We start from the raw sequence: 118890 nt of genomic DNA on the forward strand, positions 1-118890 counted from the left end.
TAAATTCAACTCTATAGCAATTTGCATTTTTTTAAAAAAATCCTCATAAAAATTCTTCAGCATTTTAGTACACATTTATCCTACCAGACATACTTTTGTAGGCAGTTTTCTCCTGATATAATTCATTTTGTATGTTATTCTCACTAACATATTTAAATTGATTTATGCACATTTCCCCCTAATTTGTGCAGTTTTGTTAACCTTCTTTGGTTGGAGAGCTGCATTGCAAAATTCAGATAAGTGCAAATTTTGAAGGATGGGCATGTTTTGGTTCTCATATTGTTTCAGAAAGTGCAAGTTTGATAAATTTGGCTTTAAGTGTGAACCTAGTTGAATTTCTTCCCCATACTTAGCTGTAGCTTTAGTGGTTCCAGGTTCAACCGTTGGCATCTCCAGGTAGGGCTGGAAAAGACCAATGTCTGAGACCCTGTGTGGCTTTCCACAAGGCAGCTTCCTATTATGGACCAGGTGTTTGGACTGTGGACTCTGATGGAGGTAAGACAAAATGCAGAAAATCAAGGCTTTATCGCCTAACCTTTGGGGGTATATCTGAAAAGCCAGGTGGAGAGAGCATCCAATCAAAATCTAAACAGATTGCATCTACTTCTAGATGTTAAGCTTGGGAAATCAGCACACACTTTGCCATTTACTTTATGAAAATATATTGGGAGTTGCTACTGAGAATGTAAGGTTTGGCCTAGAAGAGGCCGTTGGATGAAAAATTAGAGGCAGAGAAAAGTTTGGTAAAGAGAGTCGAAGTGTTTGAGAAAGGTATTGATTTTCATGGTGCGCAGACACATTTTTCATCTCACCGTTGCCTCTGCTCAAATAGGTCTTGCAGCTTTTGAAAATGATACAAAATCCTGTAGCCCCTGTTTGACATGAGGCAGAAGTGGGGTGAATGTACACACTATGCGCAACTACTCTTTCAAAACTGTCCTCAGTCTATGGGTAGACACACACTTGCAGTTGTGCTGGCTTCAGTGAGCGTCCACCTCCATTTTCTGAATGCAGAGACACAGGATGCCAAGCAAACTCCACCCCTTTGAGAGAGAATCCTCCCCCCCAATGTTAAAAGCTTTGTAGGCTATATCCACCCTAAAAGCCTTAAACTGCTTGTCCCAGGCAGGACATTTGAAATACTGGGGTTGCTGAATTCAAAATGTCTGTATGACAACATCAACTTTCTTTGAATTACATTTGCTTTGTTTGCTTTATTAAACGCTAGGGGAATGTATACATAAGCCCAGCTGATGCAACCACCTATACAACAATACCAGCTTTTTGTTGCACAGTGATGACCATATAAAGGGAGAATGCCAAATTGATACATGCCCCATTGGAATCAATAATATTTCTCTTTGGTCATACAAACCAAGTGTTAATTTAGTAAAAGCTAAATTATGGAAATTTTATACTTCTAGGGAAATCTGTGTTGTCTTTTCTGAAACGCATATATATATATATAAAATCTGATGTTGGTTGATGCATTACGGCCTGCAAATGCTCAGAAACCATTTTTTAAAAATTAACAAAATCACCAATGTATATAACAAATGTTTCCAAAGATTTTGTTCTAAACACGTTACGATTTTTTCACGTGGAATAAAGTACAGTTGGCACATTCATTTTAAAAAATAATTTAAAAAAAGATTGCTGAATTTAATTGTGGTGTTCTAGAATTCTGTTGGTTGTCCAGTTTGTTAACATGCAAAGCTGTCATGAGAGGAAAGTGATTCTCTGCATATGCTGTGATGAATGATGTTTGTATTCCTCAATGCTTGCCGAAAAAAAGAACACTTGAATGTCTCTACTGTGTTTCAATGTACAGTTTCTAAACTACACATGTGTTCATGCTGAAAATAATGACTTCTGTAAACAGAGCTTGTTGTACTATATTATTTCTCTCTTAATGAAGCAAAATTAGATAAGTTTGATTCCACACTGGATATTTTATGTTGAATAAATGAATAGTTTATACAATAATGAGTTCTGTGGGGGATTTATGAGTGCCCTAATGTGGACCATCTCTTTTTTGGTGGAAGAAGAGGATTAAATGTATTACCTGCCCATCACCAGTAGGTCCCAGGGCGGGTAACAACAATATAAAATATGTTACTCAAAACGGTTTAGAACAAATCAAAACAAACTACATTCACAACAAGAGAGTCCTCACAACTAGATTGCATGTATACACCATTTTCAGAAAGCCCATTTTTTAGATAATCTGACATGGATAGACTTGAACCACAGACCACCAAAAAGCTGGTCCCATTTTTAAGTGCAAGGGAAGGAGAGGGCCCTAGCACAATGGAGAGCCATGGTTCTGGGACTGTTGCCACATGCTCAGAGGTTGGCACGTGGTGGCTTGGCTAACTTCTTGTCTTCTAGGATCTTCCCAAATAAATTGGCTGCCTCCATGGCACAACCCCAATGGATGGTGATCCCAAAGCCTCCATGGCCATAGTTGTGAATCACCTAAGAGAGAAGGGAAAGGAATGACTAAAGCAGGCAAGCAGAGCTACTTCACCAAGGAAATAGCAAAAGCAGAGAAAGTCTATGTTACTTACTACGGCAATCCTTAAGATTGACCTAAGGGTCAATTATTATGCCATCCACCCATCAGAAGCACAGAACTGCATTCTTGACAACTTTACAGGATTTTTCTAGTTCAGTCCTATGCATCCTATATATTAATAGTGAACTCAGGTTGGTATTCAATGTTAGTCCTGATCAGAGTAGACCCACTGAAGTTAATGAACGTGACTAACACAGACCTAGCCTGAGCGTATATGAGATGCAATGCAAGTTCTGACCCCCACACACAATTAATTAACAATGATCATACAGAACATTGCCTACCTCCGACTGTGACATCCCATGGTAAACAGCCTCATGTTCTAATCGAACTTTTGGCCGTACTGGACGACAACCACTCCATTCATGTACAATGTTGGCTTTCTGGAAGCAGTAACATTCGATCAGTGTTGCATGGTTATTCTGAGCAGGCAAATAGATGGAAACTGGGAACAGCAATAGCACAGCAAACTACCTTGTGAGGCCTTTCCCTGTGGTTGAAGGTCCATAGCTCAGTGGTGACAAGCATGTTTCGCAGGTGGCATCTCTTGGTAAAGGATACCTGGCTACGGCAGGGATGGAAAACCTACGGCCCTCCAGATGGCCTCCCAGTACCATCAGACCCAGCTGGCATGACCAATGGCCAAGGTTGATCGGAGCTGGTGCCTACCAACATCTGGAGGTCCACAGGTTACCCATCCCTGGACTACAGGGTTGGGTGAGGCCCTTGTCTGAGAGTCTGGACAGCTGCTGCCAGTATGAGCAGATGCTGTTTGGCTAGAGTTAGGGTAGAAACACACTCCCTGTTCTGCTGGTTCCAATGTGCCTCCACCTCTCTCTTCTGAAAATGTGGGGCACACAACCCTAGTCAAACCCTGCTCCTTTTTACTGTAAAACCTGGAGGGATCAGTTTGAGGGCACTTTTTAAATTCAGCTTCAAAGAGATTTCTCAGCTGATGGGCAGATCAACCCATTCTCCCTCCAGGTGTGGCTCATGGAAACATGTTGATCTGGCGATTAGGGTGTTTGCAGCCTTAAGCAGATTCTGGGGAACTATCCGTTTGTTACATTAATGGCTTCAAATGGTAGGGTTTATAATGTGAATTGATATCTGACCATTTATTTTTTTACAATGAGCCATTGGAGCTGGAGGAGGCAACTTCCCCCAAGCTAAGGGGAGGGAGCAGATATGTGTGTGTGAACAAACTGCTGCAGATTTAGCTGAATGCTGGCAGCACCTTGCGGGGGCCTCTTTCATACGGGCTAGTAGACTTGCTGCCTGACAGGAGTGCCTGTCATTGCCCTCCACTTATTTGCACGAACACCTTAAGCCTCCAAAACTCTTTTAATCCAAAGGAAACTACGCCCAGGTAGTGCGCTGCTTGGAACTCCTCCCCATACAGGGAAGTGTTGGAGAGTGCAACAGTCTGTTCTGTCCTCACAGCAGCACTGACTGACCCATGCTGGTAGGTTTCAGCCGGTTGCTATACCTGGAGGCTAGGCAACAATTTGCAGCATCTCTGCCAAATTTGCTGGTGGTCCTGGGGGCTGTTCTCTTCACTCCAGTTTCCCAGCTGAAATATTCCCCCCAAGGTCACCATACTGCTCCTACAGCAAAAACAGAAAGAACAGGGAGGGGGAAATCAGCCCTAACCCAGGCTGGAAGAAATTGTACCACACAAGCAGGGCTGAGGGCCTGCATCCATTTCCATGTCCACACAAGTCTGTGGTTGGCTCCAGCCAAATGACCGTTTGCATTTGGTGCCAAGATTGTGTCCCTTCCCCTTCTGCCCGTGGGCGAAGTGATGGTTTGAATCTCACATGAGATCCTAGTGTGCATCACACCGCAGTCACCCCTGGAGTCCAACGTGACCAGGGTGTCAAAGGATGGAGAGACAGTTTTGGCCTGTAATCACCATTCTCAGTGTCGCCTGTGTGTGGCTTGCAATGGACAACATATCCTGAAATGGTCAAGCGAACAAGAGTTAAGAAATCACACATAGCTGTGTCTGTGTGTGTATATATACTTTTTAGCCAGAGGGCCACATTACCCTCACAGACAACCTGCCGGGGGGTGCATTCCAGTAGTGGGCGGAGCCAGAGGAAAAAGTGGGCGAGGCAACAGATGTACATTATTATACTGTCTTCCAGCCATGCAAAAACCAGACGTTTCTGCCCCCCACACCAAGCATCCTTTCCTCCAGGGAAGCAAGCAGCATGGCCACAGTCGAAGGACACATTCTAGCAGGCAAAAGCACTTGAGGAGGGGGCAAGCACAGCTGAGGGCTATGGCTTAGGAAAGGTCCTAAGCGCCAGAGGCCTGGAAGGCTGCATTGCCCTCCTGGTCCTGAGGTTCCCCAACCCTGATGAAAAGCACTGATTTGGGACCACCACACAGATTCTGCCAGCCTTCCCCAACCTGACACCCTCCAGATACTTTGCACTACAACTCCCATCAGCTTCAATCAGCTCACTGACCAGGGCTGATGGGAGTTGTACTAGAAAACCTCTGGAAAGCAGCAGAGTAGATTCTGTAGTCAAGTCATGTTTTCCTTACCCAGGTATGATATAAGGTGTCGAATAGATCTCAGACTCAGCATTGTGGGTGATGATGAAATGCTTCACCCAGGGGGCCTCGACCTAGAGAACCAAAACAAGCAGAGGCAACAGCAGGGGTAGGCACTGTATAGCCCTCATCTAGCCTGCAAAGCTGGTCCCAGGCGATGGTCTGAAGGCCCATGAGGCCAGCTCCCTGCTGAAGCTAAGCAGGGTCAGGTCTGGTCAGTGCCTGGATGGGAGACATTTCAGACACATAGCTCAGGCCCAATGAAAAGATGCTTCAGACAGACCCTGACCCAGGTGGCTACAAGCTGGATGCATCAAAAGGGCAACAAATGGTCCGTTATTGATTTTATTAGGAGTTTGTTTTCATGGGGCAGAGGGATGGTGGTCAACAGGTCCCAGGCTATGGTCTGAAGGCCCATGAGGCCAGCTCCCTGCTGAAGCTAAGCAGGGTCAGGTCTGGTCAGTGCCTGGATGGGAGACCGCCTGGGAACCATACGTAAGCCGCCTTGGGTTTCAACCATGAAAAGAAAGGCGGGATATAAATGAAATAAATAAAGCTGTTTCCAGTGGACGAGGCAGAAGAGGGGCCCTCACTCTATCTGCTTGTAAGCATCTCTTGCCATCTCAACACCTCTACGCCCATTCTGTCGTTTTCTACCTTTGCCTGTTGCCTCCCTCCAGACAGACTTTTCACTGTAAACTCTTTCAGGCAGTGACCTGTTTTTTCTTAGAGAAACTCACAGAAGCACCATGCACCCCACTGGTGCTCTGCAGAACAATAGCAGCAGCAGGAGTAATGATTATACACCCCCTTTCTTTATTTGCTGGCCGTAGTATGTGCACTCCTGTCACCAGGTGGATGCTTCTCCTCCCTGCAAACAAAAGGTGCACCCTGAAAACTGCTTGCACCTTGATGATTTGTCTTCAGACACTTCTGGTACCTAATGCAGAACAGGTTAATCCTCAGAGTAACTCCTCCCACCTAACTAGAGATGGGGAGAAATTTGATTCAGCTTGTGTTTGAAGTCGAATCTATCAAATTCATACTCTCCAAAATAATGTGAACTGAAACACAGCCGTCCTTCGAAATTCGCACTTATCCGAATTCTGCAACGCAGTTCGCCAACCAAGCAATGCTTACAAATATGCATACATAAAGGGAAAGGGTGCGGAAAATGAATATATTGGTGAAACTAAGATACAAAAATGCATTACTTAGGAGAAATTGCTTGCAAAAACTTTGTACACTAGTTAAAACTGCATACAAAAATGTATCTATTAGGAGAAATTCACACTAAAATGTTGAAGAATTTTAGTGAGGATTTAAAAATAAAAACTCACAAATTGCTGCAGAAATGTGGAGAACTGAATTTAAGGTTAGAAAAATGAGAAAATGAAACTGACAGATCCTTCCATCCCTACACCTAACCATGCAACTTCCTGTAGATGCTTCCTTGGCTTGAAAGAAATCAGGAGGCCTTGAACCAGAGACTTGGGCATTAAGGCTCCGGCATCTTAATCCATAAGACACCATGGCACAAGACCTTAAGAACATAAGAACATAAGAAGAGCCTGCTGGATCAGGCCAGTGGCCCATCTAGTCCAGCATCCTGTTCTCACAGTGGCCAACCAGGTGCCTGGGGGAAGCCCGCAAGCAGGACCCGAGTGCAAGAACACTCTCCCCTCCTGAGGCTTCCGGCAACTAGTTTTCAGAAGCATGCTGCCTCTGACTAGGGTGGCAGAGCGCAGCCATCACGGCTAGTAGCCATTGATAGCCCTGTCCTCCATGAATTTGTCTAATCTTCTTTTAAAGCCGTCCAAGCTGGTGGCCATTACTGCATCTTGTGGGAGCAAATTCCATAGTTTAACTATGCGCTGAGTAAAGAAGTACTTCCTTTTGTCTGTCCTGAATCTTCCAACATTCAGCTTCTTGGAATGTCCACGACTTCTAGTATTATGAGAGAGGGAGAAGAACTTTTCTCTATCCACTTTCTCAATGCCATGCATAATTTTATACACTTCTATCATGTCTCCTCTGACCCGCCTTTTCTCTAAACTAAAAAGCTCCAAATGCTGCAACCTTTCCTCGTAAGGGAGTCGCTCCATCCCCTTGATCATTCTGGTTGCCCTCTTCTGAACCTTTTCCAACTCTATAATATCCTTTTTGAGATGAGGCGACCAGAACTGTACACAGTATTCCAAATGCGGCCGCACCATAGATTTATACAACGGCATTATGATATCGGCTGTTTTATTTTCAATACCTTTCCTAATTATCGCTAGCATGGAATTTGCCTTTTTCACAGCTGCCGCACACTGGGTCGACATTTTCATCGTGCTGTCCACTACAACCCCGAGGTATCTCTCCTGGTCGGTCACCGCCAGTTCAGACCCCATGCACCTTGCAAGTGGAGGGACAGCTGTCTGAAACATAACTATTTGGCTGCATTGCCCAGAAGGGTGTATTGAAGCATTCAGCCCAGGAGGGATCAGGGGACCTGAGGAGCCCGATGAAGTTGTTGACTGTGGTCTGCCTCCTCAGTCTGTGCAATGTCACTGATGCGCTGGCCAACCAACCCCAACACAGCCCCATAGTAATACAAGTAAATGCGTGCCTCCTCAAACGTAGACAACTTCTCTCTTTGCACACAAGCCAAAATTGGGTCCTAGAACCTGGCCTCACCTTGATGATTTGTCCCCGTCCTGGGCGTAACTTGGGGTCAGGTTGAAGCTCCCCAGCGCGAAGCCCAGTACAGTTGATTATAACGTCCACACCTTGAGCCAACAGCTAGCAAAAGACAGATTTGTGATGTCACTCTCTCTGAGGCGGATGGGAGCTGGAGTCCAACAGCATCTGGAGGGCCACAGGTTAGCCACTCCTGCTCTCTGTCTTGCATACGGAAAATGGTTTGGAAAGTCCCTTCTGACTAGAGCGGCCTCCCCCAACACGGGCAGAAGGCCAGTGATTCTGTAGGCCAGAAACATCTAAGGGAGAGCACCAGGTCTAGAGTCTAGAACTGGCATCACCCCAGAACCCCCAGACATCTCTCTTGGCGTCTGCCATGGCTCCCTGCCTCTTAGAGGAGTTGCTAGGGGAGGGAATAGACGTTTTGACTGTTGTTTGGGGGGGGGCTGAGCATTGCCTGTTTTTCTTTTGCAAAATAGGTATTTTGGTGTGCCCACAACAGTTGCAGATTTCCAAATATGCTTCCAGGCCTAATAATGTTGGGGGCTCCTGGTCTAAAATATCACACCACCTTTGACTCTGTCTTCTAGCCACTCTAACCCCATATTGGAGAATTTCAGCTTTCTTTTATAAGCCTTTGTCAAAGATGCCAGAGCTCCAAAATGGCTTTTTACCAGCTATTGGTATATTTCTGTCTCTGTTTATTTAAGAAAATTTTGTCTCGCCTTTCTTCCATGAACTTTGAAGACCTCAGAATCTGAAGAATCTAGATGGCCACCCTCCGAGATTCTGGGGATGTAAAGGAAAACATGCAGGCAGGGGGAGTCCACCCAAGGCTTGATGAGAAGTTTTAAGCCTGCTCCCATCGTACAGTGTTCTGGCTAATCTGAGCAAAGGCACCGGGATGACTGACAGGCAATTGGGCCACTAGCATTTCATTTTTTAATTTTAGGAAAATTAATTGTTTTTCGCATTGTGTCACTTAATAAATTAAATATGGCTGATGTAAACATATCACATGCATGTTTATGTTTTGGCTGTTTTGTAGGGACTTTGAATGCTGTCTTTTAGCCTTCCCTTCCCCCACAATTCCTTGTTACACTCCTCTTCAAAATGCAGCCATATTTAAATCCTAACAGTAGATTCCACCACCCACTTCTGTCTCATCCTCTCCACAGTGGGTGGGGAAGAGAAGCATCTTTATCAATGCCTGTCTGCTGCAATACACTTAAATTCCCAACTAACCTCCTGGAAGGACTTGATTTTCCGATGGAAGAACTTGACTTTCTGCAGCTTTAACCTGTAAGACAAATGCTGTCTTGTAAACAACAGAGCATGCCAGTGAGCCTGATGGATAACATGCAAGCTGAATTCTGAGAGAGTTGACGTATTCCGAGGATCTCTCTAAGTGGGAGGCATCCCCCTTCCAAAAAAACCCCCAGCCCAATGGGGGTCTAAGCATGTTGGCTGACTTGGCATGGAATGCTAGCTGACTGTTGCAGGGGGAGGAACCCAGAAACCCCAGCAGAATGGCGGGTGGGAGGGGGTAAGGAATGGAATCCTGGAAGAGGGCATGGCTGGTTGGCCGGCTGGCTGGGACCCTCATCAGGATAACTGGCAAGACAGAAATGATATAAATAAATAAATAAATAAATAAATTCTGGAGGTCTCCACAGTGCAACTTTTTTGTTGCAGGTCCCACTAGTTTCATTAATTGACTTTTGATGGCATCCTTTCATTTCTAAGGATCTGAGAACAGGCTTCCTTGATCAGACCAAGAGTCCATCAAGCCCAGCATTCTGCACTTCCTGCAAGTCCACAAGCAGGGCATGAAATCAATAGCTTTCCCTGCTCTTCCCTGTCTCAGCGACTGGTGTTAGTCATCATGACTAATACTAAGCCACTGATTTGACTCCCTCATGAATTTGTCTAACCTCTTTTTAAAGACATCCAAGTTTGACTAATGGTTTGATCCCACAAGGCCAAGCTACTTTTACCAACTGGCTACTGGGTTATTGTTACAAATATAATATAAAATACTTAAGGGCTGAAGATCAGTGGGATTTAAACAGCTACTAAGCTAGCTTCTACTGTGGTGCTCACCTTTTAGTGGGGTAAGACTTGTCCTGATTGCGTTGTTGTATGAGCATTTTAAGAATTTTGCATCGGACATTGTTTTTAAAGTTTTTGGTTTTAAACTGATTTTATCTGTTTGCATTTTAACTTGTTAAGTCGCTTTGAGACTTTTTTTGTATAGAGCAACTAACAAATGAAAGTAATCATCATCATCAATTAATAATGCTGGGAAGGGCCATAGTTCAGTGGCAGAGCATCTCTTCTGCATGCAGAAGGCCCCAGGTTCAATCCCTGGCATCTTTAGGTAGGGCTGAGAGAGACCTCTGTCTGAAATAATGGGGAGTCCCTGCTAGTCAGTGTGGAAAATACTGAGCTAGATGGCTCAATAGTCTGACTCTGGATTAGGCACCTACCTTCTTATGTTGAAATGGACTAATCTGAAGTGTCGAATGTTGGCAGAACAGAGAGTAGAAGATAAAGGCTCAAAGATCATACACACCTGTTTGTAAGCCAGGGTAGATATCTTTTGCCTTCCAGCATCAAGGCTGTGTTAAACCAGCCATAGCTGAAATCAGGGAAAACAAAAGATAAGGATATGTAAGTGCACTACCAACAAAAATATTTGCATTATCTTGCAGGTTCTGCATAGGTTTTGAAGTGAAAGCAGGCAATCTAAAGTTTGCTGTTCTGTTTCCTGAACCACACCGGCTCTCGTACAGGGTCAGACCCAACTGTGCAAGTCAGCCATCATGAGACTGCTGCTACTCTAAAGGGATCACCAATGGACTACACTGTGCCATGCTGGTGTAAAGGAGTTTGGGACATAAAAGGAGTCCTGCTGCATAAAAGTAAAGGCCCACCCAGTCCAGCATCCTGTCCCCCAATGGTCAACGAGATGCTTCTGGGAAGCTCATGGGCAGGGCATGAGGGCAAATGCTCTCCTGATTTTGCTCCTCAGCAGCTGGTATCCAGCAGAATACTGCCTCTGCATCTGGAAGTTCCACAGAGCCACCATGATAAATAATCATTGACAGACCTCCCCTTCTTCATGGATATTCCAGATATCTCTCAATATAATGTATTCAATACAATATTTTGTACTTTACACTAGGGATGGGGGAGAATATCTGCTAAATCGGGTTTAGTATCGGATTTTGACTGGATCTGACAGTCCGCTGTCTTTTTGGACCGGCACTGATTTCTTGTGGAGGGCCGAGGCTGTAATTGGCATGGCTCCCCCCCCCCAACTTCCCCCCCATGATTGTATGTAATTATTTTCATAATTACAATCACTATTATCCATTAATTTCCATGGATTTACATAAGCATTTATGTTAAAAATTACATCGTTTTTTTCACCACCAAAAAACAACAATAGCGGGTTGTATCAGCACATGCAAAAGCAAGTGGGAACAAAAAGAAATTGCAGGTCGGGATTGAACGTTGGACTGTCAGAATACAAGCGGGTCGCACCTCGGCAGCAAACAGCATCCCTACTTTACGCACAGTAAATTTCAGTATAAATATCTGTATTTAGTTCACTGTAATTTATAATTCAGTACATTTCTGTGTATGTGTTTTTATGGTTACTTCTGCAATTAACATATTATTCAGCCAGCCATAACTATGTATTTTCCCCCTATTTTGTGTTACATATACAATTTGACATTTCAATCGCAGCTGTGTGCTTTGTAGCACTTATTATTCAGGTGCATCATACAACTGCTGCCCTTTGGGGGTGATTTTATACCTTTAACAGGGCAACTGGAATTTACCACACCGACTCCTCATTTTAATCCTACCTTAGATTGGCTCCTGACCCACCTAATAGGCAGAGCTTGGAAAAGTTACTTTTTTAAAACTACAACTCCCATCAGCCCCAGCCAGCATGGCCACTGGATTGGGCTGATGGGAGTTGTAGTTCAAAAAAAGTAACTTTTCCAAGCTCTGCTAATAGGCAGCGTCAGCCTTATCTCCTAAAGTAAACCATACCATCCAAAACCTAAAGGGAAGGGTGAATTGTACAATACCTGTAGCCAGGGAAGAGCTCAAGCTCTTTCTGTGACAAGGTCCTAAATCCCAAGACAATATTCTTCCATGATGGGTCCTGCAGAGAAGGAAGACCGGTCCGGCCCATTTTTAAGGTAACTGAGAAACAAGCCCGCAAGTGTAAAATGCTCTGGTCTTGAATTAGAGATCCAGGATGCTATTCAGTGCTAGGCCTACTCAGAGTAGACCCACTGAGGTTCAGACATGACTAATTTCTGTTCATTAATTTCAAAGAGTCTACTCTGAGTAAGACTTAGCTGAACACAACCCCAGTCAACTTACTCTCTGTGAAAACTGATAATTTCCCCCCAAAGGGAACCATTTACCAATGATTCCTGTAGTGGTAGTTGACACCACTTGTGGAGCAAGTCATTTACAAAATCACAATAGATTCCACTGACGAAGAGCTATTCCTCTGAGATGCATTTGTATTTATTCTCCTAAACTTGTTGGGATTGGGGTTTTTTTCTGCTTTGTGATGATGCAAAAAATAAACACATAAAGAACCAACTGGAACCAATTGGAAGCAAAAAGGAATATGCTGTATTCCAACACAAAAGTAAAAGTAAAAGAAGCTATAAATAATATGCTGTATTTTCTACCTTTTTGTAAAGTAAACCTAACTGAAACCTGTACAAACATACAATAACATGTATTCATTAATTAATTCAATGAATACAATTAATATTAATACATCATGAAATCAACGATGGCAAGGCATGTAATATAATTACAATAAACTTGGATCTCAAATTCTTACAAAATAGACATCCATGCTATTTAAGTCCATTTGCTGCTACTTCATACAGTGTTAGTTAAACTTTTTTAGAGCAACAACACATTGTCAAACAAATCCTTTATAATTTTCAGTGTATTGAAAAAGTGCATGGTTTAGGGAAACAATTAGTTGCACAATTAAAAAGGAAGGAAGTCAGGTATTATTTATGGATGAAGTACCAAATGGTGACATTCGTGAGCTTAATGTTCATTTGAAGCACAGCTTGGAAAGTTAATTTTTTGAACTACAACTCCCATCAGCCCCAGCCAGGATGGCCACTGGATTGGGCTGATGGGAGTTGTAGTTCAAAAAAGTAATTTTTCCAAGCTCTGATCTGAAGTCACAGGAATTGAAGTCATACGGTTAAATTGTTCATTAACTTTTTAAAAAAATGTTTGGTACTCAGAACTTATGCATAAGGAACTTCTGTACAAGAATATATGCTACTGACGAAGGCGGACTAAACCGAAACATGCTTGGCATTTCAAGGGCTCATAGAATTTCACTGAAGAATATTGATTATATTTTATTGATTGTGCTTTTTCATGCTTTTATATAGGTTGTTGATATATGACCCTTATTACAGTCTTATAGTTCATGGATTCAGCAATCTGAAGTTTCTAAACTGTAAAGGTTCTGGGAAGGTTGTACTTCCTAAGCTTGTACATTTTTGTATCCTTGTTTCTAGTTTTTGTATTTATGACAAGATCAGATTTTATTGTTATTGTATGCTTGTAATAAATATTGCAAATGCATTTTTTGGCATTATAGCCATTAGGTTTACTTTATAAAAAGGTGGAAAATACAGCATATGTATGAATTATAGCTTTCGTTACCTTAAATTTTGTGTTGTATGTTTTTGGTATACATTCAGATTTATTTTCTGTTCATTCTGGTTTATAATGTTGTACTCAAAACCTCAGTTTACTAGAAGGATCAACTATTCTTTGAGATAATTGCTCTAACACCCTTAAGATCAACTACTTACTGGAACTGGCTTTGTAAAGAGATTGTATCCAGATTGCAGAAATAACCCCATCTCCTCAGCTTCTGGTGAATTAACATGTTGGAGAAGATAATCAAAAGTCTCTTTATTCCAGAGTCTGTAATATTAAATAACATAGAGTCAGGCAATTCCATATATATATACACAAATAGCTCTAGAACTGCACTGGAAAATTTAGAGACAGTTGATGGTCTACCTGGAGATGTAGCTGGGATTTATGTCAGATTAGACAAATTTAAAACAGTGCAGAATATCACTGGACTTTAAAAGCTCTGCTTCAGATGAAGTGCTTCCAGATAATGAGGCATAACAGGCTTTGAATGGGATACTCAATGATCAATAACTGGTTTTGCTGGAGTAACTGCATATACTTGTAAGCACAAACCTCCTCTCGCCAAGTACTTCCTTATGCACAAAAACAGCATGGAAGAATCACCTAATACAATATCCCTCCCAAGATAGATATGCCAATAAAATGTCTCTCCCATAACAGCCCATGGTTCATTGTGACAGAAATGAGCCTAACCTTCCTGCCTCCGAAGGCTCACATTCTCCCCCTCTCCTCCTCCAGTGTGGCCACAAGGAGGAGTTTGGAAGTGTTTGCTTCTAATGTCAACTAACCACAGTTTAGCATTACATCCAAACTCTAAACTGTGGTTAATCTTAACTACCATTTGTTGAAACAAGCCAGATTCATAAACCAGGTTGCTTAGCCACAGTTTGCTGGCTTTGGGCAATGTGACAAGCCATGGTTAATCAAAAATTGAAGTCATCGCTTCCAGTTTTCTGGAAGGAGGGGAACACACAAACCTGGGGGGACAACAGGCTCATTTTCTTACCTTTGCACCCTGCCTTTCTTCCATCACGGAACTCAAGGTGGCGTCCTTATGGTTCCCAGGTGGTCACCTATCCAGGCACTGACCAGACTCAGATGCTTGTGTGTGTACACCATGGGGAAAATGACTCTTTCAAACTACTTTAATCTCCCTTAAAAATGGTATATTGTGTTCAGTTTAAAGCACCTTTGCTGCATGCCTGTCTAGGAACCTGTCTAGGCCTTCAAAGGAAGAAGATTCTGCCAAACACCTGAAGCAGCTTATTATATTGCTCAACTGCTCCTACCTTTAGGTAGTTGTTTCTTAATATTCATTTGAAATTTGCCTCTCTGCAGTTTAGTCCTCACTAAAGAAGCCATGCACGCAGTACAGAGATATTTAACCAACAAGGCTCAGCATCAAAGATGAGCTAATGCCATTTGAAAAGGCAGTCAAGAACATAACAGGAAAACAATATCTTAATTATCATGGAAACCAAAGCATCTGGTCTTACGTTTCTTGAGTGTTTCCCTTGTCGTACAGATATGGCTGCCAAAGGCCTGCTGCCCCATCGCTGGTGGTATGAGGAGTAAATTTGTCAGCATAGACCTCAATTTCCAGTGGCTGAACTATGGAATGATATCGGTCATGGACACAGAGGGCCGTGGACAGCCCGATGATGCCAGCTCCAATGACGGCTACCCGCATGGTGAATTGTCTCCTGAGGGTACAAAATAGTTACAGTCTTGCACAGGGGAGTAAATCCCAACAAACTTAGTATAACCCATTCCTGAGGGGGACATACTTGGGTTTGGGCTGTACCTATGAAGCACTTATACTATTGGTCTATTTATCTCAGTTTTGCCTGCTCAGACTGGTAGCAGCTCTCCAGAAAGAGCAGAAAGAGGCCTTTTCTATCACCTGCTACTTGATCCTTTTAAGAAGAGATGCCAAGGATTGAACATGCAATGCACAGGCTCTGAACTATGGTCCCTCCCCTGACACAAAGCTGTAGGAGTCTGGCCAAGAGTTGTATGTGGTTGTGGTTGGCGATCACTCGTGACTGAGTAAGATTGTCTTCCAAGATAATTTGGTTGGAAGACGCCTGTGCATGAATTTGTTTTATGTGGGGAGATGGGCGCACGACCATCAACACACAATCTTGACAGAAAAAGGCTTTGATCCAATGGCATGGGTACCACGACGATTGGAAGTCTTTTATCTGCTGCAGCCTTCATCCGCCTTCACAGCCATTGAGGACTTTCTTGGATCGTTCTTTGTCTGGTTCCTCTCCCTCGACCTTACCGCCATGGGTGACCCTGCTGGGAGCACATGACTCCCGACGGCATCGCTCACAGGGCTCATTGGAACACGCAAGCCCACTCACCCCTGCAAGGTGACGATCCAGCAAGGGGAGTTGTATGTACATATCTATGGCTCACTGTGTATATCCAATAGAAAATGTCTGAGTCAACAAGAAGTTTATTGCTCGTTAGCCGATCAAGCCATTCACATAGACAGGCAATAAAAACAACAGTAAAATAGGTACATATAAAATGCATTAAACCATACGTAAATAGGATTAAAATTATACCATTACAGCTGGTTGACATACATAAACATATTTTATCATCTGAAATGGTAAGCATCTTCTGCTTCCCCAAAGCCAATTTTACAAACTTCTCAGTCCTACATGACACATACTAATCTGTTCCAATCAATAGGAATAAAACTTTGCTTAACGGAGAGTTATTGCTAATCCCAGCAATAAGGGGCTCCAGGTAATGGATCCTCAGCTCTAAATACAAAGGGCATTCCTGTGTACCAGATCCTCTGCCTTTAGGCATCTGGGTGGACAATGTCCAGAGCTTGGAAAAGTGACTTTTTTGAACTACAACTCCCATCAGCCCCAGCCAGCATGGCCACTGGATTGGGCTGATGGGAGTTGTAGTTCAAAAAAGTCACTTTTCCAAGCTCTGGACTCACCTCCCCACACTGAGCATCATAAATATCCTTTCATGATATCCATCAGCTGTAAAGAACTCAGTCTGCATTTGGTCAAAACCCATCTTGACTCCTGTGAGCAGGTACGAAAGAAATATGGAGGCATATTTCCCAGGGAATGTCTGAATCAATAAAGAGCATCTGGAGGTTCAGAACTGACAAAAGGAAGCACCTCTTCTTCATATGATGCATTTTTTCACATGAGGAACTCACTGTTGGAAGTGTCCGGATGCAACTCAGTTTGCTGGTGGGTTTGCAAGGGGAAGAGTAGATAGAGAGGGGAAACTTCGAGCTTCCTAGACTGTTTTTCTGACCTAACCTATGCTAACCTTCCTTCAGGCACTAGACTGATACTCTTAGGGTTGCTGACTTCATTTCCTGCTCCTTCCTTTCTTCTTCTTCTTCGTCCTATCTTGGGAGAGGAGACGCTTCCCCCCCTTTGTCCATCTCCTACAAAGATGAAAGAGCAAGCAGACTTCTTTGTACCTCCAACTTTAGTTAACAAGAACTAGGATCTTTCCTTTCATAAATGTTTTTCCTTTAATAAATGTCAATTTATTGTTTTCTTAAAGCCAAAGTTTCAGTGTGATTGTATCCAAAGTAAAGTGTGCTTCTTCAAAAGGACTCCTGTTACGGTTCAGCTCCTGCTTGCATTCAACTCCATTGCTAACCATTCACAACCTCAGCTGGTGTTGATGGCCTCCGAATTAGATGATTTAAGTCATGTTTCTGGAGGGGAGGGCTTGCAATGGCTGTTAGCTACAATCAAATAATGGAAGCTCAACAGTCAGTAGAGCACCACGCCAAGCAAGAGAGGATGATGCTTGTGAGCATCCCAGGGGCATCTCGCTGGACAGTTGGAGACATCAGAGCTTGGAAAAGTTACTTTTTTGAACTACAACTCCCATCAGCCAAATCCAGTGGCCATGCTGGCTGGGGCTGATGGGAGTTGTAGTTCAAAAAAGTAACTTTTCCAAGCTCTGGAGACAATGTTCTGGATTAGATGAGCTATCCAGGATGGGCTAGGGAGTTGTGTTCATTACTCTGCAGAATAGTAACATTCTATAGAGGGGATTGGGGATACACAAAACCCCATTGGCTGGCATGTCTCGAGGTCAGCATGTCATACTCTCACGGTTCCATCCACCAGACAAGCCTGGCGCATCCTCTAGCCGTGGCCACTCCAGCTAGCAGCTAACAATAGATCCCTCTGTGGCCCGGAATGCTTATATAAAAGGGCTGGTTTACAATTCTCAAAACTCTGCATCCTCTGGCCAGAAAACTTGGCTTCCCTCACTGCAGGGTCTTGAATTGCTGTTCTATTATCACAGGAGTTTCTTTCAGAGAAAGGCAATAGAAGAAAGGAACCCTGGAAATAACAGAAATAACAGAAAAGCTTATTGCCAGAAACAACAAAATGTGAGGGTTTTTTTGGCTATGCTAGCTGGCTTTAAAAAACCAAACCCAGCTTCCTTCCACAGCTTCATCTGGCCATTGGCTGTTGCGCTGCAGCCAACTCAGAAGGGACAGGAAGGGGGGAGGCATGAGTTTCAGGCGCCTCCGCAGCCAGAAGAAGCAGAGTTGCGGATTGTTGTGTCTGAGCAGGATCGTGCGGGAGGGGGGCAGCCTGCTCTCCAGCCAGTTCCCACGAGTAACGCCCTTTCTGAGGAGCCGAGCGCACCGCCCCCAGTTGATGCAGAGGACTTGTGGGGGGAAGCTTCAGAGTCAGTGCCAGCTCCTCCTTTAGCAAGCAGTTCCCAGGAGGATTCCAGTGTGGCACCGCCCCCTGACCTCGAGCCCGTTGCTTGGGAGCAGGTGTCTTCAGATGAGCTGTTGGATGCGCGCCCCCTGTCTCCTCGTTCCCGTCGCCGCGAGAAACGGACGGGGCAAAGACAGGAATTACGAAGGAGTCAGAGATTACATTCGAAAACATTTCCTATATAAGCCTGCCGCTCCCAGTGGGGGGTCGTTGATTCAACTTCCTTCACACGCTGCAGAGCATGTCTATTATTTATTTTATTTATTTTTTATTTTATTCAATTTCTATACCGCCCCATAGCCGAAGCTCTCTGGGCAGTTCACAACAGTAAAACTTCAATATACAATAAGCACAAAGAAAACTATTTAAACATACTAAACTACAAAAATACTAGTATACTAAAATGCTAAATTAAAATGTTAAAAATGTTAAAATGCCTGGGAGAAGAGGAAGGTTTTAACCTGGCGCCGAAAAGATAGTAATGTTGGCGCCAGGCATACCTCAACAGGGAGATCGTTCCACAGTTCGGGGGCCACCACTGAGAAGGCCCTTTTTCTTGTTGCCATCCTCCGAGCTTCCCTCTGAGTAGGCACCCAGAGGAGGGCCTTCGATGTTGAACGAAGTGTACGGGTAGGTTCATATCGGGAGAGGCGTTCCAATAGGTATTGTGTCCCAAGCCGTGTAAGGCTTTATAGGTTAAAACCAGCACCTTGAATCGAGCCCGGAAACATATAGGCAGCTAGTGCAAGCGGGCCAGAATTGGTGTTATATGTTCGGACCGCCTGGTCCCTGTTAACAATCTGGCCGCTGCATTTTGCACGAGCTGCAGTTTCCGAACCGTCTTCAAGGCAGCCCCACGTAGAGCGCATTACAGTAATCTAGTCTAGAGTATAGTTAGGGAATCTAGTGAGTTAGCGTAGGGTTTCCTATGAAGCGCAATGCCTTTTATGTATCCATTACTCTAATAAAATGAGATTTACTTGCACACACACTCCAGCCTCATTCTTTCGGCTCTGGACGGGACAGATTGACTCAACCACCATCCCTACTTGAACCTGTTCCCATGGCGGATGACATGGACCAGAACAGAGCAAGAGGGGGAGTACCTATCACCATGGAAGCTTTGTATGCCGAGATCCAGAACCTCCGAGTGACTACGCAAGCCCTACAAGCCGAGAACCAAAACCTCAGAGCCGCAACGCAAGCCTTGCAAGTGGATAACCAGAATCTCCATGCCTTGGTTGCCCAAGTCCAGGCTGCGCCTCCCGGGGCGGCAGCCCCTGTGAAGTCTCCAGTGGGGCTCCCCATGCGATACGGGGGCCAGAGTGAACAGTTTGCCACGTTTCTAGCCCAATGTGAGTTGTACATTCAAGTGCGCAGAGCTGAGTTCCCAACTGATGACGCAAAGGTGGTGTTCATCATCAGTTTATTGGAAGGGGAAGCGGCAAAATGGGCCACCCCGTATTTGATTCGCAACAACCAGATATTGCGCCAGTTTGACGCCTTCAAGAATGCGATGGGGGACATGTTCCAAGACCCCCAGAGGAAGGAGACGGTTGCCCGCCAGTTAGGGACCCTGAGACAGGGAAGGGAGTCTGTAGGGCAATACACGAATGCTTTTCGTGTTTTGTCTCAGGAGACGGAGTACAATGACCCAGCCTTGATGTACTTCTACAGAAATGGACAGAGTCCAGAAGTGTTGGATGAACTGGCGTGCTCCACACACCCCGACTCACTGAGGGGTTTGATTCAACTGAGTTTGCAGATAGACAGCCGCTTAGAAGGAAGAAAGTTGGAGCCAAGAATGGAGCTTTCACGGAGTCAGGTTGCTGCTCCGCTGCCCTGTGCGCGCCCCGTGCCCAATCCTGGCATCCCTACTGTCTCGGGAGAGGAGACCATGCAGATTGGGGGGGTAGACCGCGATTGACAGAGGAGGAGAGGGAAAGACGCCGGAGAGAAGGACTGTGTCTCTATTGCGGAAAGTCTGGACACCTCGCCAGAAATTGTGCAGCCAAAACCGGAAGATTCCAGCCGCCGGAAAACTTCACATCCCAGCTCTCGTAGAGGCTAGAGAGTTGGGGGGTGCTACAGACACTGAGCCTCCGTTACGACCCCTTCCCTCCCAAGGGGCCCTTCTGTTGCCCATTCGCATCACCCTATCCTCAGGCGAGAGCTTCTCAGCCAAGGCTATGATCGACAGTGGAGCATCTTCTTGTTTCATAGACCGAGAGTTGGCGCTACACCACGCTATTCCCACAAGAGAACTGAGTCAGCCATTGGCAGTGGAAACTATAGATGGCCGGCCTCTGAAGTCTGGGGGGGTGACTCGGGTGACTGAGTCCGTGGAAGTGAAGGTCCCTGGGCATCGGGAAGACCTGTCGTTCTATGTGGCATCCTTGCCGCGTCTCCCAGTGGTGTTGGGTATGCCTTGGCTGGTTAGGCACAACCCCACAATCTTTCGGGATGAAGCTGTGGTGGTTTTTACCTCCAAGTACTGCCATCAACATTGTCAGCCTGAAGAGGAGCCACAGGTGTTGGCAGGGGCGTCTCCCCCAAGGGAGATAACTTTGCCCACCAAGTATGGGAGTTTTCGGGACGTCTTTGATAAAATGAAAGTGGAGCAACTCCCTCCTCACCGGCCCTATGATTGTGCCATTGATTTGGTGCCTGGGGCATGCATCCCCGCCGGGCGGATCTACTCTCTATCTGAACCAGAGTTATTTATTATTTTATTTATTTATTTAGTTTAATTTATATACCGCCCTAAGCCCGAAGGCTCTCTGTGCGGTGTACAAAAAGATAAAAACAAGCACAATATATAAATACAATAAATCAAAAAAACAAAACAAACAAACAATAACGAACCAAACAACATCCAAAATACAGAAATGCTGTTTAAAATACACTTTAAAATGCCTGGGAGTATAAAAAGGTTTTCACCTGGCGCCGAAAAGATAGTAGCGTCGGCGCCAGGCGCACCTCATCAGGGAGACTGTTCCACAGTTCGGGGGCCACTACCAAAAAGGCCCTGGTTCTAGTCATCACCCTCCGAGCCTCTCGATGGGATGGTACTCGGAGGAGGGCCTTAGATGTTGAGCGTAGTGTACGGGTAGGTTCATATCGGGAGAGGCATTCCACCAGGTATTGCGGTCCCATGCCGTGTAGGGCTTTATAGGTCAAAACCAGCACTTTGAATCTAGCCCGGAAACAATTAGGAAGCCAGTGCAGACGGGCCAGAACAGGTGTTATATGAGCGGACCTTCTGGTCCGCGTCAACAATCTGGCCGCTGCATTCTGGACTAGCTGAAGCTTCCGAACAGTCTTCAAGGGCAGCCCCACGTAGAGCGCGTTACAGTAGTCCAATCTAGAAGTTACCAGAGCATGAACAACTGAAGTGAGGTCATCACTGTCCAGATAGGGACGTAGCTGGGCTACCAATCGAAGATGGTAAAAAGCATTCCGTGCCACCGAGGCCACCTGGGCCTCAAGAGACAGGGAAGGATCGAAAAGAACTCCCAAGCTACTAACCTGTTCCTTCAAGGGGAGTGTAACCCCATCAAGAACAGGATGAACATCCACCATCTGAGCAGAGAAGGCACTCACCAACAGCGTCTCAGTCTTGTCTGGATTGAGCTTCAGTCTGTTAGCTCCCATCCAGTCCATTATCGCGGCCAGGCAACGGTTTAGCACGTTAACAGCCTCACCTGAGGAAGATGAAAAGGAGAAATAGAGCTGCGTGTCATCAGCATACTGATGACAACGCACCCCAAAACTCCTGATGACCGCACCCAGCAGCTTCATGTAGATGTTGAAAAGCATGGGGGACAGTACCGATCCCTGTGGGACTCCACAATGGAGAGTCCAGGGTATCGAGCAATGTTCCCCAAGCACTACCTTCTGGTGACGACCCACCAAGTAGGAGCGGAGCCACTGCCAAGCAGTACCCCCAACTCCCAACTCCGTGAGTCTTCCCAGAAGGATACCATGGTTGATGGTATCAAAAGCAGCTGAGAGATCAAGGAGAATCAACAGAGTCACACTCCCCCTGTCCCTCTCCCGACAAAGGTCATCGTACAGGGCGACCAAGGCTGTTTCGGTGCCAAAACCGGGCCTAAAACCGGATTGAAATGGATCAAGATAATCAGTGTCATCCAAGAGCCCCTGGAGCTGGCCGGCAACCACCCATTCCAGTACCTTGCCCAAGAACGGAACATTCGCCACAGGTCTATAGTTGTTCAGGTTATCTGGCAGCGTTAAGGTAGTTTCTGGACACCAATTTGAAGAAAGGCTTCATTCGCGCTTCACAGTCCCCAGCTGGTGCACCCCTGCTGTTTGTGAAGAAAAAAAGGGGGGGAGCTCCATCCCTGTAATGATTATCTAGCCCTAAACCAGCTCACTATCCCCAATAGTTACCCGCTGCCGCTCATTAGGGAAATGTTGGAGAGGTTGCGTTCTGCCAAAATTTTCACGAAACTGGACTTGAGAGGAGCTTACAACTTGGTGAGGATTAAGGCAGGTCATGAATGGAAGACTGCATTTAAGACCCATTACGGTCAGTTTGAGTATTTGGTGATGCCATACGGGTTGTCGGGAGCACCTGGAGTCTTCCAAAATTTTATGAATGACATCTTTCGGGACTTTGTGGACCACTTTATGATAGTGTATTTGGATGATATCCTGATTTATTCGAATACTCCCAAGGAACACGACTCGCATGTGCATGCAGTGCTGCAGAAGTTACGGGAACACTGTCTTTATGCGAAGCTGGAAAAGTGTGGGTTTGACCTAACCATGTTGGACTTTCTGGGGTATCGGATCTCTCCAGCAGGAGTAGAAATGGACCCAGAAAAAGTTCGTTGTGTACTCATGTGGCAACCCCCCAAGACCAAGAAGGATTTGCAACGCTTCTTGGGCTTTGCAAATTACTACCATCGTTTCATAGCCAACTACTCCCATCAGACCGCACCGCTCACGGATTGCCTGAAGGGCTCAGGACCTTTCCAATGGACAGAAGCTGCACAAGAGGCTTTCGAGAGCCTGAAGCGAAGGTTTGCTAACGAACCCATACTACAGCATACCGACCCGGCGCTCCCTTTTGTGGTAGAGACAGATGCATCGGACGTCCCGATTGGAGGGGTTCTTTTGCAACCGGCCCAGAAAGGGGGAGAACTGATGCCTTGTGCCTACTTTTCCGGAAAGTTAACCGACTCTGAACAAAACTACACTGTGTGGGAAAAGGAGCTATTAGCCATTAGAGATGCCTTTGAAGCCTGGAGACACCATCTGGAAGGGGTGCAGCATGAAATTGAGGTGCACACGGACCATCGTAATCTAGAGAGTCTTCATACCGCCTGTAAACTCAATCAGAGGCAAGTGCGCTAGGCTCAGTTCTTCGCACGGTTCCATTTCAAAATTCATTATATCTCCCAAGCACAGAATAAGCAGGCTGATGCCCTCTCAAGGAAGCCAGAATTTCTGAGGGATCCCACCCCAAGACCGTTACAGTACATAATCCCTCCCGAGCAGCGAGTAGTAGGGGCCTGCCAAGATTCTTGGGAAGATGAAGTGCGTGAAGCGCAACAACAGGACCCTTTCGTGCAGGAGCAGCGGGTCGAAGAGGGCGCATCACCCCAGGCAGAACAGAAGGACCTTATATGGAAGGATGGCATACTGCACCATCAGGAAGCTGTTTATGTGCCCCCCGGAGAACTGCGAGTGAGGGTACTACGTCAGTGCCATGACGCCCCCACGGCAGGCCACTTTGGGGTTTTTAAGACCATTCAAGCTGTCACTCGGGAGTTCTGGTGGCCCAAGGTGAAGAAGGACGTAGAGCATTACGTTCACTCTTGCCCCACTTGCATGAGGGCTAAACATGCCACTGGGAAGCCACCGGGGCTACTGGAACCCCTTCCTACTCCAGGAGGACCTTGGCGAATGATTACTATGGATTTTATAACAGACCTTCCACCTTTGCAAGGGAAAACCACAGTTTTGGTGGTCGTTGATGCCTTCTTGAAAATGGCTCACTTCATTCCATGCGCAGGGCTCCCAAGCGCTCAAGACACTGCCAAGTTGTACGTGCAAAATGTGTATCGGCTGCACGGTCTGCCAGACAGCCTGGCTTCCGATCGGGGCACACAATTCACCTCGCGTTTTTGGCAAGCGTTGTGGAAGTTGCTGCAAAGTGAACTGAGACTGTCGTCTGCCCATCATCCCCAAACGGATGGGCAGTCCGAGAGGGTCAACGCAGTGTTGCAACAATATTTACGTTGTTTTGTGGGGTATCAGCAGGACAACTGGATGTCCTACCTGCATTTAGCAGAATTTGCCTATAATAATGCTGTGCATTCGCACATGCAACAGACTCCTTTCTTTGCCAATTTTGGCTACCACTCCCGAGCGTTCCCTGCCCCAAAGGACAGTCTCTCAGTCCCAGCCACTGAGGATTACTTGCAGGAACTCCACGCTATGCAACAGCTACTCCAAGAGCAAATAGAACAGGCCAAAGCGGATTACAAACGCGCAGCTGACCAGCATCAGAGAGAGGGGGACCTCATACGAGTGGGAGACCAGGTCTGGATCTCTACATGTTTCCTAGCTATGCCTGGCCGGTGTCGTAAACTGCAGGATCGGTGTGTAGGGCCCTTCGAGGTGGAGGCTCAGATTAACCCCGTGGCTTACAGACTAAAATTGCCGCCCACCTTCAAGATGCACCCAGTCTTCCACAGGGCATTGTTGACCAAGGACGCTGCCCCCGACCCTCACCGTCCGCGAGTGGAGCCCGCATCGCCATTGTTGGTAGAGGGGGAGGAGGAATACGAAGTAGAACAGATTTTGGACTCGCGAAAACGCCGAAGGCATCTTCAGTACCTGATCCATTGGAAGGGGTATGATCCAACTGAACGTTTCTGGGAAACAGAGGAGAATGTGCACGCTCCGACTTTGGTGAGAGAATTCCATGAGGCTTATCCAGAGAAACCTAGACCTCAGGGGTGGGAAGGGTTAAAGCATGGAGGGGGGGATGATGTTGCGCTGCAGCCAACTCAGAAGGGACAGGAAGGGGGGAGGCATGAGTTTCAGGCGCCTCCGCAGCCAGAAGAAGCAGAGTTGGGGATTGTTGTGTCTGAGCAGGATCGTGCGGGAGGGGGGCAGCCAGCTCTCCAGCCAGTTCCCACGAGTAACGCCCTTTCCGAGGAGCCGAGCGCACCGCCCCCAGTTGATGCAGAGGACTTGTGGGGGGAAGCTTCAGAGTCAGTGCCAGCTCCTCCTTTAGCAAGCAGTTCCCAGGAGGATTCCAGTGTGGCACCGCCCCCTGACCTCAAGCCCGTTGCTCGGGAGCAGGTGTCTTCAGTTGAGCTGTTGGATGCGCACCCCCTGTCTCCTCGTTCCCGTCGCCGCGAGAAACGGACGGGGCAGAGACAGGAATTACGAAGGGGTCAGAGATTACGTTCGAAAACATTTCCTATATAAGCCTGCCGCTCCCAGTGGGGTCGTTGAGTCAACTTCCTTCACATGCTGCAGAGCATGTCTAGAGTATAGTTAAGGACTCTAGTGAGTTAGCGTAGGGTTTCCTATGAAGCGCAATGCTTTTGATGTATCCATTACTCTAATAAAACGAGATTTACTTGCACACACACTCCAGCCTCATTCTTTCGGCTCTGGACGGGACATTGGCTGGGATGGTCAATAATTAATTTATTGATTGTACCTGTCCATTTTTAATCACTGTTCTGTCTATCTTTCAAAGCAGACCTACACCTTTCCTCTTTGTACTGAATTCCAACGTTACCAAAAATATTCATAGTTGATGGTTCTGTGATTGCAGTTTTTAAATAAATAAATAAATAATTGCACCTTTGTGAGATGTACATTTTACTATCTTATGAGCTTTGGCTAGGCCAGGCATTTTATCAGGTCTTGGAAAGAATAAGGTTGGGTGGTGCCTGCATGCTCTCTGTTCATGGCGTACTGCAACCTGGTGGCATAGATCTGTGGTACGCCATGGAAGAAGAGCATTTCAAGAGGGAAGGGTCCCAGTATAATCGATTTTGTCCCCCATGCTTTTTAACATCTACATGCAGCCTCTGGGTGCCGTCATCAGGAGTTTTGGAGTGCGTTGCCACCAGTACGCTGATGACACACAGCTCTATTTCTCCTTTTCATCTTCTACAGGTGAGTCTGTGGATGTGCTGAATCATTGCCTGACCGCGATAATGGACTGGATGAGAGCTAATAAACTGAGACAATCCAGACAAGACTGAGACACTGTTGGTGAGTGCCTCCCCTGCCCAGATGGTGGATGTTCACCCTGTTCTAGATGGGGTCACACTCCCCTTGAAGGAACAGGTTCGTAGTCTGGGAGTTCTTTTCGATCCTTCCTTGTCTCTTGAGGCGCAAGTGGCCTCGGTGGCAAGGAATGCGTTCTACCACCTTCGGTTGGTAGCCCAGCTACGCCCCTATCTGGACAGGGATGACCTCGCCTCAGTTGTTCATGCTCTGGTAACTTCTAGGCTGGATTACTGTAATGCGCTCTACGTAGGGCTGCCCTTGAAGACAGTTCGGAAGCTTCAGCTAGTGCAAAACGCAGCAGCCAGACTGCTGATGAGGACCAGCCGGTCAGCACATATAACACCTGTTCTGGCCCGTTTGCACTGGCTACCTATTTGTTTCCGAGCCAGATTCAAGGTGCTGGTTTTGACCTATAAAGCCTTACATGGCGTGGGACCGCAATATCTTGTGGAACGCCTCTCCCGCTATGAACCTACCCGGTCACTTCGCTCAGCATCTAAGGCCCTCCTCCGGGTACCAACCCATCGAGAAGCCCGGAGGACAGTTACTCGATCTAGGGCCTTTTCTGTAGTGGCCCCCGAACTGTGGAACAGCCTCCCCGAAGAAGTACGCCTGGCGCCTACGCTTCTATCTTTTCGGCGCCAGGTTAAGACCTGGCTATGCTCCCAGGCATTTTAAGCGTTTATGTTATAATTTAAATTTTTTCTTTTTTCTTTTTTTTCTTTAGTTGCTGCTTGTGTTTATTGTTTGTTGTCTGATTTTATTGTTGATATTTTGTATTTTAACCTTTTTGTACACCGCCCAGAGAGCCACTCGCTATGGGCGGTCTATAAATGAAACAAATAAATAATAAATAAATAAATAATACAATCCCGGAAGATTACTGTGGGAGGCTCAGAGCAAACTCTGGCTTCTGGGTCTGCACACCTAGGGGAAACTGCCATTCAGAGATGGCAGGAACAGAACCTCAACAGTTCCACAGGCACCTCCAGTTGAAAGGAATAGGTAGCCTGCAATGGGGGAATCTCTTCTCTGCTTGAGATCCTGGAATGCTCCTGCCCTTCGGATCAGACAATGCAAGCCTAGCTGTTCAGTGATTTCTGTATTATCTGGTTTTTGTAAGCCACCTTGGAAGCTTCACTGCAGGGCGGTATATAATTTTTTAAAAAAAATAAACAGTAATCGCTGGACAAAAATCTGACCTGGTACAAGGCAGTGTCTTGTATTACCCTCCTCCCTCCCCCAATTCCTGTCCTTGGTCAATCATTGTGCCTCTTGTTGCTTTTTGTACATGCCTTGATGCCGTATTACAGCTTCTTGTTGCCAGCAGGGTCCTTAATCTCTCGCAGTTAAACTTCCCTGTGGAAAGAAAGAAGGATTCATTTTCTCTGCTGCAGCCTTCGTCAACCTGGTGCCTTCCATATGTTTGGGACTACAACCGTCATCATCCCCAGCATAGGAGTTGTGGTCAAAACATCTGGAGGGCACCAAGTTGGGGAAGGCTGCTCAACTGTCTACGTATCTAAACGTATGCACGTGAAAAGCAAGTTCAGTGCATAGCCTGCCATTTCCCATGCTGCAGCTGCTAAGGTGTATTTTGAACTATTGGTAATGCACTGCAGGTCAATTCATGGATTTTCTAGTATCTCAAAGAACACACACAGGGGGATGTCCCCTGTCTGAAACTCTGGAAAGTTGCTGCCAGTCCATGTAGACAATACGTCGTTAGTCTGACTCGGGATAAGGCAGCTGCCTCTGTTCACCCTCGTGTTTCTTTTAAGTTAACAGAAAAGAGGTTAGCATAGTGCAAATGAATACAGCATTCAAGAAAGTAGGGCCTCCTTTAGCGTGTGATAGTTGGATGTCTCCAAGCCGTTTTCTCTGGAGTGAAACTATGGATATTATAAGCGTTGCCGTATTTCGATCAGTGAAATGCTAAGGATATGCTGATATTATCACCCAGATACCCTCTGTATTTCAAGCCTTTAGAGGAAACTTGCCATACACTGTCAAGTCTCTCTACAACCAGGAAAAATCAGGCTTTTAAATAAATTTTATACAATGGAAGTTACAATCCTGTGAAGTTAACATGTCTGTATTAGAAGCCATATTTCACCAATTTGCAGCTGCCCAGGAGATACCTGAATACAAAAAGCCTGTTTTCAATTCCTTTCAGTCTAGTTATTTGCCCAATTCCTCCTGCTGTCGGGCCAATTTGCTCAAAGGGCGGAATTCAGAAACAGCCAAAGAAAGCAATGTTTTCTAAAAGCACACAGCAACCAGCAGGCAAGGCACATTTAACAAGAGCAAGCCAAAAGAAAGCAAAACAAATAAACGTTACCCTCTTGCTGGCAACCCCCCTTCCAGAAGTGCTCTTCCACTCTATGTTTAGCCCAAGTTGTAGGCACGGAGACATGCACTCTCCAGGACGAGTCCTCCGGAGAATAACTTGCAAGGAGATCAGCCACAAATGTCCTTTCACACTCAAAGTTCCCTGTAGATGGGACGCTGTGGATAAAGAGCTGGACTTTAACCCTCTGGTCTGCCAGACATGCAGAGTTGGCATTTTTCTGAGAGAACTCCCTTCTTCAAGGGAGTTGTTCCCTAGCCTTGCCGCTAGGAAATACTCCATAACCATAATACTTCTGCCATTGTCCACAGAGGAAACAGCTAGCTTTTCTTGGTCAGTAGAGATGACCCTTCTGTGAAACTATTTTTTAAACATGTGAACAGTAACAAACAATGCTGAAAAAGGATCCCCCCAAATGATTATGAACCCTATTAGCAGAGAGCGATTGCTCTGAGGTTTGAATTATTAGCCCCTCTCTTACCCCAGCCCGGTGTCTGCACTAACCAACAACTTATATCAGGGTTGCCTTTGCTGACTTTACAAGAGGATTCGCTCTTAGAAGGGCCTTCTGGCAAGCACAGAATGTTTCTTCAGCAATTCCTCCTTCCTTGGAGGGTTTGTGTTATATACACCCTTCCCATACAATCTTCTCTCTTTCTCCAGCTCTCTCGAATGCCCCTCACTTGGGATCCCTCATTCCTGGAGGTCCCACTACAGACTCTACACACATCACCACCCTTTTCTCTCTCCCCCTCTGGCTCCAATTAATCCCCTCCCCAAAACCCACCTTTTCATGAGACCTTTGGCTGCTTATGTCATGAATACAACCTGGGATTGGAGAGGGAAGGCACAGACACCAAGGTGCTGGTGCCAGTTTTCAAAAATGTTTATTAATTTCATTAGTTTTGGCACCTACCCTGTGGAATTCCCTCCCCTTAAATATTATGCAGGCGCCATCTCTACTATCTTTTCAGCGCCTTTTGAAGAATTTCCTTTTTCAACAAGCCTTTTAAGTTGAGACCTATCCCAGTCTGTGTCTGTGTTAGAATTGCTTTTAATATGTTTTCTTGAATAATATGTTTTTAACCCTTTTTAAAAAGATGTTTTTAAAGCTTTTTTAAAAAAAGTTTTTAACATTGTTGCGTTTTAATGTATTTTAAGTCCTTTTTATGATGTTTTAAAGCAGTGGTTTGCCAACCTTTATGAGCATGGGACCCCCTTTATAAGCTGAAATTTTTTTGTGACCCCCTCCCCCCAGGAAGGGAGGCTGGCTGCCAGGAAGGAAGGGGGAAAGCAGCCTTTCTTTGCAGGCTTGCTTCTTTTTGCTTCACAAGAAGCCCTCTCCTCTCATTCTAAGCAAGGGCATTGCCAGTAGCGGCAGTGCAAGGAGACAGGAATCAGTGATAGTAATCCCCTCTTCTTCCTGGTAGCTCCACCCTCAGCCTCCTTTGGCATCTGCCATGTATTTTATAGGCAGATGCCTGCCCTTAGTGTGCCTGAAAGATGCTCTGGCGCTTCAGCAAAAGGCCTCCCCTCTCGTTTGGAGCAAGGGGGAGGTGTCACCTCCAGTGCCAGTGGAAAGCAGACAGTGTAGAGGGAGTGAGACTTTAAAAAAAAAAAATAATAATTCATTTCTTTACTGTTCACGGTCCCCTCTGGATTACTTCGCGGCCCCCCTGGAGGTCCCGGCCCCCAGGTTGGGAACCACTGTTTTAAAGTGTTTTTAGCGTTTCTGTTTCCCGCCCTGGGCTCCTGCTGGGAGGAAGGGCAGGATATAAATCAAATAATAAGTAAATAAATAAATAAATAATTCAAAAGCTCTCAGACATAACAACACATCCACACATGCTCTACAGGGATATAGTTTGCAAAGATAGTTGCTCTGGATGGATGAAGGAGGCGCCGATGGAAACTTCATCCTGCTTCATGAGATGCTGCAGAGTTCTTCGCTCAAAGATTACTATGACTCCAAAGCTCTTATACTCTCTGCTCAGTCTGACATGTCCTTTGGATTGTACATTTTAAGTCCTTGTTTATGTAAGAGAGCCATCAGAAACCATTTCTCTTTGGCAGTCTTTGCAAAGAGCTCACATTCATTCAAAAAAACCCCATTCATTCATACAATTTTGAATGGATTACAGTATATTACAAATAGTAATATTATAAAGGTAACCATGTACATGAGCATATTATTAACACAAGCTTCCGCTTCATTAGATGTGTGAGACTTAACTCCTTAATCCTCATTCCCAGCTATATCCAAGTTTAGGGACCTGCAACTGCATTTGCTCACATTTGTCCCATGTTACTTTAGTCTCTCCCTCTTCTTGCTTTGTCACCACCAACACTTAGATTGTAAGCTCCTTGAGGGCAGAGATATGTCTTTTCAGAGCTATATAACTCTGTGTCAAGCCTTGGCAAAGGCAGTTGGATTCCGTGACCTGCGTGTGAAAGGAGGGAGCTGGCTGTTAGTCCAGGCACCTAGTCTATAATAACAGGGTTCAAGTTCCAGAGTGCAATCACAGAACAAGAGGAGAAGTTCCGGTAGTGTCCTCACACAACAAACAGACTGAGGAGTATGATCTGTGGACAGGGCTTTATAGGGTCTGGTGTGCTGATACTAGCCCACTGAGGTTAGCTGATCAATCTGATGACAGGAGGAGGCAGACGGCATCCCCAGGGGTACATCCACTTTTTTGTTTTGTTGATGCTTCCATCAAAATCACTGGAGTCTTGGGGGTCCTGATCCTACCCCTGAGCCAAGGGCTAACAATTCCTGATTAACAAGTATAGCTTATCCCATTCTGAAGGGTCTGTGCAGATAACAAAGGAAACGGATCCCAGCAAAACAGGATGAAAATCTCATCAAATAATATTTGATCCCCTTTTCCTTAACTTTTTTCCTTTCAGTCCAGATGCAAAAACAACAAACTAAAAATATCCATCTACATGCTGAAAGTATCAGAAACAATGAGATTTTGTTCATATGTGGTGGAATTGTGATAAAAAGTACAGGGGTGGGAATTAAAAGTCAAAATAAATAAATAAAATCTTAGGGTATAATATCCCCCTCCACTCAGTGTTTCTTCTTCTAAATTATGTGGAAGGGTCAGTGAAACTAGAACATGAAGAATTTGTTTCTTATATATCTACTGCTGCCAGATTACATTTTGCAAAAATGTGCCTTCATGACAACCAGTGACAAAAGGCAGGCCTCATCCTTTCCTCTGGACTGGTGGAAACAAAATGGAAGTAAGGGGTGTGGGAATGGATGGCACCCAGTGAAATGTCACCACACTTGTAGAAAAGCCCGCCCAGTGGTTCAGTGTGTCCAAAGTCGGGTAACATGCAATTTTATATTGGTTTTTCTTCCTTTACTAGATTATCCACAGAATATGAATTTAGTAGGAGGAAGTGCAGGCTGTTACTTGGGTGAGGGGGTCATGTAGATGCTGCCCCCCAAAACCTGGACACACAAACAGCTTCAAATCTACATTAAACTCCAGTGTGGACGAGTCCATTGTTGCCTCCACTGAGTGTCTTTCGAGTTGCAAAGTGAGAGACAGTCCAGAATTAACCCATAAACCACTATCCCCGGGAAGTTCTCCTGTGCAAACACTGTTGAAATTTTTATTTTCCACTTCAGGCACCAAAATGTATGAGGTTGGTCCAAGGATGAGACTTCAGAGGATCACCTTGTTTTCAAATCATGGTATCTACAATCTGAAGAAAGATTCCTTGCACGGCGGGAAGGGCGGGGAGTGTTGGCCAATGCTGCCTGATAGAAGACTAAAAGGTCTACATTTTTAAATTCGGAAAGACATTTTTGTTGCAGGACATCATAAAAATGATTCTACTTTCTGGATTCATTTTCAAGTTGGTGTTCTGCGTTATCTGTCACTGAAGAAGACTTATTAGTTGAAACATGTCTGGTTATATTGGAAAATACTCCTTTCATGCAACTGCACGTTATTTAATTTAAACTGATTTGTAAGAACATAAGAACACAATAAGAGTATGCTGGATCAGGCCAGTGGCCCATCTAGTCCAGCATCCTGCTCTCACGGTGGCCAACCAGATGCCTATGGGAAGCCCACAACCAGGATCTGAGTGCAAAGAGCACTCTCCCCTCCTGTGGCTTCCGGCAACTGGTTTTCAAAAGCATACGGCATCTGACTAGGGTGCAGGGCACAGTCATGCTAGTAGCCATTGACAGCCTCATCCTCCATGAGTTTGTCATGGTGAAAAAAGTGGATAAGAGAAAAATCAACACATTTAAAATGTGGTGTTGGGAGGAGAGCTTTGCGCATACCATGGACTGCAAAAAAGACAAATAATTGGGTCAAAGAACAAATTAAACTAGAACTATCATTAGAAGCTAAAATGATGAAGCTGAGGTTACTATACTTTGGACACATCATGCAAAAACATAATTCACTAGAAAAGACAATAATGCTGGGAAAAACAGAAGGGAGTAGAAAAAGAGGAAGGCCAAACAAGAGATGGATTGATTCCATAAAGGAAGCCACAGACCTGAACTTACAAGATCTGAACAGCGTGGTTTATAATAGATGCTATTGGTGGTCACTGATTCATAGGGTCATCATAAGTCATAATCAACCTGAAAGTATGTAACAACAACAAAAATCTCCCCTCCATCTGGACAGCAGTTTGGTCCAGATTATTATGGGTTTGGAAGCAGATCTGAATGCTGTAAGCCAGGAGAAATATTCTTTATCAAGGCCTATTTGAGTGCGCACACATAAGACATACAAAAGCTCTTGCTCATATGGTTTGCTTGGGTCTTTTGTTTAGCTAGGGAAATCAGAACATCAGTGGAACAAACTCTTAAGGTGCTATTAAAGGGCATGATCAGTGAGGTGTACACCTCAGAGAGACCAGGGAACAATTATTCCCTCTTTTGGCTTGGCCTGATTTGAACAAATGCCCCCAGGCCCAAGGAAATATCCACTTTTCCTACACAAGCCCCAATGGGGAAAAAAATAATTCTTGCACGCGTGCAAGCACCATTCATTTCAGAAGTTCCCAGTGGATTGTGCCTATAATTGGTCCAGGTGAAAATAAATTGTAACTAACAATTTAGAACCAGGTGTTTTTCTTTAAGCCTTGTTGCTATCATGCTGTCACTGACGTTATGGTTACTATTAGTTAGGTAGTTCATGCTGGCATAGATCATCTTTACAACATGAGCCAGGAGATAATGAAGCCCATGACATTAGCATCTTGTGTTCTGAGGCCCATGACGTTGGCATCTTCTGTATTTTCTTGCATGGGCTGGATAGAAATAGGTGTCAGGAGTGGGGTCAAGACAACAGGTGATGCAAATCCTCTTAAAGATCAACACTTTAGGGGGAGTTGGGGGAAACATTGCGTATATCTGCAGGGATTTTATGGTGTTGTTGGGCCAAATCTGATAAATGAGACCAGCAGGTATTTGTTTTGGGAACCCCTCCATGGGACTGTGCATAGGATCGGTGAGGTTTCTGCTGTGAGACTCGTATGATTTCCAAATATAGGACAGATGAGGCTCTGTGGAGCTGGGACGTCTGTTCTATGAGGCAGAAAAGCATAAAAATCAGCTGCATAAAATGTAGGTATTGTGCATAATGTGCTCAGAAAACCATGCTGCCATATTGTATCCAGAAAGCACTGCTCTGTGTTTGGTGGGTTTGAAGGCTTTCTTCCATGAGATGGGTGGGGAAATTATTCTATGGCCTCCACAGCATGTGTACTCTCCTATTAGACTCTGTGGCTGTTGAATAATGGGCAATGAGGGTCTATTCTGCAGGGGTGAGACTGTGCTGGGACCATCAAGGGGCAAGCTTTTCCACCTGCTTTGCCCCCCACCCCTGCTCTTAGTGACATTTTTCTGGGGAGTGCCTTTTACCAGGAAGATTTATTTATTTATTTATTTAATTAAGCTTATATACCGCCCGACTAGCAACAGCTCTCTGGGCGGTGAACATTAAAAATACAATAAAAATAACACAAAACTGTACACAAAACTGTACAGTCTAAAATCAAAATATAATAATTTAGAATTAACAGGAATTAAAATGCCTCAGAGAAGAGAAAGGTTTTAACCTGGCGCCGAAAAGATGATAGTGTCGGCGCCAGGCGCACCTCCTCGGGAACACCATTCCATAGTTCGGGGGCCACCACTGAGAAGGCCCTAGATCTTGTCACCACTCTCCGGGCTTCCCTATGAGTCGGAACCCGGAGGAGGGCCTTCGTAGTAGACCGTAGTGTACGGGCCGGTTCATATCGGGAGAGGCGTTCCGACAGATATCGTGGTCCCGCGCCGTATAAGGCTTTATAGGTAAGTACCAACACTTTGAATCTGGCCCGGAAGCATATTGGAAGCCAGTGCAAACGGGCTAGCACAGGTGTTATATGCTCAGACCGCTTAGTTCTTGTTAGCAGTCTGGCCGCCGCATTTTGCACTAGCTGTAGCTTCCGAATCGTCTTCAAAGGTAGCCCTACGTAAAGCGCATTGCAGTAGTCCAGACGCGAGGTTACCATAGCATGTACCACTGATGAGAGGTCCTCCTTACTCAGATAGGGACGTAGCTGGGCTACCAACCGAAGTTGGTAGAACGCATTCCGGGCCACCGAGGCTACATGAGCCTCAAGTGTGAGGGAAGAGTCTAAGATGACTCCCAGACTACGCACCTGTTCCTTTAGGGGGAGTGTAACCCCATCCAGGACAGGGTATATATCCACCATCCGATCAGAGAAACCATCCACCAACAGCATCTCAGTCTTGTCAGGATTGAGTCTCAGTTTGTTAGTTCTCATCCAGTCCATTGTCGCGGCCAGGCAACGGTTCAGCACGTCGACTGCCTCACCTGAAGAAAATGTAAAGGAGAAGTAGAGCTGCGTGTCATCAGCATGAATGCTTTTGGTTTGCTGTTCTTGTTTTTTAGAAATGTTAGCATTTTGTTAGTTTGTTTTTTTTTGGTAAATTGTATTGTTTTTATTTGTATTTTGTATTTTTATTTGTGTGTAAGCCGCCTTGGGGGTCTATTTGGCCGAAAGGCGACTTAGAAATAAAACGTAACATAACATATTCCAGAGGCAACCAAAGGGGTGCCCTCCAAATATTACTCATCAGCCCCAATTAAAACAGCCAGTGCTCAGGGATGATAGGAGTTGTAGTCTACAACACTGGGAGGGCACCACATTGGTTATCACACTGGTAATATATGGGTGCAATATGGGTAATATGTGTGTATGTGTAGTTTTTCAAGAGGGACTGGAACCTATTCTGTGTAGCTGGTAGGATACTCTGGGCACAGTGCTTTAGTTGGGGCAGAGAGAGGTGATCTTATGGGGCTTTGTTAGAGGAAAGGTTTTGTCCTTGTGGGTGCTATGATGCTAGCTGGGGATTCTATGGCGCTTTATCGAGGGACAGGTATTTATCTATAGGTATAAGAAGTGAATCTGTGGGACAGTATCGAGGGCAGAATTTTGTAAGCATCTGTAGGGAGTCTATAGGGCCAAGGGGGTCGCCAACCTTTTTTGGGCTTGGAGCATTTTTGGAAATCGAAGAAGCTGCTATGGGCACCCACAGAAAAAAACCTGGTGATGCTCAGGACCTCCACCCCCCCAAAAAAACACCCCAGAGAGAGCAGCTACACACACCCTAAACAAATAAAACACAAACAAAAAAAGCAAGCAACCCCCTCAAAACAAAAGCAAACCCATTTTTTAAAAAAATGGGAGTCGCAATGGGCCTTGGTGGGCACCAAGGGGGTGTTTAAGGGCACCACTTTGGGGACCCCAGGGCCATAATCTAAGAAAGGCTTCACAGGGGGCTGAATTCTGTGAGGTCATGGGGACATTTCAAGGATCGGGGCAGAATGCAGATTCTGTGGGTTCAAGCTAGGGGATGTATTTCAACCTCAGACAGGATTTAAACTAGTTGTGGCCCTAAGCTATGACATGAGTGAGGCCCTTCCCTCATCAACAAATCATAAAAATTTTAAATGCAAAATACGGGCTGTACAATTAAATGGGAGTTTGATAGTCGTGTAATATAGGTATTAAAAATGCAATTTATATGTGTGCACATTCCTTATTTAGGAGTTTGTCAAACACATAACACAAATAAACAATATAAGGTTACAATATATAAATCAGATACAATTTATATATACATGCGGGCTGTTTTCTGCAAGAATCCAAAAGGCTGCATGTGTATAAAGTACTACAGAATTGTTTACTGTTGTCGGCAAGCGAGGCATAACAATGATATTCAATACCTACCAAAAATTATCTTCATTTTGTATGATGTTTATGGATTCCCGGTGGCAATGCTGTAAACGTTTTTTTTCTTTCTTTCTAACTCAAGTCCCCTTGTAATGTGAAGCCATAAGCTGTAGCTTGTTTAGTACGTAAATATCTGGCCCTGTTCAACCTGTTTTGTGATAACTGGAGCCTCAAACAGTTGTGAGCCTGTTTTGTGATATATTGTGGCGTTATTTATTGACACTGTTGATTATTTTTTTAAAAATATATATTATGTTCTTAATTGGGTTTCTTAAAAAACAACGATATCGTGTTATTTTTGCTATTCTTGTGCCTGTGTTAGAATTGCTTAATATGTTTTTTAATAATGTTTTAACCCCTTTTTAAAGTTGTTTTTAAAATGTTTTTAACGCTGCTTTGTTTAATGTATTTTAAGATCTGTTTTTATGATGTTTTAAAGTGTTTTTAGCGCTTTGTTTGCTGCCCTGGGCTCCTGCTGGGAGGAAGGGCAGGATACAAATTAAATAATAAATAAATAAATATAGAAGGTGCTTTGAGGTCCCCTGGGTGATGAAAAGCGGCATACAAATACAATACAATAAATAAAAGTAAGGGGAAGAGCTTTTCAGGAAGGAAAGCTGGCTACGCCATGGGGCTTCATGGGTGGAGGGCAGTTTGCATCTGTTTGCTTTAGCCTGCGCTATGGGGCTTCTTCATCGGGGTGTGCGGAGCCAGCAGGCCTTCTTCATCTGTCTCCCACTGAGGGCTGCGCCAGGCCAAGTCTGGGTGCCATGCTGTGGGGCTCCTTCTCCCCCTCCCTTCAGAGCAGTTCTGCGCACCTTTTTTCTGGGTGGCCGGCTCACGTCTTGCAATGTGGGACTTTGGTGGGGAGGAATGTCCCACATCGCAGGACATGAGGCAGCCCTATATATATTCATATGGGACTGCCTTGGATCCCGACTTATGGTGACCCTATGAACAGGGTTTTCATGGTAAGCGGTATTCAGAAGGGGTTCACCACTGCCTTCCTCTGAGGCTGAGAGGCAGTGACTAGCCCAAGGTGAGCTTCATGGCTGTGTGGGGATTCGAACCCAGGTCTCCCAGGTGGTAGTCCAACACTCTAACCACTAGGCCACACTGGCTCTCATATAGATAGCTATAAAAAGAGGGGAATATATATTTAAAAACTCTTCCACATATTCCCATAAAGACACTACAAGGGAGGGAGGCTGGTGGTGGGAGACAGGGGTTCAGTTTGGCCTTCCTCGCCCGTGGATTCTGCCGCCGGCTGGCGGGAAGCTCCCGGCCCAGCTCGGTGCCGCTGGCCGAGGGAGGCCCACTCGCCCTCGCCCTGGGGATCCCGCAGCGCCCGCCACGAAGGGACGTCGCCAGCCAGCCAGCCTAGCTCGGCGGCGCTCTCCTGGGTTGCCCCACCCCGGCCGGCTGCGCAGGCGGACCCGGAGGAGGCGGAGGCAGCGCAGGCGAAGACTCAGGCGGCGGCTTCGGCTGGGAAGTCGCCCGGAGGAGGAGGACAGAAGGAGGCTTCGCCGCCGCGCCGCCGCCGCCGCCATGGCGCTGGTCACCCTGCAGCGCTCGCCCACGCCGAGCGCCGCCTCCTCTTCGGCCAGCACCAGCGAGGTGAGGAGCGCGGCGGGGCCCTCGACGCCCCCTTCTCCGGCCTGCCCCACACCGGGCGGGCTCCCCATCCGTGGCCTCCCATAGTTCGGCCTTGGCGTCTTAGGCGACTGGGCCGCCCCCGCGCATCCTTCGCCCCGGCTCGCCGAGCCCCACTGCGCTTTGCCTCGGCTCCCGAACGACCCCCGGGCTGCTCAGGCCGGCCTCCTTTCCACCCATCTGCTTGCCCTATTCTGCTCCCCCCCCAAAAAAACAGCCTCCCCACAGCCGTGCCTTATCAAGTGTTTTTATGCCCCCCATTCATTCCCCTCCCCAGGTGCTCAGGCCCCATAGCGGTGCCCTGCTGTTGGCTTTGGGGGCTCTGCATTTGGCCCCCAAACGCGCTGCAATGCTCCCTCTTCTGCCAGAACTTTTGGGGGGGCATGTCACAACCATTGGCATGCATACTGCACCTCCCCGTATGGTGAACCCGCAAAGTTGCCTCTAGCGCGCTGTTCGTCAAGCTTGGGTCCCCAGATGTTGTTGGACTACAACTCCCATCATCCTTGGCCATTGGCTAAGCTGGGTGGGGTTGATGGGAGTTGTAGTCCGACAACATCGGGGGCAGGCCCAAGGTTGAAGAATACTGCCTGAGCCTTGATACTGACCTGTAGTCACCCAACACACACACACACACAACCACTGTCCTGGGTCTAATTTGCTGCTTTTCCGTGGCACAAACTCTGCGCCCTGTGCCCCTTCATCGCTGGGGCCCTCTAAGCCTTTGGTGTAGTTTATTCTGGGATAGGCAAGGTTTCTCTGCAGTCAGGAGGTTTCTGTCTGATTTCTCTTTCAATCAACCCTTTGAGGGTGAGCTGAGTTCACACATGCATGCTTAGTGTGTGAATGAGCCGTCAGAGAACCAACAATTCAGACAAACTTTTCTGCCACTGCCTCAGACATGATGCTTTTTGGTGGAGGTGAGTTGCACATTCAAGGGACTCTTTTATGTTTTTTGAATGTATGTATAGCACTTGAACAATTTTTAGGCACTTTATAAGTGTTAACAGTGAAAATTCCTGTAGGCTTCATATGCATCAGAATGGAGTGGTGGAAGAGATTGTACCACTTAAGAATGAAGCTGGATGATATTTTTACTGTTCCCTTGTGAAAAGGGTTGGAGGTTTTTTTTGGTACAATAAAATGTGCCTGGAAGTATAAAACCCAACAAAGCCAGAAAGGAGGAGATAATTTTCTAGCTCCATGTGCTAGTTTTCTGCTTGTGAGGCACAGGAGAGCTTTCAGAAATGACACAGACACAGCCTTCCTGTCTGCCTGGCATGACACAGTCAACTCTACCATCTCAGGATTCTGCCTGCTCATTCAGGCCCGAGGCCCAACGTGTGTGTGAGCTGGCTCTGAAGTTCCTCATCAGGAATTTCTACCTCTTCTAATGGGACTGCTCTCTTCCTTGCCACCTGCTTTTTGGACTCCTTGTACCATCATAAGCTCTGTGCTGATGCATGTCCCACCCATTCATATGCATTTCATAATCCTGAAATGTATGTGGAGGATTCCATTACTATCATTGTTATGCTGTCATTGTGCATGGTTCTTTAGAAAGTAACAAGGTGGTAGGTTGCATTCCCAAGCAGCTTAAATCTAAAATTTGGCCCAGGGGTGTGTGATAGGAAGAGGGGTGGGTGGGATAGATGAGAAAAGAACCCTTCTCTTACCTGATTTTTGGCTTGTGCTCTGTATCAAGCCCACAGTCCTATGACCTAAAAGCATCCAACATACATAGAGCTTGACCGTCTGCACCCCTGATCTGAAACCTGCTGTTACATCCTGTGGTTTATTCTCACATCCTACACTTCAAAACTGTATTTGCCACATCTGAGTTCTTGTTGCTCTTTCTCCCCTGTCTGAATAGTTGAAATCCCTCCCCTACTTCAGGCATGCTCTTCGTGCCCAAATTAGATTCTTTGGTTTCATTCCTTGGTTAGACTGACTCCTCGCCTTGGTTTTGGTGTGTTTTCCTGCTTCTATGAGGAAGAAAAACCCCTTGCCCCCTAGCTGTTGTTGAGGTTGATCTGTGTTTTTATTGCAATCCTGTGCGTGTTTACTCAGAAGAAACTCCTGCTGTGTGCAGTGGGGCTTACTTCCAGGATGAGTGGGCATATGGTTGTAGTCTTAGTGTGAGTGTTTAAAATGTTTCCAGCAGTGCACTGAGCTTCAGTTTTAAATATCTTGCATTTCGTGGTGTTGCTGAAAAAGATGCATGACCTCATTGTGATCCCATTTACACAGTGTTATGTCGGGATTAGTCCTGATTGAAGCGATCGGGATTATTCGCCCCATTTCGAATTTGCCATTTTTGGGCAAGGTCATTGAGCGAGTGGTGGCTAACCAGTTGTCAGCACACTTGGATGAAACGGATTATTTAGATCCATACCAATCGGGTTTCAGGACTGGACATGGTACTGAAACAGCCTTGGTCGCTGGTAGATGATATGAGGAGGGCACTAGACAGGGGAGAATTCACCTTTCTTGTCCTCCTGGATCTCTCAGCGGCTTTTGATACCGTCGACCACGGTATCCTGTTAGATCGCCTGGAGGGATTGGGAATAGGAGGCACTGTTTTACAGTGGTTCTGTTCCTTTCTCTCTGACAGGCATCAACAGGTAGCATTGGGAGATGAGGTTTCAGACCCTTGGCCCCTCACTTGTGGAGTGCCACAGGGTTCTATCTTCTCTCCCATGCTATTTAACATCTATGTAAAACCGCTGGGAGCTATCATCAGGAGGTTTGGGCTGCGGTGTCACCAATATGCTGATGACACGCAGCTCTATCTCTCCTTTAAATCTTCACCGGAGTTGGCTGCAGAGACCTTGTCCAAGTGCCTGGAATCCGTGAGTGGGTGGATGGGAAGAAACAGGCTGAAGCTCAATCCTGATAAGACCGAGGTGCTACTTGTGGGTGACAGGGGAAAGTTGGGTGTTGTTGACCTGAATCGTAATGGGGTAAGATTACCCCTGAGGGATCAGGTCCGCAGCCTCGGGGTTGTTCTTGATTCCAAGCTGTCCATGGAGGCTCAGATTTCGGCAGTGAGCCGGGCAGCTTGGTATCAACTACACCTCATACGGAGGTTGCAACCCTACCTCCCTATTCATCAGCTCCCACTGGTGGTACATGCCCTGGTCACCTCTCGATTAGACTACTGCAATGCGCTCTACGTGGGGTTACCCTTGAAAACGGTCCGGAAACTACAACTGGTGCAGAATGCGGCGGCTCGATTACTTACGAATAGTCGCCGCCGGGATCACATCACACCAGTGTTGTTCGATCTACACTGGCTTCCAGTTGTTTTCCGGGCCCAATTCAAGGTGTTGGTCTTAACCTTTAAATCCCTATACGGTCTCGGCCCAGTTTACCTGAAGGAGCACCTCCAGTACCACCAACTAAGCCGCCCAACCAGATCAGCCACACAGGGCCTTCTCTCCGTCCCACCAACGAAAACAGCTAGGTTGGTGGGGACTAGAGAGAGGGCATTCTCAGTGGCGGCCCCCACTCTCTGGAACTCCCTCCCGTTCGATCTTCGCCATGCCCCTTCCCTAGATACATTTCGCCGAGCCTTGAAAACATGGCTCTTTGGACAGGCCTTTGGGATCCCCGGGGTGGGCTAATTTCTTTATATTGTTTTAAAACTGTCTATTGTTGGCCCTAAACTGTTCTGTACTGCTGCTTTTAAAATGATTATTGTTGACTGCACTGTATTTTATTATGTATTTATATTGTATTTGAACTTCAATGTTGTACGTCGCCTAGAGTGGTTTCGGCCAGATAGGCGACACAAAAATTAAATTTATTATTTATTATTATTATTATTAAGCTGCTGTGCCTGTGAGTGGTGTGTTGGGTTTGTCTCATTCATGTGGTGGGGGAGGGAGAGGCTCCATTCATGAGATCTCTGTGCCTCTCACCTGTCATCCAGAGTATCCTAGTGATTGGATTTCATTCAGAGCATGTTTGGATTCCCAAAGGCAAATGTATTTTCACAGGCAGCCTGCTTTGATTAGAGAAGGTCTAATATGGTAACTGGAATTAAATAATATATTACTGCTTTTTTAAGCTCTTTACTTGATTCATCTATAAAACTTTAAAAAGTGCACATTACCAAAACCTCCATAGAGGTGACTTTTCAAAATATTTCAGGAAGGGTGTTTTATTTTATTTTATCTTCTCACATTTATGTGCTGCCTTTTTTCCATCATGGAATCTAAGAGCGGCAGACATGTGGTTCCCAGGCAGTCAGACATCCAGCCACTGACCAGACCCAACTCTGTTAACTTCAGCAGGGTGCCCTTGTGTGCCTTCAGACCATACTCTGGAACCAGGTCAGGTAAACTATGAACTAGGAACACAAGATGCCACTTAAGAAAGGCCAGCTGGACAGCAAGACACCAGAATCAAAATATCCTCAAAAGAAAAGTTATCAAAATAAACCTGCATTAGGTTAATCTGGTGATTCAAGCTTTCAGCCCTAGGAGAGTGACAAAGAACAAGTTCCTATCTCCTGAACATAATATTTCCCTTTTTATATTATTAAATGAAGGCGACAAAACTGGAGAGCCAGCTAGTGTGGTGTGACTTCAGCGCTGCAGTTAGCTATGAAGCTGACTTGGTGGCCTTTGTCTTCTCTCTCTCTCTCTGCCTAACCTACCTCACAGGGTTGTGAGGTAGATAAAATGGGGAGGGGGCAGCATATATGGCAGTCTAAGCTTCTGGGAGGAAGGGTGGAATGAAAAGGCAATAAGATAGATACGGATGCATGCTATTATTTTACTGCTGGTATTTTTAAAGTTGGCAAGAAACACATTCTTTTGATCTTTTAAGGCTTAACACTTCTCGGGTCTTTTTCCCTTCAGTTGGAGGTTGGCAGTGATGAAGAACGCAAGCTGAACCTGAGGTAGGCATGAGCTACTCTTGCTCCAAACGTTGTTTGGCATTTCTCCCCCCCACCCTTCATTTGTTTATGGTATGCCACATAAGGCCTTGATCTTGTGTGAACGGGTGGGGGGAATGTTCCAGTTTCCAAGGGAATGGAAATGGCTGCTGAATAGAGTGTGGTTGGCTCCCTCTTAAACTCACCACATTGGGTGATTTGTTATTGCCGTTTCTTCCATCTGAACCTCGGCTACATCTGGGACCCAGTTTTAAAGGTGATGTTGGGCATTTAAGGAAAAAAACATATCCACGTACTGTTCCACATTTCAAGGGAGGCACACCTGGCGCCTTCTCTATCCCTCTTTAGATGACAGGGAATTATCTGCATTATAGGCTCCTGGCAAAGACCTTCCTTTTTCCCTTTGGTATGCTGTGTTAGTCCTTTTCGTTTGGGTTTTAAATTTTGTACATGGTCTGTTCTGTAAAGTTGGTATAGCATAGTGGGAAGGAGAGCCTGGCTGGGCATCCAGAGTCTGTGAGTTCAAATCCCCGCTTGTGTCTCCTGGGCGTTGAGGGCCAGCTAAAGATCACCCCACAGTGAGTGGCTCAGGGATTACGTGCTCTGCCACCTGTGGGCAAGCGGCATAGTCCCAAGGAGCCCAGTTGCCCCCCAGCTGGCAGTTGCGGACAAGGAAGGGGCTGGCTTGTGCAGCTGTGGCAAGCTGAGCAGGCCCTCGCCAGCTGGGGAGGACTAGCCTCAGAGGGAGGCAATGGTCAAGCCCCTCTGAATACCGCTTACCATGAAAACCCTGTTCATAGGGTCGCCATAAGTCGGGATCAACTTGAAGGCAGTCCCACTTCACTGAAGCAGAAGCATGCCAGGGATCCTTGGCTCGTGTCTCACACAGGCTAATGCTGCGTGCCTAGCAGTCGAGGCCTCAGGATATATGCTAAAGCTGGTTGCATGGAATGCTCCACAGACACATTTTCTTACAGGCATGGTGGCACATTTAAATTGCATCTGAGCTTGTCTCATCCCAGGAAAGTGGACTCAGTACAGCATTTTAAATTAGCCCCCCCCCCAAGTTACTGCCTTCCCTCCCCAGAAATCACCAGCGGTTTCTTACTCATCTTTTTATGATGTTTTAAAGTGTTTTTAGTGCTTCTGTTTGCCGCCCTGGGCTCCTGCTGGAGGGAAGGGCAGGGTATAAATAAAATAATAAATAAATAAATATGTGTAAGAACAAGCTAGTAAAAAAATTTTTTTGCCGGTTTAGAAGTACAGTGAGCTGGTGGAATTGGTATGGAGTGCTCCCTGCCTCCTTCATTAGCCCACTTGCTTTCCACCTTGCCTGTGCTTACCTTCCTCCTCCAGGAACAGCATGGAAATGCAGTAGTCTGGCAGCAGAGGAATGGATCTCTCTGTCCATCCACTGTAAGCCTGCTATGTTTCAGTGCCAGGCGCACAGGAGGTTTGCTTCCTAGTGTAGCAACTCAGTGGAATGTTGGCAGAGGGGCAGAGCAACCTGTTCCTCCACTGAGCCCTCTTGGTTTCCATGCGGGATGCTCAGGAACGGACTGACCCTCCTGGCCAGCAGGGCAATGCAGTCCCTTCCCCAGCAGTGCACTTGGTTTCTGCACTGGGCCGGGAGGAAATGGAGCACCCCCGTCCCTGCCCAGCATCAGTATGCAGTGGGAAGCCAGAGGGAGGGATGAAGAGCTCTGTTGCTCCTCTAGCAGTCTGCCCCCTGCCCGGATGGAACTCACTGTTGCTTGTGGTGACTAGGTGAGTGGTTAGAAACAAGGCTGGCCTAGTGGTGTTGTGGGGATAGGCTGTACAACACAATTCTGCCCCAGCCAGGCTGCAGTGCGCTGCTGCAGCATTAATGTGCTATACATCGAATGCATGGAGGCCTTCAGTGAATGTGTGTGGTAAATTGCATGTCCGCATGCTCATTACCCACCCACCCCTTTTGTAAAGCCCTCATATAAATGACAGAGGAATTCCCCAACTAAGTGGCATGTAAGGTTCTACTTCTGATGTCGTAGCTGCCTTCTCTGACTTCTCCTTTGGGATGTTCTTAGGTGTTCTGTGAGTCATTCTTGCTTCGCTTCTGGATGAAGACAAATTATGCATGGATCAGTTGTACGGTAACAGCCAGCTGACTTTGTGCAGTTTGGCAGCAGGGCTGGGTGCCGTCATGGGACAGGGATTGTAGGTGTGTTGTCTGTGCAGATATCTGCCTGGCGTTAGGGGTTTTCATGGATGAATTTTCATCTGCAGTGGGTCCATGTTTGCAGCTCAAGAGGTAACAACGTGCATCTCAACTTTTCCTTCTGCTGTGGAGTTTCACCTTCAAGTTGTGTGGATCTATCTCTGCAGACTGCATCAGGGCAGGGCCTGGGTTGTTGATGGTTGTACCTGAATCCAGACCTGGGAAGGTGCTTTCTGAACCAGGGTCTTTGGTGTCCATTGCTGGAACTCGAGACTAGAGCTAAATTTTGCATTGGAGCCAGAAGAGCAGCAGGTGAAAGTCCTTCCTATTCCGCCGACCACGCAAGAGTGCAAGCATGATGGGCCCCTGGGATTATACTAGGCCTGGTGAAACCAGAGGCTTCATACTGTCTGCAAGTCACAGGGCTGGTGATCTGTACTGGTATTGCTGTCAACACCTCTGAGATGTGGGTGTCCTTATTTATAATAAAGTACCTAAAACTTTCTTGGCGCTGTGTGAAGATTAAGAAAGTAGGACAGTCTCTGCTTTCATGCTTACACTTTAAAAGCACAATGCAAAGGAATATATATATTGGTTTTACCTTTAAAGCCCTTCACAACTTAGGACTAGAGTACTTCAAGGCCCACCTGATTCCGTGTATTAAGACCTTCAGTTGCGGACTCCTGTGAGTGCCCGTGCCATCTGAGTGAAGGCAGTTAGCTACCCAAGAGAGGGGCTTCTTGGTGCTGGCACCCCAGGTGTGGATGTTCCTCCCCTGAGAGGATCCTTTGGCACATACCTCACTAGTCGTTTGGTGCCAAGCAAAGACCTCTTAATTTCCCCAGCTTTTTAGATACAATTTCAATCCTGCCTGCTTTGTGCTACTTTTATGTTTTTATGGCATAGTTTGCATGACACGTTAGACCATAGTTTAAAATAAGCTATGGTTTAGGGTGGTTTGCTGCTCCCCACTCTTTCCTTCAGCGTGTCTGGGAGGAAATAAAACAGGCTGGCCTTGCATTACGTGCAGACTAGCACTTGTGGTTTGTTTCCCTTAAACAAACCATCATCAATAAGCCAAGGTTTGTTCTTAATTTAGTCCTCGTGGCTTGTACTTAATGCAAAGCCAGCCTTGGTTACTTCCAGCATGCTGAAGGAAGGAGTGGTGGAGGAGTGAAGCACACATTCACTTTAAACTCTAGTTTATTTTAAACTGTAGCTTTAAAGTGATGTGCAAACCAGGCCTGTGGCTGTTTGCTTATGTTTTCTGTATTTACATTTTATTTTTTTTCTTCTTTTTTGTGAACTGCCCTTGGAATATGATTGAAGGATGGTATAAAAACAGTTAAATAAATAAATAATTTGGGGTGGGGAACAGGAAGACAAGCAAACTCTGGTACCAAAAATTTCCACTTTCATAATTACCTTGTAGAATGGCCACTGTTTTGAGAGAGAAGTCCTCAAATGGCATTTGGCCACAGCCGAGCAGATAGAGTGCACCATGCTGTCTCACCCTCTCCCACTGACGCAGCCAGATGGAATGGTTGCTGATGGATGACGCAACCAGATGGAATGGCTGCTGATGGATGAGTACACATAACCTACGTAGTGAGTTCTCTGGGACCATGTTCCAGCCAGTTCAGACTACAGCAGGGTTTCCCAAATTGTGGTCACTGGAGCACAAGTGGTCCACGAGCTTCATTCATTCAAGTGGTCTGCGACACATGCGCATTAAATCTTCATATGGATTTTTAATTTGTGTTTTTAATGTTTCTTTTCTTACATTGTATGCTGTTGTATTACAATTTGAATTCTATGGAATGCGAGTTGTAATACAGTGTAAGAAACAAAAGAAGCGATAAGAATACAATCAAATATAGTAAAGCATCTAACGCAGGACATTACAATTGCTAAAGCAGGCAAAAAAATACTTTTAAATGGTCCGCCAAGACCCTCAGCAATTTTCAAGTGATCCGGGGGGAAAAGTTTAAACTACGGAATCTCAGGTAGATTGCAGCCTCTGATGACGCACAGCAAACCCTCCCTGCAGGATGACTCCTCTCTGCCTGGCAGCAGTTGTCTGCTGACTCCACTTCTGCGATGAGACAACCAACCAAATGCACCTTTCATCAGGGGAGGCAGCTATCAGTCATTGTGCTGAGCTGCCGACTAGCGATAGCTAATGCTTATTAAGCAGTGGAGCAGCCAACCTCCACTGGCAGTATTCAATAATGGTTATCATGTGGCTGTCAGGTGACTGGACATTTTGCATCCTGGTTTGTTGTTCATCACCATTATTAGAGCTCCTGTCAAATAGCTTGAGGATTTTGTCTGGGGTCTCTCAAACAGGTAGAGCTTAAAGGACAACCTGTTTTAGAGTCATTGTATTGCACTTTTGGTCCATTGGGGGGCAGTGTCATTCCGTTTCTTGTCAGAAAAGAATCCCAAGTCCTTGCTGTTGGTTTCCTTGCGAGATAGTTTTGTCTAGCTTTTAGAGAGGATCTGGAGTGACCTTGCCATGAGATCACCAGGAAGGCTGCTGCAGGAAAGATAGGGCTCTTCTAGTGGGCATGAAAGCTGACTCAAGAGGAGGGTCCTTCAAACTGCAAGAGTAAAGAGAGTGAGTGGAATAGAGAAACAGCTGCAGTTGTGAATATAATCTTTGGGACAGGAAATTTCTGTACAGGAGAGATCAGAATATTTTATTTTATTTATTTATTTGTTGAATTTCTATACCGCCCGACTAGCATAGCTCTCTGGGCGGTGTACAATAGAGAAATATAAATATAATAATTTGGGATTCAGTCTTAATTTGAGGTGTATGTGTTTAAAATAAATCACACTCGTATCAGCCGCACAATTTTCAATATTGTCAGGGATTAAATCCATTATGCATAAAGTTTTATTTATATTTTGTTTTAATTTATGAATCACTTTTTACAAAAAGTCTGAGTATGACAGTAAAAATTTGCGTAGTAAAAAGATTGATACAACACAATTCAAGCAAATATTAAAACCAATAATAGCAAAATTAAAAAGGCTCATCACTAACATGTAGGAAGGATGCCGTCTCCTTCCCACAACACATGAGGAACACCTAAACTCCTAGTTCAGTGGTTCCCAACCTTTATGAGTACAGGACCCCCTTTGTAAGCTCCAAAAATTTTGTGACCCCCCCCCCATGCTAATTGTAACTTTAGTCTCTTTTAACTGAAAAAATGGTGTGTGGCAAAAATCACATCTCCAAATACCCCTTTCCATATAAAGCTCCCTGAAACAGGGAGGTGTTGCTTTCTTTTCTTAATGCAAAGGTCCAATCAAATTGGTATCCACCTCCCCCACCCCAGTCTAACCATGTACAGTCCTGTCTCCCAACACCAGTGGGTTACAGTGTTGGATTAAGATCCAGGTTCAAATCCTCACCCAGCCACAAAGCCCACTGGGTGATTTTGGACCAGACGCAGTCTCTCAGCCTGACCTATCTCACAGGGTTGGTGTAAGGATCGAATGGAAAGGGGGGGAACCGTGTGGACCGCCTGGAGCATCTTGGAGGAAAAGTGTGATATAAATACAATGACATTAAATAAATAAATACACTTCAGCTGCAGTATGTGGACCTCAGCCAACCTGCTGAGCTTTATAAGAATAAGTTAGTGCTTTCAGGTCTTGGGATGATAATCAGAACTGATGACTTGGTTAGCGTACACTTGGGGAATGAGAGTGGAGCAGAAAACAGATCAGTGCATGTACATATGTAAACACACCTGCCCCTCCAGCAAGCATCTGCAGGCATGCATGCATTTGGGCACGTGGGAGGGGTGAAGCCCTCAACTGCTGTAGCATCTTGAGGAGAGAGACGGGGGGTGGAGTGTAGGTGGAAGAAAGGGGGGGCACTGGCACACACACTTAGCCTTAGCAAGTGCTGAGCTTCCTAACTAGGACAAATTGCTTGCCAAAATGTGTACGTTGATTAAAATGTGCAGAAATGTGTTTATTATGAGAAATTTGCACTAAAATACTGAAGAATTTTTGTGAGGATTCCCCCCCCCCCCAAATCAAAAATTTCTATAGAAATGTGGAGAACCAGTTTTAAGATTGGAAACTGAGAGAACCAAATTGGGCATTTCCTTCCATCCCTAGTTGTGTGTATGGATCACTTGGTCTCCATTAATAATCTACCATCTGTGTGCAGAATTCTGCACTAGCCACAGTTTGAACTGTCTTCAGAGGCAGCTCAGTGTACAGCGCATTGCTGTAATGTAGCCTAGTCAGGATATCCCTATCCAAATAGAGCCACCAGTCATAATTGGTAGAAGGCATTCAGTGGCTCTAGGGTCAGTAATGGATTCATGAGTGCCCCAGCGGCTAACCTTGATCCTTCATATTTCCCATACATCAGGTTCTTCATTAACATGTAAAGTTAATTTCCCTCGCACATTACTTATTCACTTTGCACGCATCCCAAGATAACACTTGAGAAGAACTCAAAATAACAAAACCAGGGCTGGAGGGCTGGATCCAGAACAGGCTGACCCTCCACCCGGCCACCTGTCAATCACTTGACGCTATGTGACATTAGGTGATTCAAAGTTCAAGTTGCAGCTGCAAAGGATAATTCTTTCTTTGTAGCCCTAGCTTGAATTCAAAGGAAGATTCTTCCTTGAGCTCACCTGGCCTGATGTCATTTGACATCAAGCCCAGGAAAGATGGGAGTGGTCAGCCCAAAATGGCCAGATGAGCCAGTCTCAAGCCTAGTGGGTTCTCCACTACCGCGCTAAATAGACATTGGAATTGAAACATGAGGAAATTAAAATGTTGGGGGAGGAGTACATTTTTACTGGAGGTGGTGACAGGCTGGATGTGGGCCAATAAAATGAGTCTGGATCCTGAAAAGAGAGGTGTTGCGTGTCCAAGTTCTTGTGTCTGGGAGGTGGGAAGACAGCCTGTTCTAGATGAGGTTGCACTCCCCTAGAAGGAGCAGATCCACGTCTTGGGAATACTCCTGGATCTAACATTATCACTGGAGGCTCAGTTGGCTTCGGTGCCAAGGAGATCCTCTTTCCAGGTTCAGCTGGTTTGCCAGCCTCTGCCCCTTTTGGACAGAAATGACTTGGCCACTGTACTCCATGATTGGATTGAATTATTGCAATGCGCTGTACATGGGGCTGTCCTTGAAGACAACTCAAGAACTTTCACTGGTCCAAAATGCAGTGGCCAGATTACTGGCGTGGGTTCCAGTTAGATCTCATATAACCCTTGTTTTAACACAGCTGTGTTGGTTGCGAGTTTGTTTTCAGACCCAATTGAAGGTGCTCACATTAGTATTTGAAGCCCTAAACAACTTAGGTCTCAAATATCTGAGAGACCGCCTCCTTCCTTACAGACCCTCTAGGTTGTTGAGATCAGCAGAAGGGGCCCTTTTTCTGCCACCCGCAGAAGCTCAGGGCGTGGTGGCCTGGGAGAGGGCATTTTCTGTTGTAACCCCTAAGGTGTGGAACTGCCTCCCTACAGAGGCGCATCTGGCAACATCTCTGTACCGTTTTTGGCGAATGCTGAAGTTGCACCTCTTTACCTCTTTACCTCTTTGCCTTTGACACCTGAGTTGTATATTTTTAGGACCCACTCTATTTTTTGAGATGTTGTGATTTTAAGTTATTTTTGTTTAAACTGTTGTAGCCTGACCTGGGACCTCAGGGTGAAGGGTGGGTAATAAATTAAACAATAGTAATACATCTTGCAAATCTTACCTGCTTTTTTATTGAGAGAACCAGAGAAAGCGAGGCTTTTTTTGTTCATTTGCAGATGGCATTTGGGGTCCATGGCTTGGGGAGCAGAATTTGGCAAAAGCTAAAGAGTGTCATGAGCTAAATAGATTAAGTGTTAAGTTGACTTTCTGTGCAGTCACGTATTTGTGTCACAGGCTTGTTTGAGTAAACAAAAACTGCAGAGAATTCTAGATACTTAAGAGCACTTGAGAAATATTTGTACAAATATCTGCATATTACATCAGAAACAAGATGGAAGATTAGACTGGACTGAAGTGCTATAACGAACTGGAACACTGCAGACTACTGGGTGGGATTGCATGATCCAGGGCTTGTTGCTATTTATCCCTGCAGAGCAGGAGATTCTTCCCTTCTCATTCTGTTCACTGTTCCACGCCCAGCACACTAAGGCAGTGCACAGAACACAGACCTAATGTGTGCAGTGTCAATTTCCCAGGCCACACCTACATGGCAGCTGGTTAGCAATGCTCTCAGGCCACAGAGCTGCCCCCTTGTTGCTCCGAGCACACTAAAGTCAGGATACGGCAACCTTGCCAGGATGTGATTCAGCATCCTGTTTTTTAGATATCGGATAGTCAGCAGCTTCTGCCTCCTCTTCTGCTTGCAGGACAATAAATACTCCTAGCCTGTGGGATGGCTAACTGCACAGCATGGCTATTGTCTTCAGGCTTAAGCCCACAAGATGTCCAGCAGCTCCCTGAAGCAGGCTCTTTTAAGTCTCCATTCATTCTCCCTAGAGCACATTCACTCAAAGCCTTGCAGTTGTGACGGACCTATAACTGTGACCCAAGTCATGAACTCTAGGCTCTGCAACCCACATTTTCCATAATATATTCTGTTTTCTAGATTCAGGCTTTGAAATGGAGGCAGCTGTTTGCCTGGACTGCTAGTCAGTATTTGTTGAGTGCTGGTGGCATTCTTGAAAGCTATACCATATTGGGGGTTATCCAGCCCTTCTCCCCTCTTCATCAGCTGTACCTCTAAGCTGCATAACTCTGGTTGACCCCAGTTACATGGTGGAGCATGGGTGACATCAAATATCTTATAAGGGATAAGAAACCAGGTAGTGAAAGTTGTGAGAAGCTGTTTTTGCATATATATATATATATTTACAAATCCCTGCCTGGGAAGATTGTCTAGCCTTTCTTTGGGTAGACACCAAGATCTCTGCTCACCTGAACTTGCCAGAGCCTTTCTCCTGTAAGCCTCAAGATACCCCTTGTCTGTCTTTCTGAATGTTTGATGGTGGCTTGCCTCCATCAGGTGAAAACATGTCTGGAAACTTCTACACCTATTCTCTTGCCTCAGAGGATGCTGGTGGCCTTTGCTACTTAGTAGATGGAGGCTGAAGGATGAGAGCATGAAATGCTACCTGAATAACCCTGGCACGATTGGGACACATCATGTTATATGGACCTGATCTTAACTAACACGGACAAATTGGTCACAGGAATTAAAGCGGTCGGTACCTTGGGGGAAAGTGACCACGTAATGCTGGAATTTGTGATTCTGGGGAAAGCCAAAGAAGAATATAGTCAAACATGGACCTTGGATTTCAGGAAAGCCGATTTTAGCAAGCTCAGGGAAATGATGGGTAGGATCCCGTGGCTAGATAGACTAAAGAAAAAAGGAGCCCAAGAAGCGTAGGAGTTCATGAAGAACGTATTACAAAAAGCGCAATCGCAAACAATTCCAAAGAGAAAGAAAAACAGAAGACATCGGAAAAAGCCAATGTGGCTACACGGAAGACTGGTGGAGGAGGTAAAAATAAAAAAGAGCATGTATAAAGAATGGAAGGAAGGACGCATCACCAAGGAAGAGTACCGACGAGCGGCTCGGGCTTGCAGGAATAGCGTAAGGAAAGCTAAAACCCAGAATGAGCTGAGGCTGGCGAGGGAAGCGAGGAACAACAAAAAGGGGGTTTTCAGATGTGTTCGAAGCAAGAGAAAGACCAAGGAAACGGTGGGACTGCTGCTCAATGAGGATGGCAAAATGTTGACAGATAACAAGGAAAAGGCAGAACTGCTCAACACCTATTTTGCCTCCGTTTTCTCCCAAAAAGGGAACAGTGTGCAACCTTGCATCAGTAGCAATCTCAGTAAGGGGTCGGGATTGCAGTTCGAGATTGATAAGGAGATAGTCAGGAAATACCTAGTTAACCTAAATGAGTTCAAATCTCCAGGGCCTGATGAACTGCATCCCAGAGTATTGAAGGAACTTGCGGGTGTACTCTTGGAACCTCTTGCCATCATCTTTGAGAAATCCTGGAGAACGGGAGAGGTGCCGGAGGATTGGAGACAGGCAAATGTCATCCCGCTCTTTAAAAATGGTAAAAAAGAAGATCCGGGGAATTACAGGCCGGTTAGTCTGACTTCAATACCGGGAAAGATATTAGAACGGATAATAAAAGAGTCCATTGGCAACTATCTAGATGACAATGCTGTGATTAGTAGGAGCCAGCATGGGTTTGTCAAGAAAAAATCCTGTCAAACCAATCTCATCTCTTTTTTTGATCGGGTCACTAGCTTAGTAGATGGTGGAAATGCTGTAGATGTCATCTATCTAGATTTCAGCAAAGCATTTGACAAAGTCCCCCACGACCTTTTGATTAGCAAACTCGTCAAATGCGGACTACATGGAAATACTGTCAGGTGGATTCACAACTGGTTGGAAAACCGTACTCAAAGAGTGGTTGTTGGTGGCTCTGCTTCGGACTGGAAGGAGGTCTCAAGTGGAGTGCCACAGGGTTCTGTCCTGGGGCCGATACTCTTCAACATTTTTATCAGTGACTTAGATGAAGGGGTGGAGGGAAGCCTTATGAAGTTTGCGGATGATACGAAACTGGGAGGGATAGCTAACACAATGGAAGACAGGAATAAAATCCAAAGGGACCTGGATAGACTAGAAAATTGGGCTGAAATTAATAAAATGACATTCAATAAAGACAAATGCAGGATTCTACATTTAGGCCACAAAAACAAACTGCACGGGTACAGGATGGGAAATACCCGGCTTAGCAGTAGTGCGTGTGAGAAGGACCTTGGAATTGTAGTGGATCGCAAGTTGAACATCACCCAGCCGTGTGATGCTGCGGCAAAAAAGGCAAATGTGGTTTTGGGCTGCATAAACAGAGCTATAGTTTCCAGGTCGAGGGAAGTAATAGTCCTACTATATTCTGCATTAGTCAGGCCTCATCTGGAATACTGCGTTCAGTTCTGGGCACCTCATTTTAAGAAAGATATAGACAAGTTAGAGCGGGTTCAGAAGAGGGCGACGAGGATGATAGCCAGTATGGAGAAGAAGTCTGATGAGGAAAGGTTGAAGGAACTTGGCATGTTCAGTCTGGTGAAGAGAAGGCTGAGGGGTGACATGATTGCACTCTTTAAGTACCTGAAGGGCTGTCACATAGAGGAGGGTACAGATTTGTTCACTGCTGCCCCAGAGGGTAAGACTAGATCTAACGGTTTTAAGTTGCAGGAGCGTAGATTCAGATTGGACATTAGAAGGAACTTCTTGACAGTAAGGGCAGTTCGGCAATGGAACCGACTGCCTAGGGAGGTGGTGGGATCCCCTTTGCTGGATGTCTTCAAGCAGAGGCTGGACAGCTATCTGCGGGAGATGCTCTAGCTGTGGATTTCCTGCTGTGAGCAGGGGGTTGGACTCGATGGCCTACAAGGCCCCTTCCAACTCTATGATTCTATATCTGTTCCTCATGCCCCACTCAAATGTGATTCTTTTTTTCAATTGTATCTTTTGTAAACAACTTTGAAAGCCTCCCATGGCTGTAAAGTGGGTTATAAGTATTCAAAATAAATAAATGGTGCTCTTCTCTGCACAGACAAAAGAGAGTACTTTTTCACACAACCCATAATTGATAGGGTTTTGTTGCCATAACATGTTGTGATAGCCACTGATTTAGACAATGGAGGTCACATTTGTCAGATGCTCTTAGCCACTATGGTTAATTCGAACTTCCATGTTGAGAGGCAGTCTGCCTCTAAATGCCAGGTTATTGTGCAGACAAACATTAAAGGAACATTGTTGCTCACATGCCCCCTTTATGAGCTTTGTAGAGCCATCTGACTGACCAGTGAGGAGCAGGGTGCTATGGACAAGATAGATCTTTGGTCAGGTTCAGCCAGACTCTTACAATCTCTGAAATCTACAGCTGCAGAACATCCATTGCATGGCTGTGGTAATTTCTTTGATACCACATCATTAATACATTTTCCCATTGCATTTTGCTGACTGGAAATGGAGAGAGAGGTTAACTAGCTGCCATGCTCTCTGGAACTTTCCGCAGAACTTTGAGCCAGAGATTGTTGGCTGAGAAAACATGGATTCACAGGGATGCATAATCAGACTATATTTTCTGTTTTAGATCTATTTGGAATTCCGGTGCTGTGCCCATGGGTTGTACTGTAACAGGAAGGAGCCGTAGGCCAGTGGCACAGAGCTTGCTGTGCATGCAGAAGTCCCAGATTCAATCCCTGCCATCCGCATCCTCTGCCTCGTTGCTAGATGGACTGATGGTCTGACTCAGTAGAAGGCAAGGGTGGGAAACCTTTTTTGGCCCCAGAGGCCAGATCTTTATCTGCTCCCACCCCCTGAGCCAACTTTGACAGGTGTGTGAGGCAGCCCACCTGCCAATCGTATGACATCACTTGATTTGATAGGTGGGTTGTCCCATCCACCTGTCAGAATCCCATGTGCAAGGGGGATTGCCAGGGCTGGCACCAGGGCCCCCTGAAGGGTTGCTCCTTAGGGTGGGAGTGTTGCGCTCCTAATTCATGATCTGTGGCAGTGTTGGGTCCTGCAACCCAACCCTGCCATGGATCACGAAGAGGGAGCACCCACGCACCCCCCCCAAATACAGACAGTGCAGGCTTCATTAAGCCCACATGCAGGCCCCACCTACCTTTCCCGTCATTGTGAATGCTGTGTGTGCTTTGCCTGCCTTCGCCCAAGATGGAGGTGGGGGCTTCCCTAAGGGGTTACACTCCTGCACATCATTCAAATGACACAAGAGGTAGGTGGGCCATGCAGGCGGTCTTATTAGCTCCGTTTTGCCCGTATGGGGTGGTGGTGTTGAATTACAGTGCTGCAGGCCTGGGGCAGACTGGTGCCCAAGGGTCTAATCATGCCTGGCACCAGCCCTGGGCATTGCCACACTTGTGCTTTGCAAGCCTCCCCATGCTTCACCTTTCCACCCCTGATGTTGGAGCTGCAAAGGGGAAGTGCAGGGAGGCTTGCAAAGGGCTTCACATAACCTTTCATTGAATGGAAACCGCTTCCCCCTCCTTGAGCGAGGTGTGGTCCTACTGCCCATCAGTTGAGCGCATCTTGCTCCAGCAAAGGAACAGTCGAGAGCCCACTTTATGTTTTTAACTACATGTAGTTCTATTTGTAAGCCGCCCTGAGTTCCAGTTTGGAAAAAGGGCAGGGTAAAAATAAAGTTTCAATTTCAATTTCAAATCAGTTTCACTTTAAGCTCCCTGTTGCTCCTTTGAAGCCCTGCCTGTCAGGTCTCCGCCAGTTAAGTCCTCATCAGAGGATGACTAGGAGGCTCTGGCCTCATACCAAGCCCTGTATCAGGCTCCATGTGAGGTGAGGAAACAGGTTCCTGTGATGGGGATGGGGATGGGCCTGTGACATCAAGGCTGAACAGGTCCCAACCTAAGAGAGAGGCAGCACTTCAAACGCCAGATGGAAACCCAGGCTATCCTGAGAAGTGCCCAGCTGCAGGCAAGGTCTGCAGCAGAGCTTGGAAAAGTTACTTTTTAAAACTACAACTCCCATCAGCCCCAGCCAGCATGGCCACTGGATTGGGCTGATGGGAGTTGTAGTTTTAAAAAGTAACTTTTCCAAGCTCTGGTCTGCAGGGATCCTCTGGCTTGGCAGGATTCAACTGGGGTTGGGCTGCGGTCCCAGCAGCAACCGCTCAAAACCCCCAGTGCTAAGCTGGAATAGCAGCTGGAACAATGTGTCTGTACCAACACTGGGCTCTGCTTGTTAACTGATCGCTTGCTGATGATGGATCTGATCACAGCCTACCCTGGGCCTGCCTCTGGACTTTGCCTTTGCCCTGCTTGGCCCACACACAGATTGCGCCCTGACCTTCCCTCTTGCCTGATCCTTTGTTGCAGACTCTGCTTGTTTAAAACCTGACTTCAGACTGGCCCTGGATACTGCATTGGTTGTGGTCAACTTTTGTGTTGTTGCTGGCAGGTCTCTTGCTTCCTCAGGAGCCTAATGAGAACAGGACACAACCCTTACCTGTAGGGCAGGTGGGCGTGGCTTCCCCAAAACGGCCTCGTGGGCCAAATGGGGATGCTTGGTGGGCCACGTTTGGCTCGCTGGTCAGAGGTTCCCCACCCTGGCTATGTTCCTTAGATTAGGTGAAAATGACAGCCAGCATCACAGCAAGGATTATTAGCTTTTTAAAGTGTTTTGTAGACATTAAGACATTAGAGATGGAGAACTCCGAGGCAGCTGGTGCCACATAAATGATGCCGTTTTTCATCAGGAATGCCAGAAATGTTAACTGCAAAATGGACATTAGTTCCAAGGAAGAGTGCATAATTTAGTGGTGCTGAAAATGGGGGTCCATGCAGATGTTGACAGTGTGAGTGTCAGGGAGGGCACTCCCAGCAAGCTGTTTGCCTTTCCTTACACTGGCCTTTGCCAACCTGGTGCCCTCCAGATTTTTGGACTATAGTCCTCATCAGCCCCAGCCAGCATAGTTGCAGCCCAAAACATCTGGGCATCAGGTTGGTGAAGGCTGTCTTACACAGTGGCCTCTAATTTTCCCTTCCTGTCCAAAGCGGTCTTAAAGGGCCTCTTCCTTTTCTCAGCAACATTTTAAAAACTTGATGGTAAGATGTGATGAGAGCCAGTGTGGTGTAGTGGTTAAGGTGTTGGACTAGGACCTGGGAGACCAGGGTTCGAATCCCCACACAGCCATGAAGCTCACTGGGTGACCTTGGGCCAGTCACTGCCTCTCAGCCTCATGAAAACCCTATTCATAGGGTGGCCATAAGTCAGGATCTACTTGAAGGCAGTCCATTTCCATTTCCATACTCAACAGGAAGCAGGGGTCAGAGCAGGGGAGCCGAACCAGGGAATAAGCCAAGGAAAATCTCATCAAAATACCACACTGTTTTCCCAATCTGATTCATCCCCCAGAATCTGCAAATAGCCCCTGCAGTAGAAAAATACCTGGCTAATCATTTCAGAGAGAGCCAGTGTGGTGTAGTGGTTAGGGTGTTGGACTACAACCTGGGAGACCAGAGTTCGAATCCCCACACAGCCATGAAACTCGCTGGGTGACCTTGGGCCAGTCACTGACTCTGAGCCTCAGAGGAAGGCAATGGTAAACCCCCTCTGAATACCCCTTACCATGAAAACCCTATTCGTAGGGTCGCCATAAGTTGGGATCAACTTGAAGGCAGTCCATACTAAGGTGTGAAGCCACCAGTCCTGTTGACTGGTCTGTTGGTTTGGAAGCCCTTGAACTCCCTTCAGTAGCTGATTCTTTTAAGACTTTGAAGGCGGCTCCATGGTTGAAGTGAGCCGAACTACCTGCCTGTAACATTGTGGATCCTTAGCTTCTTTCTCTGTTCGTCTCATTGTAAATGCATCATTTGGGTAGTTGTCCCTGAAGGATGGGCTTTACAGGCCCATAAGGAGTCACAGTGGACTCTGAATGACCCCAGATAATAAAGGAGGGTGGTGGTGGCTGAGAGAGCCCTGCTGGATCAAACCAAAGGCATTGCCTAGTACTGCATCCTGTTCTCACAGTGGCCAACCAGGAGCATCTTGGAAGCCCACAAGGAGGGCATGAAGGGGACAGCATTCTCCCCACGCCTACTGCCTCTGATACAGAATGCAGTACAGAGCCATGGCAGCTAGTAGCCAGCCATTGGTAGCCTTATCCTCCATGAATTTGTCTAATCCCCTTTTAAGGCCAGCTCAGTTGGTGACCATCACCACATCTTGTGGGAGTGAATTCCATGGTTTTTCCAAACTAAAAAAGCACAAAAACCTTTTTTGGGGCAGGGATTGTTCCAGCTCCTTGATCATTTTGGTTGCTCTTTTCTTTACTTTTCCCATCTCTACAGTATCCTTTCTTGAAGTGCAGCATTCAGAACTGTGAACTGTATTCCTAGTGTGGTTGAACCATAGATTTGTACGATAGCATTATGATAATGAAACAGTTTTGTTTTCAGTCCCTTTTCTAATGATCCCTAGCAGAGAATTCCTTGTTCGCATTGGTGTTCTGAGCCAGGTGAGAATTGCCTATTCTGATTGGCAGTGACTTTCCAGAATTTGGAGGATCTGAGGTCTTTCCCCCTCACTTGCTGCCTGATTCTTTTAACGTGGAGAGGCTAGGGGCTGAACCTGGAACTTCCTGCATGCAAACTGTGTGTTCCATCACTGAGTTATGACCAGGAGTACGGAAAGGAGACATGCAGTTTCAAAATAACTTTTTACCTATTTTGCTACGCCCACAAGAAGTTCAAGGTAGCATGCTGACAGCATGATTCTTAATTTTTTTTAAAGCACAGTAGGTTAGGCTAAAATTATATGATTGGCCCAGCATCACTCAGGGAGCTTCATAGATGAACAGAAATGTGAGACAAGGGTTCCAAAGCCTAAACCTCTGCACCACACCAGCTGTCAACAGAGTTGACAGAACCTCTGTAAAAACCAAACTGAGGGAATGGAAGAGGACATGCTTTTCATGCAGAAAGCCTCAGGTTTAATCCCTGACATTTCAGTTTCAAAGGATCAGGTAGCAGTTGATGGAAATGGCCTCTCTGTGCCTTAGACGCCGGATAACTGCTGTCAGTCAGAGAATGAGCGATTGGACAAGGAGTTTTGACTTGGTGTAAGCCAGTTTCCAATGCTCCCAAACCATCTTTCTTGGCTGTGTGAGCGGGGAGCAGGGACCCTTATTATGTAGCAGGTTTGCCCAACATCCCTGGTCACTGGAGTGGCCTAGTGCCTGAGCAGGAAACTTACTTGGCATCAGGCAAGATGCCATTCTCTCGGCCTCCCATCTTTAGTATATATTATATAGAAGAGCTGTTATATCCCACCTTTCCACCATCTAGGTCCTTAGCATGGCTCCTAACTTTCAAGCAGTGCAAATACCAATAATAAGAACCGAACGCATTAAGATTGCAGCCTAAAAGTGGCGGGGAGGCAGCACCTCAGAGCAGATCGCTATCAAATTACCACTGAAGACTATCCAGAAGATAAAGACACCCCCCATCCATTCACAGGAGGCTTGGGGGGGGGGGAAATGACCAAAGGAGCCAGAGGGCTGCATGTTGCTCACCTGTGCTTTAGTTGTCCTGGTCCCAGACCATTTAAGGCATTATAGGTCAAAACCAGCACTTTGAATTGTGTGCTGATGCCTGCGAAGCACTTTGAGTATTCGAAAACACTGTGCCAATGCTAAGCACTGCCTCTAATGTTCATATATTATTGGGTGTAACCTGTTTGGAGTGCTAATTCTCCTGGGGCGTTTCTTTGTTTTCAATGAAGTTTACCCAGAAGACATTTCTCGTGGATTGTGCCTGTGCTGCTAAGTCTGTGTGCTTGCTTGCTTGCATTCAAATGGCCACCCTTGAAAATCACTCCTTTGTGCCTGTACCTAGCCTACTGCATGGTGGGAGGTGTGGCTGAGCTTCCTGACAAAAACGTGCAGATCGTAATCGTGATGAAGCAAATCCCAAGGTCACCAGGGCAGCCTTGGCACACATCACTGGCGGTTTGTTCCTGCTGGGAAATCTGCCTCTGTGGGCTCCCTGATTGATTTCCTCTCTCTCTTTCTCTTTCTCCCCACTCCCCCTTGTCCTGAAAGAGCTTTTGCATCTGGCACCATGAATGGCCTGCAGTCTCTGAAAATGTTGCTTGGAATTCTTGGGCAGCGAACATGGCCTACGCCTTCTTGGTCAAACAATACCCGCTCAGAAGATACTTTTGTTGGCGGAGTGCTGCAGATATTTGGCGTGAAGCTCCCCAGCCACTCTCACTCACTGCCTGCCTTTCTAGTTGAACTGCAGCTGAGGGCCTTGGATTTATTTCAGGGCTTCATTGGATGCTACCTCCAAAATGGGTACTCGCTGTCCTGGCCAGAATATCAATATGCTCCATCCATAACTCTGCTGTTTATTTCAGACAACCCCAAGGAGACATCAAGAGACTATTGGTTCTTCTGCAGAAATTCAGTAACAAATTGCCACTGGTCAAATTATGAAGCCTCCAGTTTCATAAGGATCCATTCAGGAGAGAAAAACAGTGGTAAACTGATGGTGTCAGTGAGAAAATTCTTCTTCCTAGGAATTGCGCTTCTAGGTTTTCAGATTTTTTCAAAGAGGCTACGATGGGAATTCTCTGTGGAGCAATGTGTGGCATGACACATTCTTAATAAAATTATATTCTTGTTTGGTATAATACAACATCTAATGTTTCAGACTTTTGAGCTTGTGTTTTTATCAGGCGTGTTCAGAGTACATAAAAAGCAACAAAAATTAGAGCTTATTATATAACATAAGAATATGTCCGTTAAATCAGACCAAAGATCTACCTAGCTCAGCATTTTGTTTTCAACAGGGGCAACCAGCGGCCTCTGGGGAGCTCACATTTGCACAAGGGAGTTCCATATACCGCATGTAACGGAAAGTCATGAGTAGACCTCTCATCCATTAATATGTCTAATCCCAGTTTTAAGGCTGTATGTGCCAGAGACTATCAAACATGTTTTGTGGCAGATGTTAATTACGTCCAAGTGAAAAAAGGATAAACTGATGGATATTTAGCTTCTTCCTGCATCCAAGATGTATTCTGCATATAGCTTCAGCATTCATCAAAACAATCTGCAGTCCGAAGGAAATGGTAGAAGGAGATGCTTTAAGGCAGCCTTTCCCAAACTGGTGCCTTCCAGATGTTGCTGGACTCCCTCTAATCAGCCCCAGCAAAATAATAGTATTTTTTTAAAAAAATCTGGCGAGTACCAGGTTGGGAAAGGCTGCATTAAAGATTGAAATGGCCACATACAGAATTGTGAGTCTGTATGTAACCTTAGCTCAGCAGTCAAACCACTCCATAACTGATCTGAAGTAGGAAACTCGTACACTTTGTAGATCAAGCCTAAGTCCCGTTGCTGCCAAAATCACAGTTAATTGGAGTTTCTTCTTTGAAAGTGCAGCCCAAGTGGAGCAAGGTTGTGATATGGTCTTCAGCTATGGCAGGAGTATGAGCTTGACTGTCTTTCTCAGGAAGTTGATTATAGTGTCTGTCTAACAACTGCAACAGACCTCTTGGATGCCTTGAGTCTGAGGACTGATTCTGGCATTGGAACCGGTGCTGCAGAAATGTTACAGGAACTCAGATGCATTTCTTTCTCAATAGAAGTGTTGGAAATCTGTGGAACGAATACACTGATAATTAGTTCACTGTATCTTGCTAGATGGACAGAGTCTCTCCAGATGAAACAAAATCAACAGCAAACCCTTGAGATGCCATAGTAGTTTCTTTGGCCAGCTGAAAGGTGTCATGGCCAAATGTGGGCGCTGCTGATTCCATTCCAATGTCTTCATTTCCTCCTGCAGTTCCAATTAGATATGGCATTCCTCGCTTCCTGCCTTCAGCTATTAAGGAGGTATTGCATTCTGCACTGGGCCCTGAGCTTCTCTCCAAAGAAACTGAGCGGGGGTGGGGGAGTGTTGCACTTTCCGCTATGTGTTTGTGCAATTTTAGAGAAATGTACAGAGTGCAAGAAAGAGTTAGTAAGCGTAAGGATTTCTGAGAATACCATGGCACTTATGGTGTCTGGTTCTTTAGGTCATCTCTCCAGGTTAGGCTGCCTTTATGGGCAAGAACCTGTAAGTTGCCTTAGTATTTATTGCGCTCATAACCAGCTGGTGCAATCCACTGCATTGTGGATTGATTGGTTATGCACCTGTGCGCAGCCTCACAGCAGGGTTCATGCTACAAATCATCACAATTGCCATGTTGCCATCAGCCTAGTGTTTAGAGCAATGTTCATGCCACGCCGTCCCGCACGTGTTTTTAATGCATGGCTTACTTACTAGACCTCCCTCCTTCAGGGGAACTACACTAACAGATTGAGGATCCAGCTGAAGTCCTATAGCCACATTATCTAAAAACATTAGAGCAACCTTGGCAGATGAGACCAAAGGTCCCTCTCAACCAGCATCCTATTTCTGGGATCTTTGGGAAGTCTACATGCAGAATCTGAAAACAACAGCCAGCCCTCTCTTGCTGTTGCTCCCTGGCACCTGGGCCTCCGTGGCACGCTGCCTTTGAATCCAGAGGTTCCCTAGAGCCATTGTGGCTCATAGCTATTGATAGGCCTCTTCTCCATGAATTTATCTAATCCCAGTCAAAAGCCATCTAAGCCAGTGACCTACACCTTGTTATACAATGCTGATTCTGCATTTCATGATGGAGGACCAGGGCTGTGGAGTCGGTATGTCAAACCTTCAACTCCGACTCTTATTTTTCTACTGTCTGACTCCGACTCCTTCATAAATGGCAAATGTATATTAATTTATTAATATTAATAAATTAATATTAATATTAAAATATTAATTTTATTTTGAAGTCGGAGTCGGTACATTTCTACTGACTCCGACTCCACCCAAAATTGCTTCCAACTCCACGACTCCGACTCTGACCCCACAGCCCTGTGGAGGACTTCCTTCTTTTATCAGTCTTGAGTCCCCTGTCAGTAAATCTCACTGGGTAACCCCAAGTTCTAGTACTACGCGAGAGGGGGGAAAAGGTGATCTCTGTTCCTGCTCCCAAACGCAAAAATCTAAAACACTTTAGCCTTTACTTGTAAGGACAGTGCTCAATGCCCTTGGTCATTTTGGGTTTCCCGTTTCTGTTCTTTTCCCACTGTTGCATTGAGGACATCCGTTATGCACCTAAGGCTATGCTTCTGTCCTATAAGTGTTCGGTTGTTCTGTTCTGGCTTTCTTTATTTTCTCGATCATCCCAGAGTGCAGGACACAGCATAATGGGCTCAAGTTGCAGGAAGCCAGATTTCGACTGGACATCAGGAAAAACTTCCTGTTAGTGCCCTATGACAATGGAACCAATGACCTAGAGAGGTAGTGGGTGTGACGCCCTTCCCTGGCTCTCCCTGTCAGGTTCCTACCTGCGCGTGGCTACTGCCTGTCACTAGGCACCACCAGGGACTCCACCAGTCCGGACTGTCCTTTTTTATTGTTTCTCTCTCCGCTCTAGCACAGATCTCAACAGATCCCCCTGCTAGGCAACTACCAGTCACGTCCTTATACTAGTATTCCCAGAGACTCTGAATACTGGTATTGTTATTCTCTTCACCACTGCCACCATTTGTTACAGTTCCCCTTCAGCCTTGGTCATTACCTTACCCTCCCTTCTGGTCTGTGAAACCCCAGCCAAGGATCAGGCCTTTGGTAAACCAAATTAAGTATTTATTAAAGCTAACAAAGCTAACAAGATTAACAAGATTTCTTCTTAAGGCACATAAGCATATGGTTTTACTCAATACTAATCTGAACTCCACCTCCCTCCTTCTTCACGCTCTCCTGGCAAACCACTCTCTCAAACCCACCAAACAACCCACTCTTTCTCTTCTCCCCCCAGATTCCACTCTCACTCTTCCTTTTATACGTTCAGCCATTTTAAACACTCAGCCAATCATCTAGCATTCTACTGCCCATTCACTCCCCCTCCTCTTTCACTCCACTTACCATGTATCTTCTAAACAACCAACACTTACCATATATACATTAATATAGGAACATCACATTTCCCCCCCCTTAAACAACGGCAGAGTATTATTCCTGTTCCAGGATTTATACGTCGCGTTAACAATATAAACAAGTCTCTATGGGGAAAATGTCTTTCTTTGTCTCTCCGTCTGGTCACGTCACTGCAGTCCCAGCCACTTGCCTGGAAAGTCCATCGGCCAGTACATTGTCCTTGCCTTTTATGAACTGGAAGTCCACTTGATAGTCCTGTAGGGCCCAGGACCACCTCTGCAGCATAGTGTTATGGTTTTTCATAGTCTGCAACCATAACAAGGCCCGATGATCTGTAGTCACTGTGAATCTTCGTCCCCACACGTATGGGCGCAACTTGTTCAGTCCCCACACGACCGCTAGGCACTCCTTCTGGACCGACGAATAGTTTTTCTCCCTCGGCGTCAGCTTGCGACTCAGGTACGCCACTGGATGTCTGGTGCCTTCTCTCTCCTGTAGCAAGACGACTCCCAGCGCCAGGTCCGACGCATCTGTAGCCACGATGAATGGTTTCTCATAGTCTGGTGCTATTAATATGGGTCCTTGGCACAAGGCTTGCTTCAGTAGATCAAAAGCCTTCTGACATTCATCCGTCCATACCACACGCTCAGAACACTTTTTCTTTGTTAATTCATGCAAGGGGGTTGCTATTTCCCCAAAATTTCTCACAAACTTCCTATAAAATCCAGCCACACCCAGAAATGCCCCTACTTGTTTTTTGGTTAAGGGGATTGGCCACGCTTGTATTGCCTCCACCTTGCTCCATAAGGGGGTGATTTTCCCACTCCCCACCTTATGTCCTAAATAGATTACTTCCTTTAGTCCAAACTGGCATTTCTTAGCTTTTATTGTGAGGCCTGCTTTTCTTAAGGCCTCCAATACTGTTGTCAGGTGTTGGACATGCTCAGGCACCGACTTGCTAAGAATGGCCACGTCATCGATATAGGCCACTGCAAAATCTGACATGCCTCGCAACACAGTATTGATTAGCCTCTGAAATGAACTTGGTGAGTTCCTTAGTCCCATGGGTAAGGTCACAAACTCATATAACCCATCTGGTGTACTGAAGGCAGTTTTGGCTCTGGATTGCTCGTCTAGTTCCATTTGCCAAAATCCTTTACAGAGGTCTAACGTAGAAATAATGGTTGCTGCCCCCAATAACTCTAACATTGCGCCCAGGGACTGATGGATTCCCTGATCACTCCTAATTCCAGCATATCTTCCACCTCCTTTTTGATCTCATTCAAAACTTTCCCATTCACACGGTACGGAACAGATCTGATTGGGGCATGATCTCCAGTATCAATGGAATGTACAACTATACTGGTTCGGCCAGGTTTGTTGCTAAAGAGATTCCTATAGGTTTTCAAAACTCTCAGAATCTCTTCTTTTACTTCCTCCTTCACCTCCTCTGACCATTCCACTTGATCTACCCCTCCTTTGTCTTTGCTTTCCTGTACCAAATCTGGAAGTTCAGGCCCACTTCCCTCAGGGAATAAGGTAACTTGCAACACCTGTACATCCCTGGTATGGTAAGGCTTCAACATATTTACATGAACCACTTTGCTTTTGTTTAATTGGTCTGTGGTGATTACATACGTCACTGTGTCAAGCCTTTCTCTGATGGTATATGGTCCTTCCCAGTTAGCCTGTAATTTGTCATGTTTCCTGGGTATGAGCGCCATAACCATATCTCCCACATCATACACACGTTCCCTGGCTGTTCTGTCATACCAGTAACGTTGCTTCTCCTGTGCTTGACTTAAATTCTTTTCCACCACCTCCATCATTGATGTTAATTTATTGCGGAATTCCAATACAAAATCTACTACAGATGTTTTGTACTCTCCCAGGGTTCCTTCCCATGAATTTTTTAATAGTTCCAAAGGTCCCCTCACTTTTCTAGTGAACATGAGTTCAAAGGGTGAGAAGCCTGTTGACTCTTGAGGGACTTCTCTGTATGCAAATAAGAAGCATCCCAAACGTTCATCCCAGTCTTGTGGGTGATCTTGAACATAGCTTCTTATCATGCCCTTCAAAACGCCATTGAATCTCTCTGTTAACCCATTAGTGGCGGGATGGTAAGTAGTGGTCTTTAGATGTTTTAGACCACAACATTTCCACATACATTGCATCACTTCTCCCATGAATACACTGCCTTGATCCGTCAGCACTTCATGAGGGAAACACAGCCTCATAAAGATTTTTAATAAAGCCTCTGCCACTACAGGGGCTTCTACAGATCTTAGTGCTTCTGCGTCTGGGTACCTGGTGGCAAAATCCACCACCACCAATAGATATTTCTTGCCATGCCTTGTGGGTTTGGAAAAAGGGCCCACCAAATCTATTCCCACTCTATAAAAGGGTTGTCCAATTATAGGAAGGGGCTTTAAGGGTGCCTTAGTCTTTACTCCACTTTTTCCCACCTTTTGGCATATTCCACAAGATAGACAATGTTGTTTTACATCTTTGGAGATGTTTGGCCAATAATAGTGTGCCGCCAATCTCCTCTTGGTCTTTTTTATTCCCAGATGTCCTGCACATGGGACATCGTGGGCTACCTCTAGCAATCTGGTTCTGTATTTGCTAGATACTATCAATTGCTTCACTGGTTCACATTCATCCTTTCTCTCAGCGGGCATCCACAGTCTATATAAAATCCCATTCTCACACACAACTTGATTCCTCAGTTTGTCAGTGAAAGGAATCTGTTGGGTCAGGGCTTGTTCCTTTATCTGCTTCAAACTTATATCTTTATGCATCTCTTCCCTGAATTGCTCTGCTTCTTTCTTATCAGAGACCACTTGATACAGTTTGTCTCCTTCAGCAGGCCTGCTAGTGATTGCTATGGTGACCTGAGGCTGGTTAACAGATTCCACCCTGTTTGTTTCAGCCCCCCTTAATGTGGCTTCTTTTTCTCTGCCAATTTGCTGTCTGGTCACTACATAGATCTTTCCTTGGGCTCCCATTACATCTCTTCCCAGTATTACTGGTTCTTGTTGCTGGGCATTAATGCCTACTTTATATCGGCCCTCTCGGCCTCTCCAAGTCATTTCCACCAGGGCCACAGGCAAACTTTCTGGTTGACCCCTCACTCCTTGGATAGTCACAGTTTCCTGAGGTAATATTACCTCAGATTTTATTAAATCTGGCCTCAGTAATGTCTGAGCGGCACCAGTATCAAGCAATGCCCAATAATTTGCCCCTTGTACACTCACTTCCTCTCTCAGACTTGAATCAAGGTCTGTTACTTCTGTCCAGTTTATCTGGCAGAACTGAACCTTTTTCGCTGTTTCTAAAGTCTTGGGCTCTGTTTTCACTGCCCTTGTCTGAGCAGGATTACTAATGGGGTTGGAAACCTCACATTGAAAACGTAGGTGCCCCGGTCTACCACATTTGTAGCATAATTTCTCCTCACTTTTAGGGTACACAGATCCACTCTGGGGTGTCCTGTGCCCTTCAGATTTTACTGGAGGACTCACTCGCTGTGGTACCACATCCCTTCTGCCAGCATTATATGGTCTGGGTTTAAAATCTCTTGATGTTTTCCCCACCCAGCCAGTTCTGTTGGAGGCGAAGTGATCCGCCATCTCTGCGGCCTCCTGCACCGATGTAGGAGAACGGTCTTTGACCAGGAGCCTTATTTCTGGTGGTAACTGATGGTATAATTGATCCAGTATCATGAGGTTTTTCACCTCCTCCACAGACTGAGGTTTTGCACTTGTCAGCCATTTCCCAAATATGTCCATCAGTTTTGCCCCCAGCTCCACGAAAGACCTCCCTGTCTGTATCTGGCAGTTTCTGAAAAGCTTTCTAAAATAATCAGGCCCCAGTCTGAATCTTTTAAACACTGCTTCTTTGAATTCAGCATAGGTGACGGGCCTGTCTGAGGGGAAATATTGGTATACCTCAGCCAATTCCCCTTTAATCAGGTTTGATAAATACTGCATGTATTTATCTTCAGGTAGCCCCCACAACTGAGCTGCTTTTTCAAAGGTGCTGAGGTAAATTTGAGGATCTTGACCAGGCTCATAGACAGCAAAGTCCTTTGGAGTAATTTTTATTTTTGCTCCATCTCTGTCCTTTCTTGTTTCATCAGAATGAAACTTCTCTCTTTCAAATTTTAACTTTTCTACTTGTAATTCGGCATCCACTGCTTGTTGCTTCTCCCTCTCCTCAAACCCCAATCTCATTCTCTCAATTTCCAACTCCCTCTGTTTTTCCTTCTCTGCACCTTCCATCCTCAATCTCTCAGTTTCCAACTCATGCTCCCATCTTAACTTCTCTCTCAAGTACTCTATATAAGCGGGATTGCTTAAATATCCTTCTGGGGTCTCTTCTCTGACAGGTTGTTTTTGCTGGGCAGTTGCAAATCCTATAAGTGCTACCCTCAATTCATCTACCCCTTTACCCTCGTGAGGTAAATTAAATGTTATGCACTTCTCCACCAGCTCCTCTCTGTTCATTTTTATGTATTCAGCCATGGTGTTTGAGTTCACTCACTCTTTGCCACACACTCTTTGCCAGTCACTCTCACAAGAAATCTTGTTTTGTTATTTCTGTTTGCCACACCACTGTTCTGGATTCTCTAGTATTCGTATCTGGATTCTCTGTTGTTCGTATCCCACCGCTACTGCCACCACGTGTGACACCCTTCCCTGGCTCTCCCTGTCAGGTTCCTACCTGCGCGTGGCTACTGCCTGTCACTAGGCACCACCAGGGACTCCCCCAGTCCGGACTGTCCTTTTTCATTGTTTCTCTCCCCGCTCTAGCACAGATCTCAACAGATCCCCCTGCTAGGCAACTACCAGTCACGTCCTTATACTAGTATTCCCAGAGACTCTGAATACTGGTATTGTTATTCTCTTCACCGCTGCCACCATTTGTTACAGTTCCCCTTCAGCCTTGGTCATTACCTTACCCTCCCTTCTGGTCTGTGAAACCCCAGCCAAGGATCAGGCCTTTGGTAAACCAAATTAAGTATTTATTAAAGATAACAAAGCTAACAAGATTAACAAGCTTTCTTCTTAAGGCACATAAGCATATGGTTTTACTCAATACTAATCCGAACTCCACCCCCCTCCTTCTCCACTCTCTCCTGGCAAACAACTCTCTCAAACCCACCAAACAACCCACTCTTTCTCTTCCCCCCCAGATTCCACTCTCACTCTTCCTTTTATACGTTCAGCCATTTTAAACACTCAGCCAATCATCTAGCATTCTACTGCCCATTCACTCCTCCTCCTCTTTCACTCCACTTACCATGTATCTTCTAAACAACCAACACTTACCATATATACATTAATATAGGAACATCACAGTGGGCTCTCCGACACTGGAGGCATTCAGGACAGCTGGACAGCCATCTGTTGGGAATGCTTTGATTTGGATTCCTGCATTGAGCAGGGGGTTGGACTTGATGGCCTTATAGCCCCCTTCCAACTCTACTATTCTATGATTCTATGATTTGTGGAGAATAACTTGGAAGAGTGTTGAAATGTCCAAAAGCCAGAATGAAATTTCCTCTTAACTGCCTGCCGCTTAAATGAAGATTGGACGTCTGTATAACTCCAAAGCTTTGTGCCAGTATAGGTTGGTGAGACTTCACTTGGAGTACTGTGTCCCATTGTGGGCATCACAGTTGAAGAAGGATATTGACAAATGAGAATGCATCCCGGGGGGTGGTGAAAAAAATGCTGAGGGACCAGGAGACAAAGGAGGAAACAGTATGTTTACCCTATAGAAGAGGCCATTAAGAGGCAATAGGATAGTCATCTTCAAATGAAGGGCTGTTACCAGAATGATGGAGATTTTGTTCCTTTTTCTCCAGGGAGTGAGGGTAGGACAAAAAAAAAGATTTAGGCTAAATGTGAGGAAGAACTTCCTGATGGTGAAAGTTGACCTTTGTTTTTATTGTACAATTGTTGGTTTTTTTAAACTTCTTGTAAACAGCTTTGATGTTTTTAAATGAAATAGCCATATACAAATATATTTATAAATAAATAAAATGGTGCAAGCTGTTTGACAATGGAACAGAGTGTCTTGGAAGGTGGTGGAGTCTCTTTGTTGGAGATTTTTAAGCCAAGGCAGAATGGCCACCTATCAGGGATACTGTGGCAGCAGATCTGCATATGCAGGGGGTCAGACTAGATGGCCTTTGAGGTCCCATCTGACTCTATGATTCTAAGTTGATTCAGTGAGAAATAGCAAGGCTTGTATTTTCCATCGAAAAGTATAGTATTGTGTTTAAAAAGAGCCCTGTGTGTACCTATCTGCCACTGAAATGGTGCCCAGCAAGGAAGTATGATAAGTTTAATCTGACATAATGCAGATATCCTTGAGGCTGTTTCACTCTCTCGGTATGTGATGCAGAGTTGGGGCAGGCAGGGGAGAATTCCAATCACTCATCCATCAGCGTGGCACTTTTTAATCTAGTGAGGTCCAAATGAATTTGGAGTTCTATTTGGAGCCCAGCTGTTTGACTGAACTTTTCTTCTGATAACGAGAGGCACTGCTGCTGTTTCACAGAGCCTGCAAAGGAAAGGAAAAGGCTGTAGGAGGGGAATGATTTGATGAGCTTCAGCTGGTTTTCTCTCTGCCCCCCTCTCTTTTGAAAGGCCCTCTTTCATCAGGATATGTTAGGGCAAGTGCTTTCTGAGCCAGGATGTCACGGGGGGGGGGGGGGGAGCACAGCGTTCCGTAAAAGTCATCAGTTCCTGGGTAGCATCAACAGACTTGGAGATTTCTCTCTCCTTCACAGAATAATTGGTCGGCTTTTCTCTCCTCTTCTTTTGTCTTGCCAAAACACGTTGAGAAGCAAGAGGATGTGACTAGAACAATTGGTTATGACCCTTTTTGATTTTGCTGACTTCTGCCTGTCTTTTGGGCCAAGGCGACGCTTCTGCTGTTCAAAGAAAGTCCGTCCAAAGTAGTATGTATACAATTCTCCCCCCCCCCAAAAAAAACTTAGTTTGCTTGAGGTATCTAGGTTCTTTTTAGGGGTTTTTTCCCCTTAAGTGAATCTTCTGTGGTGGTGTTTGTTTCAAATCTTTACCTGATGTTTTGCTAAGAGAGTCAGTGTGGTATAGTGGTTAAGGTGTTGGACTATGACCTGGGAGACCAGGGTTTGAATCCCCACATAGCCATGAAGCGCACTGGGTGACCTTGGACCAGTCACTGCCTCTCAGCCTCATGAAAACCCTATTAATAGGGTCGCCATAAGTCAGCATCGACTTGAAGGCAGTACATTTCCTTTTTTTTTGGTAACTAAAGTGCAAAGAAGTAAGGTTTCAGGTTGTGTGCTCTTTGCGAAATTACTAAGATGTAGAAACATTTGGGTGCTGATTTAAGTTGGGGGTTTCTCTTCACTAGCGCTATCCTGGGGCAAAATATCGTGCAGCAACCAGGGTGACTGGAGTGGGTTGCATGCGTTTGGGACAATTGCTTGGCACAGATGTTCACCTGGTCTTTGGTGAGATGTTAAACAACTCCTAAAAGTAGTCCCAGCAATAGTGCTTTGTTGGGTTGCTAAGTATCTCCATATTTGGGATCAGCTTTTAGGAAGATGATGTGGACACCTCTGGCAGTGAAAATATCATGGAGAGATTAATGTTGTCGGCTTGTGAGGTTGCTGCTAAAATCTGGGCAATGCTTGTCAATTTATTCATTTTTACCTTTCTTGCTGCCAACAAGCTTTCTGAAACATCTTGAATGGCTTTGTCCTGTCCAGTGAATATGCGGCCATAGAATTAAGCAATCATCTGTGGACTTCCCTTTCATTAGGCCTGGCTGTGGGATGATCTCACTGATGCTTGATAATGCTGCATTTGAGTTTTCAGTCAGTTGGCCATTTTTTCCTCCTCTTTATCATAAACAGGAATTGTGTATTGCTGTTCGTAGAATGGCAGGAAATGTTGGGAAAGATTGACCGCCGGGATTTGTGGCTAATGAGAAAGAGAGAACTCTTCATTGCTTTGCTTCTCTGACTTCAGTTTTTTTAAAATACAGAATAAAACCAGTATGTTATCATGCATCAACTGTCTCATTGTGTATTGTCCAATGATTTTCCATGAGTTTTTTTGTAAAATAAAAGTTGGGTTCTCAATGAGCTCATGTTGGCACATTATTTCTAGAGCTATCATCTAGTTGAAAAGCTTTAGCCAATTAACAGCCTGCCTTTTGACTGATTTAATTATGTGCTTATTGTATGAAATCAAGAAGGCTGTGTGTTGGGTTAGAGTAGCAGCTTCTCTTCTCCATGGTGGGGGACTGTGAGGCTCCATTCTTGGGTCTTTTTGCAGGCACTGTTGGATTTCGATGCCATGTGCAAATCACACACTTTCACTTCAATTCCTTCTCTGTAAAGTAGTGTGGTGTACCTCATAGGGTGGTTGTTAGTTTCTTAAAGTTGTTCTTGAAGGATGGTAGGCAGACTGAATTTAAACTATACATTGGGAAACCCCAAATTCTTTAGGAATAAAAGATTCTGTGCGCCCCATTTTTCTTCTACTCCCCCTCTTTTACCCCCTCCTGATTTAATTATGCTTTTCATTGTGTTGCAAGTGTTGGCTTTGCTGAGATATGTAAGCCATGTTGTCTGACAAGTCCCAGTTGTTTCCATGGAGGTTTCACAGAGGAAATTCTTAGTCAGTTAGGACTCTGGTTTTTAAGTGGGAAATATTTATTAATTGCATGGACTTGAACGCCACCTTTAAGATCCCAGGTTCAGTTCCTGGCATCTCCAACTTAAAAGGTAGTGGGATCTCTGACACTGGAGGCATTCAAGAGGCAGCTGGACAGCCATCTGTCGGGAATGCTTTGATTTGGATTCCTGCATTGAGCAGCGGGTTGGATTTGATGGCCTTATAGGCCCCTTCCAATTCTACTATTCTATGATTCTATGATCACAGAGCTGGATAAAACCCTCATCTGAATAACACATTAGAGCCACTTTTCCCCAGCCTGATACTGGCGGAGCTGGTTGGGGCTGACGGGAGTTGTAGTCCAAAATGCCTGCAGGGCACTAGGATGGGAAAGGCTGCATCAGGGAGCTTCTGCTAGTCATAGCAGGCTGTTCTGGATTAGGCAAGCCTCTGTTCTGTCTTGAGATAAGGCCATTCTTTGATAACCTTTTAAAATACAGAGTCTCTCATCCATGTGCAACGTTGGCTGTTCTCATCAAATGAGATGACTGGGAAATGCACAACATAACAACCTTATCATTGCCCAAGTCCTGTTCTTATCCACAGAGTATATGTGGGAGATGATGCTGGTGGGTTGTCCAATCTTTCTCATCGTTCATCCCATAACTTGCTTTTTAAAACGTGCTGTTGGAAGACGGCAGCAGCTAAGGGAGGGGGTGGTATCAGAAGAAGGCTAGGATGGGGAGGGCAGCTATGAGAGAACTAGAAAAGGCCCTCAGATGCAAAGATGTATCACTGGACACTCAAGTCAGGATCATTCAGACCATGGTATTCCCGATCTCTCTGTATGGATGTGAAAGTTGGACAGTGAAAAAGGCAGATAAGAGAAAAATCAACTCATTTAAAATGTGGTGCTGGAGGAGAGCTTTGCGCATACCATGGACTGCGAAAAAGACAAATACTTGGGTGTTAGAACAAATTAAACCAGAACTGTCACTAGAAGCTAAAATGATGAAACTGAGATTATCATACTTTGGACACATCACGAGAAGACGTGATTCATTAGAAAAGACCATAATGCTGGGAAAAACAGAAGGGAGTAGAAAAAGAGGAAGACCAAACAAGAGGTGGATTGATTCCGTAAAGGAAGCCACAGACCTGAACTCACAAGATCTGAACAGGGTGGTTCATGACAGATGCTATTGGAGGTCGCTGATTCATAGGGTCGCCATAAGTTGTAATCGACTTGAAGGCACATAACAACAACAACAACACAGATATATTTAAAACAACTGTTTTATAACCATGTGTTGTTGAGTAACTGAATTGAAGGGTCACATCCTCTCCTGTAAGAACAACTCCTTCAGCGACCAAACATGTCAGCCACTTGGGAAATTACATAGAATGCCTCCAACTGAGGCCCGGATGCCTTTAAAGGCCTTTGCTACTATCAGAAGCCCATTATGACAGGCATTCCTTTAAAGCTTGGGACTTTGCTACTGGCTCCTGGGTTTATAACAAGGGCTCCAGTGTTTTGAAGAGTGTGAGCTACAATTTGTTCGTCATGGTAATTATCCTGAGATTTCCAGAAGCGCTGGAAATATATGACACCCACTTTTGCCTCAAGGGGATGCAAGAGCTGGAACTTTTGGGGGGAAAGCAAATCAAAATATTTCCAGTGTTTACTTGACTATCAGTCTACCACTTAACTTGCTTTGTAGCCTTTGAATTGAGAAAAGAATGCACAAAACAAATTTGCACTCAGTTCGTTACACATGTTATAGAAACGAATTGGGAAAATGGATTCAACTAGGTATATGGGCGCCTTCTGGGAGGAAGGGCGGGATATAATTTTAGTAAATAAACAAATAATTTAATCAATAAATTCATTAATTGGCAATCACTCATGACCGAGTAAGATTGTCTTCCAAGATAAGGTCTTTAATGGTGGGTCCGTAAGTAACTGTGGAGGCCAATTCTGGATCCACACAGCCTCCCACAGTGAGGACATACATTTCCAGATGGAAGATGGTCGCAGTGAGGATTTGCTTGACGTGCCTTCCGCTTAGCTTGTTTGTCCCGTTCGCCCTGTACTCATGCTTCTTCAAAATCCACAACACCTTTGATAATAGCCGACCTCCAATTGGAACGCTCATGGGCCAAAACTTCCCAGTTCTTGATGAACACTGAGAATCAATAAATAAAATATCTGTGAAACAATCTTGTTTTTCAGCTACCAACTCCCCCATCTCCGAACAGGGAACAAATGAAAGAGCTATGCCTTAAATCTAATACAGCAGTTTGAATTGGTTTTTACTGAGAACTATGTAAATGGATCTCGATGCAGTTCTGACAGCCTTTGACAAATGAGTGGGTCTAGAGCCTTGGGGTTGTCTCCCAAGCCATTTTAGGTGGAGAACATGCATATTGCATGGGTTTTATCCTTGCTAGTATTGTTGAGATCACCCAAACTGGCTATTTCTGTTCACACAAACCCTGTTGCATCCCTCCGTGGGCCTGACCACCTGCATCTGTTTGTGTTCCAGCTTGAGTGAAAGTTTTTTTATGGTGAAAGGTGCTGCGTTATTCCTTCAGCAAGGAAACAGCCCACAAGGTCCACGGAGTCTGACTCACCTTCACAAACATGCAGGTAAGTAGCATTATGGAGAAATGCTTTTCTCGGGCAGTCATCATGACTTGGTCGTAATAACCTAGGTCAAACAAACATTTTTGGGGGAGGAGAGCTGGATAACAGTCTAAGGCAGAGATTGTCTGCAGACTGATTGTATCAGAAACATTTCTTCCTGGGCGTCATGGAAGGAAAGCTGGGTCCTACTGAGGAGAAACCAGCCTGTGGGACAGGGCACTACGTGGTGCTCTGTGGTTGGCAGCTGAAGTTCAGATTTCTCCTGCTCTCAGCAGCTCCACAGCCCCAGCCACCATGCCACAGAGAGAATTTTATCTTGCTGAGTTTGCATCATCAAATCGTTAAACCCAGACTCAATTTTTGGCTACATGCATCCATTTTCCTTCCATGCATGCACTATAAGACCTCTGACTCAGCGCACAATGGGCTAATGCGATGCAAATCTGAGCTCTGAGTTACAGGAGTATGGTGTGAGTGATCCTGCCTTGGACCTGCCAGAGGCTATTCTATGTGGCCCAGCTTGCTTGTTGCACTTAGGAAAAACTGACAAACAAGGCTAGGTGAACCAGTTGTTGGCCTGGGGTCACACTTACCTTGTCAGAGCCTGATTCAGTGGTAGAACACATACTTTGCATGCAGACTGTCCCAGGGAAAGTATCCGCTCTCGGAAGGGCTTGAGGCAGCAGGGCTGTAAAACACCCCTTGGAGAGCTGCCATTTCTGAGAGCACTCAACCAGCAGCCTGACCTGGTATTGGAACTTCCTAGGTTCTGCTATCACTTAATCTCTTCGAGGCAAGCAGGGTTTGCAGGGGATTTTCAAAGCAATGGGAAGTAAAGCCAACATTGTTATATACACACCTTTCTTGAGCCACATGGACTGCCGTGGAATATCACACAGCTTAGAGAATCAGGCAAAAGGCTTTATCTGTATGTACTGATAACTTTCTGCTTGTCGATCTGCAGGTGATTTGCCCCAACATCTTCAGGTGATGATCAATCTCCTTCGCTGTGAGGACAGGATCAAATTGGTAAGAGGGCTTGCTCATTCCTCACCCCCCACCCCCACCCGGTTTCTGGACCACGATCTCTCTGCAGTGCTGGACCTTTCTTACCAAAAATCTTTTTCAAAAAGGAGTTGCTTGTGAGCAAGTATGGCAGATCAGTAAAGCAAGCTTAAAATCCAGAGTGATCAGTGCAACATCTGAAGCAGGGCGCCCCTAAAAAGCCCCCAGCAGCTTGTGCTTTGTTTACATTCTAGGGAGGGGGAATGTGTAGTCCTCCAGCTGTTGTTGAACTCTCTCCCATCAGCCCCTTGCAGCCAACATGGCTAATGGTCAGGGATGACGGCAGTTGCAGTCCAGCAACAACTGGAGGTCCCCCACCTTTGCTTGAGAAATAATTTTCTTCCCTATGGCATCTCACTTTGGTAAGAGGGCAGGACAAATGTTTCAATTGATTGGATGGGGTGCAAGTTAATTTAAGCCATCCTCTCTTTTATCTCCTCGGAAACATGCTTTGGTAAAGTAACACACAGCTTGCGAGAATCTGAGGTATTGACATGAAGGATTGCCTTTCTCACTTGAACAGAGCAGAATGTGGGCTATTTGAGGCTGTTGTGAAGGAAGCAAACACTGAGGACTGTCTTGCTGGTTTTTAGGCTGTGCGTTTAGAAAGCGCCTGGACAGACCGAGTGAGGTACATGGTGGTCGTCTATAGCAGCGGGCGCCAAGATACAGAAGAAAATATCCTTTTGGGAGTAGACTTTTTAAGCAAGGAAAGGTAAGTGCAGAGTCCATGAGGACAGTTTGCTGGAGGAGTCGGAGCTCTTACAAAGGGATTGCAAGAGAAACTACACTCTTCAGCACGGTTGGTTGGTTGGTTTTATTTAAAGACTTCAGGTGTCAATGACACAAGTTGACAAGGGAGATAAAAGGTGTTCATGTAATGGGAAATGGCTGCTTTTTCCCAGCAAGAACACTCACCAGAAATCTGCGACTGTGAGCTAAGGCATACTACTGGGGGGGATGGTGGTACAATTGAAAAACATCTTAAAGATGTTAAAAAGTTTTGAACAGTTTTGAGTGACTATGAGTTGTGGGCTTAAAGCAGAGTTCCTGGTCTGCCATCAGGCTCTCTGAGTGACCTTCGCCTGCTCACTGTTTCTCAGCTCAACCTGCTTCACAAGGGGGTTGTGAAGATGAAATGGAGGCCCGGGGGATGGGAGGTGATCATGCGTGCTGCCCTGAGACCTTGGAGGAAGACGGGATAAAGCGAAATGAACAAATGCATAAAATATGTCAGTTGTTCTTTTTAGGGTTGTGTGTGTTTGAAGCCTGTCAAGCATTGTCACTTTGCTTTCTCCGTAGCAAAAGCTGCACCATTGGAATGGTCCTGCGCCTGTGGAGTGACACCAAGATCCATCTAGATGGTGATGGGTAAGAAATGAGAGCGTTGGTGGCTAGCAGAGGGAAGGCAGTGTGAGTGGGAGCAGGCCTGCTGGGAAGAGCCAACTTTATTCATTTTTAAGTTTTTAATGTATGCGGTATATGTTACTGTCAGGATGTGTCTTTTTATTATTTGCCAAAACCCTCACATTGTCAGTGAAGATTTTGTTGTTAGCAATAAAATGTTATATAAAGCTACTGAGAGCTTTGGCTATGAATCAGTTTATACACTTAAGGATGAGGGTGCATAGCCCTAGGAGCATTAGCAATGTTTTCATCATCAACAGCAGTGACTTGTGATGTGTAACACTGGGAGGACAGAGTGATTTCTTCTGTCTGTCTTTTTGCTAGTGGGTTTAGCGTCAGCACCGCAGGGAAGATGCATATCTTCAAGCCTGTTTCGGTCCAAGCAATGTGGTGAGTGACTTTTTTTTTTTTCTTCAGCAGCTGACTCTTTCCTCGTTTTCTTCCAAACAGCAAAACTGTACTCGGAGCTCCCTAAATTGGCAAACTCTTCCCCTTCCCCCCCACAGAATAACCACTGGACAGCTGCAATTGCTGCTGTTCTAGAAAGCCAGGACGACTCCTGGCAATAAATTACAATATAGTTTAGCTCAGAACCACTCTGCTCTGTTTAGAAAAAGCATCAGGGGGAAGCTAGATGTCCATGATGAATAAATTGGAGCCATTCCTCCTTGTCCATAGGAGCTGCCAGGCTGCAAACCCACCCTGACATTTTAGGTTTCTAAAGACTGGCTGGGAAGTTGAATTTCTGTTTCGCGGGAGAGCTTCCACCCTCTGGTGTCATGCTGAACCGGAGCACGAAGTCAGCATGGTAAATGATGGAGGAAGAGTGATAATGTGAGAAACGGGAGCAGCCGACAGGAAGAGAAAAGTATATAAAGGGTGCAGAAGCTTTGCAGTTGTAGAACATCAAGAAATGAAACGCATCCATTTTCATGAAACATCATTTCTGGCACCCTATCACCTTCTCCTGTACTCCACCTTATCGGGAACATAGGATAAAATATCCCAGGTTATACCAATCTTTATTTGGAACACAGGAAGCAGACTTTATCAGGTCTGTCTAGCCCAGGATAGTCTTTGCTCACTGGCAGTGGATGCCCAGGGTCTAGAGATGGAACTTGGGTCCTTCTGCGTACAAAGCGAGATTCTTGGCAGCGTCTGTCCCTCCCTTTTCTCTTCACCTCTGCAGCATTTATGTGTCAGCCCTTGCTTCCCAGCTTCCTTACCTGCTAATCCTAGAATTGCCAGAGGTGATGATCCATGATGCCTTGAGAGCAGTTTTCACACCCTGAGGTTACTGAGTGATAATTGCTACTGTCCTGTGAACAGCACAATGTGTGAAGCCACATGTTAATGGCTGCATCCAGTGCAGAGTTTTGCCTGAGGCCGACTGGAATGAGGCCACTTTTAAACTTGTCACTTTCTCTCTTGTTATCCTGTTAATGGCTACAGCTCACAGCACCCAGGGGACTTTGGCATAGTTGCTTACTTGGTGCTTCCAATCCGGCCCAAGATGGATCCTCCTGTCCCTGCTTTTCTTACATGCATAAACGAGTGGCACAAGGAGGACACTGTCCGTCTTAGGGCTGATGCAGTTATCGGCCCCGCCCCCAGTAGATTGTGCTCTTGCCCTGTACGCAACACTTTTACATGTGACCAAGGCCCAGTTCGTAGGTGCAAACCGTGGTGTGGTCCTCTTTGAGATGCAGCAGTGTAGAAACAGCCCTTTGTGCTGAGGTTGGCAAGGAGGGGTCCCGTGTACGGTTCCTGGAGTTTCAACCACCCCGATGCAAATTGTAGGGGGCGGGGGAGGCATTGCAGCAGTTTGGTTGACATTTCTGGAAAGCCCCTTTTCTGCCACCTCAGAAGGCTTTGCCTTTGTTACGGTTTGCTCTCGTGCAAGTTCTTTTTCATTCCCTCTCTCTCCTGCTGCTCCTGGGTCTTTGGCACTTGGGCTAAAATTTTCACTCTTTGGGTTTTGCCACTTGCAGGTCTGCCCTGCAGATTCTCCACAAGGCTTGCGAAGTGGCCCGAAGGTACAATTACTTCCCCGGTGGGATGGCGCTCGTCTGGGCCACGTACTATGAGAGCTGCATCGCTTCCGACCAGAGCTGCATCAACGAGTGGAACGCCATGCAGGACTTGGAGTCTACGCGCCCTGACTCACCAGCTTTATACGTGGACACGTGGGTCCTCCATGCTTGGTTTTCATCTGAGATTTCCCAGCAAGAGCTCCTATAGATAGCAGGGCTAAAGTTCTGTGATTAAACATAAAACCCATTCCCAGGCATGAATATACTTGTGCCTCTGCATCAGCATGTTTTCCCCCTCGCTTCCCACCCCCTGGATGGAACAGTGGAGAGCAAGGAGGGAATATTATATGTAGGATTTTAATGGGCACTTAGTGTAAGTGATCAAAGAAGGAGCAAGTTGCTGGGCCAAAAGAATTCTTACTGCTTAGCTACCCATTCAGTCTGCCTGAATCTTTAAAAGGCACTTCCTTTGTAGCCTGAGTTAAGCTTTCCTTTCACATGAGCACTAGCAACTTGATTGTTTTTGAAATAACAGCTGAGATTTGTGCCTTCCCAGAAAATGCTGCAAGCTCTTCTTTAGGAGTCAGGCCCCATGGTTTGCAGCCCCACAGATTCCTTCACTAGGAAACTCCCATTTCCCTTTTTCCTTTTCAGACCAACTGAGAGGGAGCGGGCAGAACGGCACATCAAGGCCAAACTCCGAAGTATTATGATGAGCAAAGATCTGGAGAACGTAACCTCGAAAGAAGTAAGCAGCGCCTTCTGTGGACCTGTTTTGTGACCACCTCATTCCTTGCTTTGCCTGACAAACACGTCTGCAGTTGTCTTGCGCTGAGTCCCATCATGTGTCCATCTTGGCCAATGCCTGTCAGTCTAACTGTATTCAGTATCTTTCCCAGGGACAAGGCAGTGTTAACACTGGCCTCTTCGTTCCTCCGGAAGGTTTCCTATTCCGACACAGATCAAGCAATTGTCTTGCCATCTTTCTGCCCAGTTTTTAAATAAATAAATAAATAACCAATTATTATTATTAATTTCCCTCTATTTCTGAGGCTCATGCTGTTACCATTGCTTATGTAGCCAAAATGACTAACATAAAATAAAAAATGGATAAATGTTGCTGAACTCCCAGCTCCCACCAGCCCCAGCCGGGATGGCCAGGATTATTATTATTGTTACTATTATTATTAGAACTTATTATCCGCCCTTCACCCAAAGGTCCCAGGGTGGGTTACAACACTTTAAAAACATAATTAAGTAGTCAGGGATTATGGGTGTTTTGGGTCAACAACATTTGGAGGGCTACAGATCCCCCAGCCCTTGTGGGTAGAGGCTCCTGGGCTCTTGGGATCTCGCTCCCAGGCCATGCCGCTTCTCTGCATCCCAGAAGTCATGAATAGCACCCTGGTATCATTTCAAAAAGAAAAATGTGGGCCCGCCACTGAATTCCTTGCCTCAGTGGTACCAGGATGGGGTAGGTGAGCACCTAGGAGTTCTTCAGAAGGCATCTTTGCTAAAGGTAGGGGCTTCAGTGTCTCCCCCCCAATACAGATAATTCTGTTTAGATAGTTTGAGTCCGGAGGGTGACTCTTCTGCTTCCTTTTCCCGCTCATGACATTCTGATGTAGTTCTTGCTGCTGCGTTGATGATCTGTTGCCACAGCTGAGGGGCTTCTCTGGATCCTGCACTTAGCCTTGGTGCCCTGGGAGGCTCCTCCCTTTGGTGTCATCGGCAAGGTGGCCCAGAGATGGCGCTGTCTCAGTGGTTAAGAACGTCCCTCCCGAACAGCTCTGAAAACAGGAATTCACAGTTTACTAAAACCTCCCTATTTCTGCCTTGGAGCCTGAAGGTACTTCTCTTTGTGCCTCTGTGTGACAACCTCAGTTCTGGGCTATGTGGTACGTAAGCAGCTACCTTTGTCCATCTAGGCCAGGATTGGCCTCAGGAAGGAGCTCGTGGTACCTGATCCTCTGAACTGGAGATGCCACAGACTGAACGTGGGACTTCCTTCATGCCCAGCAGTGACACCCTTCACAGCTGGTCCCCCTTCAGGTGTGGTCCTCCTTGCTCACCTGAGCACTCTTTCCCCGTGTAGATTCGGAACGAGCTGGAGAAGCACATGAGCTGCAACTTGAAAGAGTTCAAAGAATTCATTGACAACGAGATGCTGCTTATCCTGGGACAGATGGACAAACCCTCCCTCATTTTCGACCATCTGTACTTGGTGAGTAGCCAAGCGAGTGAGCCCAGCTAGTGAGCATCTTCAGGATTCTGCTGTTACTGTGTATCTTGACTCTGGTGTGGTTCTTCCAGGGTTCTGAGTGGAATGCCTCCAATCTGGAGGAGCTCCGGGGCTCTGGGTGAGTACCATGCTTTCCAGCTGCTCAGTTAACGGGTGAAGTTGCCTGCAAGTAACTAGCAAACGTTTCTGGATCAAGGACTGGGAAAATCCCTGGTGCTGGTGCCTGAAAGACTGGGGGGAATGCATCACTTCTGAGCCATGCCAGCAACTGTGCATTTTATGCCGGCTTTTTAACATTTGATGCTGGTCCTTAGGAATTAGGTGTTTATTTTTCTACCTTTAGTTTGGGCTAAAACTTGGTATTCCTGGGGGTGAATGCCAAGCCTCAGTCAGCAGCATCTTTGCTGCAGTGTTGTGCTGACCAGGAAGCTTTGTTATCTTCCTGTAACATGCGTAATTGGTCCTGACCAAAACAGTTGAGGTTTTGCTGCATTGTAACCAGGGGTATGGAAGAACAAAGGAGGTAGCTGGGCAAAGATTGTGTCAGGAAGGAGGAGAGAGAGGCGGCAAAGTTGCTAGTTTGATTTTTAATGAGTGATTTAGGAGGCAGAGTTTGAGGGGGTGTCACTTTTCCTGTTATGGGGTGCTGGTGCTGGGAGAAACTGCACCTGCAGAACTTGAAAGGAAGCTGAGCACTTTGCCAGAGCTTGGAAGTAATTCTTTACAAACAACGAATGACTTGTAATTTATTACTTTTTTGAGGAACGAGTGGGTAATTTCGTTACATTTTGCTTGTAATTTTCCTTTTGTAACGAGGAGCAATGTCGTTACTTTTAAGCTGTAACTATAACGTTTCCAGCGTTACTTTGGGGCGTTGCTTGGTGGGGAGCAGGGGAAGTCTTCTGCTCCTCTGATTTGTGGATAAAAATGTGCTTCAAATTGGGCTCCCTCGTGCTCTCTGGGTGGGTAGGAGGTGACGAGGGAGGAGGTGGAGAGTGAGACGGGAGTGGAGTGGAGAAAACAAATGTTTAAAAATGGACGGGAGTGGAAGGAGAAAGGAGCCAGAGGGCAAGGAGGCAGCGGTAGAATGGACATGAAGAACTGGCTGTGGAGGTGAGAGACGACGACGTGTGTGTGTGTGTTTGGCGTGCAAAGCATGTGTGGCGCACAAACCTTTGAGCAGTGGCTTCTGCCTCCCTCCCCACTTCTCCTCTCTTACCAGCGGAGAGATGCGAGCAGAGCCAAAAGCACTCTTTTGAGCAAGGGGCAGGCAGAAGTTGCCGCAGTAAGCGGCCAGGGTCCTAAACAGCTCCTGCTTCCAGTTTTCTTTTCTGCCCTTCCTTTCTTCCTAACAAGCAGGATGCATCTTTGTCTTGTGAGAAAGATATTCCCTGGAAGCTCTTTTGTACAAATCCTCCTCCCTATGGCAAATGCAAAGAGTTCCAAACAAGCACTTGTCCAGGCGCTTCTTAAAAATGATTGTATAGCTGACTTACAGTACAATATTTTGCAAGTCTCTCTTTATGTTTAATGGAGCTTACTCCCAGGAAAATCAAATTGGGTATAGGATTGTACTAATTAGGCAAGATAAGGACTGATAAGGACAGCCTTGAAGCTGTACCAATTTGGGGGCGGGGAGAAAAAGTATGACAGTATAGTACAAGGGTGCATCAATCTGGTCAAGGCAAGTAAAATTTGATCCATATAATACAAGGATTAACCTGCAATCCAGTACATGTCTACTCAGAAGTAAGTTCCATTGGGTTTAATGGGACTTACTCCCAGGCAAGTATATATTGGAGTGGTCCCACTGAACCCAATAAAGCTTACTTCTGAGTAGATGTATTGGATTGCAGCTTTAGTTTCCTTTTGCAGCTATTGTAATTCTGCCTTCTGTAACTTCACAGCAGCCCTGTGAGGTAGGTTAGGCTGAGAGTTAGGGACTGGCCCAAGGCAGCAAATAAGCAAAAACAATGTTGAGTAAATATTTAAAATATGCTCAGAGTATTTTTGTTGCTCTTTGTCTAGGCTTTGTGTGGGGTTTTTATGTTTACTGGCTCATAACTTCTTTTTGCCTGAGAATGTCATATTTCATACACATGTTCTTTTTTTAAAAAAATTGCCCAAATTCTGTGGTTGGTTTTTTTTTTACTTGAGTTCTTTGCATGGTTTAGGGGTGGCTTTGCAGGACATCAGGCTGTTATGGACAGCTGTGGGGCAGGTAGAAATGAAATAGAGTAAGCCTTTTTTGTATGGCAATACAATTATGGGGAAAGCTGTTAACATTCTGTCTGTCAGACATCTTATTACTTGTGTGTACCCCCTCTGCAGATTTACTTTTGATTTGTGAAAGCATGACCTTTGCCATTCCCTCTCCCCGCTTATCTTTGCAACAACCCTGTGAGATAGATAGCTTAGGCTGAGACAATATATGTACATAAACAGCAGTTGATAATTGTAGTTGGTACAGCATTAATATAGTCCCTGAAATTCTGAAATGTATTCTGGTGGAGTCCAGTCCTATATATGTCTACTCCAAATTAAGCCTCATTGAGTTAAATGGATAAGTATATAGAATTACCTCTGAAAGGAATGTGCTGTCAGACATAGAATTTAAGAGACATACTTTTCTGGATTTGTTTGAAACAGGTGGGTAGGTGGGAAGGGAGTTGTGTTAATCTAATTGGGTCTTCAACATAGTGCCCTCCAGATGTTTGTTGGACTAAAACTCCCATCAGTCTCAGACAACATAACGATGCTGAAGTTGGTTCCTAGTTCCCAGTTCCTTATTTGCTTGAAAGTTAAAAACACTAAAAAAGAAGAAAAGTTCACGGCTACAGCAACTCCAAGCCAAAGTTAATATGTCTCTGAACCCCAACATATATGTTGGGGTACCCTGTATCATATATTTCCGTGATCTGGAGACTCTCCTCGTCAAGAATAACAACAAATTTATTCGGTCAAAATTATCAGGCTTCTGAAATGCTCATAAATGCATAATGATGTCATAACATCATAAAAAATAAGTAACTGGGTGTGCCCACCCCTCAGTCTGTTCTGGGCCAGGACAAATCATACGCCCCAGGAAAGGGGAGGGTGTCTTACAAGATGCCAGTACTTCCCACCTGGCTCTTAGTTTCTGCTGGGCGCAGGGCACTCATAAGGTCATCTACGCAGAACTAAAATAATGAAGAGTAAGTAGAGAAAAATATGTAATTTGGGGTGACCACTCCAAATTCTGCTGTGGGCCACGAAACATCATTCACATGAGCAAGGGGGGGGGAGCTGTCCTCAATGAGATGCCACTGCATCCTGCCTGGAATGGATTTTCTTGTGGACACATGAAACTGATATGTGCATCTATGCACTACAAGCAGTGTAGAATATATACAAGGAACTGCAGGTTCCAACCCCAAAACATGCTTTGGGCACTACCATGCATCCAAGTACAAACATCCGAATATGTAGAGGAAAGAAAATAAGAAACTGGAATGCCCATCCTAAAAGATGATTTGGGGCACCACGTATCATACTTTCATGCATCTGGGAGAGTGTGTTCTGTGAGATGCCAGCCATGCATACTTTAGAGTGTCATCTATGAAATTACATCTTCTTCAAGAAATCATTGTTTGTTGACCCTGCCACGAGTCCTGTCACCAACATCAATGGCTTTTAAAAATAATAATTGAGCTATAACAAAGTAAGTAACAAGGAAGACCAATACAAAAATTTTAAAAATCCGCATAGATCATAAGCACTGGCATAGCATAGAGGACACCCTATCATTTTCTGGGCTGTTTGATTTGTTTTGGCCCAGAGAAGATTTTCTGGTGAACACCCCCGGATATTTCTTCTTTTCTTCGCTTTTTGTCTCTTGGTCGTGCGTAGATGCCCTTATAAATACCCTCAATCCAACAGAAACTCTGGGCCAGGTGGGAAGCATTGGCATCTTGTAGAAGACATCCTCCCCTTTTCTGGGGTGTGTGATTTGTCCTGGCCCAGACCAGACTGTGGGGTGGGCACCCTCAGTTATTTTTTTCTGCATATTTTTGTCCATTTTGGTTGTGCATAGATGTCCTTATCCCTGCCCTGCGCCTAGCAAAGCTGTGGGGCAGGCAGGAAGCAGTGGCGTCTCATAGAGGACAGCTTCTCCTTTCTTGGGCTGTATGATTTGTCCTGGCCCAGAGCAGATTGTGGGTGGGCACCCCCAGTTACTTATTTTTTCCTGTGTGTTTTTGTCTATTTTGCTTTTGTGTAGATGTCCTTATCCGTGCCCTGCACTCAGCAGAAGCTCTGAGCCAGGTGGGAAGCACTAGCATATCATAGAGTACACTCCCTTTTTTCCTGGGGTCTATGATTTTTCCTGGCCCAGAGCAGATTTTGGGGTGGGCACTTCCTGTTACATTTTCCTTCATGTTTTTGTCTATTTTGGTGTTGTGTAGATACCCTTCTTCTTCTTCTTCCTCTTCCTCTTCCTCTTCTTCTTCTTCTTCTTCTTCTTCTTCTTCTATCGTGCCCTTCCTCCCAGCAGGTGCCCTGCACCCAGCAGAAGCTCTGGGCTACACAAGCAGCACTGGCATCTCACAGGGCACACCCTGTCATTTCCTTGGATGTATGATTTGTCCTGGCCCAGAGCAGATTTAGGGGTGGGCACCCTAGTTACTTTTTTTGTTTTTGTATGCTTTTATCTAATTTGGTTTTGTATAGATGTTCTTATCCGTGCCCTGCACCCAGCAGAAACTCTGGGCCAAATGGGAAGCAGTGGCACGTCATAGAGGACACCTTCCCCTTTCCTGGGGTGTATGAGTTGTCCTGGCCCAGAGCTGATTTTGGGGTGGGAACCCTCAGTTACTTATTTTTTATGATTTTATGACATCATTATGCATTTATGAGCCTGATAATTTTGATTGAATAAATTTATTGTTATTTTTGACAGGGAGAGTCCCCAGATCATAGCGATATATGATACAGGGTACCCCAACATATATTTTGGGGTTTAGAGACATGTTAACTTTCCTTTGGAGTTGCTGTAGCTGTGAACTTTAATTGTTTTTTAGTGTTTTGATCTTTCAAGCAAATAAGGAATTGGGAACCAACTTCAGCGTCGTAACAACATAACCAGTTATCAGGGATGATGGAAATTGTAGTCCTACAACATCTGGAGGGCACCATGTTGGCTATCCCTGGTCTGTAAGGCCCCACAAGTAACTTTTGTTGTTTGTTGCAATACATACAAGAACATAAGAAGAGCCTGCTGGATCCAACCAGTGGCCCATCTAGTCCAGCATCCTGTTCTCACAGTGGCCAATCAGATGCCCTAAAGGGAAGCCCAAAGGCAGGACCTGAGTGCGCAAGCAGCACTCTCCTATTTCCAGCACCTGATATTCAGAAGCATCCTGTTTCTGACAGTGGAAGTAGAACATGACCATCATTGCGAGGTGCCGCTGATAGCTTGATCCTCCATGGATTTGTCTAATCCTCTTTTAAAGCCACCCAAGCCGGTGCCCACCATTCCTTCTTGTGGTAGCAAATTCCATAGTTTCACTATATGCAGGAGAAGGGATGACATTTATTCTGGTGGATTACTTTTGATATGTGCATTTTCTGTTTACCTGCATTATGTCTCTTAAGTTCTACTTCTGACAGTTCAGTGGTGCATACATGTCCATCCAATGGGTTCAGTGGGACTTACTTCCTGGTAAGTATGTACAGGATTAAGTTACCTCTAAGTTACACTGTTGACAAAAAAAATTATAAAGGCAACTAGTAAAGTACTAAAGTTTGCATTTTTCTTTGATGATAGGGGATTGCTATGTTGATCAAAATGTGGCCATAGGCCAGATAGGCGACACAGAAATTAAAATTTATTATATTATTATTTATTATTTTAGTTGAAAGGGGAGGGCTGCTGTGGTGTTTTTTGCAGCACAACGCAGGCATGCCTTCAAGCGCCACAGTAGAATGCCTGTTCAGTACTGGTGGCAACGTAATGACTGTAGAAAGACATTCCTTGTCTGATGTGCCCTTTGAGCATCTTGTTCTTTTGAGACATGACAGAAATTTATTGTAAAAGTAACATTTCAAGTGTTAAATTTGATTTCAAGTGAATTATATGTGTGTTGAGGTATCTTCATTGCTGGGGGTGGGATGGGGGGGATGCGCGATTCTGTTATGCCATTCTGTTAATCTTATGGATAAAAAAAAATGTTTTACTACCCTCTGTGTGTGTGTGTGCTTATTTTTAATGTTGTTTTAGGCTACTTAGATGTGCAGCAGCCAAGGCCAGCACCTTGTAGGCAATTGTTTTTTAAAAAGTAACTGAAATGTAATTGTAGTGATTACTTTTGAGTAAAAGTAATCCGTTACTTTCAGAACAATTGCAGTTGTAACGGTAATTACTACTTTCTTGGGCCATGTAACTGTAACTATAAATTATTACTTTTTAAAAGTAATCTTCCAAGCTCTGCACTTTGCCAAAAACCAGTGTCTGAGCTCTGCAACTTTTGCACGAAACCTTCTGCATGCTCGGGGGGGGGGAGGCAGAGAATGATCCAGAGTGCATTACATGTGAGATCCTGGTCACTTCACCTATGAAATAAGATTAAATGCACATTTTCTTTCCTGTGTAAAGTGTTCCTGACGCTGGTCTGCACAGTGAAGACTCCACAGAAATGATATTCAGCAGGGGAGATTTGTTAAGTCAGGTGCAATCTCTGAAGTGGGTTTGTAAGGTTTCGCTTAGTGGTATTTAGGATTAACTGAAACACAAGCTGCTAGCCCTCCAAATGGCATCGAACTACAAAGAGCTGAGTGCTCTGGCTCCAGTCATTCATGGTTGCCTGGGCAGCTGCTGCAGCAAGATTCTTACTGAGCTCTGGGCCTAGTTTATTCTTCACAGCCAGGTGCCCTCCAGATGTTTTGGACTATAACTCCCACCGGCCCCAATATCATACAGTCGTGCTGGCTGGGACTGCTGCAAATTGTAGTCCAAAGCATCTAGAGCAGCCTTTCCCAACCAGTGTGCCTCCAGATGCTGTTGGACCACAACTCCCATCAGCCTCAGCCAGCATTGCCAATGGTCAGGAAAGATGGGAATTGTGGTCCAACAACATCTGGAGGCACACTGGTTGGGAAAGGCTGATCTAGAGGGTACTAGGTCATGGAAGACTGGCTTAGTGGAACGGGCTTTGTTTTGTCGTCTTGTGAGAGGTAGGGTAGCGAGACCAGTGAGGAATTGTGGGAGCCATCCGCCAGGTACTTTGGCTCTGGGCCTGTTTCACAGAGGCTTTACTTTGCTCCTGAGTAACTTTTGTTCATTTCGGTTGAGCTTTTGCAGGAGAAATGGTCCAGCTCTCAAACGACAGTGTGGAAAGCCTGGGCTGTTGTGTGGGCTTACTCTGCCAAAGTGCAGGAAACACGTGCAACATGTTGTGGTGGTACAGAATTCACCTTTCTGAGGAGTTTGGCTTTTATTTTAAAAAAATGAATGAGTGGTTTCTTGCCCTTATGGCTGCTGAAAATTGCTTGAATGTGTCTGGGCAATGCCTGCTGGAATAACAATTGCCAAAGGGTAGCTGATCAAGGGTTCTAGATCTCCCAGGAGAGCATCAAGGTGCAACATAGTTCCCTGTCCTACCCCATAATGAGCAAAACAAGAATATATTATGCAAATAAGAAAAATGGCAGAATAAATTATGCAAATAAGGGCGAAACAGGCAAATGTTTGCATATGCCATATAGGCCACAGAGCTGAGATTTTCCTGGCGCAGAATTTCCTCTTTTTTTAGCGCAGAATGGCTATAGGTCTGGCAATGGCCTTGTTCCAGGGAGGGGTTTATTTATTTATTTATTTATTATTAAACTGGTATACCACCCCATAGCCAAAGCTCTCTGGGCGGTTTACAATAACTAAAAACAAATACAATTTAAAATACATCTTTTAAAAAACAATTTAAAACACAATTAAAAAATTTAAAACAATATAGAACACATGCTAAAATGCCTGGGAGAAGAGGAAAGTCTTCACCTGGCACCGAAAAGATAACAGTGTTGGCGCCAGGCACACCTCGTCAGGAAAATCATTCCATAATTTGGGGGCCGCCACTGAGAAGGCCCTCTCCCTTGTTGCCATTCTCCAAGCTTCCCTTGGAGTAGGCACCCGGAGGAGGGCCTTTGATCTTGAACGTAGTGTACGGGGGGGTTCGTATCAGGAGAGGCGTTCCATCAGGTATTGTGGTCCCAAGCCGTGGAAAGAGATGCTGTTGTTTCCCCCTCCACCCCCCGCCCTCCTTAAGACCACAATCTGTTTCATCCTTACAGCGTTGACTACATCTTAAACGTCACAAGGGAGATCGATAATTTCTTCCCTGGCTTGTTTGCGTATCACAACATCAGAGTCTATGACGAAGAAACGACAGACCTCCTTGCCCACTGGAACGAGGCCTACCATTTTATAAACAAAGCCAAGTAAGCTGATCGGCAGAAGCAACATTTTTACCGTATGCCTGTCTATGGGAGCGGTGAGGGAATCCTGTTCTGGATGCTGAGAGAGCCTCACTGTGGTCCATCTAGCTCTGCCTGCATCAGGAGGGCAGCCAGATGTGCCAGAGAAGCTTACAAGAAAGGCAAGACGGCAATAGTCATTCTTCGATAGTGGTTTCCCCTGATCTGGAAATCAGAGTTATCCTGTTGCTGGATATGGAGATTCCATTCCTAACTCTTTTGGCTGGTAATATTTAGCCCTCATATGGCACTTAGGAACGTCCCGGCTCCTTTCTATACATTATCTCAGTAATTCTTACAAAACCTTTGTAAGGTAGGTCAGCGGTCTCACTCCCGTATTGCGTATGGCAGACCCAACTGTTTCCTGGGCAGCCCTCAGCTGTTAGGGCTACACCAGCATTCAGTCCCTGTGATAGCTGCCAACCGGCCTGTCCCCTAGATCACTTATGGCAGTGGCTTGGGAAGAGTTTCACGTTAACGATTTGGAGCCAGATGAGACCTGTTGGCTGTACATAGTGCCTTCCAACCCTCTGCATAGTTCGTTCTCACCCCTGCCCTGTAAGGAATGTCCACATAGTCCCCACTTACAGAGTTGGAGAGAGATGGATCTGCCTTAACTGCCTGCCTTAATTCAGGTCTGGCCCCTGCTTTTATCTGCTCGGCAGGGCTTCATGCTAGTGGTTGTTGTTACGACCCCCCTGCAGTGTTGTTGAGCAGGGGAAGTAGCTTTGCCTCTGCTTTTTAAAGACGTGCTTGCTTAACAATCTTTGTTCACAGCAGCTTTGAAGTATCCCAGCTTGTGCTGGAGCTGAGCCCTGTAGAACCAAGAGCAAGCGTCCCTCCCGCCCAAGAGCTGCCACTCTTCTCCCTCCCCCCTGCAGGAAGAACCACTCCAAGTGCCTGGTCCACTGCAAAATGGGCGTGAGCCGCTCTGCATCAACAGTCATTGCTTACGCCATGAAGGAATTCAGCTGGTCCTTGGAGAAAGCGTACAGTTATGTGCAGCAGAAGCGCAGCATTGCCAGGCCGAACTCTGGCTTCATGAGGCAGCTCCTGGAATACGAAGGCATTTTGGATGCCAGGTAAGGCAGCCCTTGTGGAGAAAAGCTGGGGTGGGGGGTGAGGGAAGGGCTGGCCCTATCCTGCCCCGTTCCTCTGAAATGGTGGTGCTCAGAACGCATCTACACATTCAGAAAAAACAGCTGGTGTAGCCTTCAGGGATTGTACCGCTCAAAAATGCTAAAGAGCTTCACTGGTGACCGGTCCGTTTCTGAGTTTGACTCAACGTTTTGACATTCAGGTCCTGTGCAGTTTGGGGCCTGAGTGTCTAAAATGAATCCCTGACCTGTTACACGTGCATGTGGGAATTCCTGCGTGTGTCCAGCCCACGTGTGACCCCACGGACACATACTTTGCATGAAGGAGCAACGCAAGCAAGGCCAGTGGGCTCCACTGTAATGGACCAAGGGGGTGCCCTGCCCACAGGCTCTGACCTAACAGTTCCCCACATCAAGCGATGTGTACTTTGAAGTCAACTAGTGCAGCACCTCTGCTGTGCTGAGCTTGTGAGGCAGGGGGCAACCCCAGAGAGGCCCTTACCTGGCACTTGGTTTCCTACCTTTCCTGGTGCCGGGCAAAGATCTCTTTTAATTCTCCTGGGCATTTTAAGTTTTTATGCTATGCTTGTGATTCATTCTAATCTGCTGCTTTTAATTTTTAGTTGCTGTCTTCATTCTGATTTTGCGTTGTGGTTTGTTCTTACATTTTAATTATTCTCTTCTTCCTTGTAAATGCCCCTGGAGATAGGATTGAAGGGCAGTATAAAAATACTGTAATAATCACTCCTTCTAATAGTAAACTCAGGTGTGGAGTGCTCACAGAAATAGAGTCAAGAGGGAGGTGTTAACATGCTTGGGGGAACCCTGAGGTTTGTAGTTTTTTTTTACAAAAAGGAAAAAAACACAAGCAATTTAGCAAATAATCCCCCCCAAAAAACCCAGCCACAGAACACTGAATGGTGTGTGTGTGAGAGAGAGGGAGAGGGAGAGTATTGAAGGGTAGAATACAAAATAAAAGGTGGAATATAGATCTCATGTTTGAACATTGTCTTGAGCATAAAATGGAGAAAAAGCACACTTTCCCTGAGGGAAATGGTTGGGCTGTCACCCTTCTCCCCAATGTGCTACCTTTCCATGGGTAAAGATTTTGGGACAGGCAAGTGACATCCCATTACTCTCTCTCTCTCTCTCTCTCTCTCTCTCTCTCTCTCTCTCTCTCTCTCTCTCACACACACACACACACACACACACACACACACACACACACACACCCTTCTCAGTGCAAGTCCCAACACAACTGCACTAAATGCTATTCTGAGGAACTGGGTTTTTTAAAAAAAGAACACTGTGCATAGCTTCTTAGTTTCAAACTAGATGGTAAAACATTTTTCAGCATCTGAAACCTTTTGCAGGATAGAGGCTGTTACTGGGTACACAGTTGTGACTAGCAGGGAAACCAGGTGCGAGATTTGAACTGTGGACCTATGGCTTAGTGGTAAAGCATGTGCTTTGCATGCAGAATGCTCCAGGTGCAGGCCCCAGCATCTCAGTCTTGGGCTAGGAAAGACCCCTGCTGGAGTCCTTGGAGAGCCCCTTCCAGTCAGTGTAGACAATGCTAAGGGGTGACTGATCAGTGGTCTGACGTGATCTAGAGTACCTTCCTGTGTTCACCTTCTCAGCCAGGGGCTTCCTAGAAGTCTGCTTGTTCTCTTAGTTTGGGTGCTACAATAGCTGCAGATCAGTTGTCAAAGATTATGGTTTCGATCTAGCAGAGACAGGGCTGTGGAGTCGGTATGTCAAACCTTTGACTCCTCTATTTTTCTACTCTCTGACTCTGATTCCTTCATAAATGGCAAATTTTATCTTGGAGTTGGAGTCAGTACATTTCTTCCGACTCCACCCAAAATTGCTTCTGACTCCGACTCCATAGCCCTGAGCAGAGACTACTCTTCGTACCTAACTAAGCAGCTGGAGAAATTCACATCTGCTGGGCCTTGTCCGTTAGTGAATTTGGATGGCTACATGACTAGTTTGCTATCCCTACAAATCTACTTTGCCTCACTGCGGTGCGGGGACCATTCCTGTGACAGCAGGAGGTGGTTGTGGCCCTCTGGTTTGCCGGTTTTCCCTCTCATAGTGTGGTTTTGCCTTCGCCATGCAGAGTTCTCATCAGGAGGATGACTATAAACTGCTGTCTCAGGCCCAGCAACGGTTGTGGTCCCTGCTGGCTGCCCGCGTGCTAAGCATGTCTGGTCACTGGAGAAGCTTCCCTGTAAATCGCTGCTGGGGGAAATGGTTGTCTCGGCACACTTCCCTGCTAAGAAACCAACTTTTCTTGCATGTTTCTTGTAGCATTACAATGTCATAATGATGAGGCCGCTGTGGGTGCTGGAATGGAGGAACCAAATGGCACCTGGTCCAAGCTGAGCTAGCGGAGGTGGGTTCACTGTATCACCTCTCCCTCTGCTGCAAGCCAGGTGGGATAGCTGACGGTGAAGGCAGGCCAGTGGGAGAGGTCACGCCAAATGACAGTCCATGCTTGGCCAGTGGTTTGTTCTCTTGGGTTACCTGTGGCACTTGATGACTGTCTCTCTTTTGGCCGAGTGGATCACTAGCTGCATTCCTTCTGCACTTGTTGCTGTATTGGTTTTCCACCAGTGCTTGTTCCTGTGCGGAAGGAAAACAGAACATGAAATTGCATTCCATCCCTTGATACTTTTCCTACTTCCCCCTGTCTTAGATTGTTAACACTTTGGGGCAGGCCCTTACCTCTTGCAGATGCTGCTCTCTAAAGTGTTATGTGCAGTGATAATATATAATAATAATAATAATAGTAATAATAATAATAATAATAATAATAAAATTTATTTATGAGTCGCCTATCTGGCCGAATTAACGGCCACTCTAGGCGACGTACAATAATACAATAAATACAATATAAAATAGATAAAACCATCAATCATCTAACCCACTCTTCCAGTTGCTAACATGTTAACAGCTAACCCATCCCAGAAATCCTATAGGCCTGCCTGAATAGCTTGGTCTTCAAGGCTCGGCAGAAACCAATTAAGGAGGGGGCATGATGAAGATCAAACGGGAGGAAATTCCAGAGGGTGGGGGCCACAATTGAAAATGCCCTCTCTCTGGTCCGTACTAGCCTTGCTGTTTTAGTTGGTGGAACCGAGAGGAGGTCCTGTGTGGCTGATCTCGTCAGGCGGCATAATTGGTGATGCTGGAGGCGCTCCTTCAGATAAACTGGGCCGAAACCATATAGGGCTTTAAAGGTCAAGACCAACACCTTGAATTGGGCCCGGTAAACAATTGGCAGCCAGTGTAGATCTACTAACACCGGAGTGATGTGATCACGACGACGGCTGTTCTTAATCAGCCATGCCGCCGCATTCTGTACCAATTGTAATTTCCGGACCGTTTTCAAGGGTAGCCCCACGTAGAGCACATTACAGTAGTCTAAGCGAGAGGAGACCAGGGCATGTATCACATATATACTAATTATTAATACTAATAATGCCCCTTCAGAACTAACTGGTGCTGTTGGCCTTTACTCATGCAAATGTGACCAGGGTATTTTTTACAAGTAGCTGGAACAAGACCCAAGAGTCGCCATCCGCAGTGAGAAATGCGTGTCGAAATTTCTCTCTATTGAGATGCGTAGCAAAGTTGCGTAGCGCTGTGGAACAGAGAGTATTGAGCGAGCTGTGTGTGTGTGTTTGAATCTTTGCTAAGATTCTACCTTCCCTGCAAATTAGTCAGACAGAGACTTTAAGCTTTAAAATAAGAAACAACTACTTTATTCTGGAAGTACATGCTTGATAGGAAAGAGTTCTATATCTAGCTTAACTGGCTATACTGGAGCAGCAAGCACTGGTCCCAGTACTCGCCCTCATCCTGGTTGAGAGGAGAGACAAAGAGAAGATGTCTGCTCCCCTCTCGAGAGAAAGAGAACACAGAGAGAGGCGGGAAGGAACTGGGATTCAACATTCCTTTGCTTATCAGCCTAGCAGGAAGGGAAGAGATGGCAGGATCAAAGGGATAGGTATAGCCTCAACCAGCAAGAGGTCTAGCTCTCTCTAGCTACCCTTATTAACCCCATGCAGCCTCAACCCACCAAGTTGGAGTTGAACCTCATACATTCCAACACCCCTTCTCAACGAGAACCTGGTTTATTCTACAAGGTACATCTTGCCTCGTCGTTTCTGGTGTCGGACTTTGCCCAATGGTTTGGTCAAAGCATCAGCTGTCATCTCTTCTGTTGGACAGTAGGTCATCTCTAGAAGTCCTTTCTCTCTTATGTCCTTCAGGTAGTGGAACTTCACATCAATGTGCTTCATGTGAGAACTTTGCCCTTCTGATTCCACGAGTCTTATGCAGGCTTGATTGTCCTCAAGTATTCTGATAGGCTCTGGTTCAGATACGCCCAAGTCTCCCAGAAGCTTGCGTAGCCACAGCATTTCCTTGCATGCCTCATCAGCTAATACGTACTCAGCCTCAGTAGATGAATGTACTACAGTCTCTTGCTTTCGACTTGTCCAGCAGATAAGTGACTGCCCATAGTAGAACAAGTTTCCACTGGTTGACTTACGATCTTTGGTGTCTCCAGCCCAGTCAGCATCAGCATATCCTAGAAGCTTAGGATCTCAAGTAGCTGATAGCTTTAGTTTCAAGTTTGCAGTGCCCTTCAGATATCTTGCCACTCTCTTGACTGCTTCCCAGTCTTTCTTGGTTGGCAAGCTGGTTTTTCTGCAAAGGTATCCCACTCCTACCGCCACATCTGGTCTGGTTATTGTGCTGATGTATAGGCGTTTCCCTATAGCTTGTCTGCACCTTTTGTTGTTTTCCCAGGGTTGATTGTTCTGGTCTGGTTTCAAGCATCCTACTTCCATTGGTGTAGGTGCTGGATGTGCATCCTTCAGTCCTAGACTCTCAAGTAGGTCTTGAATCGTTTGTTTTTGGTTTAGAAGAAAGGATCCATCGCCCTCTCTTTCAATTTGTATGCCAAGGTAGTATGTGATGTCACCTAGATATTTCACTTCAACTTCCTTGCTTAGATTATTTACTAACTCTTGCTTGTGGATTCTCATAAGCCAATAGTAAATGATCTGCATAGATCAAAATATAAGTCCATTTGTTGTTCTTGAATCTGCTATAGAGGCATTTGTCTGCTTCGCCTCTTTTATAGCCTTGTTTCAAGAGCATTTGGTTCAGTTTGTCATTCCATGCTCTAGCAGCTTGTTTTATTTCTAGTTGCTCTACTTGCATCTTCTTGTTGGCAGCGACACTCAGGAGTGTCCTGATTGTTGTATGCTTGACTACAGCTTCAGTATCTTTCCAGGTCTCTGGCTCTGGAAGTTCACCAGCTCTTGCCAGGTAGGACAGTCTCAGTGGAGGTACACCTCTGTTGGTGTGGTTAGAGCGTCTTGGTACAGGACTCTCTGCTGCCCCTTCTGGCTGTGCAGGTTGCCCTTTTTGCTCTGATTCCTCACTGTCCTCCAGTGCTGGCATGTTGCTGTAATCTGTAGTACGGTATGGTATTTCTACTTTATCTTCTTCACTGTTGTGGTCTTGGGATGGTGCGCCTTCTGGTTGGAATGCACCGTGACCTTCATCAAAGTAGACAGCTCTTTGGATTTCAACCCTTTCTGTTTTGGGATTTAGGATTCTGTATCCCTTTTGTTTTGAAGAATATCCAACGAAGATTCCTTCCTTTGTAGTGTTGTCCAATTTGGTTCTCTTCTGGTGTGGAATGTGACCATACACTTTTGATCCAAACACCTTTATATGAGCCAAACTGGGTATGCGCCCATACCATAATTCGAATGGAGTCTTCTTGCCATTCACCTTTGTTGGCAAACGATTTTGTAGATAGGTGGAAGTATACACTGCCTCTCCCCAATGCTTCTGTGGGAGACTGGCATCCTCCAGCATGGATCTCACCATCTCAATAACGGTTCTGAATTTTCTCTCCAAGACTCCGTTCTGTTCTGGGTTGTGGGGTACAGTGGTTTGATGCTCAATCCCATTTTCAAGCAGAAACTGCTTGGTAGCATGTGACATGTACTCTCCCCCATTATCAGAACGTATAATCTGTGGTTTTCTCTGAAATTTAGTGGTCACCATTGCCACATATTCTCTGAGTTTCTGAAGCATTTGCCCCTTCTCCTTCAACATATATGTCACAGTGAATCTTGAATAATCATCAATAAAACTCACAATATATTTGTTTCCACCAGTTGAAGTGATTGGCATTTCACAAATGTCACTGTGAATCAACTCTAGGGGCACTTAGTCGTCCTTTCACTCTGCTCAGGAAACCTTGGTCTCGTCCCTTTAGCTTTAACACAGCAAGTACATGTCCCCTTTTCTTGGCAGGGTTCAACTTTCACGCCTCTTACTAAATTATTATTTTGAAGGGTATTTATCTTTGCAATGTCTCTATGCCTTAATCTCCGATGCCATAAATGTAAACAAGACTTGTTACAGCATTCTTTCACAACATTAACTTGTGGACTTTCCTGATCCACTTCATACATGCCTTTTCGCTTGGTAGCTATGCATAAAATTTCACCATCTCTACAAATTATGCAAGAATCTTGTTCAAATAGCACTTTGCATCCATTGTTTGTAGCTTCACTAACAGACACTAGGTTGTTTGAGATCCCTGGGGTCCAGAGCGCATTCCTGAGATAAATTTCCTCAGTGCCGCTTGGAGTCTGGCAAAACAGCTTAGCATCTCCCCGCGCCTTTATGGGCAGGACTCTCGAGTCAGCCATTCTAACTGTGCATATGGGGTTAAATCTTCAAACAATTTTTTTTCTTTTATTAGATGAGCACTTGCTCCTGAATCAATAAAGAATTTATTGTCATAATATTTTTCAACATGAGTTACTTGAAAGCCTTTTGCACTTTTCTTTTCTGTCCCTTTAAATTCTTTATTTCTTTCAGGCTTCCCTTTCTTATCACATTGGTCTTTAAGGTGTTTTTCTGAATTGCATAGATAGCAACGCTTGGCTTTCACACCTTTGGATTCCCTTTGTTCCCGAAATCTGCATCTTACTGCCTGTCGGCTAGAAGCTTGGCCAGTTTGTTTACTTAGGAAAGAGGAGAGCTGTAACTGCTCTCTCACTTCTGAAATAATCTCGTGTAGAGTTTTGTTTTGTTGTTGCATTATAAATACAAAAGTCTCCATATAATTTGGAATAGAATCCAGAAATAATGCAACCTGTACATTTTGGTCCAGCTGCGTTCCCTTGGATTAACACCATAAATTTAGTAAGATGTTCCTCAAAAGAACCATCCCTCATTTACAGATTAATAAGACTTCTTAACATTGCAATCAGATGTCCTGGCTTTTCGGGTTACGATGGGATTCAAGAGTTTTCCACATCTCTCTGGCATTTTTACTATTCATAATCAAAGGAATCTGCGCATTACTCACACATTTAATGATGAGGTCTTGTACCGTTTCATCCTTCTCAGTCCAAAGTCTTTGTTCCTCCTGAGAAGCAACTTCTCCTGGTTCCGATCCTGTAATAACTTCTAACAGCTTCTGTTGCTTTAGATGTTTCTTCATGCGAAACTCCCAGAGTTTCCACTCTCTGGGCTTGAGTTTCTCCAGACCTAGCCGCTCCGTCACACTGGCCATCCTGAAGTAAAAGCCTCAACTCTTCACTGACTAAAAACTCTGAAGGTCTCTATTTTAGCTTCCTTGATTCAAACACAATTGCTCCTTTAATTGCTCAAATCTCCATTTGCATGGCTGGGCCCATAACCTGACGGAATTTGCTCTCTATTGAGAGGCGTAGCAAAATTGCGAAGCGCTGCGGAATGGAGAGTATTGAGCGAGCTGTGTGTGTGTGTTTGAATCTTTGCTAAGATTCTACCTTCCCTGCAAATTAGTCAGACAGAGACTTTAAGCTTTAAAATAAGAAACTACTTTATTCTGGAAGTACATGCTTGATAGGAAAGAGTTCTATATCTAGCTTAACTGGCTATGCTGGAGCAAAGAGCACTGGTCCCAGTACTCACCCTCATCCTGGTTGAGAGGAGAGACAGAGAAGATGTCTGCTCCCCTCTCAAGAGAAAGAGAACACAGAGAGAGGCGGGAAGGAACTGAGATCAAACATCCTGTTGCTTATCAGTCTAGCAGGAAGGGAAGAGACAGCAGGATCAAAGGGATAGGTATAGCCTCAACCAGCAAGAGGTCTAGCTCTCTCTAGCTACCCTTATTAACCCCATGCAGCCTCAACCCACCAAGTTGGAGTTGAACCTCATACATTCCAACAATGTGTTTAATCAATGCTTTCTCTTTCTTCCCCATAGCAAGCAGCGTCATAACAAGCTATGGAAGCAGCAGCCTGAAGACAGCCTCCCCCAGAACTCGGACAGTTCCGGTGGGCCAAGCGACTACTTGCTTGACAGCCTTGATGTTGACCTGGACCCTCCTTGCCAGTCCAGCTGCGCAGACCCCCGAGTAAGCCAGGAAGCTGTGGGCTTTCATTATTGCTTCAGACGACTCTCCGATTCCTTGCCTGGGAACAGGGAATCATTTTTCCAGGTGGCGGACCGGGAGAGAGATTTGCTTCTGGAGGAGGCCGATTCGGCAATAACAGGACTGCCTTTTCTGGAGTTCGTCGACAAGTCCGAAGTAGAAAAGCTGAAGGGCAAGGAGAAAGCAGAAGTCTCTGGCCTTGGTGAGAAAACCGCTAAGAGGAATCCCGAGGTCAGTCTCCTGAAGGATGGAGCTGTGCCCAGGCTTGCTGTCCCTGAAGAGCGAAGCCCCGGAGGGGAGGAGAAGCCCACGGAGAGGTGGAAACGGCGCTCGTCTGTGCAGGAGGAGGGCAGGTTGAACGCTGAGAACCTGAACAACAACAACAGCAAGAGGAGCTGCCCTGAGGATTTTGAGGTGTGTATTTGACTGAACTGTGGATCTCGGTTTAGCACATCATTGTGTGTCTATGTGTGGGAGAAAGAAAGAGGGAGACACTGCCTGTCTGTGCTCAGCTCGTATTCCCATAACCAAAGGCAAATCATGGCAGGTACTCTTGTTTGGGGTCCTTCAGGAGGTTGCACCTTAACATCCGGGCTGTTCACCCTCTCCATGCATTCATGTTGTCCCCAAAAGGAGGGGGTGGTATTCAGTGCTAGTCCTACTCAAAGTAGACCCACTGAAGTTAACAGGCATGAGGGTTTAGACCAGGAAAGAGGAACCTTTGGTCCTCCAGACGTTGCTGAACTACAACCCCCATCAGACCTTTCAAACATGGCCAATGGCCAAGGATGATGGGAGTTGCAGTTCAGCAACATCTGGAGGGCCAAAGGTTCCCCACACCTGGTTCAGATTAACAGAGCTCACTACCCCCACCCCCTTTTGTCTTCTGTGGGAATTGAGCAAAACCAGCTCTACCAAATGTATCTAACACACTCTATTGCCAACAACCATTAGTGCACTTCAGAGTTTTGTAGCTCACCTGACGCAGGTTGGTTTGTGCACTGGGCCTCTTCTCCAGACAAACGGATTATGCTCTGTTCCTCAGGTACAAGCTGTGGAAAAGTGTCTGCGTGTAAGAGTAGGAGGGCATGAGAAAGAAAGCTTATTTGCATCCACTCTGATTGAGAATGCAACAGGGACAGAGGCAAAACTGAAAGAGCTGTTTGCGTGACTGTGGCCCTGGAGCAGTGAAAAGACTTTCTCGTGGGGCTTTCTGAATCAGAAGACCCTGCCCCACCCAGCTGCCTGACGGCTCTTTTGTTTTTTGCCCAAGCCAGGTGCAGTGGGAGACCAGCAGCTGAGGAAATCTCCCATAAAGCTGACAAAGGCTGCTATTTCTGTGACCGCAGCTTCACTGAGGAAGCTCTCTGTGGTTTTTGTCTAGTGGGAAGGAGGAAATCCTGACTCAGAGGGAGGAAGTTAGATGCTTTGACGTTGGTTTTCCCCACCACTGTGACCAGCCTGTTTTCAGTAGCTATGCCAGCGAGAGGCCTCTCAGAGAATCGTTCTTTAAAAGAGCAAGTTTCTCCTAATGTCTGTTGCCCTTCTAGTGCTTTGCACCTCTCCTAATAACCAGAGAGGGACAACAGGAAACGTCGTGTTTTCATAGGGAGGACAAAGCTGAAGAATTACGACTTGCTGAGGTGGGCTTGGCTTGTGAACCTGGTTTCCCTGAACAGTTCTCTCTCCAGAGTTCCCTATAGGTGGTGCTATCACCAAGATTTCCACCTCGGATTCATGAAATCAAACCCTCAAACCATGAAAAAGTTATGATAATTTCTTACTAAACTTACATAGCACTTCTAAATTTTGCTAGGTGGTTTGTAATCTTAGATTGCATTTGCCCACACAAGACGTTATGCCCGAGGTAGTTCCCAGAAGGGGAAAGGATTTTGAGACCATCTTAATGTCTTAGAAAGAGCCCTTCAAGGAGTCCCGGACCCAAGTAATAGTCCTGGTCTAATCCAAACACCATGCGAAACGAATGCAACACTTATAGTCAAGACACGTAGGCACCCCACGAAGGCCTTAGTACCTTCCTCCTATAATGCCAAATCCGACCTTACATCCTTGCTCTGGATGAAAATGAGGTGGCTCGATCCAGACGAAGAGGGGTCTCCTCAGAAAACAGGAGTATATTCAACTCACCCACCTTATCCCCTCAAGCCAATATTATTGAATGTCAGTAGACTTGACCCAATTTTGGAGGTAATTGCTTCATTTGAGGCAGATTCTGGGTCCATATGTTGTCCAGCTGTAAGGGAAAACACATCGCCTATTCATCCAGATCCAGTCTGACAAATAGTTGGTCACCTTAACTCCTATCTATTGTTTCTATCATGGAACATTTCAGGATGGAAGAGTAAAGCTTCAGACCTGGCTTTTTTGAAGTATATAAAAAAATACGACATTATCGTTCTCCAAGAGACTTGGCTGGGGGAAGGCCCAGACTTAAATGGTTTTACAACCTACTCACTCGAAGCCACTCCTAGTTCTAAGGGGGGTCGCTCCAAGGGTGGTTTGTCCATCCTCATCTCTACTAACTTACAAGCTTCTATCATCAAACCCGACCCTCTGGAAAAATTGGCAATATCCTTGGTCATTAAATTCGATTGGGCATGTCTACTGCTTGTTAACGTTTATTCTGCTCCCTGTCACAAGAAAATATCAGTGAAGGCTCTCACGATAAAATTAGAAGAATATGTTGACAAATTAATAACTTCATACCCTGAAGCTCTGATGGTCTTAGCGGGGGACTTAAATGCCAGAATAGGTCCGAGTGACGAGGTTCTTTTCTCGCGCTTCAGAGAGACACAGCCGTCAAATGAGCTCCCCTTGGGTATACCAGATAGATACTCGAAAGACAGAGGCTATAATTATGCCGGCTTATGCCTTATGCAGATGTTGAATAACACGAACTTGGTCTTGGCTAATGGTCGCGCAACAGGAGATAGCTATGGCGAATTTACGTTCTTATCGGGCGTCGGAACATCGACCATTGACTATTTTGCGGTTCCTTACGACCTATATCATGCAGTTTTATTGTGTACAGTTGATAATCGCCCTGAAAGTGATCATCTTCCTTTAGCCCTCTATCTGCACTGTGGCAATCATCCAGCGCACCTCAAACAGGAACTAACTCTGAACGAAGAGTTCGAACTACGTTCAACCCGCATTAAGTGGTCGTGTGGGTTAGACAAGGACTTGAAAGGCACACTAAACTTGGATAGATGTCTTGATCTTCGCAAGGCTATAACAACTGCGACTTCTCTGAAAGTTGCCCTCGAGTCCTTTCACCAACTGATCTCGGCTCTACAGAATGATTTAATTCCTAAACCACGGAGCAAAACTTCTTTCCCTGGTTGTAAATCTAAAACCTGGTTTGACCAGGAATGTGTTGATTTAAAAAAACGGATTCTTGCAAAATATAAAATATACAGAGAAAAAAATGCTCAGTCCCTGCTTACAGAATGCCTGGAACTGAAGAAATCCTACAAGCACTTAATAGCAAGGAAAAAAACTCTAGCCCAAAAGGAAAGCTGGCAGTGTCTGTTAGAAGCCTCCAGACTAAAGAACTCAGGCACTTTTTGGAAACTGGTGGCCAGAGGATGGCCTGAATCGTCAATTAACTTGGACTATTATATCTCAGCCAACACCTGGGAATCTCACTTTAGAAAAATATACGCCTGCGAACAGTCAAGGCACCAAAGGCCTAATTTTGATATACATGAATACCCAGAGTGGCCACCAGTCACTGTGAGGGAAGTTTCCAACCTTATTGACAATCTTAAGGCGGGTAAGGCCCCAGGGGCTGATAACATACCTGCGGAGGTATTTAAATCCAATGTAGATTGGTGGGCACCAACTCTCGCCTCTCTATTCACAATCATCGACCGCTCGGCCTGTATTCCGGAGGACTGGAGTCTCGCCATAATGATTCCTATTTATAAAAAAGGTTCACGATCTGACCCGTCCAACTATAGACCCATCAGCCTCCTTAACATCGTCAGCAAGCTGTATGCTTGCCACTTATTTGAGAAACTGCTAGTCTGGTTAGAACAAGACTGTATCCTGGCCGATGAACAGGCAGGCTTTAGAGCGGACCGCTCGACTATGGACCATGGCTTAGTACGCCAGCACTTGGCAGAAAAATACATGACTAAGACAGGGGGAGCCCTGTACTCGGCCTTTATAGACCTCAAATCAGCGTTCGACCTTATTCCTAGAGACAGGCTCTGGGTGAAGCTTGAGTCCATTAGTATTGATAGGCGTCTTCTCCTACTTGTCCGCAGTTTATATGATAATAGCTATGTTCGAATAAGATGTAACAGCGCGGGTCAGTTATCTAATCCAATTTCTACCTTTAGGGGAGTCAAGCAAGGATGCATTCTAGCCCCCACCTTGTTTACCTTTTATATCAACTCCCTGGTTAAAAACCTGACTCTGGCCCGCTTTCACCAGCCTAGATTGGCCCAGAGACCTCTATCCATCCTCCTGTACGCTGGCGATGTAGTTCTCTTATCACTAACATACATTGGGTTAAGACGGTTGTTAAGTACCTTCGCTTGTTACTGAAAAAAAGAACTCTTAACAATTAATTATGACAAGTCGAAGGCCTTAGTCTTTTCCAGAAAAAGAGTTAGGCATCGCTGGCAGATGAATGGGCATCCAATAGATCAGGTAGCTTCCTTTAAGTATCTTGGAATAATATTTCATTCGTCTGGATCGTGGCGACCCCAAGCAAAGAGAGCCATTGTAACTGCTCAGAAAAGCACAAAGGCGCTTCTTTCCTTTGCCTATTCCAGAGGGGGCCAATACGTTCCATCAGCGCTCCAGATTTTCGCTGCCAAAGTTCTTGCCCAGCTGCTCTATGGGTCACAAATATGTGCCTACGACATTTACGACCCTTTGAAATTTGTCCAAACAAAATTCCTTCGATCCATATTTAGTATCCCGGCTTGCATACCCAATACCATTGTGCGATTAGAAGCTGGGGTTACTAAAATAGAAACTCGTATTTGGACGTCTAGAATAAAATTCTGGTTAAAAATGATGTTTGCTCCTGTGGGATTGGCACCTCTTACGCTCCTTGATGCTTTCCAGTCAAAGTGGAAACGATCATTAAACTTGAAATTATTAACCTTAGGCTTCTCCACCTCCGCTATTCTCACTTTAGGCCACACCAGAGCAAAAGCAAGTATCCTCCAAAGAATTTTGGATATAGATTTCCAAAATCATTTAGCTCTGGCAGCATTTTATCCTGACCTTAATTTTTTATTTATTTATTTATTTTATTTGTTTCATTTTTAAACTGCCCATAGCGAGTAGCTCTCTGGGTGGTGAACAAAATTTTAATTCTAGGCCATTTGCCCCTGCTTACTATCTGGCTTCCCTGACCATCCCTAAGTATAGGAAAGCCTTCACACGTGCCAAGTTTAATATCTTACCCTCGGCACTTTTGGACGGTAGATTTTAAAAAATCCCATACGCTGAGCGGTTGTGTCCGTGTGATGGAGGGGAAGTTGAGTCTGTGGGTCACGTTTATTGCACTGCACGTTCTGCCGTGATCTTCGCTCTGTTTTAATTATCCCTGTTTTACAAAATATACCTGGTAAGGATGAGATGTTTTATGTGAAATTTCTTTTATCTGACCATTCTCCGCAAACGTCACCTAAGGTAGCCAGCTTTTGTGCTGCTGCCATACGCTGCAGAAGGAAGCTCACAAATGAGTAACTTACTCAAGATCTATACTGGTTTTAAATTGAACTTCTCTGGGCATTGCTGTTTGGTTTGTGGTGGAAGGATGTTTAGTTGAATTCTCGAATCTTTTTATCTCTTTGTACTTTGTACTTTTATCCTGTATTACTTGAATGATGGTCTGCGACCGTAATAAATATGATTGATTGATTGACGTTATGCCGGTGTTATTCCTGCTGTCCTAAGGAGTCTTAACAGAGCATGGCTGACTTAGGCTGTATTGTGGGTCCAAGGCAAGAGTGGGGCTGGAACCCTTCCAGTCCCCCACATTCCAGGTCCCAAGAAAGTCTCCTCTTGGCCACAGTGCTTCTTTAGCTTTCCATAAACTCCTTATAGTGAATTTGGCTTTCCTGGTTCTGGAAGTTTGTTTTTGATGTGGAGAAAAAACCCTCGTGGGATTGGGGAACCTTTTTGGCCTGGGGGGCCAGAACTTTATCTCCCCACGCCTTGGCCAACTTTGACAGGTGGGCAGGACTCCCCACCTGTCAATCAACTGACATCCTATTGGCATCAGATGATTCAGAGGCGGGTTGTCCCGCCCCCTTGTCAAAGTTGGCCCTCAGAGGTAGCGGGAGATACTGCCCAAGCGGGATTGAACTTCCTCTGCATCAGCTGATGGGGGGAGGATTCAATTCTGCTTTCCGTAGAGTTCAGGCACACCAGGCAGTTCCCAGAAGGACTCAGTCCTGCTTTTTTCTTTTCTGTAGGGCTTGGAAACTGACCAGCAGATTGAATTCACTGCTGATGCCTCTGGGGTGTTCAATCCTGCTTTCTGCAGGGTTCAGGCATGGCAGCCCGCTCTCCCCAGGAGCTTGCTGGTGTACCTGAAATGCACAGCATGACACATCAGCTGATGCGCAAGGAGCTCAGTTCTGCTTTCTGCAGCTGCATCTCTGCCTTCCCCTCAGCTGATGTCAGATGTGAGGCAGGTGGGTGTGTTTTGGGGAAAAGTGCCAAATCAGGAGACCTGGCAGGGCCAATGTGTGGCCTGCAGGCCAGAGGGTCACCACCCCTGAGGGCCACCCTGACACTTTGGGCTTTTAGGTTCAATGTTGTGGGGAATCTCTTTTCTAAATGTGTGGCTTGCTTTGAGGTCCTGAACTTCACCCGATTCTGCCTTTAACAGTGTAAGAAGAGCCCCTGTGAATCCAGCCAAGAGCCCTCCCTGTCCAGGAGACCTGTCAAGTCCCAGTGGGGGAGGGGTAGGCATGTGACCCGGCTGATGGGTTATCGGCTGTGGGTTATGCTGGGTTAGCGATCTTGCATGCTTCATCTAGCCTAGCATCCGGTTTTCAAGAGCAGCCAATCGGATGCCCCTGAAAAGTCCAACAGCAGGGTGAGCAGGCCACAGCTCTCCCGTTTGCTTGCTTTTCCCTCCAGCGTCTGGTAGTCCAGAGGTATATTGCCTCTGACCTTAGAGGATTTGAATTAGCTAATGGCCCACCTGTGATCGAGCAAAGGCTTTTAATATTATTTTAACACAAGTGCGTACAGGCGGGCCCCGCTTATACGGCAGGTTCTGTTCCGGACTGCCGCCGTAAAGTGGAAATCACCGTAAAGCGGAACCCATTGACGATAATGGGGCGCGTTGCGTGAAAATGACGTCAAAATGGCGCGCGACATTAAAAAAATGCCGTAAAAGTGGAACAAGCGCCTTAATGCGGGGACTTTCCCTAATTGAAAGCTGCCGCATTAGCAAATTGCTGTAAAGCGAAGCGCTGTAGAGCGGGGCCCTACTGTATAAAAATTGGAGGCAACAAGCACCATCACTATGGAGGCCATCCTTTGGGTGTGAGAAGAGGGTTGGGAAGATTGCCTCTTCTGAAGCGAGCCAAAACAAAAAATTATGCTTTTCCCCTTTACAACTCCCCTGCCCCAATGTAGATTTGATTAAGATAGATTAATTTGCCACCCTGGGCTCCTGCTGGGAAGAAGGGTGGGATATAAATCAAATACAGTAGGGCCCCACTCACACGGCAGGTTACATTCCAGCCCCCCGCTGTAAAGCGAAAACTGCTGTAAAGTGGAACTCATTGAATGGAATGGCGCGCGATGCCCAAAAACCACCATAAAAGCGGAACAAGGGCCGTATGAGTGGGGCTTTAGTCTTAATTGCATCTAATTGAGACCGCTGCATTAGCGAAACGCTGTAAAGCAGGGCCCTACTGTAATGAATAAATGAATAAAATAAACTGGATGCAATTAATTAATTTCTCTAATCAGCTGGCAGACGTGCTAAATAGCCACTGACAGACTTTTCTGCTTTCACATTTCCGTTTTATTTTTTAATACCCTCTTGTGTCCCCTTCAGCATGACGCCATCTTTGGGATCCTCAACAAAGTGAAGCCTCCCTACAAGTCTTGTGCTGACTGTATGTATGCCACGGCTGACGCCTCGGCCGAAGCTTTTGGAGATTCGCGTGAGAACCTACATCCGGTCTCTCCGTGTCACAGCTCTGCAGTCTGCACACAGCCCTCGTTCCTTTCACACAGGACTCCTACGTTTTTGGAGCAGGCGTTCTGTGAGTCTTCCCCGAAAGAAATTCGTAGAGCAAAAACAAACAGCTTGCCTTCGATGCTGGTGGGGAGTGACTTGTCGGGTATCGATAAATCTGCCGACGGTTGGCCCTGCAGCGCTCCTGAGAAGCCCACAGATATACCAAAGCTACCAGTTGGAGCCTTGCTTGGCTTGAGGAATTCTCTCTGCGAGAGGAGCCCTGTCCTCAACGATGGGCTGAAAGAGGACTGTTCACAAAAAAAAGACACTCGGCAGACCAAGGACCTGAAGTACTTGCTGTTCAGTAAGGATTTAGAAAAACCAGCCACCAACAGCTACTTGATGCAGCACCAGGAGTCCCTTCTGCAGCTTCAAAAAGCTGGCTTGGTTCGGAAGCACACGAAAGAGCTGGAGCGGCTCAAGGGCCTGCCACTCGAAACTCCCGTGCAAGCGAGGGAGTGTCCTGGGGCCCTGACAGACACAACCATTCCGGAGGAACCCCAAGAGCTGGTGGCCCAACAAGATCAACTGCCTCTTCCGGGACCGTCACCTTCCAGACCTGAAGACGTGGAAAATTACGCTGAGAAGCTGCAGAAAACTCCTCTTGTTGGAATGTCTCAGAAGACCTCCACGCCCATCCTATGCAGGATGGACCACACAAGCAGCTTCACAAAAGACTTCCTCAAGACCATCTGCTACACGCCGTCGTCATCTAGGAGCTCCAACCTGACGCGGAGCTCTAGCAGTGACAGCATCCACAGCGTGCGTGGGAAGCCCGGCCTGGTGAAGCAGCGGACCCAGGAAATTGAAACCAGGCTACGCCTGGCCGGGTTGACCGTCTCGTCCCCTCTGAAGCGCTCAAACTCTCTTGCCAAGTTGGGGAGCCTCAACCTGTCCTCAGAGGACCTAACGAGTGATGCAGACCTGTCTGCGTTGGCAGACTCGAGAGAGACCAAATCGAGTGAGTCTTCAGTGGTGCGCTGCGACTTCCACCCCTCTCTGAAGGCCAAAGAACTGGGATCGAGGCCACTGGCGAAAGCCAGTCTGGTGAAGCTGAAGGGCCTGCCATGGATGGGGGAAAGCTGACACACTTGTAAACTTTTTAAAAAAAACTTGTTACTTTTATACTTGTCTGTACTAAATGCAGTTTTATCATCTTGAAAAAGAAAGAGGACGTTCTCTTCCGCCCCCCGCCTTTCTCATGTGGTGCCACAAGCAGAGGGGCGAAAAGGGGGAGACTCTTGACAGCAGTGAACAGCCCAATAAAAGAAGGCCCCTGTAGCCTTCCAGCCCAGGAGGCAACGGCATGTGCAGCATGGCCTCTTCGTTCCTCTTACGCTGCCACTCTGCCACCCTTCTCCCTGCATGCTGAGAAAAGCGACTCTTTCTCACAGGAAGTGCCGAGTTTTTCCTTGCAGCTCAAGTTGAGCACAGTTCTTAGTTCAAAGAGGCACTTGTAGAAAGAGCCTGAGAGAGCAACATAAACATGCTACCTCCGTACTTTTGTGTATTTATAGGTGGGGATTTTTTTAAAAAAATGCTCTGAAACAGATTATTCTCATTTTAAACAGTTATAGTTAATTCATGATCCTAGTTACTGAGGTTCAGTTTCATTGCTTCCATCAATGGTTTTTCTGTGCCAGATTTACTCTTCTGGTTGAACTAGTGTCAAGTTGTTTCCTGTGATGTGCATTGATCATCTGACGTTCCGTGGCACCTTACACTGGGTTATAATGGAGAGAGAACTTATCTATCATGTGGTTTTGCTGATGCGGTCCATAGCCATTCCACCAATACTGATGGGATGGCAACCAGGAGCCCCTGCTTGAAATATGCGGAGATGAATTCAGTGTCACAGACTTCTGAGTCTGAAGCTCATCATAAAGCCCTTGAGGTAGCACAGGGATGGGGGACCTGTGGCCCTCCAGATGTTGCACTGTTACTCCCACCATCCTAACCACTGGCTGTTGCTGAAGGGAGTTGTAGTCCAACAACATCTGGAGGGCCACTGGTTTCCCAAACCTCAAATAACATGTTGCTGATCACACAATAAATAATCGGATGGCATTGGAGAGATTTGGGTTTGTTTTGGTTTTTTCCTGTTTACCTGCATTTGAAATTTAGGGGGAGTTGGTGCAGAATTGGTTTTCCCCCATCCGTTTTAGTTTTCTTGTTAAAAATAAATGGTGTGCTTTCTTCAACTTGCCTCGGTAAGAAGCAAGCTGTGGGCTTCCTCAGGAACAGAAAGTGGCCTCTGCCAAGCTCCAGAGCTGTTTGTGGGTCTATGCTTCGTGCAGCACCATCCACGTGTCGTCAGTGGTAGTTTTTCCATTTGTTTCATTACTTAGGTGCCATGTTGGGGTGAGGAACAAGGGGAGACTTCTTGGCTCTTTAACTGGGCACGCGTCTTGCTGGCTGTGCAATGGGTCAAAAGTTGTTTTCATCATTTGTCTGTTCTTGCTGCTGGTCCTGCTGAGAGAGGCTGGGATCTCTTTGGGGCTTAAAGGCCGAATGTTTCTGAACACTGCAAGGGGAGCCATGCAACAAGTGCGGTGGTGTGGACTCTCCTCCATAGTTGTCAATGTAATCTGAAAGCCCAGGAAAGAAGATTGTACTTGGAACACACCTGTTCCCACACTGAGGTCCCCCAGCTGGAATGGGGTGCCAAGAGGACAGAAGTGTAGCCCTTCCTATGGAAATTCTCAGGTGGACCCTTTCCTGGTAAGCAACACATCACACACAGTGTTCTGGTCACAGGTCAGACGTGAGTGTTGAGGGGGTCTCGGAGAACTTCCAGCATCCGTTCCAAGGCCTCGCACAAATACAAGTTTAGGGCAAACAGAATATTCTGTGGCCCAGCCCAGTAGCCAATCCAGGGGCCAAGGGGCAATTGTCTCATGTCTGGATTGGTGGGCAGATGCTACTGATGAACACAGCATCAGGCTTGCAATCTGCTGCTTTTCACATCTCATTTGAACTGGTAGATGTTTAGGACAGCCAGTGGGGTCAGAGAAGGGGTCGCGGGACCACTGCCTGGGGCCCTTGTGACAACTACAAACAGTTCTGGAAACCAGTATTCCGCCTCTTCTCTTTTGAAGTTGGACACAGAGTTTCCATTTGCACTGGCAGTGTCGCCTGGTCAGGTCAGTGGAACGTCGGGTCCTTTCTTCCTTTGCCTTTTGACATGGTACAAATTTCCATTGCTGGCTCAGAAGCACCTCAGAGAAAGCGTTTCTGCTTTGGGTTGAGACAGTTCCCTTATCAGCAGCGCCCTTGAGAGTAAGATGTTGGGCTCAAATTTCTGTACTCCTTTGCCTGTTGGGTGAGTAAAGTGTGAAGGCCGAACTGACAAGTCAGGCAAGATGCCAGCTGTTAGAGCCCTTTCCCCAAGGGCTGTAGGCCAAAAATCTGGTTCTTTGCTTGGAAGTAGAAGCTTTGGAGAGACAAAGAGGTTTTGTTGTACTCTGATAACAGTAGTTGAACATGGCTTTTGCTATCCCAGATTTGGATAGTGCACATCTGTGGCTATCTAATGTCAAATATTAAATGTGAAATATTCACTCCTACAGTGTCAGCCATGTTCCTCTGGACCCCTTTGGTCAGTGCTTTGGGAAGAAAGTCACAGTACTGTATTTGAAGCCAAATTTGAGTCATCTGTACTGCACTGATTTTGATGTCATGATGGAAGTTTAAACTCTGAAGTGCTTAAAGTATAATCTGTGCTTGTCTTCATTGCCTTTGGGAATTTCATGTACCTAAGTAGTTGTTTTCAGAAAATATTTTTATGTTGTCAGGAAATGGGCTATTTTGGGGTAGCCAATGTGGTGCCTTCCAGGATGTTGGATTCCAATTCCAATTCCTGACCGTTGGCCATACTGATTGGGGCCGATAGGAACTGTACTCCAACAGCATATGGAGGGCACTATGTTGGCTACCCCCAGGCATTTTATCTCTGAAAGATTTTTTTAAAAAAAATAAATAAATAATGGAGCAAAGACTTCTCTTCATCACTATAGGAAAATATAGAACCCCTTGCCTCATCAATAAATTCTGGATCAGTTTCAGAATGTTTATCTGAGCTGTGCTCAGCATATTTCATTTGCAATTCACAAATCCTCAAAAACCTGTGAGTGGTGGGGGTTTTTTTCCATGGAAGAAGGGTCTTTGTTTCTGGTGTGTCTGGTGACTACCACATTCATTGCAGAGTAAACCTGTTGATGACCATCCCTCCTGTTACCTCTGGCTTCATTAATCTGAGGACTGTTGATTTGCGCAACACTGTTTCATGCCTACCATGTTAAAGTACTGTAGAGAATATTTTTCAGGGGTCAAGACTCCTGAAAAAGTGTGTATTGTTAAATGCATTTAGTTTTTAGTGTTTCTGTCTTATTTGCCCCCCTCCTCCCTCTCCCCCACCCCCGCTGAAAGCCAACATAAATATTTGATTGTCACACATGGTTTCTGCAGAAGCTGTCACCTGGGGGATCTCTCAGTTTTGCCTTCTGGCTTTCCCATCCAGTATACCGTGTGAGAGGTGATATAAAAAGGTGATATAAAAAGGTGGTTGTAGCCCTACTTCTCTCTTCCACCTCCCCCCCCTTTTCCCCATGCCCACCCTGACTTCCAGCTCTGCCACCCTGTGTCTCTACAGCCCCAATCAGCTTGGAGTAGAGAGAGCAACAGAGGGAGGGGGGCAGGGAGTCAACTAGCCCCTCTCTCCTGTGCTCTGTCCTCCGTTGGCCCACTGGCCATTTATTTCTTTTGAGGCATTGCTGTGCCACTTTTGAACCATGTTTCCACATCGCTACAGACCACTGCAACCTCTCTCAGCTACTGAGCAAGAAGGCGTTCCGCTTCCGCCACCAAGTTTCCTGGTCATTGCTAGGGTGGATGGGTGAATGTTGATTTGACAGGCTGCTGGTTGAGCAGTGGTTTCCCTTACAAATGTGGCCATTTTATTGTTCAACTGGCTCCCTCCTTCCCTCCCTGTGCACATATTACATTTTTGGAGATACTTGTCTACTGACTGTACTCCTGCATAGCGCATCAGGAGCCATAGTTTAATTGTAATGTTTACTTGCAATATACGGAATGAAAACTTGCAGCAATATACGTTCCCTAGAGCATTTAAAGTCTGCCTAATGCATTTCCCTGGGGAAGAAGAGTACAGCACAGTTTGGGCACAAAAAAACCTTTAAACCAAACATAAAGAAGTTGTAGTGAAGAGTTCTGTTTTCTCCTTTCTCTAGTGTTATCCTTGAACTTCTGACAGACTTGACTGATACAAGGGCCACTCCTGTGGTCTTTTTTAAAATCCCCTCGCAATGGCTCCTTCTAAGGAGTTAATTTTTTAAGAACTGATTTTTGTGGGGTAAATTGTTTCAGGAGGAAAGACTGCTATATTTGATTTTCCCTCCCTGTTCAATCAGAGGCCCAACCTTGCTTATTGTATCTCAGGTCTCCATTGTCGTTTTTTTTTTAAATACACACACGCACATTTCTAAGCCAGTGGCAAGCACCCTCTAGCCATTTCAAATTTTTTTTTAATCCCAAGAAAGTTGCTAGTTTGTTTGGACTGATGCATGAAATGGTAGCTGGTTTATTTTCCTCCATGTCTTGGCATTTATTTTATTTTACTCTTTTTTTTTAATAGAGTGCCTTGCAGATAGTTTACAAATACTGTGTATTTATGTGAAATTCTTAGTAACTTTCGTGTTTGTGGTGCCAGTATGACTCTGTATATCATACTTTTGGTATGCATCATGCTTTCATACCTGAATTATTTTGTCATTTGGAATGGCTAAGTAATGCTACTTGAGAAAACGGTTTTGAGTTAAATATTTTAAAAAACATTTTAAGCTCTTGTACAGACCTTCTTTCCACACACGTTGCACAATTGCTGGATTAATCTATGCAGCTCCAAAAGCTGACGGGTTCCACTGGGCATCTCAAAGGTGGAAGAACTCCCTTCCCCACCAGGAGCCTGGGCCCCCTGCCAAAGTGTGCCCCAGCCTAAAATCTGGAACGTACGAACGGTCATCTTTTAGTTCCAACTTATCCCCTTTGTGGATGTTTTAAAATAGGCAGCGCCATTTTGGTTCTTGTTGCTTATTCCGTTTTGTGCTGCCAATATACATTGATGGTCTCATCAGAGCCTAAATTAGAAGTCCTTGGATGTACCTCATCTTCCTGAAAACATGGCTGGTCCCAATATTGACAGCTCCGGTTCGCACTCCACATTTAGCGCTCTGCGGTGCAGGGCCTGCGCATCAATCACACACCCCACAGCTGCACATGGTAAGTGAGGCCAGGGCAAACAAAGGCAGAAAGGGAGGGGACACCCATTACTTAAGATAAAGGCATATACATTCTGATATCCATTAGCATCAGCCGCATGTTATTTCATCAGGCTGGAGCTGACAGGTTGATCGTTGTGTTCCAAGGGCTAATTCCACACCCTGCTAAGTGCTGGCTGTTAGCAAAGCCAGCATCTGAACTGGCCTTATCGATGTGCAAAAGAATTAACTCAAGCTGGTAAAAACCGAATGTGTTACTGATGACTCTGTTCCTGTTACATCATTGTTTTCTTGATTCATTTTTTAAAAATATATATATTTAAGTACACATTGTATGTGTATGTGTGTGTATATATATATATATTGTACTGTACATTCACAGTAGGGGATGCATAATGCACTTTTTTTTACTTTTTGTTGGTAAAAGTACTGTATTATGTGCTTCTTGTAAGGAAACAATAAAAAAATCTTTCTTTACAAATTGGGCTTGTGGAGTCTTTGGAGGGAAAAAACTGGCGCGAAAGTTCCTCTCTACACACTCAGCATTTGAAAACATGCTTTGCAAAAACGGACACTGTGAATCGGGCCTTGCCAAGATGCCCGCAACAAAAGTTACTAGCTCATATGAACCCATATGGTTGTTGTTATGTGCCTTCAAGTCGATTACGACTTATGGCAACCCTATGAATCGAACCCACGTGGACAGCTGGGGGGGAAAGAAACAGTGGAACAATTCTCTTCCATTTCATGATGGCTTCTTAGCTTAGTCACTGAGCTATGAATCTTGCTGTCCACAAACAGCTTAAGTCAGGAGCTCTTTGCAAGCCTAGTAAAGGAGGCAGCAGCAGCAGCAGGGAATGGGTTTTGCCCCTGCTGCCCAGGTTTCACAATTGCCTTCCCCAAAGTGGTGCCTTCCAGACGTTTTGGACAACCATAGTTGTACTCGCTGGGGCTGATGGGAGGACGCTAGGTTGGAGGTGGCTGCTGTAGCACATCTGTAACCTGGGAATGGTGGGTGAAAGGAATCTTGAGAACATAAGATGACCTCTGCTTGATTTTTACATTTTTGTTTTAAAAATATTTCTTAATTGCCCTTTGTCAAAATGATGGTGTACAAAAGTATGAATGAAATTAATTCATTAATTGATCAGACCAAAGTTTCAACATCCTGCTTCCTGCAGTGGCCAACCAGGTGTCTCCAGGAAGCCCATAAAAGCAGAGTTCGAAGGCGATAGTATCTGGCCACCAGAGGTAGACTGTCTCTGGACATGGAGTTTCCATTTAGCTTGTAGCCATTGATAAATCTCTCTGCCGCAGTTTTGTCTGATCTCTTTTGAACAGGGCTGTGGAGTCGGTATGCGAAACCTTCGACTCTGACTCCTCTATTTTTCTACTGTCCGACTCCGACTCCTTCATAAATGCCAAATGTATATTAACTAGTAATAACAAATTTACTGTAGTAAAATGGTAGCACAAGGCATTTCATCACCACCACGGGAATGAATCATCAGGCTAGATTGATATAAAATATATTTATTTGATTAAAATTTCTGAACAAGAAAACTTTCCTAAATTCCTATGAAAGTTTTTATTTTGAAGTCGGAGTCGGTACATTTCTTCCGACTCCACCCAAAATTGCTTCCGACTCCACGACTCCGACTCCACAGCCCTGCTTTTGAAGGTATCTGATCTGAGTTGTCATCACCACTAGTTGTGGCAGTGAATTTCCTTGTTTGAATTACACATTGCATGAAGGAATGCTTGCTCTTGTATATCCTGAGTCTACTGCCAATTAATTTTGACAACAGCTTAAAAAAATAAAACGTTGTAGCATTTGTGCTAAAGGAAGTAGCTCTGTAAAGTTTTTTTTAAAAAGTCTGCTCATTTGGAATGGAGCGTTTTGAATCCAGTGCTAAATCGGATGCTAGATTCTGCATCTGCGTGGAAGCATGTGTTGTAGATGATGCTATAGTGGTCTTTACCATTGCAGTTTTCCTTGCAGGTGTCCAAAAGCAAAAATCTAATTATAACGGAAAGCCGTTTTTGCCTGATCTCAGAGAGAAGGCGATTTTGATAAAGATTTAATGTATCTACCTTGTTTGCCCTGCACCCTGTTTATAAACTGAGAGTGATGGGCGTAAACACAACTACCGTCTAAAAGAGGACCAAGTGGTGCCGCTCCCCCAGCTTTTGAAACCAGTCCAACCCACAACGATGGTGCTCAAGGCAACTGCTTTGTAGTTCCGTAGCATCTGTTTGATTACTTTTATTTTACACGTGTATCCTTAACGTGTGTAGAACCCTATTTGAAAGTGTGTCCAGCCAGAATAAACAACTAGATTGGCCTTCTTGGCTCCTTAGCTGTAAATCATTGGATTAAAAAACTAACTTGTAAAAATTTCAGGATGAGTCAGCTTTGTTTCCATTTCAGGGCCCCACCAAATTTTGCCTTTAAAGGCGACCAGCCAGCATTTGTGTTTGTCTCCGGTGCTTGGATGGAGTTTTTCGGACTGCCTGGAATTGTTCTCGCACTGGAAGGAAAGAAACTGTCAGTGTTTATCTTAGCAGAGCAACGAAGACCGAGCCAAGGATTGCCTTGTGCTTTGCTGCAGTCTCGAAATGAC

The 118890-nt window shown here is 45.6% G+C and overlaps 2 protein-coding genes across 4 annotated transcripts; one reads left to right on the forward strand and one right to left on the reverse strand.

Annotated features, from left to right (window-relative positions):
* Nucleotides 1-1184: 1184 nt before the first annotated feature.
* Nucleotides 1185-29140, reverse strand: DAO (D-amino acid oxidase). Of its 2 annotated transcripts, XM_061603101.1 has the most exons (12): nt 28946-29140; nt 27900-27963; nt 15067-15273; nt 13720-13834; nt 11935-12011; nt 10404-10469; nt 9074-9128; nt 7826-7930; nt 5135-5217; nt 4068-4185; nt 2863-2961; nt 1185-2478 (listed from the first exon to the last, which is right to left on the reverse strand). In XM_061603101.1, the coding sequence occupies exons 3-12, from the start codon at nt 15258-15260 to the stop codon at nt 2347-2349; spliced, it is 1044 nt and encodes a 347-aa protein (XP_061459085.1). In that variant the 5' UTR covers nt 15261-15273; nt 27900-27963; nt 28946-29140; the 3' UTR covers nt 1185-2346. The 2 variants fall into 2 exon arrangements, with proteins under 2 accessions (XP_061459085.1, XP_061459086.1); XM_061603102.1 differs by lacking the exon at nt 27900-27963.
* A 9298-nt stretch (nt 29141-38438) lies between these two features.
* On the forward strand, nt 38439-115453 carry SSH1 (slingshot protein phosphatase 1). 2 transcript variants are annotated; one of them, XM_061602435.1, is made up of 15 exons: nt 38439-38863; nt 43768-43808; nt 76803-76906; nt 77868-77932; nt 78562-78683; nt 79271-79339; nt 79700-79765; nt 81367-81561; nt 82063-82156; nt 83504-83632; nt 83722-83768; nt 91970-92116; nt 93034-93234; nt 101548-102130; nt 109785-115453. In XM_061602435.1, the coding sequence occupies exons 1-15, from the start codon at nt 38795-38797 to the stop codon at nt 111054-111056; spliced, it is 3204 nt and encodes a 1067-aa protein (XP_061458419.1). In that variant the 5' UTR covers nt 38439-38794; the 3' UTR covers nt 111057-115453. The 2 variants fall into 2 exon arrangements, with proteins under 2 accessions (XP_061458419.1, XP_061458420.1); XM_061602436.1 differs by lacking the exons at nt 38439-38863; nt 43768-43808 and adding an exon at nt 72376-72545.
* The last annotated feature ends 3437 nt before the right edge of the window (nt 115454-118890 follow it).

Source organism: Rhineura floridana, chromosome 19 (assembly GCF_030035675.1).
Source record: "Rhineura floridana isolate rRhiFlo1 chromosome 19, rRhiFlo1.hap2, whole genome shotgun sequence".
NCBI lineage: Eukaryota > Metazoa > Chordata > Lepidosauria > Squamata > Rhineuridae > Rhineura > Rhineura floridana.

Excerpts from the sequence above, each read along its gene's own strand:
- DAO (XM_061603102.1), bottom strand. The coding sequence starts at position 15,260 with ATGCGGGTAGCCGTCATTGGAGCTGGCATCATCGGGCTGTCCACGGCC. Across the intron at positions 12,012-13,719 it reads TCTTTACAAAGCCAGTTCCA|GACCCATCATGGAAGAATAT; the intron begins GTAAGTAGTTGA and ends CCTTCTCTGCAG. Across the intron at positions 7,931-9,073 it reads AAATCAAGTCCTTCCAGGAG|CTGTTGGCTCAAGGTGTGGA; the intron begins GTTAGTTGGGAA and ends GTCTTTTGCTAG.
- SSH1 (XM_061602435.1), top strand. The coding sequence starts at position 38,795 with ATGGCGCTGGTCACCCTGCAGCGCTCGCCCACGCCGAGCGCCGCCTCC. Across the intron at positions 81,562-82,062 it reads CCAGCTTTATACGTGGACAC|ACCAACTGAGAGGGAGCGGG; the intron begins GTGGGTCCTCCA and ends TTTCCTTTTCAG. Across the intron at positions 92,117-93,033 it reads CATTTTATAAACAAAGCCAA|GAAGAACCACTCCAAGTGCC; the intron begins GTAAGCTGATCG and ends TCCCCCCTGCAG.